Below are 140,771 nucleotides of genomic sequence, written 5' to 3'. Positions count from 1 at the left end.
TTTAACTGCTGGTGCTCATGGTTATTACATGTTTTAAAAGTCTTATCTCTTAACATAAAGTAAAATTATAAAATGATGTATCTAAAGGACAAGTGTGTTGATCTCCACAAGACTTCAACAGAAAACAGAGAGAAAACTGGCGTCCACATGTGTACTTCTGCCCTAGACAGTAGGCCTGGTTCCAGATCAAAATCGCTGAGAGTGCTTCTGAAAATAGTGGGGGTGCTCTGTATAAAGTGGAGATGTGTCGTAATTAAAAAAAAAAAAAAAATTAATGGATTAAATCATGTATAAATGCTACTAAAATAACGTAAAGAAATTATTATTATTATTATTTTTTAAATGAACAAAACATTTATTGCTTCATTTTTTCCGCATGATCTGTCGCTGAAATTGACTGCAAAATGCTGCGCCTGCAGATTAGGACATAATGATTTGCAAAATCATGCACGTTTATAAATTGACACAGCGTTTTGTGTGTTCACAAAATGCAGGGATTTTTGTGTTTGCTGGGATTCGAGGAAATCTGCTTGCCAATTTACAGTATTAGTCTTATATATTCAATTGAGCAGGGGTGTGCAATTATTTTGGTACGGGGCCACATCAGCCATTAAGTAGAACATGGAACAGAGAAGATAAAAATTTCTGCATTTTTTATCTTTTAAGCCCAGAAATAGTAGTGCACTCAATGAATGATGTACAATTTTCAATTTACAAAAAAGTGTATACAGACTGATGGGACCATTCTGCGATTCTTAAAGTTTTGCTGCTACTTTTATGTGTTAGTAAAACTGAATAAAGGCTAAATAAAATTATTGTTTATTTTTACCATACTTCAATGCAGTGGTAATTTAGTATTCAATTTAACACTCTACATCAGTTTGGTTTAATAGTAAAATAAAATATTCGGAAATTATAAATTCTAAAAGCTTATTTTAATGTTGGCCGCAAAGTGGATAAAGTTGTTTTATTCTCAAAACATTATCAACTCGTTTATATCCTCTTGGGTCATGATTTGAGTATCGTCAATGGTTTGTTTGGCATCCCATTCAGCACACCACTGAATAAAACAGGCTGCATGATACTGATAAACGATTACTGCCACAGTAACATTCACATCCAGTTGTGAGGGACTTCAGCATTTCACAAATAACACAAAGAACAAACATATTTCTCTTTCGTTTGGTTTTGCTCACGTGTCCCCTCCGAGTGCGAATGATGTAAACATCTGTTGGGATTTTACTAAAGTTCATCACTGAAAATGTTTGCTCGCAGACTTGGCAATAAATAGCATGCAGCGTCATGAATGGACACAGAGTGGCTGCATCACACTTTTCTTTGAGCATAATATTGCACTATTGAGCGCTAAGCTCGGTTGCTAGACTGCATAAATTAAGTATGAAATAATGTGAAATATTTCCAATTTGTGCAAGTATAAATCTCTGAATGGGGTGATGAATCTATATTATCTGGAAACCCTGAGCATATTAAAAGCTTGTGGATTAGCAACAGGTCCCAAAGCCAGATAAATGAAAGATCTAATAAAAAAGTTCAGGATAAATCGACCCACAGGCAGTAGTTTGCCCTGGTCTGCAATTGAGGGTGCTCTAAGTTTCGTTTGAGGGTGCCCTCAAGCACCCCTGTAAAACCGCGCCTGCTAGACAGTCCACTCGGTAAATACGTACAGTTTTTTATCAAATTAATTTGACATGTTTCCTCCTTTGCCTATGTTCGGTCTGAACAGAACAGAATGTATGTTAAAGTTTACCACGTGCAGGCGGATCGACGGGAGGGTGGAACAAAATCGCACTCAGTTTCAGCATGAGCATTGAATATGGCGAACACTGATTGGATTAGAAGATTGATGGACCAAACACTCATTCTTTTTTTTTTTTTTTCATTGGATTCATTAAGTTACTCAGAAAAAGAAAAAAACTGAAACTTCAAGAAATGAACTTCACATAAAATTAAACACTTCTTGTAAGATTAACCTACAGTAATTATGACTAAAAAATGTTTTGTAAAAAAAAAAAAAAAATGTTGTGTATATTCAAGTGTGTATTCATTAATTAATAATGCATTACCATGACTCTCACTATAAAATAATTAGTAATTCCTTCATGTTTATGTGGTAACACATGACTCATTACTTATGGGTTACCAAAATTATTTTAAAAGACCTCCAGCAATATCAAACCTGCCGAAGTTAATAGTTTGTAATGAACAGAAGAGATATCCCAAGGAATACACATGTTGGGCATATACATCTGTAAGCTGGCTATGATACTCTACCAGACACTGTAGCCATGATTTAGAGAGCTGTTATGTTCAAAAATTTGTTCCAGCAAAGAACACACATGTCACATGTTTCTCTGAAGGCGCATTTCATGATCATGTTCACAATAAAAACAATCATTCACATTTTAGACACATGTTAATGTTTTGATTAGTAATTAATTAGTAGTTATTTTAAATTAGCCATAGTTAGTTGATAGTTCTCAATGAGGAAAATCAAATTCAGTAATTACTGAACAGTGAACTACCTCATCAGTTCGCTGTTACTTACTGATTGGTTAATCATGTTTCCATATCAGTTAATCTAGTAACTAAAGTGTTAATGGAGTACTACTCATTAATCCTGCATTAATTCCTGCATAGTTACCTATTGATGATGGACCATTATTATAAAGTGTTACCGGTTTCCACATTTTTTGGCTCAGATATGGGTAAGTCAAAGGAAGTTTGCCATTTACAGGGCTGCTAAATCCATTTTTGTGTGTTTACACGTGCACGGAAGTGTTTGTCTTCAGACAAAGGTCTTTGTTTTTCCACATAGGTCTAAAAATGACCATGCTTATGTGCTCCTCTGTCTGTATGTGTGTCCTTGTACAGTAATTGGGTGTGTGTGTTTGTGCTATGTGCTGGTCTGGCTAAAGGGTTTGATTGTAATCAGAGGTGTGTGAGCAAGGGTTAGCAGACAGAGGAGAAATGGGACACACACTGTGGGGTAAGAGGCTAAGGTACCAGGCAACATGATACATGATTCACAGCCATGCATATGAGAATTCTCACAGCTGGCCAAGTTTAAATCAAATGACACAGTCATATCAGTTATAGCCAGAATTCAAAGCTGCAACCTCTCCAGAGATACAACCAGCAAATTGCTCTGCTTAAAACTGTCAAATAAGTGAAATACCATATTTTGAAGATATACAACAGTTAGTTCTGGTCCTCAATTTTGATTTGACAAGTGGCGTTACAAGAGTGCTGATATTTCATGTAACAGCACTGGAGTGTTTTACTGTTCTTATCACTCCTATCCACTTAACATCCATGCTGATTTTCAGTTCAGCAGCACTCTGGTTGCTTGAATAGACTTTTATATTCAAGAATGGGTATTAGAACTTAAGAATAGTGTTTATGTCAAGATATCATCATCTTCCAAAGAAGTGAAATAATCTAGAACTCAGATGTGTAATTCCCAACCTGGCTTAATCAAGGACTCTGAGATCAAATTTGGATATGAACCAAAAAGGAAAATGTACAGTGCATGTTATTCATCTAGCCATGAGAGGAACTGTTCTTTCCCATCTTAAATAAAGCAAGAGAGCAGACATTCAGGGCCAGGGTGAGATGAGATGCTCTTCAAACACAAAAGAGACAGAATTATGAGGCCATAATTTTGTGTGTTACAGTACTTAAGCTTTATGGACTGTGGGGTTTCTGTGTACACAATAGATGCATGAGGGTGTGTGAAAGAATGTGGGCCATGCATTCTTTGAGATTTGATTGCTAAAAGGAGGATGTGTGAGCATGTGTGTGTGTGGATGTGCTCTGAGAAGGGAGTGCTGAATGAGTGAGAGAACTCATTTGTTATTGAGATTTGTTTAATTACAGCCTGTCCTTCTCTCCCTCATCCCTCTATCCTTAGTAATCTTCTCCTCCTTTTCTTGTGTAAATCCCTCACTCCATCTCTCCTTTAAGGGGTGAAACAGTCAGCTGATTGACACACAGGCTATCTCCAGAGTGACCGTTGAGTGATTAGGAGTGTGTGTATGTATGTGTCTGTGTGTGAGGTTTCAGTGAAACAAAGAGATGCTTGAGCATGCAGCAGGCTCCTGCAGGGCTCCGGTCAGGGTTTTGTGTGTGTGGGCGGGTTTGGGTGTTTTACGAGGACTTTTTTTTAGGTTACAAACTGGTAATTACAAGGTTATTATGCTATAAATGTGGTTTATGAGGACATTTCTAGTGTCCCCATAATTCAAATTTCTTAAAAAACACATTAAACTATGTTTTCTTTTTTCTTTTGTTTTTTTTTTTTAAATGCAAAAATGCAGAAAGGTTTTTGTGAGGGTTAGGTTTAGGGGTAGGGTTAGGGGATAGAAATGATCGTTAGATCTCTATAAAATCCAAGCAATGAATGGAAGTCTATGGAGAGTCCTCACAATGATATAAAAACAAGTTTGTATGTGTGTGTGTATGTGTGTGTGTGTATGTGTGTGTGTGTTTGTGTGTGTGTGAGAGATTATGCATGTGTGTGTGTGTGTGTGTGTATGCTCATCAGGAACTTGACCATGAACAAAAACAGAAACAGAGTTGCAAAGTACACACACACATTTCTGTATCATCCACCTCTCTCTCTTTCTCTCCTACTGTGTGGTCACATAAACCCACACATCTGCCTGCCAAAGCCTTCAGGAACATTCAGCAAACATTTAAGGACAACGTTCAGCTAACATTTATCATTACAATTCAAAACCAAACAGTAACTATCTAGTCTGAACTTTTATGAGGGCATTTTTTTCTAACATATAATAAATAGCATGGTCATTTCTGGCTCCCACATTTTAAATATCTGGGGCATTTTGTCACTTTCTGTGGCATTTAAAGGTGCTATATGTAAGATTGACAACAAGTGTTTGAAATGGGTCTGCAGTCCAAATTCTAAATATTGGAGAGTTGTCTTCCACGCCCCAGACTCGAAGCTCATGCGGGTTGCCAGAATGTTGACATGCAAATTAGCCAACTCAGCATCCTTTTTAAAGGATTTCTGGGCTTTAAGCTGTCTCCATCTTCCAAAGGCATCTCCAATATTTATCCTTGTTTTACTACGCCTCTGGTCATGGTGGTCACCACCAACGCGGCGGTGTCAAAATACTATTGGTGAGTGGGCAGTGGGCGGGATCACACAGGCCAAAACATAAACAGAAATTCCGGCTAGGAATGGAAACTTCAAAGTAGAATATACTGGCTTTAGTATTGTTATCGGATTAACCAGTATTTCAATTTAGCATGTTTCCTAATTCTCTAATGACATATTATGGTCATTTTATGATTTAGTGCAGTAACATTATTACATATAGCACCTTTAAACCCTGAGCCCTGGTTAATTTCTGACACTGATTGTCACATATTCCCTGTTTTTTATCTAGACTTTTATTTTGAATTTCTTGTTTAGTTCCCCATTCCTGTTTCCTGTTAGTTTTGTAGTCCTTTGCAGTTTTATTTCACGATTGGTTCTCCCTGATTGTTTCCCCAGGTGTTCTTTGTTTTCCCTGGTGTATTTAAGCCATTGTTTCCCCTGGTTAGTTTGTCAGTCTTTGCATGTGTTTGTTATGCTCTGTACTTGGTTCCCTGTGTTTTGTTTTCTTTATATTATGAGTTACTTTGTTTATCTTTTTTTATTAAAGCTGCATTTAGATCCTCATTTCTTGCCTGCCTCGTTACAGAAACACTGACCAAAAATGGATCTAGTGGCTGTCATAATTTTGCTTCTGAAGCAAGGGGAACGTCCAGTTGAGGATCACATCCATGAGTTTTTATGAGTTTCTAGCAAATTTAGTGCACTATCCAGACCGCTCTCTGGTGGTTCTCTTCTGGACTGGTCCGAATAGTGCACTGAAGGAACTGATGCCTCTGGCTGATCCTCACTGGATGCTCTGCGAATATGTGGAGGAGGCTCTGGAACTTTGTAGATCCCTTTATACAGTGGATTATCGTGGGAACCTCGGGCCAAAACCTGCATCTTCTGCTCCCTCATCCAAGCCTTCCACGGCTCTTTGCTCCAAGCCTTCCACGGCTCCTGGCTCCAAGCCTCCCACGGCTCCTGGCTCCAAGCCTCCCACGGCTCCTAGCTCCAAGCCTCCCACGGCTCCTTGCTCCAAGCCTCCCACGGCCCCTGTCTCGAAGCCTTCCACGGCCCCTGTCTCCAAGTTGAATGATCTGCCACTGACATTGGTGCATAGGGCCATGAAGACCCTACCTCACAATTTGTCAGTGGCCACGCCTGCCACGGCCAACGAGCCAGCGCCCACGCCTGCCACGGCCAACGAGCTGGAAGCCTCATCCATCCCAGAGCCATCGTTGCCAGCCTTGTCCGTCCCAGAGCCAGCGTTGCCAGCTTCGGCCATCCGGAGGGGGAGGATGAGAAGAAAGGCTTCTGTTCCCAAGTCTCTGCCCATGTTCATGACCACAGAGGTCGTTCCCGAGTCTCCGCCCATGCCCACGACCACAGAGGTCCTTCCCGAGTCTCTGCCCATGCTCACGACCACAGAGGTCATTCCCAAGTCTCTTCCCATGTACATGACCACAGAGGTCGTTTCCAAGTCTCTGCCCATGTTCATGACCACGGAGGTTGTTCCCAAGTCTCTGCCCACGCCCACGACCACAGAGGTCGTTCCCGAGTCTCCGCCCATGCCCACGACCACAGAGGTCGTTCCCGAGTCTCCACCCATGCCCACGACCACAGAGGTCGTTCCTGAGTCTCCGCCCATGCCCACGACCACAGATGTCTTTCCCGAGTCTCTGCCCATGCTCACGACCACAGAGGTTGTTTCCCGAGTCTCTGCCCATGCTCATGACCACAGAGGTCGTTCCCGAGTCTCCGCCCATGCCCACGACCACAGAGGTCATTCCCGAGTCTCCGCCCATGCCCACGACCACAGAGGTCGTTCCTGAGTCTCCGCCCATGCCCACGACCACAGATGTCTTTCCCGAGTCTCTGCCCATGCTCACGACCACAGAGGTTGTTTCCCGAGTCTCTGCCCATGCTCACGCCCACAGAGGTCGTTCTTGAGTCTCTGCCCATGCTCTCGACCACAGAGGTCGTTCCCGAGTCTCTGGCCATGCTCACGACCACAGAGGTCATCTCCAAGTCTCAGCCAGTGTTTACAACCACAGAGGTCATTCCCGAGTCTCTGCCAGTGTTCACGACCACAGAGATCGTTCCTGAGGCTCCCACAGCTCCGCCTTCCATGGCTTTGCCCCTCGAGCCTCTCCTGGCTCCCCACAGAGTCTTCCACGGCTCTGCCCACAGAGTCTTCCACAGCTCCGCCCACTCCCCCAGAGACTATTTGTCCAGTGGCTCCACCTGCTCCCCCAGAAACTCCTCCTCCAGCGGCTCCACCTGCTTGTCCAGAGACTCCTCCTCCAGCGGTTCTGTCCGCCTTACCAGAGACTCCATTACAGCAGCTCTGCCGCCTGACCCAGTCCCTGTCCTGTGGCCGCCTCCCAGGCCTCCTGACATTGTCTTGGCCCTGCGGCCACCTACCAGGACTCCTGACCCAGTCCCCAACTTGAGGTCATCTCCATGGTCTCCTGGTCGTCCGCCTGATCTGCTCTGGGCTCCTTGGTCTCCTGGCCATCCACCTGATCTGCCCTGGTCTCCTTGGTGTCCTGGCTGTCCACCTGATCTGCTCTGGTCTCCTTGGTCTCCTGGCCATCCACCTGATCTGCTCTGGTCTCCTTGGTCTCCTGGCCGTCCGCCAGATCTGCTCTGGTCTCCTTGGTCCTCAATCCCACCGGCTCTGCCTCGGTCTTCTGGGCCCCTAGCTCCACCTCAGCCCTCTGAACCTCTGGCTCCAGCTTGGTCCTCCGAGCCTGCAGCGTCGCCCTGGCTCTCCATCCCTCCGGCTCCACCTTAGTCTCAAGCCTCCTTAACTTAGCCTTGTTCCTCTGCTCCCCTTGTGCCCCTGAACTGCCTGTTTCCCCCTTCCCCCCACACCCCATTGACAATTTTTTTTGTGGAGCATCTGGAATCCACTCCTTAAAGGGGGGCTCTGTCACATATTCCTTTTTTTTTTTTTGTCTAGACTTTTATTTTGAAATTCTTGTTTAGTTCCCCATTCCTGTTTCCTGTTAGTTTTGTAGTCCTTTGTAATTTTATTTCATGATTGGTTCTCCCTGATTGTTTCCCCAGGTGTTCCTCGTTCCCTGATTGTTTCCCCAGGTGTTCATTGTTTTCCCTTGTGTATTTAAGCCCTTGTTTCCCCTGGTTAATTTGTCAGTCTTCGCATGTGTTTGTTATGCTCTGTACTTGGTTCCCTGTGTTTTGTTTTGTTTATATTCTGAGTTACTTTGTTTATCTTTGTTTATTAAAGCTGCATTTAGATCCTCATTTCTCACCTGCCTCATTACACTGGTGTGGATTAATGAGCAAATGATCTATATTTTCAGTCAGGAATAAAATATCAAACCTGGCAAAACCTCACAATTAAGTCAGATAGAAACTGTAGTGAATTCTTTGCTTTAGTCTCTAAGGCTGAAGGAATGCAAAATCAGAACATCACATGTGATTTCTTGTGATTTGTGCAAATCTGACCGAGACATACTCTCTGCTGAATCTGTGTCAACCATTCTTTATGGAGCAATCCTACTTCTCTGTCGTACTCTCTTTCCTCCTTCTACTTTTCTTTCTCACTGTCTGTTTTCACTCGAGGGCCTGGATTGCTCAGGCCAGCATTAAAGCAGCACATTCTATGCACAGATCATATTGATGGAGAATTCAATACTCTGTGTGTGTGTGAATGTGTGCATAACATATTTGATTCATCAAAATGTATTGTATACAATGCTGAAAATGTACCATCTCTTCCTCAAATGGTAGAGCATGGTGTTAGCAACGGCAAGGTCTTTGGTTCGATTCCCAGGGAATGCACAAACTGGTATAATGTATAGATGCACTGTGAGTTGCTTTGGATGAAAGTGTCTTTCAAATGCACAAGTACTGTATAATATGTTTGATGGTTTGATTTGATTAAAGATTGAATAATGACTTTCAAAGTGACTTCAGAAGATTTGGAATATGATACACATCATGGGCGGCGTTAGGGCTGGGCCACCAGGACTTTAGCCACAAAGCTTTTCCGTAAAGCCCCAAATGTTTTTTATCATCTAGTAGTTATTTTAAAAATACCAGTGCTTCGGTATCAAATTGATACTAAAACATATATTTTCATATTTTAACCATATATTTTAATATTAGGTAATATATCAAAAACAATAATACCTGTCTTTTTACAGTATCGATAACATAAAATACAGACTCAATTCAGGACACACCTCTTGTTGGCAGATGCTTTCCAGCTCTCATGTTTGTGCACGCATGCAAGAAGAGCCCTCACAACACATAATTGCGGCTGTGTGTCTTGTTAACATTCCTGTCTTTGTGAGATATTAGAAACGGTGTTAAGTTGGTCAATCCAGAAGCAATAAGTTTCATATATTCAAATATATAACCCTTAAAACAATGAGTAATATATACAGCCGTGCTCGAAGAATTTGCAAACTTAGTCATTTGCATTTTTTTTGCCAAACTCTTTTATTAAGACACAATGCCATAAACTTCACAAACTTTGAAAAATCTAGCAACTATTTCTTTCCTCATAAGTACCTATTTTAGCCTATTTACAGGCTGTTATCATCTAAACTAACTTAAAGCACCTGACGAATCAATAATAACAGTCAATAGTACACAAAATGTATGTCGAACTACGGAAAGCCAAAAGGGACAATATAGTATTTTTTAAATCATGTTTTAAAGTAGGCAACATAGCATTAAAGGGATAGTTCACCCAAAATGAAAATTCTCTCATTATTTACTCACCCTAATGATATCCCAAGCATGTATGACTTTCTTCAACAGAACACATTTGCAGAAAATTTTTAAAATATAGCTCAGTAGGTCCTTAAAATGCAAGTGAATGGAGATTTCTCTTTTGAAGCTTCAATAATCACAGACAGTCAGCATAAACGTCATCAATACAACTCCAGCGGTTAATTTATGTGAATAAAGATAAATATTTAAGTACTTTTTAACTATAAACCATTGCTTCCTTTAGGCATCATGAGAGGGTGGAGTCCAAGCGGTCTCTCGTGTGACGTATTTGCGTTGCCATGATATCGACGTAATCTCACGTTTTCCATTTGGTTGAGACATCCAGGATAAGCACACAAACGCACCATTGTGAATAAAGAAATAGATAAATACAGATCTAAACCAAAACCAACCATGCTACTGTCCAGCGTTCCTCTTTCTCACTTGTAAACAGCGCTGCTCTTCCAGCTGTGACGCATGTTTCAAATGCCAATGCAATTACGTCACACATGCATACCCCTGCTGAATGGAAGCATGATTTAAAGTTTAAAAAAGTACTTAAATATGTATCTTTTTTGCACCAAAAGCGAGCGTGTCGCATTAGAAAACACTTAACAGCTGGTGTCATATGGATGAAGTTTATGCTGACTGTCTGTGATTTTTGGAGCTTCAAAAGATAAATCTTCATTCACTTGCATTTTAAGGACCTACTGAGCAAAGATATTTTTCTATTTTTCTTCAAATGTGTTCTGGTGAAGAAGAAAGTCATACACACCTGAGATATCATGAGGGTGAGTAAATCATGAGAGCATTTTGATTTTTGGGTGAACTATCCCTTTAAAAGCATGCCATTTCTGATTTTGAGCTAGTTAGTGGGACCTTTTGTTTTCAGTAATATTTAAATATTTACTACAGTATATAAATTACATCTTACAGATGTAATTTTTAAGCTTTTTTATAAAATGATTATATTCTGATATTTCATCAAAGCATGGCCCCAAATGTATCCACAGTGGTCTGGGATAAGCCCCGAATATCCACTGACCCTAGAACCGCCCCGATGCACACGTTGCATGGACTATAATTACACTTGGGTGCTTTTTATGTACTGCAGAACATAAAGTAGGGCATATATGTTTGGAACGACATGAGGGTGAGTAAATAATAATAATGTAATTTTTATTTTTAATTTTTAATTTATATTTTAATTATTTTAATTTGTAATTATTCCTTTAATATTACTTCTTACAGAACTGAAAAACCTTTTTTGTAATTCAGTTCTTCAGTCACTTTCATTTGTCCAATCTGTGACCTTTGATTTTGTCTCTCTGAGGTGGACTGTCTCTGCCTCTTTTAATGTAAAATTTATGAACCTCTGGATTATTTCTGGTTTTGCTATTTTTGTGGATTTCCTCTGCTTTCTGTTTGAAAATCCCAAAGCATAGCTTGCTCTGTTAGTGACACTGCTGAGTGTGTGTAAGATTCCTGCAAGGGTGTGTTCCTCTTCAGTTGAACGGTTTCCCTGATCAGGAAACCTCCACTCTCTGCAACTGACTATACAAGCTTGACCTTTGACTTTGGACAATCAGTGGGCTGAAAAAGGAAGAATGCAATGCCTGGCCATGTGACCTGCATTTAATTTGACACTTATACTACAACATATTAATATGACACTAGAACAATCAAGTATGGTGTTTTGTATGTGTGTTAACTAGGTTTTAGATCTTCAGCCTTTTTTTAGGCTTTTAAAGGCACTTCTTGGTGGATAGAGAGAAGGATATGGTATCCCCTGTTAAAGATTGTATAAAATTGAGTGTTGCATTTTAAGCCTGGCCTATAATAACATACATATATTACCATATGAATGCATTTACATACTATAGTTATTATGATGCTTGCACTGCATGGGCATCAAAATAATCATTATAGATGTAGTGATATACTTGTACATTACATTTAATTATTATGTTGTTATGTGGGAGGGGCAATAAAACATTTACCTAAACTTTAGTTTCTTAACATTAGCATATTTAAATTTTTTCACTAAATTTGTTTGAGATCAGACAATAATTAGAAGACTCTCTTTTGAAGACCCCCTAATTTTTATTCATATTCATATACAGTATGTTCTTTGTTGGTTTGTGCCACTGCTTTGTCTTTAGTGTAAAGACTAGAGAATACCTTACCTCATGTTTCCTCGATTGACCTACTCTACTGTATCATTCATTTACTCAGTCCGTTTTGGGAATGAGGCTCTTATCGTCGTGATTTGTGCTGATTATAACTGTGGAAGCAGAGCACGCTCAGTAGATTACCTCCATTTGCAACAGCAGAAAATTCGTTCAAGACCATCAGACATACCTGTAAGTGTGTTGTGATATTTGTTTGAATTTTCCCACAGAATTTTTTTCTTTTAGATTTTTTTTTTTTAACGAGTCAAGTCATTTTTATTTGTATTACAGTTTCAAAACAGCGTTACAGAAAATTATGCTGTAACAGAAAATTAGGCTGTAATGTCTGTAATGTCTTAAAGTCTTCATTGTGATGAAGTGATGAAAAATGAGATTGTAGATTATGCCTTAAAAAATATTATTTGTCTTTAGACCCCCAGTGAGCAAGGCAAAGGCAACTGTGGACAAGGCAAGGAACACAAAACTCCATAAGATGTTAGTTAATGGAGAAAAATAACCTTGGGGGAAACCAGGCTCAGCTGGGTTGGCCAGTTCCCCTCTGGCTAAACAACATGAATTTAATGGCAAAATTTGTTATCTTTGTGTAATACAAGTCATGGTTTAAAATAGTAAACTGAGTAGATGTTGGTGGCCAATGTTTGAGCAAAAGTATTTTGTATGACTCTACATGAATGACTAAACGTCTTTGAAGTCTATCTTGAATTAACTGCGCTAATGAACGTCAATGCAATGTTCTTTGTTATTTGGCTGATGAAGGCTTTAGCTGGCATTCATTCACTCAAATGAGTGAAGAACCACACACATACACAGAGTCCCTAGAATGAGGTTTGAGGTTTGTGTCAGCACCAGTCATTCATCATATAACAAAACTAATTCACCCCTTACACACATACACACACACACACACACACACACACATGTTGATGCGGTTATCGTTATGAGGACTCTCCACAGACATAATGATTTTTATACTACACGAACTATAGATTCGATCCCCTAAACCTAACCCTCACAAAAAAAAAACGTTCTCCATTTTTACATGTTTTTTAAGCGATTTGAATTATGGGGACACTAGAAATGTCCTTATAAACCACATTTATAGCATAATACCCTTGTAATTACCAGTTTGTAACCTAAAAAAATGTCCTTGTAAACCACCCAAACCCACATACACACACACACACACTCTTGCATCCTCACTTACCCTACCACTCACATTGTATTTATTTTAAGCCTCATGGTGTGTTGACATTGACTTTACTCCTTTTTTATGTCTATGATGTAGAAAATTAATAAAAGTAATTTTAAAATGAATCTCTTATGTTCCCTTCAGATTATTTAAATACATTCCTCTTACTTAATCAAAACCCAGCAGGCAGATATTATTGAAGCTTTATCCCTCTGTTTTACCACAAAGAAGCATTCATTTTTCAGAAATGTGACATCAAATCATTCAAGTGACATTGTTTCTGTTTAGGGACAATTTTACCCCAATAAACATTGTAGGGAAAAATGCAAAGTTAAATATTGTATCTCTACAGTGTGTATCATTCAGAGAATCTGTGAAAATTCCTCGCTTTTATTCTTGTTTTACATCTGTGTCTCTGAGACAAACATAAGTTATGTAACACTAATGGAGGATGGTTAAAGCACATTATCAACTTATATGAAGTATATTTTTAGCTATTAAAATGGCCTTGGGGGTCTCTGAGACTCCAATGAGAGTTAACTGTTATGCACACAACAAATTTCTCTTTATTTCCCTTTCTCACTCTCTTTCGCTTCCTCATCTCATTAGTCAGAAAGAAAAAGATGATTTATAATTACGAAAAAAAAAAAAAAACACTCATAGGAGACGCAGACCAGATAGGTTATGGAAAGCATATACACACATACACAAACATTCCCAAAGAAATATGCTATTTTCTATCTTAATATGTCACGGTCTCGGTGAGTCCACTGGTTTATTCCATTTGTGTTTACGTTCTCTTCATGTATTTCAGGTGCTGCTGGCTCGCGGAATCAGCGTAGCCATGGGAACCCTGATCGTTTCCATGGGAACGCTTTTCATTTCATCCATTTCAGTGGATGAGCGGCACCTGATTGTGATTTGTTTTCTGCCTATATTTACCCCACTCTGTTTCGTGTTCTTTGCTAGATTGTTGTTGTGTGTTAGTTACTCACCACCCTCTCTCTGCCCTAGTCGGCCCTGTTGCTTGTTTTCTATATTGGTTGCTAATCTTTGCTGTAGTGCCTGGATTGTGGTTACCATCCTGTTTGTTGCTTCGCTCACCTTGACGCTTCACCTGAGTATTCCTCATTGGTTACCTCTCTGCACCGGATCTGTTCTACACACTACCACGACGCACACAGACCTACGAACACACTATCCTCCAGAGGATTCCTCGCGGATCTGCGCTCTTCACTACCACAACGCACACAAGCCTATGAACACACTCTCCATCTCCAAGCTGCAGTCGGTGCCGGGTTCCCCTCACGCTTCACCAGCTCTGCTGTGTTTTATTATCAATAAAGTCTGTTCCTTTGCCTCTGCACTTGGAACTCTGGTCACATCCTTCTGACATAATAAGACTAATAAGATTAAGTGAAGATTAATTAAGCCTGATCAAGTAAAATCCTTTTTGACAAAGAAAATCCAAGCAGTAAATACTCTTTAAAAAAAGCATCTTTATATTACTGGAAGAATAATAGAGCAATCAGACAACCCAGGAGAAAAAACATATTACGTATTTGTGGCTCTATGGATTATGATAGCTGTGTGATTTATAGTCTCCTTATTGTGTAATGAAGCCTTTATATAGTGCACAGGTCAAATTAGCTGAACTAAGGTTAGCTGAGCTTTATGTGGAGTTTAACTTGACCTGATCCTAACTCTGCCATTAAATCAGATTTTGGTTGCACTCAAGGGAAGTCTAGGGGTAATGTCTTAAGATGAGCAATGTTCCAACATTCATGTGACTTCGTGAAGGTGCTTTAGAGCTGACAGATAGATTTGTCTTCAAAAAGGAGTAAGCTGGGGGGGCCCAGTCCTCATGTGGAGTGACTAGTGTGTGCGCGTGTGTGTGTGTCTGAAAGTTAATGCTACAATATCCACACATGAAGAATGAGCTTAATGAGTAAAAGTCAAAGTACACAAATTTGAAGATTAATACAATTTATGTTTGCCACCTTCAGTGAGTCTAGGAATGGCTGCATGTGGAAAAATTTTAGATCTAATTATTTTCAAGGTGAAAGTTTGAGGGCCACTTCTAGCAAGGTGAACACGAACAATGCTATGCCAACCTCCTGATGCTTATTGGTAGGTTTCCAGATGATTGCTTAAATGTTGCTGCAATGGGATCTTCTCCTTGTAGCTCTGTGATTGCTGGGCAATTGCCACATAAAAGAATGTTTTGATCAATGACCGACCTTGGAAATACCAGATTTTGACTCATGAATTTGTTTAAGAGAATGCCCAGTGCAGTGGGGTAACTACATGCAGTACAGTGTGTGCAGCTGCACTGGGGCCCAGGGTGAAAGAGGGCGAGAACGATTACTGTCCTGACGGCGAAAAGTCCCCAACCCCCCCACTCCGGAAGGTGATAACAGGGGGTCCCGATATGTGCTTTGTACTGTGGCCCGTAAGATCCGAGTTACGCCACTGGCCCAGAGTGTGCAGAGCTGTAATAAATTTTAGTCAAAGGGTGGTTATTTTAAAGAAACTACAATATAAGATGGTTTTGATAAAAAAAAAAAAAAAAAAAAAATTAAAAAAAAATTCCATTTGTGTCATTTCATACTTTTTATGACTTTACTAATAGTTTTTCTAATATGTCAAAAATAATAGTAATAAAGAATGAGGCAACATCCACACTAATCAATTTTTGTTTAAACACATTAAACGCAACATTTACACTGCTCATCCACACTGGAAAGATTTCCCGAAAGATTGGATTACTTTCTTTAGCCTCAGAGATCATTTGTTCTGAGTTCTGATTTTTCAAAGTGGTCAAACCATCCACTTTAATATATCACACACTGATAGCACACGCAGGTTCTGTCTTTCTCTCTTTGTCTTCACACTCTCCATCTCTCATTTTCACTCAACCTGGCTTTGTCCACAGGTAACACAATTCCCCTTGAGGAGGTTATGTGGTTTTAACCTTTGGCCTCATGACCCTTGTTAATGCGTGCTCAGTAAGTTGTGATATGATTGGCTGTTTGAGGGTTTTTGGGATGTTGGTGGGGATTGCAATCCAGCAATTGCACCAATCAGAATGTTTTGCTTGCTTTAAGCAAGCATAGTTGCTGAGTTTTTAAGGAGTGCAAGTGTGTTGTGTATATATATTTTGTATATGTGTGGATTAGTGGTTCTGGCTTGAGCGAATCTGCTGGTCTCTTGGGGGTCTGGACTATTGACTGCATTGAGAAAATGGCAGAGAAGTGTGAGTGTGTGTGCTTCAAGAGGTGTGTTTGTGATATAGGTTATGACTGTGAATATGAGTGCACAAGTGAAAAGTATGTAGTTTGGCTGTCCATATGCTTCAGAGCTTGCATATGTGAAAATAGCTACCAAATGTTAATAAGCATTAATAATAGTTAATAACGTCATAATCTGTTGATTTTGAGGAGCCTGCATTTTTTTGGATAGCAGCCACAAACTAATATTTGTGTGTTTGTGTCTAATAGAGGGTGTGTGTGTGTGTGTGTGTGTGTGTGTGTGTCCAGCTGTAAAGTCCCTGCTGTGGCTGGTTTGAGAGGGTAATTGGTGGTAATTGGTAATAAATGTCCATAAGGCACAAAGACCATTTCAGCCCTAATCTATAAACAAAACTTCCAATTCTTACTTTAACTGTGTTAGTGTGCGTTCATCATATAAATAACTTCTTTGTGTAGGTACATGACTGACTGTGTATGTGATATAGCTCTGAATGTGTGTGTACGTATGTGTGTGTTTGCCTATGGGACCTATTGCCTTAAAGACACAGAAGGATTAGGACCAGGCGCCATATGGAAATGGAAAATTAGCCTGAGGCTGTGTGTGTGTCCAGAAGGCTTTGTAGAAAGTGCACTGTTATTTCCATTGAAACGTTAAAGCATAGCGCCCAGATTCTTGACAGGAAACAGACTTATAGTGGACCTGTGAGCCTAGGATAGGGAGTGACTGTGTATAAATATATATATATATATATATATATATGTTTAGGGAAGATAGAGGGATGGTCTCCCTTTGTACCTTATTTGCAATATTTGTGGTGTGTCCATAATTTGGAGGGCAGCAGCCAAACAGATCAAGTTCAAATGTTATGTCAAGCTAGTGTTTACACTTATTGGTTGCTTTTTTTGCTGCCAAATTCCAGTCTTAATTGGATTACCCCCTTCAAAAGTCAAACCCATTCGACAATAATCAACATGGAATAAAGTAGAAAAATATATGGATTGAAAAGTATTTGGAGGATGTGGTTTGAGGTTCTGCCGTGTTAGTTTGGCAGCTGGCGTGTGGGGCAGATCTGAGGTTTGGATCATTATCAAGGGTCTCGAGGAGTTTTTAGGGAGGTTTAAGAGGTACATTGGGGGCAGGCGGGGTCCATTTAGAGGAGGTTTGGGAGTCAAACACTAACTAAACATTTAAAGCAAATCCCCATGTTTTAAAGAGAGGGAGGCCAAGAGAATAGTACAGTATTTGTATAAAATAAAAGCAGGCTTAAAGTGAGGTCTGGTCTTCATTGGGTTCACACAGAAGGCTGAGCCTTATAAAACCTTCATGATTGTTTATAAGCTCTTATAACACCCTCATTTCCTCGCACTGATTGACACACACACAAACATACAAACATTCTCTTCATAATCTCCAAATGTTTATTCAGTGTGCTCAAATTAAAATACCCTAGTCCAGCACTGAACCTGCATTTATTTGCTGTGAAATACCATACGTCAGTGCACTAAACATATATCATAATTTTTTGTGGCATATCCATAAACACACCCACTAACTTTCTCTGTCCCTTCCATGGACATCTGCAATGACTTTTAGCAGCATTGTAAATAAGTGTGATTCATTTGTTATGTTGCTGAGCTCAGTGTGCATAGAGATTGAGTCAGTAAATGAATTGAACGCACACCCTAAAAACACATGAAACACACTCTGACACACACATTAATCTTATGTTTTACAGTGCGTTTATGTGGGGTCCAGTGCCACTGCAAGACTAATATATATTTACGTTTGACTTATTCAACTGTCTTTCCCCTCTTTCATTTATTTGACTATATATAACTATGAATGTATGACCTAAATATCACAAAAAATTAAAAACATTTCTCAACTGGATTTGCTTCAGGAAATGAAAATCTTTCATTCACTAATGTCTGTTCAAACTGTGCAGCTAGGTCTGTTCTGTGGATGGTTATAGCAAAGGACAGGGATAAAAGAAACAGAATGAGGGATGAAAAGAGAAAAAAGTTCAAAGTGGCAGCTCTCGCAGGTTTTGAGGCATGAGCATATACAGACACGCATGAACAAACACTGGTGTGTAAATGGAGATCAGAAAAACAGAGTTGAAATCAATACATAAACAAGAAAAAATATAATTTTTTTTGTTTGTTTTGTTGTGTCAACATTCATCCACAGGTGAGAGGGAGTTCAGTCACACTGTAAATGTGAATAAACGTAAAGGAGACATTTTACTCATTTTTTCTACTAACTGTCATCTCTGAAAAGGTCAGTAATCTCATATTCCTGTACATCTCATACACACACACTTAAAGCCAGTTTTTGTTTAGCGAAGGCTGCATTTTTCAACCATCTTATGTGCTGTTATCTCTCCATCTCCCTTCTTCTCAAAAGAGTACATTCTTCTAGAGTGACGAGATGTAAATGAAAAGATAGAGAGTGATTAAATTAGGATTAGAATGTTGATTGGGATAAAGTAACAGATGACTAACATCAGCTAATTGACATCAGAGGTATGAGTATAAGGGATATATTCAAGTAGTTTCAGCTGTGACTATGTGTCACACTCCATGCTCTGGAGCTTGTAAAGCAATTGAATTGGCACTTCTGTAAGCACAAATCACTAATATAAAGCCGTTATCACATTAAATACACAGCTGAACACATTCTCAAACCACATGTACATTCACAGTTAGACAGACTAAACATAGGACCTTTGTATGTGCACAAACCTAAATATTTATTCAAAGCGCATTCACACACCTGCACACATACAGGCAGGCAGTTCACAAAGAAGAATTAGCTATAAACACACACACACACACTCTCTGTTGTGACAGTTATGATTTATGAGCATTGGGTTCTGGGGGTAAATAAATAAATGCAGTCAGAATCCTCGAGAGGTCAAAGGTCATGAGTCGCGGTCAATGACAACGTCACTATGATCATCTGTGTCAGGCTCACGACCCTAACATGCTTGACCAATCATTGCAAAGCATCACGCCCTTTCCAAACCACAAACTAGGGAAGGACAGAGTGTGTGCATGTTATCAGAGATCCATCAGTACTAATAACCTATAACATTAATATAAGACCTTATCAGAGTTTCATGTTATCAAATTACCTTCAGAAACCAGCAAAGCAAGTTTAGAACTTAGACTGACCCACAACATATTACATGCTCATTCCACACGTACATTCCACAAAGTGGATGAACATGGATATTAGCAGAAATGTAAGACAGGACAATTTTGGGTACAACTGCACTATGGTTTTGGGTTTGGATCTGTTTATTAATCTTCCTATGTAATTCTGTGTCAAGCTCGCTTTAAGCTGTTGATTCAAACTGGTGCGTAACTGGCCAAAAGCTATAAATACACACCATTCTGGAGATTTGCAGTGATAATCTATCTTTCAACAAGTCCCACACTGGAAACAGGATCCTGAGCTTTCTTGAGATTTCAAGAATTCAACATATAAAGTAGATACTTTATATACTGAATTGTTCATTACATATAACATGTTTTAATTTAATTACATTTTTTATACAATATGTAATGAATATAATTCAGATTAGCCAAAATCAATCAATCAATCAATCTATCCGTCCATCTGTCCGTCCGTCTATCTATCTGTGTATTTGTCTGTCTGTCCGTCTGTCTTTCTGTCCATCCACAGTCGTAGCTTTTATTACTCTGTGAGAAATAGCTTGGAAGGGAGAAAGGGTAAGCAAAGGTTCCACCAAAAATATATGGGAATATTCTCAAAGAGCAAACAAGAGACTAATGAGAAAAAAGGCAAAAGAACAGGGGGAAATCAGCGTCATGTCAGGGGTCACAGTATAATCAAGACTTTCTATAAATGACCTCTTTCCTCTTCAGTGGATCAAAGGTCAAGCCCCTAAAGGGTTTTGGGGTTACCTTGCTGTTTCACATGTCTGGCAGGTGGCTCACACACACTCTTTGATGAAACTTGGTTCTCTTCAAATCTTTTTATTATAGTCCTCTTTCTCTTTCTCCCTCTGGTCCGAACCTTTTAAACGTACACATAAACTGATGAATAATTTGAGGGCTATTTTGGTATTTGAGAGTATAAGATGGTGATTCACTTCATTAAACTTGATAAGTATCCAGTTTAATAATTAAATTGATACATTTTTGGCAAATGTCATGTCAAAATGTAATTTTACAAGAGTATCCAAAACATCAAAAAAGTGACACAACAATAGCATGATGGCAATCATACAGGAAACACAAAATATGAATGAAAGCAAAATCCATACAAGTGAAAAAGAAGAAATGACATGCATACAGCGGTATTGTTCATTCACTGTATTTAATTGGCCAACTCTATAATAAAATGTGCATTGTGTCAGAGGTCTATGGAAATAAGACTAAGTTAGAAACACACACACCATCTCAAATTTGTTTTCCCCGCCCACCAACATACTAGATGTCACTCTAAATCATTGCCCGAATCCTTTCGTATATTTAGACGTGAGCTGCTGTGTTTGGACATGGAATGACTGAGTACTTCTTGCAGACTTCAACTGCAAAAATATCCTAGACAATAAACTAAAAGTCTGTTAAAATTGGTCATAGTACTCCAGACAGTTTGCACTTGGCAAACACCCATACTGTGTCCAAAATTGCTCCCAAAATACACATTTTTCTCTCTGTCTCTTTGCCAGGTCATTTCCAATCACCCGTTGCTATGACAGTAACAGCTCTGGAATTGGAATGCTGACATCATGCAGCAATGACGTCACCTTTTTTCAGCATTGGATTTTCTTGATCAAAAGATCCCACAGAGTCTTAAATGCTCCCAGAATATCAGGACCTCCGATATTCTCAAGAGTCATAGCAATACAGCTCTTGAGATAATTAAAATCTGCAAGACTACAATAGGGCCAAGTGGTAATTGTAGATCAAGGGAAAGACGGAAAGTGGCCGTAGGTTATAGTCAAAAGTGCAAACTGAAAAACACATTTCTTTTTCTGATGCACCCCAATTTAGGGGCAGACTGAGTGAATGTAGAGGGTAGGGTACAACAGGGCTAAATGTACACCTTAAGGAAACTGATTTTTTCTGTTCACAAAGTGTATCAGGATTGAAAAAATAAATGTATTTATATTGAATATTGCTGGAGGAACAACATTTGTGTGAAAAGAAATAATAACGGAAGGTTGTGGCGAGGAGGACTTTTACTCCACAGTTGAGGTAAAAGGTCCCCAGGGGGTTTATAGTTATAATGTGTAAATATAGGGACAATAGTTATAGGGCAAAATTGGTCATATTATGCAAATATTTTTGAGACAGCAAGGTGCTTTTTTTGAGTAACAAATTAAGATAATGCTTAATCAAATTAACCACTACAGAAAAGGTGCACCTTTTTCTGTTCATTTCAATCACATTTGGGATTTTATTACATCTCAAGTATTTTACACACAGATTAATCTTCATTGTAATTGGATCACTCAAGCTGAGCCCACTTTGAACATTTTTTGTAACAATTCTATAATTGAAATTAAAGAACGGGTAATAACATACTTTTTAAAATGGCAGTTCTATTTGCTAAGGATGCATGGGTAATATAAAAAATTATCAGAACAAAATTAACTGGTTTTTAACTGGTTACCTGCATTTTAAAATAATGTTTTCACTCTGGAACAATTGAATGGGATTTCATTCCCGCTTTCGGTTATGTTCTGCAAAAGTTTTTGTTCATTTTTGGTTATCATTTTCATTCCTTGAACAGTATTCAGTCCCTGCATATAAATATTTTGTCCCTAAATAAATGGAATCATTTCAGGTATTCTCATTATAAATGTGCAACATTTAAAAAAAAAAAAAAAATTAAAATTAGATAAAATTGTCTCAAAATCAACCTTCATACGTTGCATGCAATGATCTCATGGATCAGGAATATTTTGCAGTGTATATGGTGCAGATTCCAGATCAAAATCACTGAGGGTGCTTCTGAAAATAGTGGGGGTGCTCTGTATAAAGTGGAGATGTATCATAATTACAATTTTTTTAATAGATTAAATCATGTTTAAATGCTACTTAACGCACAGAAAAGGTTGTTTTTTTTTTTTTTGTTTTGTTTTTTCATGATCTGTCACTGAAAACTACAGCAAAATTCTGTGCCTGCAGATTTGCAAAATCATATATGTTTATAAGTTTTGATGCAGCAATTGTGTGTTCACAATATGCAAGGATTTTTGTGTGTTTGCAAGAAAATCTGCTTGCCAATTTACAGTATTAGACTTACATATTCAATTGAGCAGGGGTGTGCAATTATTTTGATACTGGGGCCACATGGAACAGAGATGATAAAAAGTTCTGCATAATTTTATCTTTTAAGCCCAGACATGCACTCAATGAATGATGCACAATTTTCTGAAGTGTATACAGACTGATGGGACCATTCTGCGATTGCTTGAAGTTTTGCTGCTATACTTTCTATCATGTGTTAGTAAAGCTGAATAAAGGGCTAAATAAAATTATTAATTGTTTATTTTTTCATACTTCAGTGCAGTGGTAATTTAGTATTCAATTTAACACTCTATATCAGGAGTCTGGTTTAAAAGTAAAATAAAATATTCGGGAAAGATATTCCTCTGTCACTTGGTTTTACTCATGTGTCCCCTCCTTGCAATAATGAAAGTTTGCTGAGAGAAAGCGCGTGCACTCGCATGTATGGTTGCCAGATTGCATAAATTAAGTATGATATAATTTTGCACACATCCATTTTGTGCAAGTATAAATCTCTGATTGGGGTGTTGCATATAGGCTATTATCTGGCAACCCTGAGCATATTAAAAGCTTGTGGATGCGTGATAGGTCCTAAAGCCAGATAAATGAAAGATCTAATAAAAAACGTTCATGATAAATAGACCTGTATGCAGTAGTTTGCCCTGGTCTGCAATTGAGGGTGCTCTAAAGTTCGAATCACCCCTGTAGAACCGGGACTGATATAGTGACAAACAGGTGTTAGGAAAGTGCTGTGATAGTTTTTGTTGCTGTTTGGGAGAAAATAAAATCATAAGTGTATTTTACCCTGGAGGGCCTTTAGCCCCGTTGTATGCCAAGAAAAATGCTTTTATGGTCACTGCAAGAAAGATGAAGTTGAGAAGTAGCACAGTTTTTTTCTTTACAGGACTTTCTCAGTAACCTGAATATAAGTCATTGTAAATTGTTTGTATGCACCCACCCACCATAGCTATAGAATACAACACCCTTATAGAGATTTAATTGTTCTACACCCAATCCCACTAAAAGACTTGATCATCATATATGTTAGTTGTTTATGTAGCTTATGTGTTATTTATTAATGCATATGAACTCTATGAAATCTTTCCATTCTTTATTATAATCTCCTTGTCAGTGTTTGTATCCGCGTTCATCCCAGTGGCCTACTGTTCCACTACTGATTTAATGCTTCTGATAATATTTTATGGAAAATAGCCGTGACAAAGCACACTGGATTTGAACGTGAGGAGACACGTTTTGCTCTTCTGTGAAGTTCTCATAGGGCGGGGAGGGTGTTTCTCAAGACTGAACGACCGGACTCTGTGAGACATGAGAGTATGATAGAAAGAGAGAGAGAGAGAGAGAGAGAGAGAGAGAGAGAGAGAGAGAGAGAGAGAGAGAGAGAGAGAGAGAGAGACGTGGGCACTTGAGCTCGAGGTGTAGTGTGGGAAAACAGCGCACGCGGGCACAGGCGAGCGGCTCGTGATTAACCTGACATCTCACAGGTCCAGCTGCGAATGTCCAACACTTTTTTGTGTTTGCAGTTGATTCCAACTTTTATGAGGGGAAACCGTCCAGTCAGAAGTCCTTATTACCGTTAGAGTGAACGTAAAGGAAGGTCCATTAAAAGTGGCCCATTCAAAATGGAATTACCGGTACTGGTTTTAGCGGCGGTCCTGTCGTTTGCCACCAGCTCTAAACTGAATGTGCCGCGCCTTCGCCTGTCTTATAAAGGTAAAGTGCTCACACAATCTTTATCTGAATCTGTCTTGCTGATTTGTTTATCATTTAGGTTCGGATATATCCTCAAAGTAGAACTACAAACCCACAGATTAAATGAATAGATGTAAAATGACCTTTAAGAAGGCTACTGGCAGGAGAGTAGCTACACGATCCAGTAGGCTACTTAAAGTAGATTAATGACTGTTTTCACCGCTTGGGTGGTAAGAATGATGTTACCATCTCTCGGTTCATTGGTGTAGACTTTATGAATACTTGAACAATGAAGACTTTATAGGCATTACAGCTTCATTTTCTGTTACAGCATAATTTTCTGTAAAGCTACTTTGAAACGATGTGTGTTGTGAAAAGAACTATACAAATAAAAATGACTTGACGTGTTTTAGAGTAGAATACTACAAACAGATGCGTGTGGAAACTGTGCAATGCAATCAAAGCACAGAACGTTTCTGTTTTCTTTGTTACTTTTTCCACCCATTTCCATGCTTGTCACATTTAATGAGTCATTGTTTAAACTTTGCGCACAGTCCCCTTGTGACCGTGTCAAATCCAAATCTAAGCGCACCGTTTCTGCATGGAAGGAACTGCTCGGTTAAAACTCAGATGTTGTGGCTGCCTGTCGTTTTTTTTTTTTTTTTTTTTTAACGGTCAGGATAGCTAAGTCAGGATTCAGTAGGCCTATTCCAGGCTACTGTTTTAGCTGTTGTCTATCCAGAACCCCGGGATCCATCACCCTCGAGCTCTCCTGGCGCGCGCTAACCGCTGCGCGGTCGGACTCTCGACGGTGCGCGAGGATTTATAGAGTGCAAGGAGAATTTTAGAATGCCCTAAAGGAGTTTGAGATGATTTAACTGTGCTGCTTTGGTTTTATACGTTGATAAAATACGTTGCTTAACATTAATTTACCTGCAGGCTAAGTGGAATGAGGCGTCAGGTGGTGACATGAATGTGAAGCAGTAGTTGGTATTAATTGTTTATATCAGAGCTCCGTAAAGTTCATTTCATTAATGATTATTAGCTCAGGTGTCCGGTTTCTTTCCAGCAGTGTGAGTGCGTGACTAGAGCGCATCTGTGCAGAGTTTCTACTGTCATTCACTGCGCGCGCAGTCCCTGCGTGGAGCTCTGATTGCGTGTAATCGCCCTGTGGTCTTCTCTACGGACGCGCTATGAACCTTGATAACGATCAGCCTTGAGTACCATGCGTTTGGGTAAACGTATTTAGATTCTCATAACAAGATTCACAACTGACGGATCTCCTTATAAGCTATTCGTCACTGTTCGCGCGCCTGCCTGCTGAAAAAGCTGAAGCAAGCAGCGCACGCATGCATGCACTCATCAAGCTGTCAGAATTGTATGGACTGGTCTGGAGGGAGCATGTTATGTTTTGAATGGGAAATGAGGGACAGCCTATCCCCTAAACCTAACCCTCACAAAAAACTTTCTGCATTTTTACATTTTCAATAAAACATAGTTTAGTATGTTTTTTAAGCAATTTAATTATGGGGACACTAGAAATGTCCTCATAAACCACATTTATAGCATAATACCCTTGTAATTACCAGTTTGTAACCTAAAAAAAGTCCTTGTAAACCACTTAAACCTGCCCCCCCTGCCCCAACACACACACACACACACACACACACACACACACACACACACACACACACACACACACACACACTTTCCTCCCTCATACACTATCACACCTGTATGCATTCTTATTCTCTTTTATGGTTGAACATATTCACACAGGCACAGAGGCTGGTAGGTGTGTGTTTGTTTTAGTTTACATGAATAGATTAATGAGTTTGTTTTTGTAGCATTGCCCAGATGTTGGTGGAGGGTTTGATGAAGTCTAGCTAAAGAGTCTGTCAGCAAATGGAATTTGGGTGATTCCTCTTGCTTTCCTTTTTCTGTGTCTTTCATCTTCTCTCACTCCCTAAATATTACCTTTCTGGGACAAATAAAAAGAGGTTTATTTAGCAAAGGAGAGTTCCAGCTGGTCCACTTTAATGACAAGCCAGTGTTGAGAGAATTTACACAGAATTAAGCGTTTGAATGATGGATGTTCTGAAACCCTCACGTGAGATTGAGTCTATAGATTAGGGAATGCTCAAGAATATTTATGCATGTTTAGAAAATGTGTGATGGAATACAGTATCTGATCCTAAAATTCTTGGCTTGGCATAACAGCATTATTTATAGTGCATAGCTTTCACACAGCATTCTAGACTCTTAATCTCAATTCAAATCAAAGTGCTTATTTGCATGACAATATTGTTTTGTATTGCCATAAAATAGAATAAGAGAAACCCAAAAATGTAACAAGCAAAGCAAGAAAAACAGTAATAAACATACAGAATAAATGTATAACAATTTTTACCTAAAACACATTATCTACAATAGGGTGGGGGGTTGGGATATAATTTGTAATCAAACATTTGTTCATTGATTCTTAGCCTGGTTGTCCCTTATAAGGTTACAAATCAAGCTATGCACATATGAGTTTTTCTGCAACAATAATATCCATCCATCCATTCATCCATCCATCTTCTCATATATATATATATATATATATATATATATATATATATATATATATATATATATATATATATATATATATATATACACACACAACCACTTTATTAGATACACCTTTACACCTACTTATTCATGCGATTATCTAATCAGCCAATTGTGTGGCACACATAAAATAATGCAGATACAGGTCAGGAGCTTCAGTTAATGTTCACATCAACCATCAGAATGGGGAAAAAATTTCCCTTAGTAACTTTCTAGATGAGAACTCTTATGAGGAAGGGGACACCCAAGGAAACTTTTCACCTGTTGCATTCGCATTCATAAAGTACCACTGTAGTGACGTCATCTAGTAACGACCATTTTTATTCTGGCATTATTTGTGCGCATTTTTCAATAGCAACAATAACCAAATCAACAACACTGACAGAGATTTCAGGATCGGAGCTAAACTTTTATTTGTTTAGGGCTGTTTTATACGAACTTTGGCTGCATCGGAAAATGTCGGCAGCTACCTTATCAGTGCATGGTTTAAACAACAGTGTTTTTGGATGAATGGAACTCTCTGAACAGTTTAAAAACACCTTATTTCATCCTACCTTCATCCTTATACAGCCTCCGAAGGTAGCATATTCCTGTTTTCGGATGCAGCCTGTGTCTTCAGGTTACAGTTTAAACAGGACGCGTGAGCCGCGGAGTGGGAGATGAGACAAGGCAGTGAAAAGCGCTCTTTAACCACGCTGCATACACTGAACTCAGCGGACAACATGTTGAAAATCCACTATAAACCTATTTATCAACACAATCTTTTACAATAAAGGCTTTTATGCCTCAACATAAATTACTGTACCAAAATACTCACTCATTGACTTAAAAAAGACGTCTTGAGGCAAGTTGACCATGCAGTAACAGGCACGCAATACTTCCCTCATGTAAACTAGATTTAATGACAGTTTAGTGTATAATGAAGTTCATTTACCCACTCTCGATAAACATCTAATTATTTATATCCGTCATCCCAGGAAAAAGTTGAAGAAGTAATCCAAAATTCACTTTATTTTCTGTATAGTCACACAGTACAGATGTGATGAAAACTCAAAGTGTGTCTACCGATGAAGTCACACACATACATACACACATACGTATGTGAAATGGGCGATTCTCTTTGGATACTTTGTTGTATGTTATTTCTGTTAACGAAACTGTAAAATTAGCGCAGTCCTCTCAGTAGCAGATTAGCAGCTAGTTTGTTTACTATGGCGGCTGTGGAGCACCTCTCCTTTCTCAATGCAGGTTTTTGTCCAATCTGGCTGCAGCACCTCCCACAGTCCCTATACGCCCCAAAATTATCTACGCATGTATGTTATAATCACATGAGTATATAGATATACAGGTGTGTATATATATATATATATATATATATATATATATATATATATATATATATATATATATATATATATATATAGTATGTATATAAGTATATACAGTATCTACACCGATCAGCAACAACATTAAAACCACCTGCCTAATATTGTGTAGGTCTCCCTCGTGCTGCCAAAACAGCGCCAACCCGCATCCTGAGATGATATACTTCTCACCACAATTGTACAGAGCAGTTATCTGAGTAACCGTAGACTTTGTCAGTTCAAACCAGTCTGGCCATTCTCTGTTGACCTCTCTCATCAACAAGGCATTTCCATTTGCAGAACTTCCGCTCACTGGATGTTTTTTGTTTTTGGCACCATTCAGAGTAAATTCTAGAGACTGTTGTGCATGAAAATCCCAGGAGATCAGCAGTTACAGAAATACTCAAACCAGACCATCTGGCACCAACAATCATCCATGCAATGTTCATATCAACCATCAGAATGGGGAAAAAATGTGATCTCAGTGATTTGGACCATGGCTGGTGCCAAATGGGCTGGTTTGAGTATTTCTGTAACTGCTGATCTCCTGGGATTTTCACACAGAACAGTCTCTAGGATTTACTCAGAATGGTGCCAAAAACAAAAAAACATGCAGTGAGCGGCAGTTCTGTGGACGGAAACGCCTTGTTGATGAGAGACGTCAACAGAGAATGGCCAGACTGGTTTGAACTGACAAAGTCTACGGTAACTCAGATAACCACTCTGTACAATTGTGGTGAGAAGAATATTTTCTCAGAATGCTATTCTGAGATGTGGGTTGGCACTGTTTTGGCGGCACGAAGGGGACCTACACAATATTAGGCAGGTGGTTTTAATGTTGTGGCTGATCGGTGCATAAATATACAGTTTACATAAATGGGAAAAGAGGAGGGCAAACATATGGCAAAACCAAGACACAGAAGTTGAGGTACAGACTCCAGGCACATCTACACTGGCAGTTTTATGTCCATGTGTCATGGTTGTTGAGGAAATGAATTTAAGGCTGAAGGTTTGGCAGGACAAACATACTGTCTATATATATATATATATATATATATATATATAGTATTTATCCACGCACAGGAGACAAGAATAATGAATGCTTTTACTGTGCAAAATGGATGCAAGTGGTATTTTTATGAAAACACGCATTCCCCCCATCCTTGTGGCGTCAGTCAAAAGTTTGGTGTAATATAGCAGAACAATGCAGTATTGTAGCAGTTTCCTCTAGAGTTGAGGGGAGATGGCAGCTCGTTGCAATTAGGTCACAAGCCCTGGACTTGATCACACGCACTGATAATGACCAGAACAGCTGTTGGTCACTTAAACTATGATTTTTTAACCCCTGAGTTGATGACTATCCTGGGAGCCATCAGATGAACACATGCTCACTTAATTGCAGCCTCAATGCTTTCAAGCACCCAGTGCATAAATACAACTGCCACACAAACATTTGGAAACACGGGTGCTAAAAGGGATCAGGGTAATAAAGGAGGGAAAAAAAGAGTAGTGTCAGAGAAATCAATGAATGAATGGAGGTAAATGAAAGAGTAAATGAAAGGAGAAATGGCTCGAGTCTTGTGCTGAAGATGGAGTGGAAGTTGAATGAATTTCGCCCACTGTCACTTACAGCAGATTTTGTGCGTGGGAGAAAGAATCGTTCTCTTTCTTTCTTTCTTTCTTGGGCTTCATTTAGTTCACCTAAAATTATGATGAAATGCACTGATGGTTTTTGTGCTGCTAAGGTGTTCATTTGGTGATTTCTTGTGTTTGTGCACATCCCTGTAATTCCTGACCTAGGAGAGCTTGGCTTGTCAAAGATCATTGATGATGACCCTTTTCACACGTCCAGGTTTTGAAATGCAGAAATAAATGATTGCTGGTTAAACTTCGATAGCAGCAAATGGGAGTGAATGGGAGACCAAGGCAAATATAATTTTTTTCTTACTTATTTGCTCCAACAGCAAAAGAAAAACACCACTATTATGTTTCTACAACTTTTCAAATGGAGAGAAAAAAAAGAGCGATGGATTACGACAATTAGAAGAGAGAAGATGGCAAACTTACTGTCAATCTCTCGGCAGCTGTGTCAGAAACCTCATCGCATCTGTGGTATAATTTTATACATTTACATGAAATAATTATTTTTTATTGCAAATATAAAAAAGTTTGCTATATTTGCGCTGCAAAATAAGGCGGAAAGGTGTCATTACATTCTGTGAAAAGTGTCCATTGTGGGTGTGGTTCTGTATTTTCTGTGAGGAGAAAAATACTAAAAATAAACTTATTTCTTGTCTGTGTGTATGAACTCACTTCTGAAAACAAAACTAAATGTGTAAACGAGTCTTGGAATCCATGTGTGTAGCCATAACAAGGTGTTTAGTCAAGCTGCTGTAGTCTTATTGTGTGAGTGTGTGTATAGAGGGGAAGGCAGTGACTCTTATGGCTGCTGTCCAGAGGGGTTTATCTAAAACCTCACATTCTGATTCTTGCTTCGGGGAGAGAGGGGTCAAGAGAGGCCAGGGAGCAGGAGAAGACAGAGGGACTGAAAGAATAAGACTGACAGTGAGAAAAAGGGGATTTGAAGGGGAGAGGGAAAGAGGGACTGAAAGAGGGAGAAGTTATGTGTTTGGGCTTTTATGAGTTTAACAGTTTGTAAAAGAGTTGGTGTAGCCTAATATGGCCTGAAGTAATGTGTGTAGTGTGTGACAAATGAAGACAGACAGGCAGAGTGAGAGTGAGAGAATTAGAGGAAACAGCGCTGATATAAAACTATGGAGAATTGGTATCTTGTGTTGCACTCAAATTCTTAAGAATTACGTATATGTACATATTTACAGTTAAAAGTTTGGACTCACCTACTGATTCCATATTATTACTATTAGAGTAGTTAGAGTAATTGTTAAATACGCCCATCCATGGACATTTCACATGGAACATGGAGTCCACATGTGCCTCTATGCCCATCAACACTTACCACTTTGGTAAGGTAGTATTTCAAATTTCGGTAAGCACAGGCAGGGGCGGACTGGGCCAATTTTATATAAAGAATAATCAACCTACTGTTTCCGATTTCACTGTGAGATCAGTCTGCCTCAACCAATCTCATGAGGTGCCGCCTATGATGCTTTTTAAACAATACTGAAGGAGTTCACATGTATGCTGGGAAATTATTGGCTGTTTTTCCTTCACTCTCCAGCCTAACTCACCCATTTGATATAATTCGTTTTGTAAAGAAATGCATTTCAAGGCACAGTATATACTGGTCTACCAAACAAATTTTAGAAAAACCAAATTCTCTCAAGTGTGTCTAAACTAGTGACTGCAAGTGTATATAGTGATAAATAGAGCAAAGTGTATTAGTGGTATTCAGAGAGAATCTGAGTTGCCTTGGAGAGTTTAAATATTAACATGCTGTGAAATGTTGACATACTCTGCATTAGATTTGTTATCTGAAGAGCAAAAAGAGTTTCTGACAGTGTGTATATGTGTGTGTCAGAGCAGTGTTGTGTATTCTTAGTGCCCGGGGAAGACACCATGAGATCTTCCTGCTGATGTTCGACTCTGTGAACGGTCTCCGCTGCTGCTTCGCTATACTAGTCAGAAATCAATTAGTTCCACGTTGGAACTGCTGACGTAATCAGCTTGAAGCCCTCTAAAAGATTAACCTGATACTGATCGCACACACTGTTACACACTCTGTTACACACACACACACACACACACACACACACACACACACACACACACACACACACACACACACACACACACACACACACACACACAAATGCATGATAAAATATGTCAAAGTTGTATATGAATGTATCTGTCTACACTAGACTGGAGAACATGATTAACTAACCATGCAGACATGTGTCCTCCTGAGGGTTACATATTCATATATTATATATTCATATATCCTTTCTCACTTTCTCATTTTCTCTTAATCACATTCAGGCACACAGTCTTTTAAACAAAACTAAGAATAAATGCAATCCATAAGGCAAATGGCCCAGCCAGCTCTAATGCAAAACCTCTAAATCCTAAAAGGTAGGACAAATGCCAACGCGCATGTGTGTTATTAATGCTTGTTTCGAAAATTGGTGGCATGCCACTGTGTGGAAAGACAGCTGATGTAAGAAATGAGTTTGTGAGAGAGGGATAAAAATACAATGGTGTTTCATCAGCATTAGCATAGCTTTCTAATGCTCTCTCTCTCTCTCTCTCTCTCTCTCTCTCTGTGTCTCTCTCTTCATCCTCCTCTTTTTCCTTATTACTGATGAACACACAGATGTGATTAAAGGCATAATGATTGGAGCGTTTGTAAGAAACATGCATCAGTTAAGTAGAAACGAATTGATTAGATGTGTGTGTTTCTGTGGGTATTGTAAGTACAAAATTAATTCTGACACCAACACTACAGTTTTAGTTCTCTTTCCAAAGTGTTACTCATCTACTGGCACACAGCTTCTTACTGTCACTATGGGGAGTTGTAGTGCATGCCAACTCAAACCCCTGTGTAGTCTCAGGTTGTCATTTCATCAGGTTTAACTTCATTAAATTGGTGATTATGAACTGTTAGTTTAACAGAGGAGATTATTTATACAGCTACAGGAGACAGACCAGACTACCTGTGTAATCTATACTGAATGTGAGTGTATGCATGTGTGAGACATACATTTAGATACTAGAAACAGGTGACGGGGAAAAGTGCGTGTTTATTCTAGGGTATATGTTTTTTGGGGGCTTGAAAAGAGAGGACCGCAACGTAGAGTAATGTTTGTGTATGTTGTGTGTTTTTGTATGAGTGTGTATGGGTTTACTTAGTTTGTAGCCTGCGTCCATATTCGCGTACTGTAAGAGTATCTACTGCATTTGATGAAGAATGCACTTCTCTGCAATTTATAAAATGCATTCATTAGGTATGCAGGTGAGTAGTATGAATACATTCCCAGACATACTTCATATGGGATCGTGTACATTGTCCCGTCATCTGAATGTATGATGTAGTAACAACAAAAAATATTTTACTAAGGATTTATTCAACAAGTACAATTTAACCATGAAGAACAACTTTCTTGGTGTATATAGCATTTGAAAATAGCTGCCTGACTCTCGGTATTCCACGTTTTTAAGATCATTATGGGAATATGGGACAGTAAAGTGTCCAGTGGGTATACACGTCAGAATCTCGCAGCAAGGATATGTTTCTGTTTTATAAAAACTGAGGATTGTGACATATTGTTCATGTGACAAACTGCTTTTGGCATACTATATTGTTGGGAAGTAGGCATATTCGGACACATGCTTAGTTTGCAGACAAATTTGTCCCCAAATAACATCCCTATGGGGACATTTGGGATGTCCTCATTTGGAATTATTTTTTATTATTCTAAAAATGGTAAAAGTTTTTTTGTTTCTGTAGTTACTAGAAATTGTGTGTGTGTGCGCGCATGTGTAGATAATGAGGACACACACATTATCCAAGCTATAGTGAGCTAAATAATGAGTAATTAATAAAATATCTTGGGAATAGGAGAGAGAATGAATGGGTATGGATGAAGTTGAAGCTCTAAATTTCTTTGGATGTCTGTGTCTCTGTTTTATTTAATTGTCTTCAGATGTGTGTTTTGATTCATGGGGGACACAGCGTTGATTCATGAACTGACGAGTTACTGAGATCATCTGCCACCATTGTGCCTTTAATCAGGACATTGAACTGCATGTTACTTCAGAGAAGCCCTGCAATTAGTGTTTCTCTATGAACCTTTTAGATAAATAGCATCTGCTAAATGACAAATAAACATCTGTGAATTTGCACATGTATGTTGCACCTCTTTGTAAGAAAGAGGGTGTGTAATTGTGTGAATGCCAGTATTTCACTGTTTGGACCCTTATAAGCATTTATATCTCATTGTGTTGTGAAACATGCATGCAACATCAGTAAAAATAATAAAGAAAGAATAAAACTCCTTCTCACAAGTTCAACTTTGGGAAGGGTATTTGAGGATTATATCGTAAAACCTCACACACTGTCAAACCTCAGAAACTCAGAACTGTGTGTGTGTGTGTTTGAATTTATCTCTTTTTTAATCTCTTTGCCAATAATTGTAAAATTCCAAATGTCTTTTGGTAAACTCCTTAAATGGCTGAGAGAGAGTTTAATTGTTGTATGTGGGGAGTGCATTGTGGTTGTTGCATGTGTGTTGTTTATAATTGTGGTTTTACACTTGGCTTTGTTGTTTGGCTTCTGTTTGTGCTCTTTTCAGCGGCGCCACATTAGCGGCTTTAGGCACATGCCAGCCTCTTTTTCTTGACTCTTTTTTTTCTGTCCAGTTACACATTATATGAGGAGAATGTGGAGGGAGTGTTGGGCTGCTCTTCAGGAAACATTACATGAGAATGTTTAAGTGTTTAAATAGGATGTATGGTAACCTGGTAAAATACTTGAGTGTTTGTCAATGTGTGTGTTTGTGTGTGTGTGTGTGTGTGTGTGTGTGTGTGAATGTTCTTGTATCCCCCTTATCTCATTCTTGTTAACCCTCTGACATCACCCACATACACTTTTCAGCTAGGTCTTTAGATCACTCTCAAAAGTGTCATTTGTTTCAGATGCCCAACCTGGTCTCGTAGAATCACGTTATTATGCCTACATTTTTGCAAATTGAGTTTTACGTGGCTTGTTGTACGTATCAGTGCATATCTTGTAAAGTGATACATTTTAAGGTTCAGGTTTAAGGTTTTGGGTAAGTCGGTTTTGTTGATTTAAAAGTCCATAATGCATTTTTTCTTAAAAAAACCAATTTGTTTGGGAGAAAATGTAACTCTTTTTAAGAAAACGTCAAAAATGTCGAGGCTCATATAATCCTCTACACACGCACATATTTACCTTCCTATGGGGACGTACTGTATGATAGATTTCTATTGTTTTAATATGAAGCCAATTATAGTACATACAGACTAACCCTAATCCCTAAACCTACCAATGAAAGAGATTTTTTTTGCATTTTTACAGTAATTTTTAATTAATTTATTTCCAATTGAAGACATCCCCAAAGGGAAGTTTTTATGGCAAGCCGAACTGACTTGTATTCATTCCCAGGACATGAATTGCTGATATTAGCACTTCCATTTTCACTAGTGGATCATTTTTGATATCAGGAATGTAATTACAACTAGTGGAAATGCCAATTCTTGATATCAGTAATTACATTTGCACTAGTAAAAATGTTAATTCTTGATAGAAAAAAATGACATCATCTCTTGCAGAAATACACATTCTTGATATTAAATATGTAATTTCAATTAGTGAAAAGTGCAGTTTTTAACTGCATTTTCACTAGTCGAATTTCACAATAATCGGTCATCCACTCCTATTCAAAATACCATCATGGATATCTAAAATTAATTTTTTACTAGTTGAAATTCCAATTCCACAAACCAACAATGCACTTCCTACTAGTAAAAATGATCGTTTTTGATATCAATAATTACAATGTTTGTGCAAATATTCATTCCTGATATCAACAATTTAATTACTAACTAGTAAAAACTAGCTACTAGTAAAAATTTAAAAAAAATGTATATCAGTAATTTGGTTTTCCCTAGTGACAAAGCTAAATTCTGATATCTGCAATATGATTGTAACTATTAAGAATGTCTTTTTAGATATCTTTAATTATTTTCCAGTTTATTGATATCCAAAATCCATTTCCAGATATTTGAAGTAACTAATCTAACATGGTAAAATATATTTACAGATATAAAAAATTGGCATTTTTACCTGTTGAATTGTTGAAATCAGGAATGGATATTTGTACTAATAACAATGTAATTATTGTTATAAAACAACTTTTTACTAGTAAGAAGTGCATTGCTGATTTGTGAAATTAGAATTTCAGCTAGTAAGAAATACATTTTAGATATACGTAATTGCGTTTTGATTGACAGATCATTGTGATATTCTACTTGTGAAAATGTTACAGATATATAAAAAAAATCAGTTTTAGATAGCTGAAATGTAATTTTTTATATCAGGAATGTGTGTTTCTGTGAGTGATGATGGCATTTATTATCAATAATGTTTTTACTAGTGCAAATGAAATTACTGATATCAAAAATGAACACTGTCACTGGTAGTAAGTACATTCCTGATATCAAGAATAAGCATTTTGCAACTATAGTGAAAATTGAATAGTTGATATCAACATATCCTGCATGTGATTAAAAGTCAATTCGTCTTGCGATTTTGGATGAATTTCATCCCTAAAGAAAAGCAAAGTAAATCCACCCATCACATACATACACACAGCACTCTCTCATTTCTCTAATATCTAGGACTCACTTTAAGGGTCAAAGATCCCTTTCCATTCTTCTGTCTTTCATTTTTGCACCATATGCCATCACATTCTCAGAAAGGGAGAGTGGTAACTTAATAGCTGGGGATCTGGGATGTTAGCACAAAGATTACACGTTCAACAGAAATCACAATATTGCTCTTGAGCAAGGCAAGTCTAGAATGAGTCTTGTGCAAGTGGTTAAAATGCATCTGCTAAGTACTGACGTAAACTCACAATCTGTAATATTTGGACTTGTCTTTGAACAAACAGTCATGCCAATAAAGCACAATTGAATGGAATTGAGAATGAGAGAAACAGAGAAAGTGGGGTTTAGTCTTGAATTCCAAATCCCGATCCCAAAGAGCTCTCTACAGCAGTGTAGAACACCAGCCACATTGCACAACAGCTCCAAGTGCTTTTCCTGCTGTTCTAGATTGAAGAACAGCTCTTTGCATGTCCTCTTTCTGCACTTCATATACCCTAAACATTTTCTCTCTCTTAAAGCCAGTCTTCTTTTATATAGAGAGAAAGATTTACTGTAAACTTTCTGTTGAAATGTGGTTTTGGTTATCAGGTCATTCATAATTCATATTTGTCTCACTATATCTCTGTTTCTCTATCTCTCTTCGTTTCCCACAGATCTGCTGGCCACAAACCGTACCTCTATCTTCAGCGGTTACCATGGCGATCTGCACTTGTCGGCTGTATTTTTGGATGAATATCATGACAGGCTTTTCCTGGGAGGGAAAGATGTTTTGTACTCACTGAGACTGGATCACACGCATGATGCTAAAGAGGTAACTGGCACACACAAACACTGTGATAAGCATAGGAAAACTGTCCCAAGAAAAACACATGTGAGAGCAGAGAAAATGTGCAAGTGATGGTATTGGTACTGTATGTGAGTGTCTGTTATTGAAAGGTGTCATGTTATTCAGTCTGCTCTGCTGGAGTCTGTTATCTACAGACAAATTCAGCAGACACAAATGCTGACACACTTTAGACATAATTACAAGGAGTGAATGTGAATAAGTGAGAAAAACACAAAGGGAAAGAGAGAGTCAGGGGCGACATACAACTTTATTTTTTTAAAGAGGACCAATATCAATTGCTAACATGGTGCCTTAGTTAATATAAAACACTTTTCAGCAACTTAGGGGGCTTTCACACTGGCAGTTTAGTCCGAAACAGAGCACGTTTCACATGAAAAGTGGGTCATGTGAAAGCTGTTTTGCGGACCGGGGGAACGGACCGTGGTACCGAACCTGAGACTCTCCTCAACAACCACCAGTGTGCAGCATCCACCTGGATGATGCGACGGCAGCCATAGTGCGCAAGTAGGCTCATCACTCACCAGCATTTGGTGGAGAGGAGAGAGTTATTGAGCTGATTAATAGATGGGGATTATTAGGAAGCCATGATTGATAAGGGCCAATGGGGGGATTTTGGCCAGGACACTCCTACTCTTTTTCGAGAAGTGTCCTGGGATTTTTAATGACCACAGAGAGTCAGGATCTTGGTTTAACATCTCATCCGAAGGACGGAAATGACAGGGGAACATTGTGGGACACAGGAGAGGTGCAGTGCCTTTTATATAAGGTGTGTGAGTGAGCGTGAAACCAGCTGTTTCCTTAAAAATCATTGTTTGTGAGCATCCGATATAGTCGCCTTCTCCTAGACATGTTTAACTGCTGAATTACGGCATGCAACACACAGAGACGCAAGTTTCGTTCACTCTGGTGCGACCTGTGTTGTGTTTTCCATCATGTGCACGTTTGTGATGATGCAAGTTGATGACGGAAAAGCACCGGGGTTCGACAGAATCACATGTGTGTCTGAAACCAGACCAACGCTTCAGGGGGCACCGGGAACAAACTCACTCGGATTCGGACCGCAGCAAACATGCCCAATATGAAAACCACCTTAGTGGTTCTTCATATAAGTGTGAGGCATGCTGTTTTAGTGGTACAGTTTTTGTTTAGTGTGCAAGGTTCAAACCCTGATCCAACATATATGGGTGGATGATGACAGAATTTTCAGTTTAAAACAAGCGATCTGTGGCGCGATTAGATTGGAATGGTGTAATGGGTGATGTCTGCCATGGAAAACACTTTTTTTTAACATACAGTAATCATGCAATTTAAGATACAGCACATATAGAAGTTGCCACTTGCCACTTTTCACTTCTGGAGAGTGTGATATATGTTTTAAATGAAAGTTTGGGAGGGGTCTGCTCATCTTATGCTGTCAATCACAATGCTATGGTATACTGTATTATCATCCACTTGCCTCACTCCTGTGACAATTCTTCAGCATCCCTTCACCACCCCAACTCCACCTTTATTCATTTCTATTATGTATTAAATATTATATAAACTTAATTCATTAAATACTCCAGTGGGGATTTTACAACTTGAGTCGAGTCTTGAGCTGGAGCCCTTTGTCGAGGACAGCAAGCCAGATGTTATCTCACTCAAGGATGATATGAAAACTGAAATTTTGTTTAGTTTTTCTATAATCCTACACAAAACTATAATCTTAATGGAACACACATATTTACACACTCTTAGTTCTTGTTTGTCTATACATTACCATGTTTTGTTTTCTTTGGAAATCAGTCAGTCCATGAGTCAGAATTTTTATTAAAAAAAATCTCACATAAACAACTGTCCACAAACAACACATTAAACTCCTATAAACTGGCCACACTTGTGACAAAGATGTGTTTAGGGCACACTAAGACATTTAAAAACATAAATGGTCTTTGTTTGATTTTACATGCTGGATGTTTGGTGCCCCTTATTGTTTTATTGATGCAGTTTATAACATAAAATTGTCAGTCATGATTGGTGTTAAATAGATACTGAACTAAATGGACTGAAAAAGCAGAATTGCTTTGGTAGTACTTGTTTTAGGGTTTGGCAGTTTTTTCACGTAATTAACTTTGTGTGTGTATGTGTGTGTTTGTGTGTGTGTGAGTGCATGTGTGTGTGCGCGCATGCATATGTGCACTGCTGAGCTAAATTAAAGCCTCTGTTCATTTGAATGTGTTTTGACCTAAGTCACCGGAGCCTCAAAAAGTGTGGTTATTTTTGTTATATGTGTGTGTTTGTTTTAGAGATCACGCCCTATGTCTCCATAGACCTTGTCATTGTGTGTGGCCTTGTTAGAAGATATGAACAGGAATAGGAAGTGTATTGCCATGGTGATAGACATGTGGGAGTGGCTGCCACCTCTGGGGTTATGACCCCTTGACCTTCGGTTCAAATACAGACATTTTCTGCTTGGTCAGATCTTCATGCACTCTGTAAGGACTTCATACCACCCCTGGCCAGAGTGTGTTTTTATATATTAGTTTCTATAATGAGAATTAAATAATAAAAAAATAAAAAAATTACATTTTTATTACATTGTTATTACAATGAAGTTGCAATCATAAGGCTTACCATATGCTACACTACAGCTGATCTGGTTTATTTTTAGTAAAAAATTCATAAAATGCTTTTAGCCTTTTGACCACTGCACAAAACGAGGGTCGTTTAATGTGTAATTATTAGGATGTGTGTGAATACGTGTACAACATTTCTTTGCAGATTTTATCTGTAAAAAATTCCCGATCAAAGTGGAGGGTGCCACAAGAATCAAAGCAGTGACTCATGATGTTTTTCTTTAAGTGGAAAATCACCCAGCCCTGATCAGACTTCCTTCTTCCCTCTTGGGGATGTATTCACTGTTAATCCCCATCACTTAAGCCTTTATCTCAACTGATCTCAGTTCAGTTTGGGTTATCATGCCCACCCATTTGTTTCAGATGACTGGCAGGATGCTATGGTCTAAGATCAGCCTTACAATCTTTAAAGTCTAGCTGCTGTGTTTCTTAATGGAGAATGATTAATCTTAAACGCAGTGTATCCCTAACAAATAGAAAGGGTAAATTAGTGAGGCTGCTTTAGTGAGTCCAGAGAACCCTTGCCCTCATAATATGGTTCACATTACAGAGCTTTTTCATTAATGATGAACTTTGAAGGACAAACATGAAAAATATGATGTTACATTACACGTTACATTAGACCAGTAAGTGTTTTGGAAAAGGATGTTGACTAATTAAGGAAACAGGAAATACCTTTAAGCACAGGAAGGACACTGGGTAATGTAATTGATTGCAGGTTCCAGATTTAGAAAATGTCAAAATATGTAAGAGCTCAACAAGGTCAATAAAATCCAGTGACTCAGTCATTGTTTAATCGTATGAAGGCTGGGACAGACATTTCTGTGATGATCTAATATTTTGGGCAGAGGAATCTCTTTGTAACCACCATATGACCCAAACAGTTCTGATAATCAACAAATCCCACTAGTGTTGAACAAATATTTTCTGTCAAAAACTGACACACTCTTTTATATGTTTCCCACTAGTTTATTTATTTTTGGCTAGGTGACATTCTTAACATGTTTGTTGTTTACTCATCATTATTTAATCTGGCTAGCAGACTGATATCTCTGATATGTATTTGAATGATGAATGATGAAAAATTATTTCATTCTGCTTTCTAATGCTAATGTGGACCAACTAATATGAGGAAGTTGCAGATCTGCAGAAAGAATCCCATTAGTCTCTGCGTGGTCTGAATGTGACAGTGGTTCTGTGCCAGACTGAACTATGACACATATGAAATTAATGTGACAGGATGTACAATCTTATTATATACTTTGATCGAGGGGGTCCTCCATCTGTGGCAGAGTTATGTGAAAAATGAAGGAATTCTGATGGGTTTTGAGGTTTATTTCTCAATTAATCATAATATGAGATTAGGTTTCGCTGACTTTGACACTCTCAGATTTATTGTTTTCATAAATCTATTGTTTCATAAATCTCTGGTTTTATTGCTGAAACTCATGGGAGCAGCAAACACTCACAAGACACTCTTTTTGTCACACAGCCACCCTCATATACTGTATCTGACTGTCTCTGTTTAACAGCGGGTGTCTAATTTTGTTGTGTTCATGGACCTCTGGAACCGTGCTTAGTTTTAACAAGTAAATTTGTCTGGGTGTGACAAGGCTGTGCAAAGTGTATGTTTTAATTTATGATGAGGCAATAAAATTTCATATGTTCTTCCACTTTTTCTCCAGATCCATTGGCCTTCGTTGCCTGGTAACCATGAGGACTGTATTCTCAAAGGAAAGGATCCTGAGGTGAGTGACTAACTGGTTTTGAATTCACCAAAGCATTGTTCAGACCATCAAAAATCCATCATTTTGTGATGTATCTAACTCAGATTTTTGCTCTGAACAGAAAAAAAAATTCAAATAACAAAAATTCAATAACAAATACAAACCAAATTGTATTAACTACATGAAGTTGGATATTTGAAAATGTGTTTCATTTCACATCCACATTAATAAGCTTTTGGTTGAAAACACATTGATTTTGCTTTGTTAATGCCTCTCATCCTGTCACAGTTAGTCACCGTTATGTTCATAAGGACTCTTATTTTGATATGGTTTTTGTCTTCTGTCATTAGTTTGCCCCAAACTACATTTCCCATGTTGCACTGCCCTCATCACAGCCATCTGTTCCCCATCTTCCTCACCTGTTCCCAATTCCCTCATCAAGCACCAGCTTGTATATATACCCTCTAGTTTTGATCACCTTTGTCAGTTCTTGAGTTATCTACTATGTTATCTAGTATGTTATTTAGATCATTGTAAATGTGTTTATGATATTGTTTGGTTCATCTCTCATCTGTGACACATCCACACTGAAACAGCGTTTTACTCCCCCCAAAAAACAAGGCTTTTACTCTCTAGTACTGCATACTTTGGACAACTCTGACATCAGGAAATGGTTTTTTCAAATATTCTTTTTGTCATTCAGGCACTTTGTCATGAACAAAGTGCAGTAGTGTCACCGGCTGTCTGAATTCACAAATTTTTGCTCACATGTGGCATTTCCTTAATGGTGAATGAGCCAGTGAGAGCAGTTTTGGTGAATGAATGCATGAATAAGCATGAATGTGTAAATACAGTAATGCCTGCAATGCTTATGTTGTCTAATACAGGGGTTTTCAAACTTTTAGATGCAAAGGACCCCAAATAAGATGATCCCCTTGCTTGGGACCCCCTTTCTGAAATATAAAAGAGCTATATATGTTTTATGTATAAAGATCCATTTATACTGTGTGAAAAAAATATTATAAAGACAATATGTTGTTTACTAAATTAAATAATAGGCTTTTACATTTTCATTTTTATTTCTTAAAATATTTTCTGGGGAAGATGTAACATAAATAAAAACTATTTTTTGAAAGTATGTATGTTGCAAGGAAGGAGATATGACCTTTCAGAAATGAATATTTTTAATTTCTAAATTAAATTAATTTTTCCTAATAATTTATAAAAATATATGCAAATTTGGTTTATTTCTAGCTGTTAAAAGCGTAAAGGAAAGACTTAATGACTGACAGAGTGATTAATGTGATTTAGTCGTCTAAAATAATCAATATGTTAATCTCAGGATTTCAGAATGAAACAGTAGTAATGTTAAATTCTGCAAATGTTGTTAACTTCTGGGGGTGCCGGAACCCAGTTTGAAAACCCTTGGTCTAAAACACCTCATGAGTTCAGCACCGTGGCAAGATGTCATGACTGGCATCAGCAGATGCAAAATTTCCAGTTTTCCATTGTCTCTTTCCACACTGACTGCTACTCTCTAATGTATCTTGTCATTGTGCTGACATTTACAAAAGGTAATTACAATGGCTATCTACACAACTTATGTAGATAGACGAAATTGATTTGTAAAACTAATTAGATTTGTCTGCGGTATGAATGAAGCCTAAATGCCCCCCGCCCCAAATAAAGCTGGGTCAGTGTGTCAAAGGTTCCAAAGTTTTTCGTGAAGTTTGCATATTTGAAATGTCAGTTTCTTTTATGAATATCCTATATCCAGTAGATGACAGTAAAAACATTTAAAATCCCTGAAACAAGGTTTATTTCTCAATATTTAGTTAGTGTGATTCTTAAGAACATTGCATTTGATTTTTTACATTCTGTAGTTTCAAATAAAAACATCTGTCCATCATCTGATTGTGCTGCAGCTGGCATGGTGAGTGGAGAGAGGAAGCCAAACGCTCATAAAGGAGATCTGATCCACTCACATATTGTTGTCTTGCTTCAACCATGTGTATGTGTGACTCACAAGTTTCTTAAATCTAATGACCATAGGAAGCTGTCGCAATACATACACCAAAGTTAAGGTTTCGTTTATTTTCCCATTTGCTTTCTCATTCTATTTCTCTTTCTCATTCTGTTTCTCCTTTTTCAGCCTCTCCCTTTTTGTCTTTCACCACCATGAACATGTTAATTATGTTCTGAAGTCTTTCATTGTCCCCTGTCCCTGTTGGTGAACTGTTTCTCTCTCTCTCTCTCACACACACACACACACACTTAGAGAAATTCACTCTGCATCTGTTAGTATTTAGTGTCTTAGTATGTTTCGCTCGTAAAGTGGAGATGTGAGATGTCTCCATGGGAACATGCTCTGTGGTGGCTGTCCCGGCAGTATTGTTTGGTGTGCCAGGTGAGTGTGATTTCACAGCAGTGTTTTAATGACTCTGTTCATTGTGTGAGTATGTGTTGGGGAATTGAACAGGATATTTGTTATTTAAGCTCTAGATGGTTTTACACTGAAACAACACACAGTTATGAGCTCAGAAGAGTTTTATGTGCCCTAGAAGAGCAGTACTTCTTAACTGGTTTTTCATCAGGACCCAAATTTTACGTTAGACATCAAGTGGCGACCCAACACAGTCAGGGCTTGACATTAATACCCACCCACCCGCCAAATGCGGGTAGAAATCAGTAGTGCCAGGTAACTCTGTCACTCTTACTAGTCACTTTGGCAGGTGGCCACAGCCGAAGCAAATGTAATTGTATTCATCTCGTGTTCAGTGATGCTTCTCAAATCTGATATGCACATCTCAGTGGGACAAATGAAGCATGCTTTCACCCGAACCACCACAGTGCACATAAGCATGCTCCAGAGATAACATTGGCAGAGCTCTGGGACAGCGCAGAGCAAAACTTACATGATTCAGTTGGGCTTCACTTGATATCGCGGCTGTCTTTACATTAAATATGAAAAAGTATTACTATTACCATGAACTATGTAGACTCAACAAAATGCAAAACTGTTAACATGACATTGGCTGAATAGGAAAATTGACCATTTCTTCAAATTTCATCAAAACAGTAGCTAACATCATAGCCTGTGCAAAACAATGGACACTGGGTCAAAATGTAATTTTATTTTATTTTCACTTTCTGCAATCCTATCAGAACGGACCTGTGATATTTTGGGGTTGTGACCCACCCTAGAACACAGCTTACACACTGTTGAATCCAAAAAACGACATTGTTGTGTTGGATTGCTCTCTCTGTCTGTCCTGCTGGTTAACATCTGGTCGCAGTTTGAGCATCTGCCTGCATCTTTTATGACCCTTGACCTTTCCTTCATTCATGTTTCAATGCTTTTGACCTGACACAGTCAATGAGGCTACACACAAGAGGTGCACGTTAATCGTGTGAGTGTTTTTACGTTTTCTTCCTCTTTCTATACTCTTCTGTAATTAGCCTATGAGAGCTTCTTTCCCATGTTGATAGCTCTAATTGGCCTTCAGTGATAAGTTTTAAGTGGGGATAATTTACTTGCTATTTGCTCACTCTTTTGCTCTGCTACAAAATGTTGCTGATTCCTGTAACTCTCCATCCACACACTCAGGGAACACCAAACAGGGAACTATCAGCCATTCTCAAAAAATCCATCTTGATCAGGAACTGCATTTAAAGAGTTTGGCATTGTTGGCCAATGTATATGTGTGTTTGTATGTTTGTACGAGTAGGCTGTAATCATCAGCTGGGTCTGAAATCTAAGGCACCTGTCTTGCTGGATCACAGCCCATTCAGTCAATCAGTACATTTACATGCACTTTAAAAGTTAGATTTTAGTCGGACTAAAACAATAACTTGTCTTGTTTTTTTTTTGTTTTTTTTGCAAAGTCGAACGAACAGACTTTGATAATGTGATTGTAGCTCGGCTTCATATACACATATTAAATTACTTCACAGGCAGCATTTTTGAATGAAGGAACCTACAAAGAAAACTGGTTTCAGTCTGACTACACAAGCAGGATTTTGAAATGTTATGAGTGTGGAAGGATACATTTGTGCTGTTTTTAAAAACCAACCAGATGACAACCAAGTGACAGGATGTTACTCATGATGGATTCAGATGTGCTTTGCCTTCCATCATCACTGTGCAGTATAGGGATGTTGGAAGGCAAAGCACATCTGAATCCATCCTGTGTTATTTTTTATTTTTTTCATCTTTTGAATACTGTCACCAAGATTGTACCCTTTTTTTTGTCTAATTTCTCAGATGGAGTGTGCTAACTTTGTACGACTGCTGCAGACATTTAACCGCACTCACTTACTGGCCTGTGGAACAGGAGCATTCCAACCTGTGTGTGCATATGTGTATGTCGGACACCGCGGAGAGGTAACACATACGTGTTGGTGCGGCTCTCCATAGGACTCTCCATAGACATAATGATTTTAATTCTGTATGAACTATAGATTCTATCCCCTAACCCTACCCCTAAACCTAACAATCACAAAAAACTTTCTGCATTTTTACATTTTCAAAAAAACATCATTTAGTATGGTTTTTTTTCTCTTGTTTTTTTTCTCCCTTTTCTCCCCAATTTGGAATGCCCAATTCCCAATGCGCTCTAGGTACTCGTGGTGGCGTAGTGACTCGCCTCAATCTGGGTGGCGGAGGATGAATCTCAGTTGCATCTGCATCTGAGACAGTCAATCCACGTATCTTATCATGTGGCTTGTTGAGCGCGTTACCGTGGAGACATAGCGTGTGTGGAGGCTTCACGCTATTCTCTGCGGCATCCATTCACAACTCACCACGTGCCCCACCGAGAGTGAGAACCACATTATAGCGACCACGAGGAGGTTACCCCATATGACTCTACCCTCCCTAGCAACCGGGCCAATTTGGTTGCTTAGGATACCTGGCTGAAGTCACTCAGCACACCCTGGATTCGAACTCGCGACTCCAGGGGTGGTAGATTTAGTATGTTTTTAAGCGATTTGATTATGTGGACACTAGAAATGTCCTCATAAACCACATTTATAGCATAATACCCTTGCAATTACCAGTTTGTAACCTAAAAAATGTCCTCGTAAACCACCCAAACCCACCCACACACACACACACAATAGCTCCCTCCCACAACTTCACACCTAGTGTGTTTGTGTATGCACATCAGGAGGATCTAATTTGCTTATGTATATCAGAGACCAAATTGTTTAAGTTCAGAGGTCAACCCATCAACAGGTTGACCCTTAAGGTCAAGACTAGATCATGAGAGAAGAGACAAAGCAAATACACACAGACACTCACTAATTCAGTAGCAAAGGAGACATGTGGAAACGCACTTTAATATGAGCAGATAGAATTGTCCCCAAAAGTTAGCTAAATCTGACAAAAAATTATCTTGGGGACATTCAGGGACATCTTCAATCGGAAAATAGACTCATAAATAAAGCAATTACTGTTTTTTACAAATTCTAAAAATGCAAAATGTTTTCTTTAATGTTAGAGTTAGGATGTGTTTAGGGTCATCTAATATAGGGTATATAGAAATATAAGGTTTGTAGTAATTATAATTAGCTTTATATTAAAACAAAAGAGGTCTATGCTGCCCTACAAAGCCAAAACGTAGTAACAACACCAACACTGAAACAGAGAAAAAATGGCTTCAAACTGGCTTTTGATTGTGGATAAAAAAAAACATTCTCACTCAGTTTTCTATGAATATGAGCTGAATTGAGCCAAACCTGTCTGTTATAGGACAGATCAGAGTCTAAGAGACTTGATTTTAGCCATAACTCTGTTTTGTGTTTTGCCTTTGCAGGGCAGTAAGATATGTCCCTATTTACATGGCTAAGTAATCATGCTATGTCTAAGCTGGCATTAGAGGGTAGGTCCTGCTTCCTTTGGTGTGTGTTTAACTGGTGTGTCACCCCATAGGTAGTCAGGGTGTCAGGGAGGTCTGTCAAATACACAATACTACATTGTATGTAGTAGGAACTGGCATAGTTCACCAGGAGTTTAATCTGTCTTACACACCAGTGGACACACACCCACACACAGTGTCTGACATCAATGACAGTAAAACTTCTGCACTACTATTATTATACGATAGATTAAATTTCTGATACTGAACAAACTAAAAGCTGAAAACCACACAAACACAATATACTTTTTGTGCATATTTGAAGGATCTAATATTTTAACCCCCATCTTCTGTTTAAATTTACTGTCTTTACTTTTGGGCTTCTAGAGACCCTAATAATGTGCATATAAACATAACAATAGCAATTAAAAACAATTCTTAGTAAAAGCCCAGTTTACAGATATCATTGAAGCATTAACCCACTGTTTTATCACAAAGTAGGCATGCACTTTTCAGAAATGTCCTGTTATCCAATATAGTATCTTTGATTTTGTTAGGGTAAATTTGACCTCAGCAAAAACACAATGCCTTAAAATATAATAAAACAAATTTAAATAACTGGCAGAGATATAAACAGATACGAATATTTTACAATGTACAAATAAATTGCATTTAGCATTTTTTTTTTCAAACCTGGGATCTCTGAGATCCCAAACAGACCCTATAGCATTTATTTTAAGCATGTTATCAATTTGAAATTTTGTTTATAATCAGCTCTGTCATCAGTTCCTAATACTATTAGAAAAAGCCTTAGGGTATGAACCTGATATGTTTTTGGAAATATTAAAAGGGCCTTGGGGTCTCTGAGACCCCAAACAGAACATCAGTGTTAATAATACAGTACAGTATCATATAAATAATTTATTGTTAAACAACTGTAAAATCACTTGCACTAGTTTATTGTTGAGTTGTGAAATTCTGTCTTCTTGTTGGCAGCATGTGTTCAGTTTGGATCGTACCACAGTGCAGAACGGGAGGGGCAAATGTCCCCATGACCCCAAACTACCCTTTGCAAGCACCTTCACAGGTACAGTTGAATGTGGGGAAAAAAAATATGAAAGTGTGTGTGCGGGAGTTTGTGACTGAGTTATAAGTTGCTGTGTTAAAGTTCATGCCACTACATGTTTGTGTTGTGTGTTTATGAGTATGTCAGTGCAAGTTAGTTTTTGTGTGGGATTTTGTAAGTGTGTGAGCATTTTGGCTCTTGTGCATGCAGGGTGGAGGTTTCAGAGTTTATGGGCCGCTGTAGATTGACTGCTCTGATGGGGTAAATTTGAGGTCCTCTTCAGGCCAGGTTTTGTGTATGTGTGTGTTTGGGGGGGGGGAGCGGCTCTGTCCTTTGCGTGTATGTTAGTGGGTATGTTACAGTCTTCTGGGGCACAGACACAGCTCCCAGTGTGTCAGTGTATAGTGTGTGTTAACACTGCACAGTCTTGGCATTTTTTTTCTTGTCATTTTGCCAGATACAATGCATTATGGACAGAGTTTTAGGATTGCATATTTGTGAACTTGGACATTAGTTCACACACTGATTGGACAGTGTGGACTTGGACACACATTATACACAGATATACGCACACCTTTCCTTAATTTATGGGGGGGGGGGACTGTGCATGTGTTTAAAACTGAAGAGTGGTACATCTTCCATTACCATGACCCCATATTATAACACTATGTGTATGGGGGTGTGTCTTGGAAAGGCTGTCAACAGTATATCAAGTTTCGCCTGATTTTATAATGATCTCTGTCTAAGTGTGTGTTTTTAGGCTGAGAGTGTGTTGTAATGAAAAATATTGCAGGAAGGCATCCTGCAGAAAACTGTTTATCTTTCCTTCTTCTCACTCCTCTCTTTCTCCCTCTATACAAATCTTTCTCTGTCTGTCTCACAGGTGGAGAGCTGTACACAGGTCTGACTGCAGATTTTCTGGGCAGAGACTCTGTGATTTTGAGGAGTTTAGGGACTCGTTCACCAACAAGAACAGAGACAGATCAGAGAATCCTACACGGTACAAAAACACATGATAAACTCCTACCAGATCTACACACGAGTATGCAGAATTATATAATGAACACATGGGTGAATTCACTAAGGATAAATTGCACCTGGTAAAAGTGCTGGTTATTTGCACATGCTGTCTATTATGGATGAGTGGCTGATTCACTAAAGGAATTATGCAGACCAGTCATCTATAGTGATCTATGCAATCTATATTGAGCCTAATTTACATAGAAAGGAGGTGTGATTGTATGGAAAGGAATGACAGTGACTTCTTTAAAATACTCTAACACAGACGCAGCGCTATTTCAGCACTGATTGCCCCTGTTTAAATTAGATGACTAGTGAATTAAATGCAGCTTTATTCGCTGAAATACCAAGCACAAAAGTGGCACAACTGTTTTGTGAATTCTCCCCACCATCTTATCTTATCTTATATAGAGGATGGTTACCGTCTCGGTTATTGTCGTAACCTCCATTCCCTGATGGAGGGAATGAGACGTTGTGTCAATATAGTGACACTAGGGGTCGCCTTTGGGAGCACTAAACACCTCAGATCTATGAGAAAAGGCCAATGAGAATTGGCGAGTGGAATTTGCATGCCACTCCCCCGGACATACGGGTATAAAAGGAGCTGCCACTCATTCAGGTTTTGTGCTGAGGAGCCGAGACAGGGTCCCGGCCATTTCAGCGGGTAGTACAGCGTTGTGGCAGGGGGGGACACAACGTCTCGTTCCCTCCATCAGGGAACGGAGGTTACGACAATAACCGAGATTCCCCTTATGTCACTCACTTGACGTTGTGTCTGCACGTAGCCTCCCCCAACGCCCCAAAAAACGTTGTATATTTTCCCACATCCCTATGGGGGGGAAGAGACGTATCTAGTATGGAAGTAGACCGCGCCAGCCACCTTTTCTCTCTATGTTTTCTCTCCACAGAGTATTCAGTTATTCGGCTGGGGCCATTTTAACGCTCAATATATTAGCCGGGGAAGGTGTTCAATTCCTATCCTATTCTTTCAGGGGGAAAAGACCCTGCGGAGACCACATCCTGCCCGGACGGGAGGTAACATGTGGCAAGCTAGTCATGTGGGCTCAGAGCTGCACATGGAAGAGGCGCGGTGGTAGGTTCTGCCTGAAAGGGGAGGAGCTCTACAAACACGGCGACCAGGACAGAGAGGGCTCTGTCGAAGGGAGACGCAGGTCTGCCGACTGGGAGAACGTACTGTGAAAAATACATCACAGGGGGTTACCGAAGTAACCGACACCTATGGAGCACCTACATCAGTAAGGGCATATTAGCACACATAGTGGTTCCGGCTGTGAATTCCTCCGCTGAATTCGCAAGCCACAGGGCTAGGGAGGAAGGACATCCAGGTTCGTGAACTCGCATGGGAAAAGAAGCGCACCTCTTCGCCTCTTTTGAGGGGAAAGGTGCTATACGCAAGCGATACACCCAGCCAGCTGTCCATATTCCCGAACTTACCTGTTCATACCTGACAGAACACGGGACGAAACTGGCTCAACCCGGAGATTGTAAAATCTCGCGAAGGTATTGGGTGTCTCCCAGCCTGCTGCTCTGCAGATGTCTGCTAGAGAGGTGCCATGGGCCAGTGCCCACGAGGATGCCAGACTCCTTGTGGGAACCTTGGGCATATAACCCGGCCGGGGTCTTAGGATTACGTGAGAGTCTCCCGGACCGAACTCTAGGCAGGTATTGCTGACAGAGAACGCTTGCAAGTCTCCGACCCTCTTGATGGAGGTGAGCGCAATCAGGAGGGCCATCTTCAAGGAGAGAGCTTTCAACTCGACTGACTCTAGCAGCTCAAATGGGGGCTCCGCGAAGGCCCAGGAGAGAGATCCCATGAGGGGAACAGACGTGGCCTAGGAGGATTCAGCCTCCGGGCGCCTCTCAGGAACCTTATGATCAGGTCGTGCTTCCCTAAGGACTTACTGTCCACTGTATTGTGGTGTGTCACTATGGTGGCCACATACACCTTCAAGGTGGAGGGGGACAGCCGTTCCTCCAGCCTCTCCTGCAGGAAGGAAAGCACTGACCCGACTGCGCATCTCTGAGGGTCTTCAGCTCGGGAAGAACACCAATTTCCGAACCGATGCCACTTCAGGGTATAAAGCTGCCTCGTGGTGGGAGCTCTGGCCTGAGTGATCGTGTCTACCACTGCTGGTGGTAGGCCACTTAGGTCTTCCACATCCCGTCCAAGGGCCAGACGTGGAGGTTCCACAGGTCTGGGCGTGTGTGCTAGATGGTGCCCCGTCCCTGAGAAAGAAGGTCCTTCCTCAGGGGAATTCGCCAGGGAGGGGCTGTCGCGAGGAGCGTGAGGTCTGAGAACCAAGTCTGGGTGGGCCAATACAGGGCCATGAGGGTGACCTGCTCCTCGTCCTCCCTGACCTTGCACACTGGGGGGAACGCATACCTGCACAGCCCCCGGGGCCAGCTCATCTCTGGGGCCCCCGTCGGAGAATACCAGAGCGGGCAGTGGGAGGTTTCTTGGGAGGCAAATAAGTCACTTGTGCTTTGCCGAACCGACTCCAAATCAGGTGAAGACGTGAGAGGACAGGGACAGGCTGAAGGGGAGGACCTTGTACTGATACACACGGCCATCGAAGTCCAAGATTGGCCACAACCCACCGCCTTTCTTCGGTACCCTTTAAAATCCCTGTAAAACCCTTTCTTCATCTCAGCTGGAGGGACAGGCTCTATCGTGCCCTTGCACAGAAGGGTCGCAATCTCCACACGCAAGGTGGCTGCGTTCTCACCCTTCACCGAAGTGAAGCGGATGCCGCTGAACTGGGGCGGGTGCCTGGCGAACTGAATCGCGTAGCCAAGTCGGATGGTCCTGGCCAACCACCGTGATGGGTTGGAAAGCGCTAGCCATGCGTCCAAGCTCCGGGCGAGGGGCACTAAGGGGACGATCACGTTTAATGTACCTGTGGGTGGTGCCTCGTGGCGGGAAGGAGCAGGGGATGCCATGTCGAGGAGCCTTGCTTCATCTTGAACTCATGGCTGCACTGAGCAGTGGACCCTCGAAGCACTTGCTCCATGTATCCGGCGTTGGGGGGGTCAGCGATGGGGGAGGAGGGACTTTTTGACCATCCTCGTAGTCCGTCACAACCACCTGGCCATGGGTGTGAGTGTGGTGTGACCGGACGCGTGAAGGCGAGGGGCCCTTGTTCGCGGCGTCTAAGTCGCAGGTGCTCAGTGCCCAGTTGCTGTGATAACGGCGGTCGTAAACACTGGGTATGGGACCCAGGGAGTGAGGAAACTACACTTTTATTGAGAATGTGGGTACCGTAGCCCGTTCGGGGTACGGCGAATATAAAAGAAAAGGAAACCAAGGATTTACCTCCCGGCCCTCCACTGGGGGATGGAGTGGTCTGGATACCAGCTCCGGGTTTGCAGCAGACATCTCGCTCCCTGTGTCATCCGTCTCAGAGGTGCTTAGGAGCCTTCTGGGTCCTCATGCCGGCCCGTGAAGTGGGGGGCGTCAGCTTCCTGCGGGGGGCTCTACGCTGGGGCTGAGAACTGGGCTCGGGCTGAGGCGGAGCCGCCTGGGCTTTCGCCACCACAGGGGGATGCCCTCGGTGAACAGACGGAATATGGGATCTTGAGCCATGCCAGGGCAAGATGTGTTGAATAGCCTCCATCTGCTTCCTCACCGCCGAGAACTGCTGGGCGAAGTCCTCGATGGTGGGTTAGGCCGATAGACCTAATAGGCCAATCTGGGAGATGGGGGAGTTGAGAAAGCGAACCTTGTCTGCGTCCCTCATCTCGACCAGATTCAGCCACAGGTGGGGTTCCTGGACCACGAGGGTGGACATCACCTGCCCGAGTGCTCACGCCGTGACCTTCGTCACCCCGGGGGGCGAAGTCGGTCACCGAGCGCAGCTCCTGCATCACATCGGGATCAGGAATACCCATGTGCAGTTCCTTTAGTGCCTTGTCCTTGTGTACTTGCAGGAGGGCCATGGCATGCAGGGCAGAGGCAGCCTGACCAGCGGCGCTGTAGGCTTTGGCCGTCAGTAACGACGTCGTCCTACAGGCCTTGGAAGAGAGTGCTGGGCGATCCCGCCAGGTGGCTGTGCTTTGTGGGCACAGGTGCACCGCAACTGCCTTATCCACCTGAGGGACCTCCGTATACCCATGGGCTGCCCCGCCATCAAGGGTAGTAAGAGCGGACGAGCTGGGAGGTTGGTTTCGGGCAGAAAAAGTGGCTATGAGCGGCGCCCCAAACCCAGGAACCAATCATCTAGCCACGAGGGCTCAGGGGAGGACTCACTCCAACTTGACACACGCGGCGGCCCGGGCAAGCCTGGCGGTCATCTCGCCGTCAGTCTCAGACTGGGCGGGCCGACCAGAAGGTGGCAGCCCATTCGAGTCCTCGGTGTCTGACATCGCCAGTATGCTCTCCGATGCAGCGATTGAGCACTCATCCTGCTCCGGAGCTCCGAAAGGGACACTAAGCTGGCCCTGGGGCGAGCTGGTCTCCTCTCAGAACTCACTGGGGGAAAACGAGCGTGCTGAGGAATGGGAGGTCCGCGGGGATTTACCCGGCAGAGCCAAGCCCATTAAAGGCCCCAAATCGCCTCCAGCGCCAGCCGGGCCGGCCTCGCACCCGGAGGTAGAAGGCATGGCACGGGGGGCGGCTAGAGTGGCTTTCCCCCGGAAGAAGGAAAGCCACGACCACAACGTTGCCATGGTCATATTCTTGCAATGAGAACGTGAACCATCCACGAACACTGTGAAGCGGAGAGATAACGACCGCATCCAGGAATCACACAAAGATGGAAAGGCATCTTGAAAAAGACACATCTTTAAAAAGTCGTTCACGTCAATGTGCTTGCTCTAATAGAGAAAATAAACTCTTTGCAGGAATATAAACTCTCTTAGCGCTGTTGAAGCACCCAGGGGCGTAATCTGCACAGATCTGTACAGAAGGAGAGAAAAGACACTGGAATGCGCCGTATATCCAACAGCAAACGCTTCTTGGGAGGTGAATGTACCGGTAGTGGAAGAAAACTTGCTGACACACAACCGCTCGGCTCCGAAGAAAAAATCTGAATGAGTGGTTGCAAGCCAGCTCCTTTTATACCCGTATGTCTGGGGGAGACCAACCTTTCTCATTGGTCTTTTCTCAAAGATCTGAGGTGTTTGGGGCTCCCAAGGGCGACCCCTAGTGTCACTACATTGACACAACTTTGAGTGAGTGACAGAAGGGGAATGATATATACCTGTGAGAAACTTAATTATAATAAAACATTGTAAAATTAAAGCATTTTTTTAAGGGTCCAGTGATCAGAAAAGCATTATATGTGTATTTCTGTGTTTGCAGAGCCCAGGTTTGTTGCGGCCCACCTCATTCCTGACAGCGCAGATAGAGATGATGATAAAATTTATTTTTTCTTCACTGAAAGAGCAACTGAGACTGCAGAGAGAGATGACGAAGTAGCCATACACACACGCATTGGACGAGTGTGTGCGGTGAGACAAATCATCATCACACCTCACCTCCTGAGTGTCCAACAACATTGTCAACTTTTCTCACAATTGCCACTGTTACTGCCAAAACCCATGAACTAATCTCTTATTGAAAAATTCACATGCGCTTGAAATTGCCCTTAAAACATCCAACGGCATCCTGTTTATTGTAAGGAAACATCTACAGACAATAACCAACAAAACATTATTTTTAATTTATTTTATTTTGTTCCTTTTTCGCCCAATTTGGAATGCCCAATTCCCAGTGCGCTTTTAACTCCTCGTGGTCGCGTAGTGATTCGCCTCAGTCTGGGTGGCGGAGGATGAATCCCAGTTGCCACGGAGACATAGCACGTGTGGAGGCTTCACGCCATCCACCACGGCATCCGCGCTCAACTCACCATGCGCTCCACCGACAACAAACCACATTATAACGACCACGAGGAGGTTACCCCATGTGACACTACCCTCCCTAGCAACCGGGCCAATTTGGTTGCTTAGGAGACCTGGCTGGATTCACTCAGCACACCCTGGGATTCAAACTAGCGAACTCCAGGGGTGGTAGCCAGCATCGTTTACCACTGAGCTACCCAGGCCCCACAAAACAATATTTGCTAACAGCAATAATAATAATAATAATACTTAACAAAATAGCAAACAGGCAGCAGTCCAGAACAGGCCAGAGCACGAAATGCTACGAGAAGGAGAGTTTTGTGCCAAGGTAAACACATTCCTTTGTGTAACAACAAGTGCATCAGCTAAAACAGCATCAGTGGCGGCACATTTCAAAACTTTTTGCTCTTTTAGGTAGGTCGGTACAATCTACTGTATGAATACCATCAAGGCTCAAACAGCAAATCCCCTTTTACCACAGTGCCACCTATAGTCATTGAGGAGAGAAATGCAGAACACCAAACATGAATTCTGAAGAATTTTTTAGAGCAAAAGCATGTAACAGCCACATACAACACATGCATGCACAAGCAGGAAACCAAAGAAGGCCATCATAATGGAATGATCAGTACCTTTTTTTTTTTTTTTCAAACCCATACACACAGCTGTTGGATGGTTTGCATACCTCTGTATCACACACACACTTACCAGTGACCCAGTAACTGTGTACACACACTCACACACTATCACACACTCAGGGTCTCTAGTGTAAGAAGAGCTGTACAAATCTCTCCTTGTCATTCAGAGGTCAGTATTCAAAGAGCCAGGGTCAATCACACATTACTGTCACTTTTGACTGCTGTTCATAGTCCAACTATACCACATTCGCAATTACACTCACATTTACACTGCAGAGAGGGCGAATATCTCCACATATGGCGATTACACAGATTTAAGGTAATTTAAACCACCCCTGTGTGTGTTTGAGATGTTAAGCCCAGCTGTTATGATTCTTAGGATCTGTGAAGATCCTTCCTTTACAGTGTTGTAATTTCCATGACTGGGTGATGCTCTAAGTTATGATGGGATATTGAAGTATTCTTGTTCCCACGGGAACAGATCTGAATGTTTATGGATAAATACACATTTACTAGGTGCTCGGTGAGTCTCAAACACATACAAACACACACTCTCACTCACTCACTCACTCACTCACTCATAACATTACTTCTCTTTATCTATCCCTTTCTCTCTCTCTATACTATCTGTTCAGCTTTGTAGGTCACTGTCCATTAGTTCATTATGATTTAGAAGGTGAATGATTTTATGGGTTTATCTGTAGATTGTCAGCTCTTATTGTCTCTTAGAATATATATATATATATATATATATATATATATATATATATATATATATAATATGCATTTAAAGTATATACTATTCTAGTGACTGTTTACGTTTGCATGAAAGCGTTAGCATAAAAAAAATAAAAAAAAATCCATTATTACATTCAGACATGTAAAAACTGCTGATTCAGCTTCAAACTCACATTCCTGGTAAATTTTCTTTAACTTAAATAGTCTAAAAAGAACCAACTTTTCAATTGTGCAAGGTGTAGTTGGCAATTTCAGCTGAAAAATCCTACACGGATGCACACTTTCCACCAGAAGGTATATCCAGGCAGCTTTAGCATACAATTGTCAGTTTAATATGATTTGGGACACACTAATTCTAATTTTGCATATCATTTAGGATGGAAAGTATGAGAATTGGGATGCAGGGATAGTCTCTTTTTTCACTGAGGTTGGTCGAGATGTCTAACTGCAGACGTGCGGCACCAGCCATTTCAGGACAGAAGCGCCAGGGCGGCAGTCTCAGGGCAGAAGTGAGGGCGGAGCGATGGCATTTTATATTCAGATTAATATTTTATTTGATAGAAATCTAAAACACTTTTTACTGAGATATTGCGTTCTTTGTTTATCATCAACTCTTTAATATCTAATTTACATTTATCTACATCTATATTAATCTATATCTCGTAGATCAATTTATATAGGATTATTACAGTGTTTTATCCACCACACATTAATGTAAAAAGCAGTCTCTACACAGGCTGTACCCACAAAATAGCCTAATTTTAAGAGGTGAGACACGTGATTTGGCCAATATGAGTTTAATGAAAGACCTTTAATTGTTTTTATATATTTTTTTTTCTGCCTCACCGCACAATGCAAGTAAAGGTTGGTAAGATTAATATAGCATGCTACAATAAAACTGTTAAATAAATGAATGAGGATTCAATAATGATAGGGATGCAATAAACTTTTTTAAACACAATATATTGAGGATTAACAGCGGTTATAAACAGTTTTCCAAATTGTTTCTTCTTAATCTTATAGTTTGTTTGGTAGTAAGGACATAATGGAAAGATTACCAACAGCTCAATCCACATTCAAATAGTAGACTAAAAACAAGTAAAACAGTATATGAGTAAAATGCTGTGCTACAGATACAAATTTGAACTTACAAACAACTTGAGATGAACAAACATTCATGGGGGTATCATTTTAATATGTCCAGTCTATTTAAAAAGACTATCTGTGCTTTAAAAAAGTCATGGAGTAATGAGTGGTCGTTCTGATTCTGAATCTATTTTAAAAGAAATAAATTATATGAATATTGATAAACCACCAAACAAACAGATAAAATCTACCATGATCTTCCGCCCTGATTGCTGGCTGGAACCTGTGGTAACTACGTAAATTTGGCTCTACAATAGCTGATTTTTCCAATGATTTTCAGGTGTTAGCTTCATTAACAATCACTGGCCCGGCAGAGGGAGACAGAGCGCCCATTAGCACCTCTCAGCAGGAGGTGTTAATCACTTGACTGTCTGGACTCCCAGCTGAGTTAATGCCTTGAAACACTGAAAATACACATCCGCCTTGCTTGAAATTATCACTGGCTGTGGGTGGGGGGGGAACACGCCACCAAGGCAGTGATCAATGAGTGCAATTCATGTATAAATAGTTTTTTTGCCGGAGGACGGAAACTATTTTTTTCTGCAGAAAAAGCACGTAGTCTGGAAAGCGCTCGTGGATGGTGCATTTGGAGGAGAAGTTTATTGATCTTTGGAGTCAGCATGTATATTTGTACGACATATCTCATATGTCATATCATGACAGACCATTAAAAGAAAAAAAGTGGTCAGAGATCGCTACCGAACTCAATGTACATGGTAAGGAACTGTTTAAATATACAATAATGATTATGAGTAGCCAGGTTGTAATTAATATTTATACTACTGCTGTAGTGATAAGGCAGAGAACAGAGTCAAAGGCAGTCGTTAAGTGTGACACCTTCCCTCCGTTTTTAATTGGTAAATGTGGCTTACTGACCAGGAAGGCAGGATTAGCAAAAACAGTTATTAAGTGTGACAACTCACACCCCCCCACCCAATTCGAGTTGTTCTGAGCTGCTATTGTAGAGCCAGCGTAAGTCTTTAGCTCTGCCCCAACTTCCACCCTCAGACGACTGCCCTGGCTCTACCGTGCCCTGAAGTGGCTGGTGCTGCGCAACTGCAGTTGGATATTATGGAGTTGTTCTGAGTGTAAAAAACACTGGGATTAGACTTTTTGCAGATTCAAAAGAAAATTAAATGCATATGAGTGCCTTATCATTTATTGTGTATGTGATGTTTCAGAATGACGTGGGTGGGCAAAGGGTTCTGGTGAATAAGTGGAGTACATTTATTAAAGCCAGACTGGTGTGTTCTGTTCCTGGACCTCACGGCATCCAAACACACTTTCATCAGCTGGGTGAGAAAATAAATTCACCCTTAACGGATAGTTCACCCAGAAAAGAAAATTGTCATAATTTACTCACCCTCACGTTTTTCCAAATCCATATGACTTTCTGTCTTTGTGGAAACCAAAAGAAGAGGTTAAGCAAAATGTTAGACTCAGTCACCATCCACATTCATTATATCTTTTTTCCATACTATGAAAGTGAATGGTGACTAAGGCTATCATCATGCCTTGCAACTCCTTTTGTGTTTACAGAAGAAAGAAAGTCAAATGGGTTTGTAACAACATGAGGGTGAGACTTTCTATCCATTTAACCCTTTATATTATAAGCTTGAGGGATAATTTTTTTCTCTTGCATCCCTTAAAAATCTACTGCTTGTTTGTTTGTATGTGTGTTTATGCAGAGGATGTGTTCCTGTTAAGAACTAAAGATGAAACTAATCCAGAGATCTACGCGATATTCAGCACCATCAGGTTTGTGTGCTGTGTCATTTTTTAATCATTACATAAAGCACTGATGTGTGTTGGTATTTAACAGACATGTTCTCTCTCCAGTAATGTGTTTCAGGGATATGCAGTGTGTGTGTATAGTATGGCTGATATCCGTGAGGCCTTTAATGGGCCGTTTGCTCATAAAGAGGGTCCGGACTATCAGTGGGAACCTTATGAAGGACGAGTCCCTTATCCACGACCAGGAGTGGTGAGAAAATATGCACACACATACATCTTTGTATACAGGTCATTTACTACTGAGCAATGCAAGACCTTGTTTACACCTGTTAATAACATCCAATACAATGCTTCTTGGAAATGTTATGATCTGATCACTCAACCTTAAGAGGTGGTTAGGAATGCATCTGGCCACATCACAGTTGCATTTACAAATGTGTTCTATACAAAAACCACAGCTCCGCATAAGACTTCACCAAGTCAACTGATACCACACTAACCTAAAGTGATGGGTGTAGTCATTAGATGAAAATTCTATCATAATTTACTCACCCTCATGATGTTAGGCAAATTGTTCCTCACAGTCATCATTCACTGTCACTGTAAAAAAAATGTGAGTGAATGCTAAATGAGGCCAAACATTCTGCCCAACATCTCCTTGTATAGTCCACAGAAGAATGAAAGTGATATGGGTTTGTAACAACAATACAGTGAGTAAATTATGGCAGCATTTTCTCTTTTGGGAAAACTATCCCTTTAAAACTACGTGTTAACATCAGTCTGTCTTGGATGACAATTTGTGATTGGCTCACCCGAGACAGATGTTAATACCAGTTGTAAACATGGCCAAAGTAAATTTTTTATTTTTATTTTTATTGTATACCCCATATCTACGACACTTTTTCTCCAACTCATTTTTCACTCTGTTTTTTTTTCCTCAGTGCCCCAGTAAGATCACAGCCCAGCCTGGCCGTGCGTTTCGCAGCATGCTGGAGTTTCCAGACGCGGTGCTGCAATTCGCAAGAACACACCCACTCATGTGGCACCCCATTTACCCCTCACAGAGGCAACCCTTGCTGCTCCGCACTGGTGCCCCCTACAGACTCACACATATTACTGTTGACCGCACTCAGGCTGAGGATGGAAACTATGATGTCATGTTCATTGGCACTGGTAAGAGGGAGTGTGTTTTAAAATATCACTTAACGCATGTATTTTAATCCTTGGTGACTGGTTAATTACCTGTGACCTTTGACCACTACAGACATCGGGACAGTGTTAAAGGTCATCGTACTAGGAAACGGCAACTCTCTCACCACTGAGGAGATCACACTGGAGGAACTGCATGTGTTTAAGGTCTGTTAACACAAGTGTGTGTATTTTTGTGTTTATCTTTCAGAGTATGTTGTTGGCTGATTTATGATGGTTAGTGCTGGTTTGATGCATTTCTAGCTGGCAAAACCAGCAAAACCTAGCTAGCAAAGCTAGTCAACTAGCATGGTTTTTCTAGTGATACTGGTTGACCAAGGAAGTCTTGCTGAGTCGAAGTCTTGTGGGAACACTAGCACACCAGCATCCAAAATACAACATATTTCAGCAGGGTAGGCTAAAAAGATGTGTTATGTGTTGTGTGACTTTTTTGATGTTCATATAAAGTGTTCCTTTTAGTTCTGTTTCTCATGGTGTATTCACCTCTGCAGGTACCCACTCCCATAACCTCTATGGACATATCTGCAAAGAGGGTGAGTTCACAGTCATGCAGTCTTTCGCTTCTATTCCAGTAAATTAACATAAACAGCACAAAAAACTAATATTTTTCCATGGAATTCCCAAAGGGGCTTCAGCTGTGTGGGGATATATGGGACCCTACTTTGTGTGTACATGCTGTTGGCTCCAAAGCAATAAAACATTCATTTAAAACAACCAGTTGCATGTAGCAGGTGCTTTAAATCTGACCAACAGAACACTTACCTCATAGGCAGGCCTGGAGCCACAGGAGTTAAAGGAATAGTTCACCCAAAAATAAAAAATTTGGTCATCTTTTTTATAATTTTATTTTTCTTCTGTTGAACACAAAAAGAGATTGAGGCTTGTGCACATTCAAACATATCACCTCAAGATACATTGCACCAAGTTTGACATCAGCCCCGGCATTACTTCTCGTGTGTCTTGTGACCAATTTTGATAACACGTGTTTCAGTGTTTTGGATTGAACGCAATTGTGAATGATATCTGAGAGCTATGGCAGAGGGGAAGATTTAAAAATGTGGTCTATTTCTTACTCAAAGCTATCGTATAGCTTCAGAAGATTCGGAATATAGCATATGAGTCATAAGTACAACTTTCAAGGTACTTTTTTGTCCTTTTTGAAGCTTGAAAACCCCAGTCCCATTCACTTTCATTGAATGGAAAAGAGCAGCCAGGGCATCTGCTAAACGTTTCAGTTTGCATTCCATGGAAGAAAGAAAGTAATTTTGAATTATGCAACAACATGAGGGTGAGAAAATGCTGAAAGAATTTTCATTTTTGGACAATAGAATTATGATACGATTCAACTATATCTGCTGTGTCTCTCTCTCTTTCCAGCAAACTCTATTTGTGGGCTCACAGACAGGTGTTGTCCAGGTGCCCCTGCACCGCTGTAGTATGTATGGTAAAGTGTGTGCCGAGTGCTGCCTGGCTCGAGATCCCTACTGTGCCTGGGATGGACACACATGCACACGCTACCTGCCGAACACAAAACGCCGCTACCGGAGACAAGACATCAAACATGCAAACCCAGTGGTGCAATGCACAGACCAAAATCTCAGTGGTGAGAGAGAGATATCATCATTTACTCACCCTCACATTGTTCCAAACCTGTATGACTTTCTTTCTTTCTTGAAACACAAAAGGATTTATTTTTTCCCACAGAAGACTGAAAGTCATACAGGTTTGGAACAATGTGAGTAAATGATGACAGAATTTTCATTTTTGGATGAACTATCTCTTTAAAGGAGTGCAGCCATGCAGTGTGAATATCAATGCAACAGTCTCCTCTGAGCACTTCAATTCCATTTACGTACATGTCAAAGAGCTCATTAATGTGACAGTGATGCAAAAGTGCAATTCCTTTAGAGATCTGAAGTTAAATTGTTTAATCATTTAAGTTAGAAACTTCAATACACCTTTTGCTCATTTATTAGCCCAAGATTAATGGGGTTTGAAGGGCAATCTGTCATCTTACCCATTGGGTCTTAAAGGGATGGTTCACCCAAAAATTAAAATTCTCTCATTATACACTCACCCTTATGTCATCCCAGATGTGTATGACTTTCTTTCTTCTGCTGAACACAATCAAAGATCCTTAGAAGAATATTTCAGCTCTGTAGGTCCTCATGATAAGAGTGAATTTTGAAGCTCCAAAATGCACATAAAGGTAGCATAAAAGTCATCTTTAAGACTCCAGTAGTTAAATCCATGTCTTCAGAAGCAGTATGATAGTTGAGGGTGAGATACAGATCAATATTTAAGTCCTTTTTTACTATAAATTCTCCTCCCTGCCAGTAGGTGGCGATATGTATGAAGAATGTGAATAGCCAAAAACAAAACAAGAAGAATGTGAAAGTGGAGATTGATTGTGAAAAAGGACTTGATCTGTTTCTCACCCACACCTATCATATCACTTCAGAAGATATAGATTTAACCACTGTCTTAAGGAATACTTTTATGCTGCCTTTATGTGCATTTTGGAGCTTCAAAATGTTGGTACCCATTCACTCTCATTGTGAGGACCCACAGAGCTGAGATATTCTTTTAAAAATCTTCATTTGTGTTCTGCAGAAGAAAGAAAGTCAAACACATCTAGGATGGCATGAAGGTGAGTAAATGGATTTTCATTTTTGGTTGAACTGTCCCTTTAAATATGTCAAACCCTCAAACTGTGTTCAGTGTGAAACACAGGAACTGACAGTGAGAGGTGAATAAATTAATCACTCAAGATATTTCATTACAAAGGAGAGAGAGAATGAGAGGAAAGAACAAAAGAGGTGCGAGTGAAGTGTTTCCACACCTAAGAGTGACGATGATGGTGATGAAAAGGGATTATATGTGTATGCACATAAAAAAATTCTTCACTGACCTTTAACTGAGGACGTTTGCGTAAAAATTGTGTGTGCGAGTGTGTTAAAGTGTTTGTAATAATCTGTGTTCTCTCTGTAGTGGAGGATCTGGATTTGTCAAAAGAACAGGTAGTTTATGGCACTGAGAACAACAGTACCTTCCTTGAGTGTGTCCCCCGATCGCCACAGGCCACCGTCACCTGGCATATTCAGAGAGATGACTACTTACAGGAGGTGAGAGACAAAACATAAGGACAGGATCCAGAATTAACGCTCTTCAAGTGCCAAATGCGTGTTGATAAAATGGAGTTATGATGGCAGTTAACTTTATTAAAAATGGCAACATAAGTGACCTAATTATGCCCACCCATTTCTAAGGTTTACATATTTTCTTATAGAAATGTTAACAGCCTTCCAATAAAGTGAGTATTAATTCAAAGATTAATCTCTCATATAAACACTCATATTATGTTTTGTCATAAACTGACAAAATGAAGTTACTTTATTTAATTTAAACATGAAAAGTCTGGAGTGGGCTGTAAGGAGCATGTGTACCATTTAAGCCAACATGTGTTGTTAATAAGCCCACTATGTTTTTAAAATGTTAAATGATTTACATTTGACTAAATAAACACCTAAATTTTGATTCATTTTTAGATTTATACCTCAAACATGCAAGTTTTAATCATATTTTGACAGTCCTTATCATTTTTTCTCTGCCTATTCATTTTCTCCCTGCAAAGAAAATAGATTCAGTATTTAGAGCTGAATTTTTTTATGTGAGGTTCAATGGGTTATTTACTCTGTGGACTTATTAGGATAAATAGGGGTCAATGGAAAATAAATCTCAATAATTAGTAGATGGTAATTGCACTGTTCCTTATAAACTCACTTGAAAAGAAAGTTACATTTCTGGATTATAATACAGGCAGAGCACTAAATTTTGTTTGAGCTCAAGAGGCTTCTTAAATATGTTAATTTAATGTGGTTATCAGCAGTTTTTATATAAAAAAACATATTTTATGGCATCTATCTTTGTAAGCGTCACTCAGGCAGTGTCCTACATTTGCTCCAGATACTCATGAAATCCATCTTTTCAAATGCAATGTACTGCTGTTAAATATAAAGAAAATAAATCACATCAAGTTGTATTTGATTTATTAATCTCTTAATTTATTCATTTTTTATCATTCCTCATCTAGTTCGTTAATCTGACTCCAGTAAAATAGCTTTTTTTGAGGTCTTCGAAAACAGTGATTTTTTGGAGCAACTTCCAAAATGGCCACCAAACAGTAGTAGCACATTTTCTCAAATAACTCAAGAACGAAACATTTGATTGGCTCCAAATAAAAAGTAAAATGATACCATATGACAAACATATATGTGCATTTCCTCTGCAACATAATTTTTAATAACTCACGTGAAGTCACCAGAATTTGTGTATAATGTTTTTATTTTTTTAATGAGAGGTAGAGTTTTTCATTGCGACTAGCTAGTATATTGTGCAAGTGACATCTCTGTTGTTGCCACAAATATGCAAGGTAAACAGTATAGTAATTCCACTGTCATAGAGACAATCATAGATTTAAGCATCCTTGAGCTCTGGAAAGGTGCTATATAAATTAAACTTATTATTACTTATTATTACGTTATACCCGGACATACGGGTATAAAAGGAGCTGGCTCGCAACCACTCATTCAGATTTTTTCTTTGGATCCAAGCAGTTGTGTTTCAGCGAGCTGAATTCACCGCATTATAGAAGTTTCTCCCCCTCGTGCACCAACTGAGTGCAGAGAACGCCCCTGGGCGCTTCGACAGCCTAAAAGAGTATATATTCTTGCAAATAAAAGAGTAAAATTTCTCTAAAAGAGTGGCACTGACGGAGAGCGTCTTTTTAAAGATGTCTTTCCGTCTGTGTATATTTTCTGGTTGTGGTTGTTACATCCCCGCTTCTGAAGGTCACGATCACTGCCTCATGTGTCTGGGCTCAGACACGCTGAGAGAACGTTCGTGGATGGCTCATGCTCTCACTGCGAGAGTGTGACAAAGGGCAACATTGCGGTCGTGGCTTTCCTTCTTAAAGGGAAAAGCCACTCCAACCGCTCCCCGCCCCGGTCCTTCTACCTACGGGTATGAGGCCGTGTTGGTTAGCTTTGGGGTCGATTTAGGGTCCCCAGTGGGAGCAGTTCCGCTGGGTAACCCCCACGGACCTCCCATTCCCCAGTATGCTCGTTTGCCACGGTCGAGTTCTGGGATGAGACCAGCGGCTCGCCTCAGGGCGAGATCACAGTCTCATTTAGGGCTTGCGAAAAGGATGAGCTCTCGATCGCAGCATCAGTGAGTGGGCTGGTCCAGTCTGACGCCGAGGACTTGGCTGGGCTCCCACCTTCGGTTGCGGTTGCGGGATCCCACCTTCGGTTGCGGTTGCCCAGTCTGAGGCCGACGCAGAGCTGGCGGCCATGCTTGCCCAGGCGGCTGCGAGCGTCGGGCTGGAGTGGGACCCTCCACCCTGCCCTGAACCCTCGCGGCTTGATGATTGGTTCCTGGGCTCGGAGCGCCGCTCACGGCCGTGCCCCGCCCCGGTCCCATTCTTCCCGGAGGTGCATGAGGAGCTCACGAAATCGTGGCAGGCACCTTTCACTGCCCAAACCCAAACCCGATCTCTGAGCTCCTCTGCTCTCACTACCCTCAATGGTGGGGCTGCCAGGGGGTACTCAGCGATGCCCCAGGTGGGCAATGTGGTTGCGGTGCACCTGTGCCCGCAAAATGCCACCACCTGGTGGAATCGTCTGAGACTTCCATCCAGGGCCTGTAGGTTTATGACATCTGCAATGACACCAGCTCTGCCGCAGCCTGGGCCAGCGGCCCGGCCCCGGCGTAGAGCCCCCGCAGGAAGCAGACGGCCCCCGTCTCTTCTAAGCGTCCCTGAGACGGGTGATCTAGGGATGTGGAGACCCGCTACAGGCCTGGAGGTGGTAAGCAGACCACTCCATCCTCCGGTGGAGGGCTGGGAGGAGAATCTTTTGTCGCCTTTTCTTTTGATTTCGCTGCATACCCGAGGGGCTGCGGTACCCAAATTTTCAGAAAGAGTGGTTTCCTCATTCCCCGGGTCACACACCCGGTGTTTACAGCCGTCGTTATCATGATTGCCGGACATCGCACATTTACGGCAGGCACGGTGCTGCGGAGGCGGGCCCCCCGTCCTTGCTCGCCCAGCTGCGGCACAAACACACCCACGCCCAGGCGGTTGTGATGGATTACAAGGATGGATCCCCTCCTTCCCCGTCGCTGACCAGTCCTTTGGTGGGTATCCGGAGCCAGGTAAGTGCTTCGATGTCCCCAGACTCAGCACAGCCACGAGCTCGGGATCCGAGCCCCCTCGGCATGGCGTCTCCTGCTCCACCCCGCCGTGAGGCCCCACCCACAGGTACGTCAGACATGATCGTCCCATCGCCCAGGCATGGCTATAGCTCTCCAACCCATCGCGATGGCTGACCAAGACCGTCCGACTCGGCTATGCGATTCAGTTCGCCAGGTGCCCGCCAGGGTTCAGCGGCGTCCGTTTTGCCTCAGTGAAGGGCAAGATTGCCGCTGCCCTGCATGCGGAGATCATGACCCTTCTGTGGAAGGACACAACAGAGCCTGTCCCTCCAGCTGAGATGAAGAAGGGGTTCTACAGCCCCTTTTTCATCGTACCAAAGAAAGGCGGTGGGTTGCAGCCAATCTTGGACCTGCGAGAACTGAACCATTCAAAATGCTGACACAGGAACACATTTTGGCGAGCGTCCGGCATCAAGATTGGTTCACGGCGGTAGACCTGAAGGATGCGTACTTCTGAGTCTTGGTTTTACATCGGCACAGGCCCTTTCTGTGGTTCACCTTCGAGGGTCGGGCGTACCAGTACAAAGTCCTCCCCTTCGGTCTGTCCCTGTCACCTCGTGTCTTCATGAAAGTCACAGAGGCAGCCCTTTCCCCATGTTAAGGGAAGTGGGCATCCGCATCCTCAATTATCTTGACGACTGGCTGATTCTAACTCACTCTTGGGACTTGTTGTGTGCGCACAGGGACCTGGTGGGCACACAACAATCCTTTTATACCCGTATGTCTGGGGGAGTGGCATGCAAATTCCACTCACCAATTCCCATTGGCCTTTTCTCAAAGATCAGAGGTGTTTGGGGCTCCCAATGGCGACCCCAGTGTCACTACATCGACATAACATCTCGTTCCCTCCATCAGGGAACGGAGGTTACAAAAGTAACCAAGACATTTTTAATAATGATAATGCAAAATACATTTTCTTATGTAATAGAAATATTTATGGCTGGTAAAGTTTCTGAATTCACTGAATATTGGCAGGTGTCGCGAAAAGTAAATTTTAGAATTTGCATATCTTTTGCCTAGACATTTCTTATAAAAATGATAAAGTGTGATTGTATCATAAGATAATTTCCCTATTTCTATTTTTCTCTCTGTTTAGGTGGTATTAGATGAACGTATCATTAATACGGACAATGGTTTGTTATTCCGGCACGTGCTACGTCAGGATGAAGGTATTTATGTGTGTCGTTCTCGGGAACATGGATTTACACAAACCCTCTCTCGCTTCTGGTTGGACGTCTTACATGCTGACACCCTTTCAGACCTCCTGTCACGTGACAGCAAATATAAGGTGTGGTCACCATGCCCTGCCAACATAGGCCCCGCCAATCGTGGTCCAGCAAGGGCATGGTTTAAGGATGTCTTGCAGCTGATTGGTCCTTCAAACCTGCCGCAGATGGAGCAGTACTGCGAGCGTGTTTGGTGTAATAAGAAGCTAAGGAGGAAACATAAAAGCATGATGGACAAATATCGGCAAGTGCAGGACTCTGTGCGGAAAGCACAGATCCAAAAGAGCACGGGAGAGCGAATCCGCTCTCCAAGGGACCTCCATACAGCTGAGTAAAATGCACACCTCAAGCAGGATGGAGAAAGTAGGACTTCCAGTGGAAAGTGGACTTTTAGCCCTATGCTCTTACACACAAATGAACACACACTTTGTGATGATGTAAAATATTGTAGGCATTGTTGTGTTTCTAACGGTGCAAATGTTGTTCTTGTTAAGGCCTATTCATACCAAATGCCAAACAAAAATGCAAAATGAATCACAGACGAAAGGTCTATTCACAGGTAGACTGAGACAAATATTCAGCAGGTGGTGCTGACTGATTAACAAATTTGCTCCGGTATAACAGATTACACATGCACCTTTAGTTTTTTCTGCTGTTTTAAATGAATGTTTTATTTTTTATTAAATTAAACCAAGATGAGGCATTTGACAAAAGTAAAATCATTTGCAGATACTGTAATGGAATTCTTTGGTGTCTCTTTTCATTCCTGTTACCATGGCCGCAAGCCCCCATCACCCCACAGTACACCGTGGCTAATGTCTCACTTAAGTATTTAACAGCTGCAAAAGTTTTTTTTACTGGAACAAATGAGGGTAGACAGGATGGGACTGGTTGGCTGTTTTTAATTAGTTTGGAGAGCTGCCACTGCTATAACAGGTGTAAAAAAACATACATTCTTTTAAGATGTGTTTGGCCATGATAAAACTGGGCACAATGCTCAAACAGAGACTTTTACTCAAGTGGCTGTGCTCAGCAAAGCTTAGCTTGCCAGTGTATTAAGCTGTAAAGAAATAAAATGTGTGGACTAATTAAAATATTTTTCTTGTAACTAAATCATAGGTTGACAACTGTTGAGACTTTAACAGAATTTTTTTTATTTTATTATTATCTCTGAAACACTATATGATTGTGATCATGAGCTACAGAACTGTACAGCCTTTTTTCTCTTTTTTTTTTTTTGCAATGTAATGTTTTTTTTTTTGTTTGTTTGTTTTTTTTTTTTACACCATATACTGTATAAAGCTTTATAACTGATGCAGAGCTAGAGAGCTCCTCAAAATTGACTAGGATTAGCCATAGACTGTTAATTGATCCTAAAGCTGCATGTGCTTTGAGGCTTCAGTATAGCCTTATCACTGTTTTCTTTTTTTTTTTTTTTTTTTTTAACTAAAAACTCCTGCATCACTTGAACCATGTTTATTTATTTATAGTCAGAAATGACTGCTTTCTCTGAAAAAATGACCTTTTTCTCTGAAAACATTCTTGTGTGAGAGATCTAGCTCAGAGACTTTCCATGTCATTTTAGAACTTCAGGGAAAAACCATTATTCCATTTATTTTTTCAATGCCCTAACAGATATGACTGCATAGAATAGTTGCATTGAAAATGAGCTTTTTGAGAACTGGTACAGCAGCACTGCTCTGATTTGAATTTATTTTTGCCTTCATATGCCTTCAGCTGTTTATTGTTAAAGCTTCGAAGATCAGTTTAAATGACTGTGTTGAAGCATTAATTAAAGTGATAATTTGAAAGGAATGTTGAACATTAGTAACATGCACAGTTTAATTTCCCACTGATCTTAGCTCTCTAGTAATTTTCTCTGTAGATAAAATATACACAGCAAGAATGCAGTGTTTTAACCGGGTTGTCTGATATATTTATGTGTTATTTAAAAGCGATTCCTTGCATGCAGAAAACTCTGACCTATGTTTGGTTCAGTGATACATAAATAAAACATTTCACAGAGGATTTTATGGGTTTGTGCTTTATGAAGTCCACAGAGCGAGTGATTAGGTCAGCTTTCATTGACCCACCCTTAGAGGAACCCAGGGGTTGGGTGTGGCCACTACAGATGTTCTTTATTCAGTGTGTGTGCGTAAATAGGCTTTTGTTTATCATGTTGGACTGAAAAGTTCTTTTTTCCTTGAGAATCTCTTTGCCAATATAAAAAATATATAAAACGTTTACTTTGTTCAGTGTGAGGTCATATGCTATTGGCATTAGTCAGTATGTGGTTTGACATTAAGACCAAGCGCCTGTGCTATAACTGCTGGTGAACAGACCACAGTAAAACAGCTATAAAAATCTTTCAAGACATTTCGAAACCAGACCTAGCCAGAAAAGAAACACCACCAAACCGAGGCACAAATGTGTTTAAATGAGATATAGTTAGCAGGTTGATATGCTTGCATCATTTAATGGACAAGAGGTGCAATATACTGTATTCTCTCTCAGAACTAAAAAGCTAATTGCTAAGGCTAGAGGTCCGGTGTGGGTGGGGTGTGAAGAATTGTACCAGAATGAAATCTACAAATGCAACCTATCCTATACACTAGATGTAAACTTATTATCTATCATTTCAAAAATAAAGATAGACATGAAGCTGTTTGCAAAAATTTTTTTACTTAAGATTAAGATCCACAATTTATGCATTGATTGCTTCATAATTTACTACAGGTGTGGAAAATTAATGTGTTTATTTATTTTTTATTCATGCAACAATACGTCTTGAAAGTTTTCATATTAATAAGCATAGCTGCATGAATAAGTAATAAGAATATTGTCTAGAGCATCAAAATACATACCGTATAGGCCGACTTAAGCCTAGGTTTAATTTTTTTGTCAAATATAATTGCATTACATTACAGTTGTTTAGGCCAAGTCTTTCACATTATTTTTGTTTGATAATTTATTTTATTTTTAATACAGCAGTCCTGAAAGCAGATGCTGTGTGACCATTATAGAGGATGAGAGAGAGAGAGAGAGAGAGAGCTACTGTTTCACAGCCCTGCTTCTTTGTGTTTTCTGTAGTAAGCCTATTTATCTACTACCTATTACCTTTTGGTTTAATTTCATCAGTTTATACTGTGTAAAAGAAAAGCATTTTTATTAACGTGTTTAAATGTAATTGGAGTTTATACAATTATTTTTAATTTAGAACGTATCTTGACTAGGCAATAAAATATAAAACACCAGTATCATAACTGTAAATGTAAGTGCTTGAGTTAAACAGTGTAAATAGCCTGCTACTGATTCTTAAGTTTTTTGATAACACTTTACAATAGGGTTCCATTTGTTAACATTAGTTAACAACATTAGTTAACATGAACAAACAATGAACAATACTTATTAAGCATTTATTAATCTTAGTTAATGTTAACTCCAACATATGCTAATACAGTTTTAAAATGCAAAGTTGTATTAGTTAACATTAGTTAATGCACTATGAACTAACAATGAACAATTCTATGTTTATTAACTAACATTAACAAAGATTACTAAATTCTGTAATAAATATATTGTTCATTGTTAGTTCATGATACCTAATGTATTAACTAATATTAACAAATGGAACCTTGTTGTAAAGGGTTACCAGTTTTTTTTTTTTCTTTTTTTTTTTTCACCTCTTGCACATGACCAGCAAGCACGAACTATTTATTATACATGGCTAGGTAAACAAAGTTCAGCAAAGCACTTCTTCGCTCCTGTTTCTTGCTGGATTAGCTGATATTTCCTCCGCACTGCCTTCTTTCAATCTCTACTAGAATAAATAATGATACTTTACAAATCTATTTTAAAAAGAAAGTGGTTTTAAAGATTTTTAAAAATAAGACATTTATGGAATTATTGGATACATTTTGTGGAGCAATAGCATTGTCCTTGGAGGTCCCTTCCACATGTAGACTGAGACTCTGCACCCCGTGGGACTCTGGATCTCAAGCACTGAATCAAAGTCCCAGGGGACCTTCCTTGACTGCCTCTCTGACATTGGAGTTCCCTTCCCCACTTAGGCTGGGACTGTGAACCCTCCTACCCTTTTAAAGAAATGTATCCCAGATATCAGATACACTTCTTGGAATGCTAGATACACTTTCTGGAATATGAGATACACTTTATAGGATATTAGATAACATTTTTGGAATGCTAGATACATTTTCTGGAATGCTAGATACACTTCTTCAAATGCTAGACACACTTTCTGGAATATTGGATACAGTTTCTGAGAATAGTGGATACACTTTCTGGTATGTAGATACACTTTCTGGAATATCAGATAGACTATGTGGGAAGTTCATGCAGATACACTTGGATTCGTCCAAAGCTGCCAATGGCAGAGGGAGGACGGATACATCCGACAGAGGAGGGGGGAGTGCAGGCTGTTGTTTTGACCTGCCAGTGGAGCGAGTCCAGCCATTTCACAATCATAGTCTGAGTAAGGCCATGTGTCCACTAAAGTGTTTTTTTGCCAGCTGAAAATGCCAGGCACTCTTCTGAAAATGCCCAGCTGGGAGCACTTGGAGATGCAGCATTTTTTCAGCTGAGACTCTTTGGTTCCTATGATACAGAATATCCGCGGAAGCAATACAAGTTGCAAGTACCTAATTTAAGAGTACTTGCTCTGACCCTTGCTCTGGATGAAGAGAAGGCTGAAGCATCATTTTTCATTTTAATATTGTGGTAGCCGGGAATGTCATCTGATACAGACATAAAAACTCAGAGACCAGCAAACTTCTCCTCCATTGTTGTTCAGTCGTTGTACAAGTAGGATGTGATGGTAGGTCGGTGTGGTATTTGTCCCGCCCCTCCTCCACTGTGACTGGACAGCTGGGTAAAAAGTAACAGTGACAAGCGCTGCGTTTTACCCAAATTTGAACATTTTTCAACTCTTGCCGACCAGAAAAAAATGGCAAGCGCGCAACACTCAACGTGGAACAGACGCTCAGCGCCTCGTCATGCTGCTGGCTTTTTTAAATGCGCGGCACTCCCATTGCAAACAACTGAAAAAATACACTGGCCTCAGGAAAAAAAAAAACACTTTGGTGGACACAAGGCCTAAGAATCCAATTCTTATTACAAGTCAGATTCCCAGTATGTGAACACAGCAATCCTTTTAAAGAAAAGAAAGAGAGAGGGAGCACATCATGAAATGAATACATTCAAACGGAAGAAATTTCTGTGAAAAAAGCCTTCACTTGTTATCCAGAGCATACACACAGTGCATCCGGAAAGTATTCACAGAGCTTTACTTTTTCCACATTTTGTTATATTACAGCCTTATTCCAAAATGGATTAAATTCATTATTTTCCTCAAAATTCTACAAACAATACCCCATAATGACAATGTGAAAGAAGTTTGTTTGAAATCTTTGCAAATTTATTACAAAGAAAAAAGAAAAAAAAAAAATCACATGTACATAAGTATTCACAGCCTTTGCCATGGACACTCAAAATTGAGCTCAGGTGCATCCTGTTTCCACTGATCATCCTTGAGATGTTTCTACAACTTGATTGAAGTCCACCTGTGGTAAATTCAGTTGATTGGACATGATTTGGAAAGGCACACACCTGTCTATATAAGGTCCCACAGTTAACAGTGCATGTCAGAGCACAAACCAAGCCATGAAGTCCAAGGAATTGTCTGTAGACCTCCGAGACAGGATTGTATCGAGGCACAGATCTGGGGAAGGGTACAGAAAAATTTCTGCAGCATTGAAGGTCCCAATGAGCACAGTGGCCTCCATCATCTGTAAATGGAAGAAGTTTGGAACCACCAGGACTCTTCCTAGAGCTGGCCACCTGGCCAAACTGAGCGATCGGGGGAGAAGGGCCTTAGTCAGGGAGGTGACCAAGAACCCGATGGTCACTCTGACAGAGCTCCAGCGTTTCTCTGTGGAGAGAGGAGAACCTTCCAGAAGAACAACCATCTCTGCAGCACTCCACCAATCAGGCCTGTATGGTAGAGTGTCCAGACGGAAGCCACTCCTCAGTAAAAGGCACATGACGGCCCATCTGGAGTTTGCCAAAAGGCACCTGAAGGACTCTCAGACCATGAGAAACAAAATTCTCTGGTCTGATGAAACAAAGATTGAACTCTTTGGCCTGAATGGCAAGCGTCATGTCTGGAGGAAACCAGGCACCGCTCATCACCTGGCCAATACCATCCCTACAGTGAAGCATGGTGGTGGCAGCATCATGCTGTGGGGATGTTTTTCAGCAGCAGGAACTGGGAGACTAGTCAGGATCGAGGGAAAGATGAATGCAGCAATGTACAGAGACATCCTTGATGAAAACCTGCTCCAGAGCGCTCTGGACCTCAGACTGGGGTGAAGGTTCATCTTCCAACAGGACAATGACCATAAGCACACAGCCAAGATAACAAAGGAGTGGCTCCGGGACAACTCTGTGAATGTCTTTGAGTGGCCCAGCCAGAGCCCAGACTTGAACCCGATTGAACATCTCTGGAGAGATCTGAAAATGGCTGTGCACCGACGCTCCCCATCCAACCTGATGGAGCTTGAGAGGTCCTGCAAAGAAGAATGGGAGAAACTGCCCAAAAATAGGTGTGCCAAGCTTGTAGCATCACACTCAAAAAGACTTGAGGCTGTAATTGGTGCCAAAGGTGCTTCAACAAAGTATTGAGCAATGGCTGTGAATACTTATGTACATGTGATCTTCGTTTTTTATTTTTAATAAATTTGCAAAGATTTCAAACAAACTTCTTTTACATTGTCATTATGGGGTATTGTTTGTAGAATTTTGAGGAAAATAATGAATTTAATCCATTTTGGAATAAGGCTGTAACATAACAAAATGTGGAAAAAGAGTCTTTGTCGGAGAGTTCAATGAAATCGGTGGAAAAACAAAAACAAAAAGTGCATGCTTAGAGGAGAAGAGAGAAAAAAAATACAAATAAAATAAAATAAACATGCATTGGTGTGCCCAGCCTTATGTCTCGGTATGTTGTATACATACATTAATCCCACTGTCCTGCTTTCGGCAGAACTCGTGCTTGACGTGTGTATGGGGGAACAAACAAAGTTGAGTTTGAATGAAACAGATGAGCAGAACAACTGCTGTTTGGCCTTGTCCCTCTGTTGGATCTGGGATGGAATGGAAATGTGCACAGAGAATGTGGCCAATGAGTTTGAGAGAAGGGTGAGGTCTAATTTGGAGATCAGCTCCAGTCTTTCACACGACCTCCTCTGATTCCTCAGCTCTTTGAGAATAGCTTTCCTCTTCACTTGCTGAATTACGAATTCCTCTGCATCCTCTGGAAGGAACACAAAAAGAACCGCATTAAGGTCAAGACAATAAACCATGCAACTCTATCTCTAGCTCTCTCTATTTTGAAAAGTTGCTGTGGGTTTGCTTCAGTTGTTTGCCGAGACATACCCGACTGTGGGCTTTGCAAATCCTAAACTCTAGCTTCCCACAGTGTCTGAGAGGATTAAACATACTTTCAGCAAAATGTCAAAACTTCTGCATTGCATGAGAAAAATACATTTAAAAAGACACAGTGTCAGGTGAGCATGAAGGGAGCCAAGCACAGATGGCAGAGGCCGCCTCTATGGCATGGAAGATGAGGGTTGGGAATGAGGGTAGGGGGTAGGATGCATTATGGAAAAACCATTGGAAGGCACATGAAATGAGTCGGCCACACCACACCAGGCTGGTGCCTGGCTCAGGCAAGTACAGTAGATAGGCACACACAGTGCCACCGAGATCACACCAGGGTGCAACTGGGGAGGGTAAACACCGGCAGTCTGCGGAGCGAGAAGAGGCACAAATGGTTGGCAATTAGCACATATTCCCAAAAAATGAACTATAATTCCAGGTTGAAATTCCATATTAATTTCAAAGACCTACCACGAGTAGTTTGAACAACCTTACAGCAGATATCAAACAACATTATTCACAATACACCTTTTGGAATTACGAGATAGCTTTCATGTAATAAAAATTCGTTTCAACAAATTACCAGACAGTTTTTATGGAATACAGACAGAATGCACAAAACAACAGGATAGCTTTTGTTGAACAAGGCATGCCATCCAAAAAGTGAATCAGTAATTCCAAGATTCAATTCCTTATAAATTTTTTAAAATGGCTTTTCAAAAAATGCATTTTAGTCTCTACATCTCTACATGGAAAGCAAAAATAAACCATCTGTGATGAGTTTGCAAGAAAACCAGCATTCAAGGATCCACTGACAAAAAGCCACATCAATAGCAAAAAAAAAAAAAAAACAGGAACAAAAACAAACAAAAAACAAAACAAATTTAACCAATCACAAACATACATGAGAGACTTACAAAATGTTACATCTGACCCTAGGTTTGTTGGATTCGACGTATAGAACCAAAGCTAAATTCCCTTGAAAATATTAATTTGAGGAACACACCAGCCGCCTGCTACCTGCAATGTGCTTTTGCAGTAATGGGGACGTAAAACTAAGAAAAACAACTCTTGTTACATGAAACGCAACCCTGGTTCCCTGAGTGGGAATGAAACGCTGCGTAATCACATTGGGAAACCTCGTACAATCACGGCAATTTATTGGCTGGTGGCACTTAATCGAAACCCCTAGGGTGCTACGTCATGGTCTCCACAAAAGCACTCACTTTGGTGCTATCGAGTCAGATTTTCTGCAGGAAGGCACAAGCCTATGCAGCTGCTAGAGAGTATAGCCAGTTTACGCAGCATCTCATTTCCACTCTGGGAACCAGGATTACGTTTCACGTAACCGAGACTTTCCCTTTTGTAGGAACTCGAGCCGCATTGGGAACGATATACTTTCATGCCATGCGAACAGTAGCTGCCAACTGTTTATGCCCGTGTGGCAAGCATGTAGTGGCGCACAAGCAAGCTATTCAGATTCTCTGAATAAAACAGAGAATATTATGAGTTTACTCCTGTTCCAACAGAGAGAATCTGGGAAGTAGGAGTCAAACCCTCATCCAGATTATAAAATCTAACAAATGTATGCAGAGAGGACCACCCTGCCCCAATACAAATGACCTCCAAGGACGCACCTCTAGCCAAAGCCCATAAGGATGCCATGCTCCTCGTAGAATGGGCTCTAATACCTGAAGGCGAAGGTAAACTGTGCGATTTGTAAGCACTTGAAATTGCATCAGTATGCTAATGTGATGGTCTTTGCTTGGACACTGAAACACCCCTGTTATGGCCACCAAAGCAAAGAAACAACTGCTCTGACTTATGCCACTGGCTAGTACGATCAACATAAACTCGCAGTACCTGAACTGGTCAAAGCATATACAATATTTCATGCTCCTCTGTCTCAAATGGGGGATGATAGAAAGCCTGAAAATTAAAAGTCTGCAAGCGAAATGATGTAGAAACGACCTTGGGCAAATAGCCCAAATGAGGTCTTAACACTACTCTTGAACACCCTGGCGCAAAATCCATACATAAGGGATTGATTGACATGGCATGCAAATCACCAACCCTTTTAAATGATGCCAATGCTACTAGCAGGGTCGTTTTAAGTGTCAGAAAATGATCAGCGAACCAAGGGCTCAAACAGAGCACCCAAGAGCACCTCTAAAACAACAGACAAATCCCATAAGGGAATGCAGATGGGATGAAAAGGTCTAAGCCTGCATACCCTGCACATAAAACGAGAGACAAGAGTATGTCTACCAACAGAGACTCCAATGATAAGCGAATGCTCAGTCGCTATAGTGGCAACATAGACAACATAGGATTTTCACCTCGTGCTGTACACCAAGAATCAAAATTACATCACTTCAATGAATAAAGCTGCCTAGTTGATGGAACTCTAGCACTCAGAATGGTATCAACCACAGCGGGGGATAACTCATCATTCAAAAGAGCACCCAGTTAAGGGGCCATACCCATAACTTCCACAAGTCTGGCCGGGGGTGCCAAATGCTGTCCCGAGTCTGAGACAATATGTCTATTCTGACTGGAATCTCCAGAGACATTTCCTCCAGGAGAGAGACCAGAGTTGAAAATCATACTTAAGATGGCCAAAACTGTGCCAATAACAGAAGCACAATCCTGATCCTCCTGAACTCTCTGCAGAACTACTGTGCAGAAGACTGATTGGTGGGAATGCTTAAAGGCACGCTGTCGGCCACTGATGCACCAATGCATCTATGCCCGGCAGTGCCGGTGGAGAGAGGGAAAACCAGAGGGGACAGCGTGACACGAACAAATCCACTTCCACTCTGCCAAACCTTCCCCAGATTCATTCCATAATCTGAGGATGTAATGTCCACTCTCCAACCCCTGTCTGGACAGGAGATCTGCCCCCAAATTCAACCAGCCCAGGACATACATAGCTCATAGAGACAGCACATTATCCCGTTCCCACAGAAGAATGCAACGTGCCATGAGAATGCACTCCTCCCTGGCGATTTATGCAATGTGCCATGAGAATGCACTCCTCCCTGGCAATTTATGAAGGAAACCACCGTCCTGTCGTCCGACCAGATGAGGACATGGCTACCCTCAGTGGTTGAAGTCCCTTTGTGGATTTCATCCAACACTGAAAATGTCTTGCATGTAACATGCCCAGGGGAATGACAGCGGAAGCCTCATGAGCCCCAAAAGCCGGTGAAATGTTCTCACAGGGAGAATGCGTCCCACTCTGAACATTGTGGAATGACACCGGCAGAATGACAGAACGCAAACTGGAGACAGATGCGCCTACATCACCCACGAATCTAGCTCCACCCCTAGAAACAGTGTCTATTGTCTTGGAAACAGGACACTCTTGTCTAGGTTTACACACAGCCCTAGATTGCTCAAATGGCAGAGAATGACATTACAGTGTTGGGCAGCCAAAGTTTCCGAGTGGGCTAGCACCAACCAATCATCGAGATAATTCAAAACATGGATGCCCTGAAGCCTCAAGGGCATCAAAGCTGCATCCAGCCATTTTATGAAAGTGCATGGTGCCAGTGCAAGTCCAAACGGAAGGGCGCAAAACTGATACGCTTGTCCTTGAAAGCGAATCTGAGAAATCAGCTGTGCTTCGGTGCAGTCTGAATTTGGAAATAAGCATCTTTAAAATCTATTGTCATAAACCAGTCCCCCGGCTAATCTTGTAACATTATTTGCTTCTGCGTCAGCATTCTGAATTGACATTTCATCAGAGTGGAATTCAAACATCTCAAATATGGGACACAAGCCGCCATCTTTTTTCGGGACCAGAAAATAATGGCTGTAAAAACCGCATTCTCTCTGAGAAGGGGGAATCTTCTCTGTTGCCCCTTTTTCTAAGAGAGAACAAATTTCCAAATCAAAAACGTGACTTCCCAAACAGAAACATCTGTTGGAACAACCCCTCTGAACACCGGCAGAGTTCACCTGAATTTAATTACATAACCATGCTTTGTCATTTGAAGTACCCAGTTTGAAATGCCCTTCAGCTGCTGCCAAGCCGACAGACGGGCAGACAGATGGATTAATGCATGGCTCTTGCCTGCAGCGTGAGCTGTAACCACTAGATGCCATGCTTGGCTTACTTTTGGAGGCTGTCCCAGAATCAGTGGCACAGCGGAAGGAAGCCTTTGCTCCTCCAATACTGTGGCTGGCTGAAGGTAATTTGATAATGGTTTTGCCTTTATTGTATCTAGGCATAAAAGATGAGCATCCTGGAATGTATCTACAGCAGGGATGCTAACAGAATAAACCTTTTTCCTGGTATTTTGAATGGGGAAAAATTTACAAACATTGGGGAGGGTAATGTTTATTTGAGAAAACTGGTTCGCCACAACGGCCCCAGCATTCTTTATGGGGTTACCATGTGTGGTGCTTATGTTCATTGTGTGTGCTTGATGAACAAGAATTCTGAATTCTGATGAATTGTTTTATGCATGTCTCGAGACCTTTGGTCATGGAGACAGTGGCTGAATTCAGAATGTGTTTTTTTTTATTGTTCGCTCCCCAGCGCAAGCTATGGGGGGAAACTGAACTATATTCTGACTGTCGGGTGTTTGAGGTGTGAAAACAGCGAGCTGAACCGGATGTTGTCCGAAGGGCAAGCAGGAACGACATGGTTACATTTGTATGGTCTGATTTCGTTCACCGAATGGGGGCTTAACCCTTTGTTTCACTGCAAGTCAGTCAGGCTCACTTCTGGTGTCCTGCCAGCCACTTAAAAGGGACCGGTCCAACATCCAAATGCCTACGCAGAAGTGCCCGTGATGGCGGGACTGAACGAGGACCCCAATCCTACTGAGGGAATGCAAAACTTGTGTCCGTCGCCTTATGCGTCTCTCTGGTGGGATGTTGCGAATATACAGAACATGAACGTACCGGAGCTGCAGCTGGCTTTTCTCTCTCTCTATGAGGAAGCATCTGCTGGAACAAGGCAGTCTGCTGTTTCACTGGGCTGTATTTTCCACCACCGACTGGACTGCATCATTGAACAGTCCGGATTGTGACACAGGGGCGTTCATTAGAAAGGCCTTTTCCTTGTCACATATGTCTGAGCATAAGCCACAGATGCCGTTCCTGGTAGGCCTTGTTCAACAAGGACGATGTAACTCTGCACGGCATCGAGGGAAGAGTAGGCCTCGATTTCCATGTGGTCGCCGAAGAAGGAGAAGGACTGGCAGCCAGCATCTCTTCGATTGCCGGGGCTGAAATATATCAGTGGTCGGAAGCTCGAAACACATTAGAAAATTCTCAGGCTGATTGATTCGTGATCCTTGCCGAGTAAGGTTGATCCCAGGACTTTGAAATCTCACGATATAGGTCTGGGGGAAAAGGAAGCATCCTATGATGTGTAGCTGCGCATTGGCCAGCTAAAAAACAGTCATCCATGATCGATTTATGATCCTCCGACTGCGCTTCATCTGGCCAATCCAGGTGCAATTTTTCCACTGCACATGTAATAACCTCCAGCAACTCCATATAAGTTACCAAAGCTCTGGAAATCTGACCACTAAGAGTCAAGGCTTTGGCCTGGCTGCCTGCAAGATCCTTGGAATCTGATGCCGCCATAGACATAGCATCCTCATCCTCATCATAGAAGGAAACTGCTGTGCAGGCTTCAGGGCTAGGATGCAAATGCCCACATGTAAACTCCACGGGAGAACATCTAGCCAAATCCGGGGAGAGTGACAGAGAAAACCGAAGGTCAGCCTGCTGCTCAGCTCCCATTTCCTCGGCGTCCATGCTTGCATCCCATGAGTCACATGGCTGTGTGGTGCTGGCAGACACGTGGCCTGCACCAGTCCACGGCTTGACCGAATTTCCAAAGGAGGAAAACCTTTCACGGACATTTCCTGATATCCTGATATTCATTAAATCGCACTGTGTGCAGTCCGAACCCTCCAACGTGGCACTTCTTAAATTACATCCTGTGTTGCCACTCAAAAGGGAGAATAATAATGATCCTCGCTTCGACGTGAGTCGTAGGTACAACATGGTCCAGACGAGATTGTGCACTGAAGAACAGAAAATCTGACTCGATGGCACCAAAGCGAGAGCTTTTATGGAGCCCGTGATGTAGCTCTCTAGGGGCGACCTTTAAGCACCACCAGCCAATAAATTGGCATGACTGTACAAGGGCTTCAGACCACGTGACACTCAGGGCGTATCCCAATGTGATTACGCAGCTCAAGTTCCTACAAAAGGGAACATTGCACCCCCAGTGGCTGAGAATAATTGCTGGGAGGCAATAGTGTGGATTACAAAAAATAAATAAAATTATCTGTAATTCCAAGTTGCAATTCCATATACACACACACACACACACACACACACACACACACACACACACACACACACACAAATGTAAGTAAATCACAAAAATCTAAATGTGTCACTTCCAGGTAATGCTGTGTTCTAAATTATACATTTCCACCTGTATATCAGTAAATAAAAAAAGTGTGAATACTAGTGTGAATTCCATGAAGTTCCCATAATTCCAAAAAGTATTTCCCAATCCCTTAATTCCAAAAAGTCAATTTTTTGGAATTAACATGAGTGTAGTCCATCTTAAGTCAGGGGGGAACTGAGAAATCTTCCTAGAAGCATAACCGTTTTTACACAAAGTATGTTCCCAGGTGGGTCAGACTGACTCCCCTAACTTTGGAGCTCTCTTTACCATGTAGGCTGGCACCATTGGCGATCTAGGACTCTGACACAAGTTTTGTTCACGCATGACCAATAGTCAGTGCAGGAAAAATCATAAATTTTTTTCATTTTTTAAGCAATCCCACCTTTTACCTGGGTGCTGTTGGTCCACTAGCCTCTCGAATATACTTTTTGTAGCGTATAGTAATTTTGGAATGTACTCATTGTGACTGACATACACTACCGTTCAAAAGTTTGGGGTCACTTGCCTGAAATGTTTCTCATGATCTTAAAAACCTTTTGATCTGAAGGCGTATGCTTAAATGTTTGAAATTAGTTTTGTAGACAAAAATATAATTGTGCCAACATATTAATTTATTTAATTTCAAAACTAAAATTTTATTAAAAAAAATAAAAAAAGATTTGAAATGGATGACTTTTTTTTATTAAGAAAAGCAGCCACTAAGTGCCCAGCATATAGATGGGAACTCCTTCAGTACTGTTTAAAAAGCATCCCAGGGTGATACCTCAAGGAGTTGGTTGAGAAAATGCCAAGAGTACATTTCTGCAAAATCTAGGCAAAGTGTGGCCACTTTGAAGATGCTAAAATATAAAATAGTTTTGATTTATTTTGGATTTTTTTAGTCACAATATAATTCCCATATTTCCATTTCTATTATTCCATAGTTGTGATGACTTTACTATTATTCTAAAATGTGAAAAAATAAAATAAAATAAAATAAAAGAAAGAATGAGTAAGTGACCCTAAACTTTTGAATGGTAGATTTTGGATAAACTTCTTGGAATTATAGGGGATTATATTTGGATAGACTTGACATTTGGAATTTTGTAGAGACTTTTTGCAATCATCAGGGTAGACTTTTTGAAATTTCGGATAGACTTTGGGAGAATTTATGCTCAAGTAATCCAGGGAGAACTCTCACGGACCTTACCCAGGGAAGGGAGCTCCAAAGTCAGACAGGGAGTCAAAGAAGGTTCCCTGTGACATTAGCTGAGCCCAGAGAGTCCAGAGTCCCCCCCCCTAAACAGCAGTGCTAATAAGTGCCCCCACTGGTACAGAGGGTATTTGTACATATTTCAGAATTGCTATCCATGCACTGTTCCAAGAGATTCCATGTTTTGTATTCTGGTCCATTCAACAAAACTTGGAATGTATTTGTGAAATCAAAACCAAGTTTCAAATTCCTGTTCATTCAAATAATTGCAAGAAGTGTATATAATCCCTAAACCTAAAATATTCAACAACTGCGGCAATGTGTTTCTGTGTAGTGTAGTATGTGTAGTAAACAGTGAGACGTAGCAGCTGTTTAACTGAAGCACACTAATGAATGACCCACTTCCTGTTTAGAAACATGTACACATACCCTCAAGGTCCAGTCAAATATAACCTGTTTCCATGCAAACATACCGCTGGACCCATGAGCAAAGCTGTGTAGAAATAAATATTCACTCTCACACTGAAATTTTAAGGCTAACAGTGGACACAGGCTGCCAGTGCATGAATGGAAAAACAGAAGGGGAACATCACCTGTTCTTCTGCAGTCATATTGTCAATGGGCCTCATTACAGGCAATTTAGTACACATTTAAATCCTTACACACATTGTCAAACATTCTCTCTCTCTCTCTCTCTCTCTCTCTCTCTCTCTCTCTCTCTCACACACACACACACACACACACACACACTCTCTCTCTCTTTGGCCTGATTCCCACAGTCCGTGTAATTAGATCCTCAAATATAATATTTTCTAAAGCTTAATTAACTCTTAATTAACTCATTTTCATTGTTTGGGTGGATGTGTTTTTCTTTGCCACTTGAACAAACTCATCTTTTTCTGTTCATCTTGCCTCCTGTCCTCCAATATCATTGTTTGTTTTTTCAGCCTCCTCTCAGAAACTCTCCCACTCTGCATGGTTTGGTCTGAGAGAGACAGAGAGAGGGAGTACTCTTACATAGTAAACAGAGCTGCAGTTTAAGTAACAGTTACTACAATTGCCACCACTGTCATCATAAAATAAAATAAAATTAAAAAACAAATAACTAGACAAACTGTAACCTCCATGTGCAACTGTAGCTCTGGGTGTAACGACAGTATGTGTATGTGTTGTCACGCTGGAGATCTGGGTTTGAATCTCACCCCTTGACATACCTTTTCCCATGCCTCTACTCTTAATATTTCCTATAATAATACTTATAGTAATAAATAAAAGAGATTCCTTGCAATGGTTTGGTCAGAGTAAAGGTCGGGGAGTTGAGAGAAGGATTTGATCTGGATAAAATTAACCATGGTTTTACTGTAGTAATACTGTAGTAACCATGTGTTTTGGTGGAAACTATATAGTTCTGATGTACTAACCATGGTGTTACTACAGTAGATACTATGGTTACTGTAGTCACCCTTTTATATATAAAAAACAAATCTCTATTTTAGTTTTCTTTATTTTAGGGGCCTCTGCTAACACAAGAGCTGCTTAACTTTGTAATAAAAAAATAAATAAAATAAAATAAATGGGTAACCATAACAAGGATAATCTATGGAATACACAAGTAGGACAGCAACTTACCATAAAGACTCACTCCATGTTTAAGATTTCATTTAAGCTTGGCCAGTGTTGGTGGCATAGTGGTGAGCATGGCTGCCTACCATGCAGTTTACCCATGTTTGATTCTTGGCTAGTACATTGCTTTTGGATCAAGCTGTCATTGTAATAAAAACACAGCTGGGGGGCACACTTCTTCAGAAGCAAAGGGTAGTTTTTGAGTCATATTATAGTTGCCATGGATATATTTTTAAAGGGAAAAGGAAAAAATTAAAGAATTGTTGTGAGTGCAAGAAACCATAGGCGAAGAAACGACAGAGGTGAGAAAGAGAAGGTCTGTTGACACTGAGACCCTGTTTTCTTAAGTCAACACCTCTGATGAGAGCATTAGGTAAAAGTGCCTAATGGAGGGTTAATTAAACCTAATTAGCATCATTACAGCTGTCACAGTGTTTGTGACAGAACACAGGGGAAATGTAATCAAACTTGTTTAAAAGTTGATAGGAAATAAGTGAAAGTTAATGTGTTAAAAGAATGTGTGAATTAAAATGTTGGTATAATGTAGGCAGAACACTGAAAAAATAAATGGTTGTGTCACTTTATTAAAGCAAAAATACGCATGGCTATTACACCAGTGAGGAGTTGACCAAATGTTAGCCTAAAACTTCTTTGACATGTCAACAGTTATTACCCTTGGCAGTTAAATTTATAACTTGATCAAGTTGGATACAATTGAACTAAAAGTTCACAAAGGCAGATGTTACATTTATAACAGTAAATAAAAATAGCTCCATAATTTTAATTTATTTACGATTACAATCTAATGTTGATATAAAGGTATATCTTGTGTTAAGTGAACTGTATCTTTTCTATTGGGCAATAATGGTGGATGTTCAACAGATACATAAATTGACAAAACTGATCAATAATAAAGATATATAAGATATATTCACTGTAACCAACTAAACTGCCCACTTTAAAGCCTGCACAAAAGCATACTCGAGTGGTGAGCTTGCACTACTGCAAACAGAGCAAATCACAAATTGCTAATCTCACACACGGCCTATTAATCACAAATAAAACGGAGTGAAGAGTCATTACTGTAGCATTATTTTGAAGTAACTGAATGTTTTATTGTGTTAATCAATTACAGTCTGATGCAACAATCCACAGAGAAAAAACTCAGGGAGTTAATACAGTGTTCACGTCAACTTTGGCCTATAACCTTTGACCTGTCCACAAAATGAAGTCCTAATATTTGATGACACACTGAGTCGCTCACAAACACACACAGTCTCTCACAAAGAGACACTTACACTTACACACCAGATGAGTTGGAAATGCTATATGGAAAGTCTTTTGAATTAGTCTTCAGAGAAAAAAAAACTATTTGGCAAAAAGTGACTTTCAAATGGAGTGTCAGGTTAGGTAGGGAAAAGTAGGGAAAGAATTTCAAAATATACACACAAGCATGATCATATTCTCCTCTATCAAAATGGACATTACACATGTAGGTCAGTTGGGCACAAACCACCACAACACATTAGCTTATCGAGTCTTATAAATATACCATGAAAACACCAGATAAACTCGTAGGACAGTTTAAAAACATGTTTTTCTCAATAAAAAAGAACGCTCATCAAGACGCCATGCAAAAAATGGAATAAAAAATAAATAAATAAAAAAAAATTGTATAACCATAAGTACAACTTAAACAGATATAAATACTACCACATGATAATCGACCAGTTCCTTTCAAAGCATTCTTCTTGTTTAAAAAAGATTAAATCTGCTTAAAAAATGCATCAAAATTGATTATTTTACAGTGCCGAATTTTTCTGTTTTCAACACGGCAGAAACAACAAATACCCACAATCACCAGACGAGGGCGCCCTTCACAAAGCTCAAGAGAACCACCAAACCAGTTTACACGTGACCTCTCCCTGTGCCATGCGCCTTCAGTGGTCAATCCCAAAAAATTACCATGGTAATTAAAGTGACATATAAAACGCCATGATTACTACAGGTATTGCTACTACTGTAAAATCATGATAAATTAATATATGATCACTTTAAACAGTTTAAAATCTTTATGAATTTTTCTATAATTATTATTATTATTATTTTAGTTTTTGATGACAATGGTAGCTAACACCAAGTTACCGGAGTTTTAATGGTTTAGAAATGAATGTAGTAACTATGGAATTGGCTGTAGAGCGTGGTAACCACAGTAAATTGGTAGAATTTCATTTTTGGACTTTCGGATTCACTTCCGAAAGTTGCACCCCATTTGCAACTGGAAAATAAAATAATAAGTTGGCATCAAATTATTTTTGAAAACATGTCCTTAGTAAAAAATTCAACACTGTTTTTTTGTTTTGGTGTTTTTTTTTATCAATAAAAACAAAAAAATTAAATGGACCATTGGTTAGCCTAGACACATAAAATGAGTTATTATATGTTAAATATTAAAAATGGTCATATTGAGAGGTATGAAAGTGGAGATGTTTAATGAACAAGGGACAAGTTAGCGATGATCTAATATAAATAAGTCAATATATAAGATGGGCTGTTATAGAATAGTCATTTGTTTAAAACAGAATATATCTATAGAATTATATTAATTTATTTGAACATGATAGAGCTGAATAAAAAGCTGTGATACATACAAATACACCACTATTTTGCAGTTTTTGAGAACAGCACTGTAGAGTTTAGACCTGAAAGCTTCTAAAATTGTTTCTCTGTAGATTTCCTCCTTTGGTCTCAGACCATGTTACCCATAATGCCCCTGTACATGAATTCTTTGTCCATATCAGTCTCATATAACATATCATCAGGAATAAAAGAAACCACCTGAAACATAACTATACAATAAAATGGAATTAAAATTAAAATTCACTTTGACAGAAATGTAAAGCTCACTGACCTCTTAATGTTTTTAAGGTATATAATAACTATGGAATGAAAAACATTCAATTAAAAACACTCATATTTACAACTCTACCAGTTCACAAATGCATGTTTTGCTGTTTCTTCTTCTTGCTTTTTTTTTTCTTTCTGTTTTGCTTTTTAAGGATGAAAGTTTTCATGAGTGTGAAAAAAGATGTTTATCCGGTGCTGGTGAGTCAGAGGTCTGTGTGGTCTCTGCTTCAGGGCCAAAGTGAGAGAGGAATCTAGTCGATCACACGTTGCACAAACAGCCAGATAAAAACAAAGTATGCACAAATTTACAGAATGTGCAATTACAACAGACTGTGTTTACCAATTTAGGCAGCGCATGCATGTGTTTGTGTCTTCATTTTCCAGTTATAGTTCTTCCAGTTATAATCCAAAGGGATTTATTTCCCCCGGAATTCAGGAGTGTTATCCGCTGTCTTCTGTGTTAGTATTTAGATGAACTTGAGGGGAATCATCAGGAGTAGACTGCGGCAAACTGACAAGGTAACTGATGGGGCTATAGGCAGAGGCACGAGTGGGATTGTGGTCGTAGGGGCACAAGATTGGGTCTTTAGACTAGAAATGAGGGGAATATATCGAGAATGATAACAAGCAGTGGCTTCGGGAGCAGAATGATGTCAGAGGGGGTAATAAAAAGCAGAACAGGTGCGAAAAACCAGTCACTGAATGAGATGCTGTGTGAAAATCTGTCCACATCCAGTGATCTCTCGTTTTTGCTTTCTCTGTGTCTCTCAGTCTCTCTTTCACTCAATCTCTCATCCCTTGCTACTCTCCTGCACTCCGAGGGGCTCTTGGGGCAGGTCTTCCATCATGTGTTCTGCGATTTCGCCCCTTTCTCACTTCCTTCAGGTGCTTCCACTTTTTATGATTCGAGTGCAGTGGATCAAGATCTGGGGGCTCAGTGGTTGGATTAGGAGCGTTCTTTCCTGATTGGCTGTGCTTACGTGACCAAACTTGTTCGCAGATCTGATCAACCGTGCTCAAGTTTGGGTGATCCACCAACTGCATAAAGTCCCTGTACCACAGTTTTTGATTGGTGGGCTGCCCGTGGGTGTGTGTGGGCCTGCGAGGGTTAGGAGCGGAAGGGGCGGGGCCAGTCGAAGGCAAAATCTCCAGTGTGATCGCAAGGAGGGTTTGGGTGAATCCATGTTCCATTGCGTGACACTGATACACACCGCTGTCTCTACGCACAACACGTCTTAACAACAGGCCTCGTTCTGTCTGCAAAACACGGTCATCCAGATGAACCTATAAACACAAACACATACACAAAGACACAATGAATGCATCAAGTATCAGTAGTGATTGCACTGATAAGGGAGAGAATGAACTCATTAATATAAACAAAGACATAATCATTCCTTATCAATGCTGTCTCCATCCTCCATCTTTCTCATAATTACCACACAAACCTGCACCAGCCCACCTCTCTCTCCCTGTTCTCTATCTCTGTCTAATCTCTCTCACCTCCTCCTGAGGGTTTTCAGAATGCCTCTGATAGGTCCATGTTATCTCGGCCAATAGTGATTTGGGTACACATTCCAGGAAAGAGCTGCTTCCATCTACAGCATATAACTTCTTCTCTAGGACACGCTGTTTCTGATGGTCTGCAGAACACATGGAGAACATTGTTAAAAAATAATTTGTTACACGTGAAGAGTAATTCCTCTTCCATAATAAAACATTTAGACAATCTAATAGTTCAGATTAAAAATCAAGATTTCTTGTTCCTTTAAAGGTGTACTCAGTAACATTTTGCTCGTGTCATCTTGGACTCACAGTGACACCAAGTGGTGCGGATGCAGCATCATTCAAAATCAGTTATAGATGCCATAGTAGAAATTAACTTTTCACAGTCAGCCATGCTTAATTTAATCCAAGAGTGAAAGTGTCCAATAACAAGGCGGTTACTGAGATTAAGTGAGTAGTATTCAGCTGGTCATGTGATTCTAACATAGCAGCCCCCATGAGGGCACCCCCTCCCCCATGTAGAATAAAACAGCTTTTATAAGGTTACTGACATGACTGGAGTCCTCATCTCATATGACTGCTCATAATTTTATACATATGTTTCAAATACAACTACTTTCTTTAGGAGTAAAACTTTTTTAATGGGGAAAAAAAATACTGACTGCGCCTTTAAGGCACTGTGCAATTGTGTAATGTCTGTGCAAATAGCAAAAATAATCACTAATTTGTCATTTTAAATTGTAAATTAACAGTCCAATTTGGACTAACAGACTTAGATTATACAACTGTTGCTCGGCTTCGTCTAGCATGTATACATGTTAATCAGACCACAATTGGCCTTGGCGTTGCGCACATGCTCCGAAAGACAGAGGTGACATGCAAAGTGTATTTAACAGTTCCTTAGCTGATGTCCTTCCTTCAAATATTCCATTATGCATTGGTTTATGTATACTTTGACAGACAAATGAAGACTGTAGCTTGACGATGCAAAAACCTGCTGTAGCTTGATTATAACTGCACATGTCCTCAGACATATTTGTGTGTGTGTGTGTGTTGTTGTTGGAATTAGCCTACCAATAATTTACATGTTTACATTTACATTAACCAACATCTTATGGATTTTTGTGTTCCTTGCCACAGTCGCCTTCAGCTTGCTTACAGGGGTTCTAAATAAAATTATTATTTAATTATTATTATTATTATTATTATTTTATTTATTTTATTTTATTTTTATAACCTTTTCTCCCAATTTGGAATGCCCAATTACAACTACTTTTAGTAGGTCCTTGTGGTGGCGCGGTTACTCACCTCAGTCCGGGTGGCGGAGGACAAGTCTCGGTTGCCTCCGTTTCTAAGACCATCAATCCGTGCATCTTATCACGTGACTCGTTGTGCATGACACTGCGGGACTCCGCATGTGGAGGCTCATGCTACTCTCCGCGATCCACGCACAACTTACCACGCGCCCCGTTGAGAGCGAGAACACTAATCGCAACCACGAGGAAGTTACCCCATGTGACTCCACCCTCCCTAACAACTGGGCCAATTTGGTTGCTTAGGAGTCCTGGCTGGAGTCACTCAGCACACCCTGGATTCGAACTTGTGACTCCAGGGGTGGTAGTCAGCGTCAATATTCGCTGAGCTACCCAGGCCCCCTTATTATTTAATTATGTAATTTATATACACAATTTACAATCATATTTAATCAAACTACACAATGATCACTCTAAGACTTTATAGATATTACAGCTTCATTTTTTGTTAATGCATGATTTTCTGCAAAGCTGCTTTGAAATTATGTGTGTTGTGAAAAGTGCTATATGAATAAAAATTACTTGATTTGACATGTATCAGTATATAAAGACGGAATAGGAGAATAGGAGAATAGGATTTCCTTCTAGAGGTTGACAGCGGTGTTGCAGTATTACCTCCTGAGCAGAGTGCATTAGGATCACCATTCCTCACATCCTGACGCCGGAACCTTCTACAAACACACACAAATACACAGAGTGCAAAAACAAATGTTATGGTAAGAATAATAAAAATAATTTATGTTCAAGTTTGCCTGTGAAATACATCATGCATGAATAAAACCATGTAATGCCAAGTGTGACTGAAGCTAGTATACCTTTTTGTGTTTGGCAGGTAGCGTGTGCATGTGTGTCCATCCCAGGCACAGTAGGGATCTCGAGCCAGGCAGCACTCGGCACACGCTTTACCGTACATACTGCAGCGGTGCAGGGGCACCTGGACAACACCTGTATCTGAGCCAACATACAGCTGTTGCTGTAGAGTTAGAGAGAGGGAGAAAATCACATGATTTAGTAATTTGCTTCTTTCATATACTTCTGTAGTTTTGTTGAAAACAACTTTAAAGAAAATAGATTCATTCTCACCCGTTTAGAAGAAATCTGCATGCTAATGATAGATGATGAATCCTGCAGAGAAAAGAGAGATGTGAGTGTGTCTTACACTAATGATGGGACTTTCCATTGACTAATGATAGTTTAGATATATCTTAACCCTACCCCGATCCCTGAACCTAACCTTCATACAAATCTGCATATTTATATTTTAATAAAGACATTCTTTAGTATGTTTATTAAGCAGCTTTCCTCATGGGAACTGTTGGCTGGTCCCCACGTTGTAGGTGATTTCAGGTTTGAATATTTACTGAGGACATTAAGTCACCACAATGACCGTGATTACATGCACTTAACAATATGGTTTTATTCCAGGGTTTTTGCAGAAATCTGCATTTGAGAATGACAATTTCCTTACGCCGTTTAAGGGATTAAGAGAAAGTAGCTTTACACACCCAGATTTCTCCAAGAGAACATGGCTTATGTTGTCAAGCAAACCACATAAAAAGATTTGCAGCATTCTTGAAGGTTTTTGAGGAGTGAGTATGTGCGTAAACAGACCAGATAACAAATGTCATAGGATGGAGCCCAACAACATGTCAACACAGTGGAAAGAATTCAACATTTCTGGGAGTACAGTGGGAAAAATCACAAATCAGAATCAGAATGAGCTTTATTGCCAAGTGTTCTCATGTACACAAGGAATTTTTTTTGGGTGATAGGAGAAACAAGTGCACACAGAACATTACAGTGAGACACATAATATTAAACAAGGTAAGAGTATAAATAGACATACAAATAATGAGACATATAACATAGAATGGCGTATGTACATGTGCAAGTGGTAATATATGTGCAAGGTAGGGCCTGAGGGTAAAAACTGTTCTTATGCCTGGATGTCCTGGCCCTCAGTGCTCTGTAGCGCCAGCCAGAGGGCAATAATTCAAAGAAGGAGTGGGCAGGGTGTGTGGGGTCCAGAGTGATTCTACCTGCAAGTTTAATCACTGTGGAGACAAACAGGTCTTGGAGGGTGGGCAGGGGGGACCAATAATCCTCTCAGCAGTCCTGACTGTCCATTGTATTTTTCTTTTGTCTGATTTGGTGGCTTAACCAAACCAGGGGGATTTCTCCTGAAATCCACTATCATCTCGACTGTTTTGAGCGTGTTAAGCTCAAGGTTGTTGTGAACGCACCAGACAGCCAGCTGTTCAACCTCCCGTCTGTATGCAGACTCGTCACCATCACGGATGAGGCCGATGACCGTGTTGTTGTCTGCAAACTTCAGGAGCTTGACAGAGGGGTCCTTTGCAGTGCAGTCATTCATGTACAGGGAGAAGAGCAGTGGAGAGAGAATGCATCCCTGAGGAGCACCAGTGCTAATAGTGAGGGTCCCGGATGTGAGTTTCCCCAGTCTCACTAGCTGCTGCATATCTGTCAAAAAGCTTATGATCCACCTACAGATTGGGGTGGGCACAGAGAACTGGGTCAGTTTGGCTGAGAGAAGATCAGGCATGATGGTATTTAAGGCTGAACTGAAGTCCACAAATAGGATCCTTGCTTAAGTCCCAGGTCTTTCGAGGTGTTGCAGGATATAATTTAGTCCCATGCTGACAGTATCATCCACAGATCTGTTTGCTCAGTAAGCAAACTGAAGGGGGTCTAGTAGGGGTCCAGTGATGTCCTTCAGGTAGGCCAAAACCAGTCTCTCAAATAACTTCATGACCACAGACGTGAAAGCAACAGGTCTGTAGTCATTAAGTCCTGTGATTTTGGGTTTTTTGGGGACCGGAATGATGGTGGAGTATTTGAAGCAGCAGGGAACTTCACACTGTTCCAGTGATCTATTGAAGATCTGTGTGAAGGTGGGGGCCAGTTGGTCAGTGCAGACTTTCAGACTGAGTCTGGTGAATAACTGTCTGGGCCTGAAGCTTTCCTAGTCTTCTGTTTCTTGAAGTCCCGGCACACATCCTCCTCACAGACTATAAGTGCAGGTTGAGTAGCAGGAGGGGGAAGAGGGGGGTTGCAGGAGGTGTAAGTAGGTGTGTGAAGTGAAGATCAGAGCGGGGGAGGGGTGTAAGACTGGGATTTTCAAACCTGCAGTAAAACACATTGAGGTCATCAGTCATTTATTGATTCTCTACAGAGCAATGGGGTGGTGTCTTGTACTTGGTGATGTCCTTCAGGCCTTTCTACACAGATGAAGGATCGTTGGCTGAAAACTGTTATTTCAGCTTTTCAGAGTAGCTTCTTTTAGCCAATCTAATCTCCTTAGTCAGTGTGTTTCTGGCCTGGTTGTACAAGATTTTGTCCCCACTTCTGTAAGCATCCTTTTTGGCATGACAAAGCTGTTTGAGTTTTGCTGAAAACCATGGTTTATCATTACTGAATGATTAAAAAAAAGTCCTTGTAGAGTTGCACATATCCTCATAGAAACTGATATATGATGTCACAGTATCTGTGAGATCATCCAGGTCTGTGGCTGCAGCTTCAAAAACACTGCAATCAGTGCATTCAAAGTAGGCTTGTAGATCCAGCTCTGCTTCATTGGTCCATCTCTTTACAGCCCTTAATAAAGGCTAGCTGATTTTAGTTTCTGCTTGTAGGTCGGGAGAAGATGAACCAGACAGTGATCAGAGAGTCCTAAAGCTGCACATGGGACAGAGCGATATGCATTCTTTACAGTGGTCCAGTATATTTCTGTCTCTAGGCAAAATCTGACCACACAAACATCTTCACTTGGTCTAAAGGATGACATACCACAGATGTCTTTATATATATATATTTAAGCAATATCACACGAGCAAGAGTGCGATAAGGCCCTACATCAGCACTGCTGTGATTCGGCCGCAGGAATGAGGCTGCAGGCCGAGTGCCATAGATAATCACAGCAGTGCTGATTTAGGGCCATATAGCATGATTGCTCGTGTGATATTGCTTATATACAACAGTTGAACAAGTACATTTAAAAAAATTTGGAAAACTGAGTACGTCATAAAAAACGCATTTTATTTTCTAACTACTAACTACTTTCTTACACAACGGATCAGAATCTGCCATTGCTAGTTCAAACCAAATGATGCGTCCAAGCATCTTAAAAACATCACTTTAGAACTAGTATCAGTTTATTGGAGAAACAAGGATGGATGTGTGTGTGTGTGTGTATGTGAGTGTGTGAAAGAGAGAGAGAGAGAGAGAGAGAGATGGAGCATGTGTAATCACCTGTTGCCACTCCCAAGCAGAGATGCTGTCAGCTTTCTGAAGATCAGCTTTTTCAGTGGAAAAATAGCCGTCCAAACGGGGGTATTTCTCCCCAATTTTGCGGTAGTTGGTGCGCAAGAGTCATTCACTATAGAAATCGTAATCTTCTCCACCATTTTAAACAGTATGTCCTCTCCAATGTGGAAAATCCAGTAAGAAGTAAGCGCCTTGAGTTTTATTAATCAGTCTGTTTTGTCTCTCAGCTGTGATGAGCCGTAATACTGAAGTTGTCGTTTAAAGCCGTTTAAAGCTATTACCTAGCTTTAGTAGTGTAGTAGTAATATAAGCGTTCACGTAGTGCTGTTGTATGTAAACACTGATTGACGCTGACTTCACGTCACCTAACTGGTTCATATTACAAACAAAAATGATCTTTTGCCACCACCTGCTGGCTAACATATGTAATGTCAAAAAATTACATGTAAAGAGACACATATACAGTAGCTTTTAACACATCTGCACTGCTCTTACACTTTAGTTTAGAACGGCACGAACACAAGCAGAGTGATACACACAGTGCAGCATCCAAGTAATGATGGTGTGAGACCATCAGTACTCATGGAACATCTCCCCCTTTAGCATCAATGACAGCGTGCAGTCTTTTGTAATAGTTGTCAATGAGGCCCCAAATTCTTGCAGGTGGTATAGCTGCCCATTTGTCTTGGCAAAATGCCTCCAGGTCATGCAAAGTCTTTGGTCGTCTTGCATGAACCGCACGTTTGAGATCTCCCCAGAGTGACTAGATGATATTAAGGTCAGAAGACTGTGATGGCCACTCTAGAAACTTCACCTTTTTCTGCTGTAACCACTGGAGGGTCAACTTGGCCTTGTACTTAGGGTCATTGTCATGCTGGAAAGTCCAAGAGCGTCCCATGCGCAGCTTTCGTGCAGAAAAAATCAAATTGTCTGCCAGTATTTTCTGATAACATGCTGCATTCATCTTGCCATCAATTTTCACAAGATTCCCCGTGCCTTTATAGCTCACGCACCCCTAAAACATCAGTGAGCCACCACCATGCTTCACAGTGGTGATGGTATTCTTTTCACTATACGCCTTGTTGACCCCTCTCCAAACATAGCGCTTATGGTTGTGACCATAAAGCTCTATTTTGGTCTTGTCACTCCAAATTACAGTGTGCCAGAAGCTGTGAGGCGTGTCAAGGTGTTGTCGGGCATATTGTAACCGGGCTTTTTTGTGGCATTGGCGCAGTAAAGGCTTCTTTCTGGCAACTCGACCATGCAGCTCATTTTTGTTCAAGTATCGTTGTATTGTGCTCCTTGAAACAACCACACCGTCTTTCACAGTCATTCACCATACCACTGTTACCTGTGGGTTTTTCTTTGTATCCCGAACAATTCTTCTGGCAGTTGTGGCTGAAATCCTTCTTGGTCTACCTGACCTTGGCTTGGTATCAAGAGATCCCCGAATTTTCCACTTCTTAATAAGTGATTGAACAGTACTGACTGGCATTTTCAAGGCTTTGGATATCTTTTTATATCCTTTTCCATATTTATAAAGTTCCATTACCTTGTTACGCAGGTCTTTTGACAGTTCTTTTCTGCTCTCCATGGCTCAGTATCTAGCCTGCTCAGTGCATCCACGTGAGAGCTAATAAACTCATTGACTATTTATACACAGACACTATTTGCAATTTAAAAAGCCACAGGTGTGGGAAATTAACCTTTAATTGCCATTTAAACCTGTGTGTGTAACCTTGTGTGTCTGTAACAAGGCTAAATATTCAAGGGTATGTAAACTTTTGATCAGGGCCATTTGGGTGATTTCTGTTATCATTATGATTTAAAAAGGAGCCAAACAACTATGTGATAATAAATGGCTTCATATGATCACTATCTTTAAATAAAAGACATTATAAACTATATAGAATAACCCTATCACAAACCCTAACCCTAACTAACCTAAATAACTTTCTATTTTAATTTTTAGAATAATAATAATAATACAAATATATTTTCCATTCAAATAAGGATATCCCACATTTTTCCAAAGGTAGTGTTATCAGATGCAGCTAAACTTTGGGGTCAAATCTGTCTCCAAAATATAGCTGACCTCACCTTAAAGACCTGCAGTTCCTCCAGCAGAAGCTCTGTGTTACTCCAGCTTCCCTTGGGCACTGAGATCACCTTCAGCACAGAGCCAACATCTGCAGAGAGACACAAAGAGGGGTTATCAAAACTAATTTATCCAAACACACACACACACACACACACACACACACACACACACACAAGCAGTTCTATCTGCCTTACCCGTGCCAATGTACATGACATCATAGTGTCCATCAGCTGCACTGACGCGGTCTACAGTAATCTGAGTGAAGCTGTACTGTGTTCCGGTACGCAGAAACACAGGCCGGCCTCCAAGTGGAGTGACTGGATTAAACATTAAAGGATGATGTCTTGCAAACTGGATCACGTTATCAGGGAAACCTTTAGTGGACTCAAAACTACCAAAGGTCTTACTAGGACACTGAGAAAGAGAGAGAGATTATAGCTGTAAAATCCTGAATCCCAAACTGTTCACATGATATAAACAGTCTACACAGGTCAGCACGTCTAAACCTTTAGCCAGCAAATAGAATTATTTAAAATCTAAATCTACGTTTGTAACATTCACGAAATAGTTTTATGTTACATAATCTTTGCTTTGAAATGGCACTGATGCGTCTATTTTTGTATGTTATAGGAAATAGAGGATCTATTCCTACCATGCCAGGCCGTGGGTATGGCACTTTACCCTGGAATGGAACCCACTGGTAATTAGGTCCCTCTTTATGGGCAAAGGGCCCTAAAAATGCCCGCCGAATGTCATTCATGGTGTAGAGACACACTGCAGAACCTTGAAATACACTACTGTAAGACAGAAAAAATATACATATAAACTGTTAACACATCGAAACACTACAGCAGTGAAGAAATAGACACACATTGGGTGAATTCCAGAAAACGGGGCTCTTTTTGTTATTGTAATGAATGGCAAAAGTGGCCCAAATGACCTGAATTCAACCTAAATGTTAATAAATGTTTTAAATGGAATATTGTGATGCAGCAAATTTAAATACTTCTGTTTCATCCATCAAACAAATCTTAAACACCCTCTGATGAACTCTGACCTGGAAGTGGTAAAGACGGTGTAGATCAGCGGGTTCTTTCTGTCACGGGTCTGCAGCAGGAACACATCCCCTAAAGGTCAGGACAAAGTTCAAAAGGCAATAAAATGCAATTGCCAGTTATCTCAGCATAATCTAACCCTTGGAAGAGTGTCTATGAGTCTGTGTGTATGATGTTCTTACTAAGTTCATCAAAGTGTGTTTCAGTGCCATCATGGCCTGGTACAGAACACACAAGACGGGCCTTCAGAAATGTTGTCCACTTATTTACTAGACTGCGCTGTCCTCCCATATCATTCTGTTATAAACGAAAGTAGACAGACACAGTCATTGAAATCAAAATGATAATCAAACTCCAGTCAGTGGCCATTAGGCTTAGTAAGAGGTTACAAAGCACAGCTGATAAATTATTGGCTCCTAACCCTGCAGAGCTGACCAATCCGCGCATAGGTAACCTTTCCGAATCCCTGCGCTTCCACAGCAGTTTCTCTGAAGAAGAAGAAGACTTTATCATCATCAGGATTCTCACTCTCGGGAACACCAAATGCGGCTATGAACTTCGGCTCTGAAACACACAGCATTGTCATAGGTATAGAAAATAAACACATGCTAAATTTGTCTAAGATACTCTCTCATACACAAACACACACCATTGAGCCAGCGAGAATCGTGCTGTTCTGTTCGTATGGAGGGTCTTTGTCCCATACTGCGGAAGATTGTAAAGTCCCGCCCCATCAGATCAGTGGCCACGCCCGCATAAAGCTCATCATCTATGTGATGAAATAAAGATGGGTTACTAATTGATCACGTTGTAACAGTTTCTTTTAGAAGGGATGTATAAAGCTAAACAGTGGCAGACAGCCGAGCTAACCAATCAGAACAGATGCTGATGTGTGACGTGGGTCATATGGACTCTTTCCTTTTCCATCTTCTACCAGAGAGGGATTAATTCTAAACACATGATCCTACAGAGAGTGGAAGAGACAGAAAAAAAATTAAGCTGTGAATTATTTATTTATTTATTTATTTATTTTTTATCAGCATTTATGTTTTTCTTTCCTGAGAAAATATTTAAACATTTTTAAAACAAGATGGATTTTCTTGAAAAGCACAATCGTGTAAGATTAATTAAGTGGCATATTTGTTTTCTTGTTTTAAGCATACACCTCATAATTTTTTTTGGATTTATTCTTGAAAAAAAAAAAAATGGTTCTCAAGTAAATGTATCTTATTTTATAGATGTTTAGATATTTTTTCTAAAAATAAGACAAACATACTGATTAAGAAAATAATTGTTTGCAATGTATAAAGCATTGGGGCCATTTAACACACACTCATTTAAGTGCATCCATACAAACACACACACACACACACACACACACACACACACTTTTACCTCCAACTTCTGTCCCACTTCCACATAAGCACAGGTGGGGTGGAATGCCCCAGTCCCACAGGCATACAAGTGAGTTCGATTATAGTGGTGTAGCACTTTTACATAGTTTACACAGTCCATCTGCAATACACATACAAATAAATTTTATGATGGACATATTTCACATACTTTCACCAGTTCATCTGTCAGACACAGAGACTGTCACCATCTGGAGTGACTATCAGTAGCCCAGAGCCAAGGACAGACACGAAAACTCAAACAGATTTTTTTTGGTTCGTCTCCTAAGAGACCTCTTATGGGGTGGAACAAAAATGAAACGTCAGTGTATTACGTATCCCTGACGACAGTCTGACTCTTCTGCTGACCTTTCACTGCTCACTGTGATCCCGGAACTCTCTGTAATCTCTCACACACTCTCTTTCACACACAGAAACAAAGACACACCAACTGTTAGAGTGACAAATACACACATGGACACATATAGTCTCTCTGTCTCTCTCTTCCATTGTGAGTGTGCTCGCTGCAGCATGTCACATTTTCCAGAGTGCTAGGAATCGCTACGACAACATGAGGGAGTTGGAACGTCCGGATTCCAGGGTGAGAGAGGGAATGCAGGGATGGAAAGAGGGGAATGTGAAAATTAGAGACATGAAGAGAAGAAAGGAGGAGAGAAAAACAAGATCAGAAGAGACAAGATGAGAACAGATGAGAAGAAAAAAGACAAGATGAGATGTAATGAGGAGACAAAACATGATGAGAAGAGACAAAACTTGAGAAGAGGAATGACAAGATGAGACATGATGAAAAGAGAGAAGAAGAGAAGAGACGAGAAGAGAACGGTTGAGACGAGAAGACAAAATATGATGAGAAGAGAAAAAAAGAAGATACAAGACACACTGAGAAGTACAGAGAAGTAAGGAGACAAAATGAGAAGAGATGAGACAATATTAGAAGAGATGCAGAGACAAAACATCATTGAGAAGAGAAGAAACAAGACAAGATGAGAAGAGAAGAGACGAAATATGATGAGAAGAGAAGAGAAGAGAAAAGAAGAGACAAAATGAGAAGAAATGAGGAGACAAAACATGACATGGGGAGAAAAAAGAGATGAGATGAGACATGATCAAAGGAAGAGACAAGATAAGACAACTGACAAGAAGAGAAAAAAAGAGACAAGATGGAACAAGATGAGACAAAAGGAGATAAAGCATGATGAGAAGAGAAAAAGAGGAGAGGAAATGAGAGGAGATGAGACGAGAAGAGAAGAGAAGAGAAGAGAAGAGAAGGGAAGGGAAGGGAAAAGAAAAGAAGAGAAGAGAAGAGGAGAGAAGAGAAGAGGTGGCCTTTCAGGGTCTCTTCAGTTTCAGTAGCAGATGTTCCTGCTGCTTGAACCTCACTCTCTCTTCTCTCTCTGGGTAACGTGTGCTCTCAACAGCAGAATGAACCCTGAACTGAACATCTGTTTAAATGTGGTCAACACACACACACACACACACACACACACACACACACACACTGAACTTCAAATATTATCCAACTCTTCTCTGTTTTCCAGAAGACAATGAGATACTGACCAGCTGTCCCAAGAAGAAATGACACAAAGCATGAGTTTAAAAATAAGATTCAATTAGATCTGCACACAATGTATCTGTCTCTGATGTGTGTATTAAGCATAAATATACTGTACAAAGTTGCATACACATTTGGGGAAAATAAGTACATTTCAATTATATTGCTATTTCTTTGATCAATACTAGGTGTTTAATGAAACATAAGTATATTTATAGTCAGCATATCTCTCAGCTTGTCTGCCATCTTTGATTGTGGGATTGTCTTTTCCATGAAGGATGTTACATGCAATGGTGCTTTAGAATCTGGTCAAAATCTTAGATGGAAGCATAACAATGCTTCTACAGTACCTGCCTACTTTTTGGAACAGCCTTGTTAGGAAAATGCTGTTTAGGTAGGCAGCTCACAAGCTTTTGGAACAGAGCTATTCAGAAACAATGGAAGTCAGAGGAGTGTGTGCTTTGTGTAACCTGCTACCTCTAAAAGGAAGATCTGATTGACATTTCTTGGTGCCCAATAACCTGGCCCTCCTGCCATGCTTAAACCATGCACGCACGCACACACACACACACACACACACACACACACACACACACACACACTGGCAGGCACATACAAGGCTTGTGGAGAACAAAGACCTCTCTTTGAGCTTAATGCACCCTGCGAAGGGAGTGCATATGTGTGTGTGTGTGTGTGTGTGCGTGTGTGTGTGTGCGTGCGTGTGCGCGTGCGCGTGCGTATGAGTTGTATGTTGGGATTGGCGGAATAGAATCATCGAAGACCAATTAAGTTGCTGACAAACTGTGTTTATACAGGAAGGAGTCTCTCCCTTTCTTTTGCCCTCTCGTACACACACTGGGGCTTCTGTTTCGAGAGCTTTACAGCCCTCAATAAGGGAAGGACGTGTTAGGGGTATGTGTGTGTGTATATGTGTGAGTGTGTGTGTGTGTGTGTGTGTTGATGAGCTCTTTGAAGTGAGCCCACGAGACAAAGAAAAAGAAAGGAGTAAGAAAGACAGAGTGAGAGAGAGAGAGAGTTTAGAACAAAAGAAAAAAGAGCATTGAAATGAAAAATATGTCTCAGGAGGAATAAGCTAGATGTGTGTGAATGTCCTGCTAAGAGGCATGCGATGAACTTTAAACTTTGACCATTTATTAGCCTGATCATTGAATCTCTGTGTGATTGTCCACATGTAGTCAGAGCACATTTATCCATACATGCTGAATAAAGCTCTGTGTGTGTGGGTCAAGATTTGCCTTCATTGTGGGGACCTAATATCCCCACAAAGATAGTAAAACCTCAAATCACCTACATTGTGCAAAGAGTCCAACGAACAATCTGCACATGGAAAATGGCTTAATTAACATACTAAGTAATGTTTTAAAAATTTTGTGAAATTCATTCACAAAAATAACGTGTAGTTTTTAACAATAAACAATGTAAAATCTCATGTGGACATGCAAGCCATTGTGAACGAGCGTCTCTCATGCACTCATGAACACGCAATGGACATTTCATGGTGAAAAATTACCAAAACCTATTGTATGCCTTCAGAAGACTTGGAATAGGACACAAGAGTAGCATGGATTACTTTTGATAATTTTGGGTCCTTTTTAAAGCTTTTAAGTAAGTTACTATCAACTGCCATTGTATTGAAAAGACAGACTACAATATTCATTAAAATATCACCTTAAGAAATAAAGTCATACAGGTTTGAAAAAACATGAGGGTGAGTAAATTATGCCAGAATCTTCATTTTTGGGTGAACTGTCCCTGTAATAAACTGCAAAATGGGTTTAATGAGGACAGTTGATGAACTACACTGTCAAAAATGGGGAAAATCTGTTCACAAGTTCACATTTTGATATAATCATTGATAAAGGTAAAATTATTTGGCTTTTAGTCTGTTAGAGAGCTTGAGTTCAAAAGTCAACTTGAGCTCTAAAATCACTCTGGAATACTTTATTAATCATCAAGATTATATAATACTTAATGTATACTAGAAATGAAAAGATATAAAGATGGAGTTTGGGTGATGGAGATATGCTGGAAGAATTGACACAAGAGTGAGGTAAGCGGAAGTTTATATACCCTTTCTTCATGATTGACAGGGATTAGATGAACATGCTTCTGTCAAAATTACATTTAAAAGTCCATACAGAAAAAATAAGGCCCTTAATGAGAAAATGTATTGCAACTTCTCTTCTTTGTTTTAAAAAAAGAAGTGACAATTAGAGAGTGAAAGAAAGATCAGAAAGACATGGTGTGAGAGATTATTTAGACAGTATAATGATGATAAACAGTATGTGAGAAGCAGGGAATGAAACAGAGAAGAAAGCAATACTGAGTGAGAAATCAGGAGCTAAGAAGGAAAGACTGAACAAAAGAGAGATAGGAGAGAGAGACAGAGTGAGAGGTCAGGAGGAGAGTCTTAGGGAAAATCCTAAATCCTTTATTCATGGAGGTCTGGTTCTGTCCCCGCCATCCTGTACACACCTACATGTAATGTGGGTCAACTCACAGGTCACTGCACTGAACAAAGTCTGAGTGTAAGTGACTGTGTGTGTGGCAGATCTCATTGTCAGCTGACCTCAGTCAATTACCCACCACAGGATAGACCCCTGACACAAACACACACACACACACCACTCATTCTGAAGTTTCACAGCCTTAGACACACCCTATACAATAAGCAAGACACAGACAGACACAAATGTCAAAACTGATCCCACACATATCCGCTTAACACACCAGATAAAACATACACACTAAAAACAAATGAACAAATTACACAATCATGACCTTTTAACAAACATGCTCAGCATGTTACACAATATTAAAGCCATACTGTGAGCAGTACACAGTACACCACTTACAAACAGTACCATGGAATAACCATGTTTTTAGACATAACATGGCAATACAAATAATTTTCTGGACATATACTGTACCATGATAATACCATGTTTTTAGACATACCATAATAATACCACATTGTTTGGACATATATCATCATAATTCCATGTTTTTGGATATACTGTATATACCATAGTAAAAACTAATTTTTAGTCATATTTAATTGTCATTACATGTTTTATTTGGACATGTACAATGGTAATACCATGATTTTTGAATATTTAGTAAGCTAATACAATAAATATGGTAATCATCTAGTGCCATGGTATTACCATCACTGTACAATTGTCCCACCACTTTACTTTCTTCTAAGGGACCAGACAGACCATTCGCAGTAAGAAACACTGCTTGCAACACATTTAAAAAGTACACATGTCAATATTAAAAATAGCTCCCACATAACTCAAATGTCCCAGTGCAACAATAAACAGTGATACCTCTAATGTAACATAGTGGTTGTGATCTAAATCACTCTACACTGATTTATGTCTGTAATCCACAGACTAATTTAGGAGAGCTGAATTTATAGAATAGCAGTGCTGTCTTGGTGTGTGTTTTTGTGTAAATAGTTCATTTGGGAGATTGTGTACTGTTAATGTGTGTAAACCAGGTGTGCTGGTGACCACAAGATCTGATTATTGCAAACACTTACATTGATGTCTTTTCCTGCCCAGTTGCACTCTTCCCTCCAATCCACAGGGGCTGGCCAGTAAATCTGAGAGAAGAGTGAGGAAAAGTTTTGGGTTAAAGTTGCAGAGTTACACATGTTTAGTAGCTTGAGGGACATTCTCGTTGAACCATAACAAGGACACGACCAGGGGCAATGCACACACATGCAAACACATCCAAACATAGCCCCTTTTTAAAATTACCTGCGTGTACTTGTGTGAGACTAGCTAGCACACAGTGACCGATAACTCATTCCTTGGTTTTCCTTCCTGAACAAATAAGGATCCATCATTCTGTCGATGATATGTTGATCAGGAACACCATAAATCATCAGGCATGAGTTTAAAGGCTGATTAACTTTACACATAATAAATGCTAAAGCTTTCTTAACTTAACTGACAGTACAAGTAGTATTAACATTAATTTGGGGTGATGATCAATGGACAGCACTGAATACAGGTGTAAATGGGGTCCGAGTTGTTTTGTGTCAGATCACTCAAACCACACTCTAAATCAGATACACATGTGGCCTCATCGCATTTGTAGTGTAAATGCTAATCTTTGCTGTTGTGTCCCAGATGACAGTGAAGGATCACCTACTCACCAACAAACATTTCAAAAGTTTTAAACTTTGCCAGATATATGTGGCTTTAAAAGAAAACAACCATTTCAATAGAAAAAATTAAAAAGAACATACATGCTGTATATACAGTAGATGTTTCTTCAACTTTGGGCAATTTATTGCCCCAGGGGTGGACCTTTATTAAATATAAAAGATTTCAACTTTTTTCTTTTTGTTATATGAATTTCAAATTAAAATGGACTTGAAAACGTTTTACTATGCCTTCATCATTCAAATATCTTTTATGTATAGATTTGACTGTTTTGGTCTTTTCCCAGACCCAAAAAACACAAATTATTACATGTTTAAAACTATGACAATCTAAACAAAGAATAAATTAAACATAAACAATTTAAAAATGTATTGTGTGAAAATGATTTCTATCAGTAATAATAATACAAATAAAATTCGACTGTCTCACAGCTGTGCTGTCATTTCCCCACCCCACACACACAAAAAAAAATGTACCCATAATAAACTTTTTTTAATAGTTAAATTACTTGTTTACCAAGTCGACAAAAGTGTCAGTGAGGAACATGCTTCAGATGAAAAACAAGTGATGCTTGTGAAAAAAATAAATATATATAAATAAATATCACTAGTGATAGGAATATTTTCAAGGGGTGTCATTCTCAATCAATCTGTAATTTTGCAAAAATATGAAAAAAGTGTGAAAATAATATTTAATTGTGTGTATTTAGGATACATAAAATGTTAGCTATGAAATTTTATATAGCAAAACAAGGGAGTCATTTAATTACATTTAAAAAACATTAAAAATTTAATTTCTATCGCCGTCATTTCCACCACAGAATTCTATTAAACACAATACAGAATTTGAGATGTGGTGAAAATGAAAATGTGGTGGGAATTTTCATGATTTTCAGAAAAAGTATGACAAAAATGGCATAAATCTCATGTGATGCATGAACATACACTGTTAGACATGGTTTGTAGGCAAATTAAATAGTGAGAATCTGAAAAATACTTAATGAGACTTTACTTTCTAGAAGTTGAAGAAACACCCATATACAGTATGTGGATATATGTAGTATATTGTGAAGCATCACTCGAGACAGTTGTTAGTACCTGTTGTTAACAAGGTGTTAGCCCTTTGGACTACATAGTCAATTTAAGTAATTATAATAATATATAATATTATATACACTACATGATAGTAAAGTACAGTATAATAGAGATGGGGATGGAGAAAGAGAGGTGGAGCTGCAGTGGTGGAGATATGCCAGATGATTTGTCACTAGAATAAGGTAAGCAGCTGCTTATATATCCTTGTTTTTATGAATGATTGTATTAGATAAACAAGCTCCTCCAAAACTATGGTATTTGATGGTTCAAACATAGAAGGGATGATTGTTCCTTTCACTCTTACATTATGGATGAAGGAATTGATGAGTGAGAGAGGACAAAGAGAGAAAGAGAGAGAAAGGAGTTTGCTGTACCTTCTGTTCCTGTTTGCTGATGTTGTCGAGACTGAGAGATAACAGAAAGTTACGTCCACCAACAAAAAGCCTTCCTCTCTCCTCGTCCAATAGGAGAGTTCCGAAACAACATGAACGTTCCAAATCAAACCGCTTGACTCCATTGAACTGTTGAAGATCTATAGAACACAAACACACACACACAACCAGAATTTAAAGCCAAACACATGTACATACAGACACGGATTTTACCAAATTTTCAAGATTATTGGAAAAAGTTTCAAGAATCATCATTGAAAAACTCATATAGATTGACAATGTGTCCTCAACTATGTTGGTTATGGCACTGCATACAGTCACAAAATTGTACATCAGATGTAGGCCAGACCTATTACCTTTGTAAGAAAGCTTCATGCGTGGCAAGGAAACAGATGTTGAAGAACTTCCACTAGATGAAGCATTGACGCTGACCAGCCCGAGCAGCATCAGTGAGCTGCCCATCATCAACATCATCATCATAGTCATCATCTTCTTGCTTCTTCTGAAGAGTACCAAAACTTCTTAGCAGTTAAGGGTAGACACAGACAGCTGCCTCGCAGATGGTTGACTGGGATGCTGGTTGTCGTGGCAGCTGTTGCCGTGACAGCTCTCAGTTGTCGTGACAGTGATGCTGTGGATGTGGAGTTTCCTCTCTATGCTCGAGGCCTGAACATCAGAACAAAAACAAAAAAACAAAACAAAAAAAGAATTAAACCATTTTCATCTCTCCCTTCTGTCTTTTGCCTCTATTCAGTTCCTTCTTGAGTGCCCTTTTATTCACTCCTAAAATCCCCAGTCTGATCATAGACATGATATTTAAGATATGTTGTCCTGGCTACATACACACACACACACACACACACACACACACACACACACACTCACACACACACACATACACACACACGCTTTTCATTTAAGAAACACTGGCAGATGGTTTTAAGCTACAGTCCTACCTAAAATGTGGAGAGAGGAATCTGATCTCATATCACTCACACACACGCTCACACAGACTTGGATGTTGAAACATCTAAGCGTTCGATCTTGTTAAGCCGGCCTTTCTGATTCTGATCCAGGTTCACTGAATGCCCATCGAATGCCAAGATCCACTCTGTCAGAACAAAATCCAGATCTCATTTCAGAACAACAACACCTAATTACTGCTGTGTGTGTGTGTGTGTGTGTGTGTGTGTGTGTGTGTGTGTGTGTGTGCTTGTATAATATTACTGAACAAGTTCAAATGTTCATATTCAGCATATGGAGGGTAGAGAAAAGATACAGGAGGAGTATGGGCTATGAAAGGAGAAGAGAGGAGAGGAGATACTGTATCATTTTAAAACATATCATTCAGACTTCCATGCAGACAAACTGCTGATATGATAGCTAAAAACAGGAACCTCATCCGCTCTTAGTCAATACAGTTATGTAACTTAACATACTTTGACGCATTTACACAATTTTGGGTTTTAATGTTCTTACTTAATATAATTTTTTGGGTAAAGAGTGAGTGTTGTTTGTGTGTGTGTGTGTGTGTGTGTGCAAATGTGTGCATGAGTTCAGTATATCAGACACTTAAAAGGTAAAGAGGTATCTGCACAGTTAATATCTACTTTTCTTTTGCTATTCCCTCCCTAGTGTTATAAGACGATTATAAAAACAGAGAATAATAAACTGCATTTTTTTAAAAATCTCCACAAGCCCCTTAGTAACACACACACACACACACACACACACACACACACACACACGTACTTCAAATAGCCATTTGCTACAGTGCTGAATTTTAATGTGTTAGTGAGCAACACCAGTAAGATGAGAGGAGACCTACTGACTCCACTGAATATAGATTTTATACATACACACAAATGTACACACACACAAACACACATACAGCACTTGCTGACATTTGCAGGATTCTTAAAAAAAGAGAATAAATATCAATGTGTGTACATCAGTCTCAGACTGATTTTTTGTGTGTGTGTGTGTGTGTGTGCATAATGTTACATTTTTTTTAATGAAATTTAAAGAGTAATAAATACAAATGCATGCCAAACCAAATACAAATAAGCTTTATTCTATTCTCTCTCTTTCTGTTTTTCTCACTGTGAATAACAGAACTATTCACACAAGCAGACAGCAGAACTCTGATAATGACACACACACACACACACACACACACACACACACACACACACACACACACACACCTCTGTCTATAGTGCTTTCACACTGATTAGCTGTGCTAATTTACTATAAACACAGCTAATATAAGCAACTGAAGACCTGTGTGTGTGTATCAGACACACATTTTTAAGTGTGTTCAACAAGGTTCTCTCCCCCCATCCTGAGAGGTTTATACAGGAATAGAGCAAACAAGTGCATCCCTGTGCCCTTCACGTTTCTTTAAGCAAAGAGGCCATGCAGCAAATCGTACATCATCATTACAGCCAGTGCTGTAGGACTACACACTCTTGCTGGTATGAAAACACTCACATGTGTACACACACACACACACACACACACACACACACACACAGCGGAAGACTCTTCTGCAGGTACCAGATCTTAAAGCCAGACTAAATGCTCCTAAGCCCAAAATAAAACAAACAATAATTAACCTTAAGACCTCAATGCCACAAAGACAACACCCAACAAAACAAGTCAAAAGAGAGAGATGGAGGAAGAGAAGAGAGGAGAGGAGGCAATTACTGTGTCATAAGCCTCTCAGTTCATGAGCGAGACCCTGAAAAGAGAAAATGAGGGAGAAAGAGTGACAGAGAGGAGGAGAAAGCAGTCGATTGTTCTGTTGAAAGGTTTCTCTGGACTGCGACCAACTGTCAGAAACTTCAATAAGGGGACGAAAGAGAAAAGAAAGAATGAGAGGATAAGAAAAGAGTGAGGAAAGGCCTACGCTTACATGCAGAGGAAAAGAAAGATGAACAGTGCGAGAATCTGCAGGTAACCAAAAGTTTTTCTTCCCAGAGAGAGAGAGAGAGACAAATAGACAGACAGACAAACAGAGAAATGGTATTCAAGTTCAATCTACCTTATTGGCATGACTGTTTTGCAAACAATACTGCCAAAGTATAAAAAAATAAATAAATAAAAAAACCATACAGTCTTTCAGTCTGTATCCATCTGAAAAGAAAGAACCCACCTTGCTGACATTTCTTCTTTTTTTGGTCTTTGTAGGTCCAACAAGGCACACTGGCACACACACATGCATTACTATCCCTCCTCGCTCTTCCTCAAAGTTCTCCCACTCTCTGTCTCTCTGAGAATGCATGTCAGGGTGTGTATGTGTGTATATATATCTCTCTCTCTTTTTTTCTCTCAGGCAAATAGACATCAAACTGCTCAAAACTCTCTTTCTTTAGATCAAATACAACAATGTATGAGATAATACTGTGTATACACACAACAAACAGAGACACACTCACACACAAATCCTTTCAAATGCAGTCCAGAGAATGAATGTGGTGGCTCTTAGCCCAAAGTGAAACAGCAAGTTTCAGCATGTGTGTGTGTGAGACTGCTGTGATCTCCCAGGTCAGAAGCCCCTCAATCCATTTAGAATAATACACACAAGTATAACACTCCCTCACACCGACACACTGACAGACACAGAACCGGCAGAATTAAAGCAGACAGAAAGAATGAACTTAAAACTGGACTGAGAACTAAAAAGAGAGGAGAAAAATAAGCCACCTTTAAACTTACAACGGTGGCACATAAGCAGCACCTGAAGTGGCATTTAGGTGTATTTTCACTGAATGTTTAATGCTGCTCAACGGATGCATAAATGCATTTTCCCAGCAATTACAATTGCATAAATAATGTTAGGAGATAAATGTTAGAAATATAAAATTTTGAATATTGGAATATGAAATAAATGTAAATATAAAATTTCACTTTTTAATATGAAACCATACATTATGAAATGTATACTCTATCATGTCAAAAACAAAGTTTAAGGCGGCTCTGATGCTGCATTTAATTTACACAGAACCAAAGCAGCATCAAAACTGCCTTAGATTCTAGGGGCTCAGGTGGGACAGAGTAGGATCAATTTAGTCTGGCTTTTATGTGGCATTACATCTTTACACAGAATTTTGAGCATGCACAAAGCAGGCTTACCGTAGCTTTGTAAAGATACCTTAAAAATGCCTATAGGGAGAGATCGATAATTTATGAGAGAAAGGGAATTAGATGGTAAAATGTGTCAGACACTGTGTAAGTCTGTGTGTCTTGGAAGTGTAATAATATTACTGGTGCTTCCTATTGCTCATATTTAGGGATACGTACTGTATTTCAGCAAACCTTACCCGTAAGTATTATATTTTGGCACATAATTCATCCTGCAACATTTTATATACAGACATGAATGATACCTCAAATCATGTGGTCTGTTGAGAAGAGGTGTGCTTTTACTTTTCTAAGCGATCAGGCATACGATTTTCCTGGTGGATGGTAAAATTGGCGAAAAATTCCAAAGACTTACATTGAGGGAGGAACTCGAGTCAAATTTAGGTACCAGAATATCATAGAAAGTTATAGAGTATGCTCTTTAGACTCGGGCCAGTAAGCAACCACTTAACAACCACCCAGAATACCTTAGCAACCACATAGCAATGCACTAAAAACACTTGGAACAACTTAACAAGACAAGTACATAGCAACGCCTTGCATGGTGTTGAGGCAAGCACCATTCACATTTTCTTAAAAAAAGTTTTTTTTAAAAATATCTAGTTAGTATTTCTGTAAACAGTTTACAGAACTTTACTCACACAAATTGGGATATTTGTCATTTATAATGTGTGTGCTGATGTTTGGCAAATAGCCAGAGTTGCCAGGCACTGTGCAAACACCTCTGAAGGGATGAGGAGTTAAAGGACAAACCAGACGGGTGCTCTCTTTTTCATCACCCTCTTTCTCTGTCCCAGATAATAGTGCTCCATAACCCCAGTCTGATTACCATGGTAACGCTGAGTATTTGATGTGTGTATTGCCGTATAATCTTTAAAGTCTATTAAACACTTTAAACCTCTTGAGTTCAAGAGGTACTCTGATACTGTACTCAAACACAACAGCTGTGTGTGTTAGTGTAGGTGTGTGTGTACACATACAACACCCTGTCAATGTATTGTTACTGATACAGAATTAGATCTGCAGAGTGGCAATACAGGGTGCTTTTTGTGTGGTTTAATCAGAAAGTACCCCTGTAAAACAACGGAAGAGTAGTTCCAATAAGTTTCACAATAAATGAATGGTTTAACACTTATACATTTAGAATAGAGTGCACATACTGTACACACACCCTGGAATTCCGAGTTATAAACTGCTGTCCCACACCACAACATCCCACGACTTAAACAAATGAGTATTACAACAGCATGACCAGCTGACATCAAAAACAGCTGATTCATCAAGCACACACACACACACACACACACACACACACAAACACACAAACTCACATAAAATAAGCATCACACTTTAGCTGAGATTCACTTCTTGTTAAAGGGATTCACTTTCACCATTTATTTTAATTGTATAGAGAAAAAGAAAGATGTAATGAAAGCCTCTGCCTAACATCTCCTTTTGTGTTTCATGGAAGAAAGAAAGTCATATGAGTTTGAAACAACAAGAAGGGTGAACAAATGATGTCAACATTTTTACTATCCCTTTAAGGGACTAGTTCTTTCTACAAGTATCTTAAGTAAGGCAGAAGGCTATCTAATTTCAGCTCTGAAATACCACAGTACCATATTAACTGTGTGTTTGAATGGGTTGCAAAAAGAGCATCACTGGAATAGTTGCCCGTCTCTGGACAGCAAATGTGTGAGCTCGGGTTGGCATAGTGTGTGTCTGGCACTGGGACACCAGTTCATCTCAACCTGTGTTTGATTCTGGGTCAATGTTGCTTGAGTTGTAACACCCGTAGCTAATCACCATGACTGTGGTTGACACGACAACATGATATAAAATAAATTCCAGAACTAAGTGGGTGATTATCACCACAGCAAAGTCGCTGTGTCACCCACTTGGATCTGACCATAATACCTATATCTGATTGGGCAGAAGGAATGACCCACTGCAATTGGTTGAAACTGATGGGACGGAGGACGTCATAACTCAGCCAGCTGACAGTTACATGTACTAATTTAGGCTTAAGGCACACCAGCATTCAAGAGGTGAAAATTACACGCTCCACGTCTCAGCCCTCGTCGAAGAGTTTCGTTTCTCAAGGTTTTTATTTTCACATGCTCTCTTCTGAAATTCACGAAACTTCCCCTCTGAACCTATGATTAGGGATTGCGCACATTCCACATGGTTCTCAAATGGAATATTAGCTATATTCTCTCTCTCTCTCTCTCTCTCTCTCTCTCTCTCTCTCTCTCTCTCTCTCTCTCTCTCCCTCTCTCTCTCTCTTTTGCTCTCCCCCTTTATCTCTCCCCCAGGGTCAAACCATCATGAAGTTAAACCCTTTCACCCATAATCCTCCCTGTCTTTGAAGTGGCCAAAAAGGAATCGCAGTTCACACACACACATTTGGACACTTTAAACACACATAAAAGTGTCTGAATGTCTTTGCATTATCAAACCAAGTGGTATTTGTTTTAAAGCAATGTAATAAACACACTTTTCATGCAAACTATTTCACAATTTTTACATATTGTAAAATGATATTTAGACTGTTCAAAATTAAGACAAAGTATTTGGACACTTTCTGGCTGTCAAACATCAATGGAACGTGTCCATATTTGATGTAATAAAATACATCTATGGTTACTCTGCGAGGACACCTGTGTGAACTGAGGGGAACTGAACTCATACTGTATATGCACTAAAAATAACCTCAGGGCCAGCTTTTTACAAGTAATTGAAAAAATTTAACAGATATTTTGTGTCTAATGCAATGGCATTCAGACATTTTTAAGCATGATTTAATTGTCCAACATTTTCCAAATACATTATGGGGCCACTGTATCTGATCCATTCTAGCTCTTTGTCACCACACACAGTATTTACTCAGGATAGTGATTTAACATTAGTCCCTGGCCATTTCCGCCAGGCCTCTGTGACCTAAAACAGCAACAGTGTGGAACCAGTGGGAAATCCAACAAAAACCACACACACACACACACACTTGCAAAACATGGGGTCAATCCTTGGCCCCATCCCCAGGTAGGATTATAGTTGATTGACAGCTTTATTAGTAAAATGACACTTTTTGATCATTTTCTTTTTGTTCTCTTTCTCTCTCTTCATTTGTTTTTCTCGCTCTCAATCTTTGTCTCACCCTAGAGGAAATGGAGGTCACACTTATTGAGATTGAAGTCCTGGAAAGAGGAAATTTAACCCTAACTTTTTATCTTCAACAACAACTTTGACTTCAAATTATAGCCATGTACACAGACAAAAATGTAATTATCTATTTAAATTGGGACATACAGACTTTTTCAAAAAGCTAACTATAATTAATATAGGCTAAAAGCTCAGGTAAACTTCGTTTTTGCATGTTCCGGATCGGCTCGCTCCTGGTCGACCGCGCTGCCATTGAGAGTTTACTCTTCTGAGCGCGAGCAAATTCGAAAGTGGTTGACGCATGCCCACTACAACTTCTTTTTGATTCTCTTATCATAGAGTCAATGGCCGGTGCATGCGCTGTCGATGCGCACAGACGATGACCGCGTGCGCGAGTCGAGAAAATCTGGCCGGATGGGATTATGACGAAATTCACGTCACACATACTGTGCGCAGAGCGATCAGCAATGCGGACGCGCCAAGTATACTTTGGCCTTAACCCTACTCCTGCAAGAACACTTTTGTTAAGCCTTTTTTCAAAAGTTTTTAGCTTTGAAGCACTGATTTATGATTTTATGATTTAATAATTTATTAAATCACATTTCCCAACATCCCCATGACAAATCCACAACTTTTGTCCACACAGCAGCCAAATACGTACACACACACACACACACACACACACACACTGCCCTATGGTGATTACTCCCTGTAGAGACTGTAGATCTGTTCCCAGTAAGAGCTGTCAGATGAGATTCTGGAGAATGGATAAAGAGACATTGTGTGTGTGTGTGTGTGTGTGTCACAGCATTCCGTCGGGAAGCTGTCAGGGCCTCTGGTATAATACTAATGATGTATCCTCATACACACACGCACAACGGTAATGTTATTCGCCAGTAGTGACAGGGATGGTGAGAGATTACCAGCGGTTTGATTGATTCTACAGGGAATGTGATGGGATGAGAGTGGCACATCACTGCTGGAGTTTGAGCCTTTCGACCTACAAGCCTCTGGGTTTCAGTTCCATATAACTCAATGGAACCATCAAACCATGATACACACACTGTGGCATCACTGTACTGTATAATATCCAGGAAAGAAAATGCTTTTATCACTCTACATTTAATCCAATGTCAGATTTATTGCATTTTTGCAAAAATCTTAAGTTTGATTTTCTCCCTCTCTCTTACACACTTACACACACACACACACACAATTCCTTTGGATGAGCCGTCTCTGAAGTGGCAGAAATCCCCTCTATTAGAGTGTAATTGAAAGGCAGGGACACCAGTAAAGGATAATACATGGCTTTTACACACACTCATAACTTTTTTCTCAGGTGTCAGTTAAAACTGTGATTGGGCCATGCAGGTGGGCCATTTATGGTTTCAACCCACCTGGGAAATCACCCGCACAAAGAAAGAGAGGAAGATGCATTTAACAGGTCAAGGGAAAAATATCACAGTAACACACACACACACACACACACACACACACACACACACACACACACACTACACGCACACACAGTATATCTGCACTGTGAAAAAGAGCAGTAAAAACTCTACTGCAATTGACTTTGATTCTAACCAAAGACACATTTCTCCTCATCTGAAGCCAAAATAGGCAAACCACATTTATTATGAGTGAGACAGAAAGACTTAGACAGACACAAAGTGAGGGACGAATACCGTATAACTTTTAAATCTACTTTAAATAAAGCCTCAGTAACCTAAATTGGTTATATGCATGCCCAGACATTTATTCAAATTTTTTGTGCTGATTTTGGGTGGAAATATGATGAATTCTGTGGAATAGAGTTAAGCGTGGCAAAATGTGTTAAACGGAGGTGAGAGAATAACTTATCTTATTGATAGCTAGAAGCATAAATGTTTTTGCCTCGAATTCTGCTGATCTTTGCAGAGACTTCAGAGGAGTTCTGTGCAAACAGATTCCATGTGGGCCTGCTATTTGTATTGCAAATCAAGCAACAGTACATTTAATGAACTGCAAGCAGTACACGTTTTATAAAGAATTCTGTTCACACCAGATAAGCTCTTTATTATTAGATTCACAGATGCAGGATCCATAGTGAAACAAAAGAATCTACATTTACATCTTTTATGAGACACAAACAGTGAACAACCGAACCAGAGACGCATGGCATGCCAAATGCTGAGTAACCGAACATGGATGACCCAATCTGCACAGGCAGTGTGTTGGGAGCAGACACAAAATATCCCACCAGACCAACTCCTTCAGCACACACGGCAGCCTTGTGTGTGTACACTTTAGACTTTGTTTAGTTTAGTGAATGTTTAATTCAAACCAGTAATGAGCACAGCTGCAGGATTACTGAACAAGCACACACTGAATTCACACACAACAACCTTCCTATAGATACAGTGATTGAAAAAGAAAGCAACAAAATCTGACCCTTCCTGATGTAAGCGGCATGAGTGATTCAAACCAAAGACATACAACCTAGTAAAGAAAACATCCTCTTACGCAGGGCCAATACTAGGATGCGATCTTTGGGATGTGTGGGGTAGGGGGGTTCTCTTGATTGATAGGCCGCCCCCCTCAGCCACCCATTAGACTGAGGGTCTCAAACAATTTTTACCTCTGTGAAAAAATTTTACATCAGAGTTTTATCTAGGATACTGAATGTTTTTGTTTTTCCTTCCAGAACTCCATGTAGTGACACATGAGAAATATTCCTTGCATTAAGCCATCAAAGCAATATTATATATATATCTCTATATGCACAGTTGCAAAATTTTTATGATAAATAAAAATGACAGTTTTTATGAGAAACTGGCTTATATGATGCTGTAAGTGACTCAATGACCCACTTTCACTGTTTTTTTTTTTTTGTTTTTTTAAATAGGTTCTGCAGGAAAAAAGCAAAATAATATTTTTGTCATAATTAGAGTTGGGAAGGAAGAACTGGTTCTGAATAAGATAAAAAAAAAAAAAAAACGGACAGAACGATGTTGTTGATTAATAACCAATGCGCAAGCTCGTTAATGTGTCGCAGGTGATTGAGTCATAAGTTTCCCAATGTGATTGAGACACAGGTGCTACGTCTGAATATCCATACTTCTCTACTATATAGTAGGCCAAAAACAGTAAGCCAAAACAGTAAGTATGTCCGAATCCACAGTATTTATGAAGCAGTAAGTGAGAAGTACCCAGATGAGATTCTGAAGTGCGGATCGACTGGACACTTTACGATCCCATAATCCCTCAGGAGCTGAGGCCACGTCACATTCAAAACGCTGGATTTAAATGAATGGTGGTGAATCATGCGTCAGACGGCTCTTCTCAACTGTAAGTGCTATATATACCAAGATAATTGTTCCCTGTACTTAAATGGTGCTTGTTTAACCAAACCTGAGCGAATAGTTTTCACGGTTGTTGTTCTTATGCCATATATTCGGGTCACGAGACAATGCCCATGTCCCCGGATGAAGTATGTCCAAAATCTATTCATACTACTCACATGCATACCTAAAAAAAACATAATGTTTTGCCAGCAGATAAGTGCGTCCTTCATCAAATACACTACATACTGTGACAGTATGCGGTTTCAGACGAAGCAAGGGTTTGCTTTCAAAAGCACAGACGCCATGATATATTCTTCTTTCATGTTTCATCCAACACCTTGACGACACACAACCACAGCGCCCCATAGTGGACTCAAATTGTAACAGCAAGATTTGGAGAGAGATTCAAAGGGAATGTGCAGTGTAATTCAGCATTGCTCGCAGCAGGCAAACGCAGAAAGTAAATAATTGTGTGATTTTCAAGTAGCGGTTTTACTCGAGCGATTACTCGATTAGTCGAGTATTTGTGCAAATCCTTATTTCGAATGTGCATTCATCTGCTAATACAGGCAAAAGTACAGCACTAAAATACTCTTGACAGTGTTTCCTGTTGTACCAATCAGTAGAACTGCAACACCACTACTCAATCAGCAGCAAGAAACATACAGTGCCACCAATGTAGTCCAATTCCCGAACAAATGACTCTTATGAGACAGTTCTGAATCTACAGCACTACCTCCCAAATTAATGACTCTCATCAGTCGTATCTTTTAAGTGAACAACTTATTGAACCATAAGTCCTTCATTTCGTATGTCCAACTTGAAATGAACCAAGAAGTGTGACTGTGCTTTGTACTTAAAATAATCACCAGTGAAGACTCCAGTGGATTAATCCATGTCTTCTGAAGCAATCGGTTTTGGGTGACTCTTTTGCACTTGAAACCTTAACATCAGCAGTCTCCTTGGCCATCATGATTTCAAGTTCGATTACACAGCAGTCCAAATTCAAAATATTGGAGAGTTGTCTTCCACGCCCCAGACTCGAAGCTCATGCAGGTTGCCAGAATGTTGACATGCAAATTAGCCAACTCAGCATCCGTTTTAAAGGATTTCTGGGCTTTAAGCTGTCTCCATCTTCCAAAGGCATCTCCAATATTTATCCTTGTTTTACTACGCCTCTGGTCATGGTGGTTTTTATACGGATGGCGAGGCTTTTTAGGTCGGGTGGAATCTGTTATCTCTGATCCAGTTTATTTGCTGGCTTCCATGGCTGCAGCACGCAGTGTTGTTTGCCTGCAAATTTGTTCAAATCTGGCAACCTGGCGGTTGGGAAATGGGCAGTGGACGGGATCACATAGGCCAAAACATAAACAGAAATTCCGGCCCGGAATGGAAACTTCAAATGCTGTAGCATTGTTATCGGAGAAGCCAGTATTTCAACTTAGCATGTTTCCTAATTCTTTAATGAAATATTATGGTCATTTTATGATTTAGTACAGTGAAAATGTTACATATAGCACCTTTAATAGAAAAAATGATAATTTCCAAATATTTCTCCCTCAAAAGAATTAAAAGAATCATTAATAAAACCATTAAGGAACTGGAATCGTTCAATTCCTTAAGATTCCCATTCCTAATGACAATATAAAATAAGGTTTCATTGCTGGAATATTAGAATATAATCATTTATGGACAGTGAATTTTCTCAACTCACCCGCCATTAGCATGTGTGGCAAAAAGTTAATCATGCGCACATATAATCCTTAGACAGACATTTGGGGCACTTTGGTTGTGGATTCAGTTAACAAGATTAATCTGTTCATTTATCCAATGTGATTAAAGTTACATTGAATCTCTTTCTCTCTCTGTCTCTTTTTCTCAAGCACACACACACACTCACACATACATTTCAAAACTCCACCATTCACCTGGACCAAATAAACTAATTGAGAATACGTTCATGTTCTTTTATGTTAATTATTGTGGGCTACAACTACATTATAAAGAAAACTTAATGTGATAACAAAATACAATATACATGTACAATGTTTAAGCATACTGAGCAACGTGTGAGTGTGTGTGTATAGGTTGCAGAGGAATGTGGGCAGGAATTCACTTCATTGTCTCCACTCAGCTCTTGTCTCTCCCACACACACACGTTCATACACATTGTTCCCTGTATGTCCAGGAAAGGTCAATATTAACTGAAACCCAGCATAAAAGGTGTCAGTGCGGATGGCGAAGTGTGGGAATGCTAATGTTAATCACTAACTGATTAATTACATAAACAAGCTGACTGCTAATGAACCCCAAAGGAATAAGGAAACTAAAGAATTCACCATTTATCTCTTTCCCATCTACACACACAAAACTGCCCCACTCTTTTCTCTGAGGTGCCCTGGGGCAAATAACCATTGAGAGTGTGTACAGCAGCCAGGTGCGCATGTATGTGTGTGTGTATGAGATTGACAGGTATTGATTTACTAGTGCAGAGAGTGCTAGTGGGAGAGGACATCCAACACTACACGCATACATTTTCCTCTTTTTCTCTCACATAAAGAGCATCTGCAATATGTAAATATGCCCACTGTGGAGATAAGTGTCATTACACTAAGAAATCAAACAAGTTTGCTAAAAGAGGATTATAAATCTCCCCCGCTCTCTCTCTCTCTCTCTCACACACACACACACATACACACACACACACACACACACACACACACACACACACACATGTTGGTGCGGCTATCCTTAGACATAATGATTTTTATACTGTACGAACTATAGATTCTATCCCCTATCCCTACCCCTAAACCTAACCCTCACAAAAAACCTTCTGCATTTTAACATTTAAAAAAAAACATTGTTTAATATGTTTTTTAAGTGATTTGAATTATGGGGACACTAGAAATGTCCTCATAAACCACATTTATAGCATAATACCCTTGTAATTACCAGTTTGTAACCTAAAAAAAAAAAATGTCCTCGTAAGTCCCCCAAACCCCACACAGATAGCTTGTTAGAGGTTTGTGGGCACCGAATCAGAGGCTGCAACCAGACCCATCTCCCCTTATCCATTTTTCAAACACACACACACTTTTCTCCATGCACGTCCGATCTCTTCGATCTTCTTTTATTATTTAAAGGCTGCTGCTGAACACACACTTTAGTCAACCACTACAGCATAATGAGCTACACACACACACACACACACACACACACACACACACACACACACACACACACACACACACACAAACACACTTTTAGCAGCATACTATTGAGGGGTGTATGTAGGGATGCATTCTCCCCCCCATGCACACATTTCTACACACACACTCTTCTTACTCTCTGATGAGCATTAGCTAATCCACACTGATGGCCTGCTCCATTACCTATAATCCTTAATGCCTTTTTAATGTATCTTTCTTTTTCTTTTAAACTGTCTCTCTCTTTCTACATATATATACAGTATATATACAGTAGTTATATATTTAGCCATTGAATTTGAACTTGTGTGTGTGTGTGCTGTCACACTCAGCCCAATACTATTAAAAGGCAAATCAATCAGTCACACAGTCATTCCTACCTTTTAAAAACGTCATGCTGTTTTCCTTCCCCTATTACAACCTGCTTGTGTTTAATAAGTTCCTAGAGCATGATCTCTGAGTGAGGCCCAAAGTGAATGACATACAGTTTGGGAAAGAGAGAGAGAGAGAGAGAGAGAGAGAGAGAGAGAGAGAGAGCGAGAGAGAGAGAGGAATGTTACCTATTTAGACTGTCTCATCTCACTTTCATACACACATTATGTCCTTCTGCATCTACTTTCAGGTCAACGTGATTTATCTGTTACCGCTTTAATCATGGCCACACACAAAGACACAGACTACACAGACAATCACACTCCCTGTTAAAATCGCTAGAAGGCATGTGTTTAGGAATGCCTCCCTCTATTTAATCAACCAGCCATGTTTCTGACCATATGTATACTCACCCTCAGACACCCACACCCACACTTCTGCGGGCACTGCCTAATGAGATCATACCCCTATAGGCTCTAACAAAAAATAAATAAACACACAACAACAAGAAACATTCTGTAAATACTTCTGCCCAAAACAGAGACATGCACACAAGCCACTTTTTCACCTAAAAAAGGGGTTTGTGAAGCTCATATGAATGCTACCAATCACATCTACAAAGAAAGCAGTGTGTATGTGTGTGTGTGTGTGTGTGTGTGTGTGTGTGTGTGTGTGTGTGTGTGTGTGTGTGTGTGATTGTGTGCATGCATATGGGTCAGGTTTGCCTACATTGTGGGGACAAATGTGCCCACAAGGACAGTAAAACCAGAATTCACCTACATTGTGGGGATCAGCCATTGGTCAAACGAAATGGCTTAACATACTAAATACTATCTTGATAAAAATATGAAAATGCATAATGTGAGTTTACTTGGCTATACTTTGGGGACAAAGTGTCCCTAATAGTTAGATAAATCTGACAAACTTCCCTTTGGGGAGGTAAAAATGATTCATAATGTAAATAATATTTTTATTTGCTGTTTTAGCAAATTAGAATTAGCTTCATTTAAAAGCATTGGATTGGTCTGCAATCTGTGTGCCAGTGTGCGTATGTGTGAAGCGAAATGTGGCAACAGCAGCACAAAAGACTGTCACAATAACCTTAATGAGCACATGCACACACACTTACGTCATAAAAACAACACACACACTGCTAACACACCTGTATACAAGTCTGCATGAAAATGCATACATCATTTGCTAGTATCATTACAAAAATCAACACCCTCTTTCTCTGGCCTCTAATCCTACCTGATCTATCATTCTGTCCTTATCTCTTCATCTTTTCCTCTCCTTTATCTTTCTCTCTCTCCCTCCAGCATATTGTGCATGCTGTTCCTCCTTCGGTAAACTGACCTGTTCAATGTTTTTGCACTCGTTGACTCAGTTCTGTTCTTTTTTCTCGCTCTTTTTCTTGATGTTTTAAAAAACTTGTTATAGACACTCATAGGCATTATTCAGATATCAGACTATTTAGATATTGGGTCTTATTCATGAAACACATGAGAAAAATTCATTTGTGTAAATCATACAGAAAAACATTCTGATATAAATTGCCGCAACAATTTATATAAGAATGGTTTTACAAATGATTTACACAGAAATGTATTTGGCTCCTGTGTTTCATGAGTGAGGCCCAATATCTAAAAAGTCAAAACAGAAAGAGATAAAAACTATTATAGATAAAGCTCTGTTATTGTTTCAATTATTAACTTACCCAAGCTATCTACCAAACTGAAACTTTTTATTGATGTGTACTTGGTCAGGTTACTATATGAAAGATTAGATTTATTGCTATACTGTTTGTTATTCAACACAGGGTGATGTTATGTGAAGAGTACAGCACATATAATCACAACTGAAAACATATAGTATGATAAAAAAAAAAAAATGAACATGTGAGCTAGGATTTGAGAATCCGATTGGCCTTTACATCTTCTTTTGGTCTGAAGACTTTGAACATCTCATTTTACTTTGTTGCAAATGAGTCAAACAGCTTTCCCAATGGAGATGCTGTTGGCACCAATCCAGTCTCTTTTTTAATTGTGTGTTCCTGTAACACTAATAACACAATAATGGACTTTGGAATAATGCATTATTTAACCTAATTTTTTAAGGAATATTCAGGGTTACTAACAAGTTAAATTGCTTTGTGGCACGCTGTCAATTAACACAGAAAATATTTTTGGCTTGCACCTCAGTTTCAAAAAGCAGACAAAAAATGTGTGTACAGAAATGCACTTACAGGAAGTCTACAGGGCAACAATTTGCCCCATAGACTTTCACTGTAAGTGCATAAATGTCAACACCTGTTTACACAAACAGTGGTACAAATTATTATTTTCTGTGGTGCTGTCAATAGAGGTTTACCTGGATTATTCCAAAGACAGTGCAAACTTAAAGGAATAGTTCATCCAAAAAAATAAAAATAGAGATTTTGATAAACATTCACCCATACTAGTAATCCACACTAGATCAGTGAATAATGATTTTTGGCCTTTTCCTCACACAAAGCTATCATATAGCTTCAGGAAACTTGGAATAATGGGCACGAGTTATACAGACTACATTTATGGTGCTTTTCTATTGGTGTTTTCATATATTTATTTATTGTAATTTTTTTATTACTACAGAAAAGACATGCCTGAAAAATAGAATTTTTTTTTTTTTTTTTGTTCCACAGAAGGAAGTCAGTCATACGGTTATAACAACACAATGATAGAATTTGTATTTTTGGCTGAGCTATTCCTTTTAGTAACACTAACAAATATTCACAGTGATGTATAGAATTCATTTTTTGTTTAAAACAAAGCGATCTAATATGTCTAAAGCCTACATGTCCCATCACAGTTAAGTAGTACTACCCTCCACAACACAATCGATAACTCTACCATAGAGACCCACACCCACCTGCAATCTCCAATCAGAATGGAAACTCCAGCAGTGACGGGGCATCTGACAACTGTGGTCTAATAGATGGAAATAAAGGGCCCTAAAAGTGTGTGTGGGAGAAAGCATGTGTGTGAGAAGGGGGAGCCAAATTAATCTGGGGTCTGATACCCCCCCATGGGAGCAGCTCAATTAACGATCCACACCGGCTGAGGCACTGGGCTAAAAGCCATCTCACTCTCACTCTCTCCCTCTTTCTCTCTTACTTTCTCTCTCTCTCTCTCTGCCCACCCCCTAATCCTGAGAGCAAGAATGAAGGAGCCAGAGAGCAAAAGAGAAAGTCTCTTGGAGATTGCACATTAAAGCAGTGGTTCCCAACTGTTGGGTCGCAATCCAAAAATGGGTTCTGATAGGGTGCGGGACAGCAGGGAAAAACAATGCTAAATGCAAATAATATAAATGCAACTAATCATATAATTATGCAGAGATAAGCTAATCAACTTTTTAAACAGAGGAAAATGCTTCCCAAACTGGTATCTTTTGTTATTGATTTCAAAAGATATGCAACCAATCACACTGTACAGTATTTTGATGCAAATTCATCGTCACTCTGTAGAAACCAGACAAATTAGGTATATGCCAACATAGACAGGTTACATGCACTCATTGTTGAAAACTTTAATATTATTACATTTCAATTTTGATTTTAAAGGAATAGTTAACCCAAAAATAACAATTTTCTCATCATGTATTCACCCTTATGTCAACCCAGATGTGTGTGACTTTCTTTCTTTAGCAGAACACAAATTAAGATTTTTACAAGAATTTCTCAGCTCTTTTGGTCCATACAATGCTAGTGAATGGGTGCCAAACTTTTAAAGCTCCAAAAATCACACAAGTCAGCATAAAAGTAATCCATATGACTCCAGAGGTTAAATCAATGTCTCCAGAAGCGATTTGATAGGTGTGGATGAGAAACAGATAAATATTTAGGTCAATTTGTACTATAAATTCTCCTTTATTCTGCCTTTATGTGATTTTTGGAGTGTCAAAATTTTGGCACCCATTCACTTGTATTGTATGGACCTACAGAGCTGAAATATTCTTTTAAAAATCTTAATTTGTGTTCTGCAGAAGAAAGTCATACACATCTGGAATGGCATGAGGGTGAGTAAATGATAAAAAATTCTGGTAATGGGTCACCATTTAATGCCTAATATAAAATCTGGGTCCTTAGAAAGACCAGTGAAGAACCACTGCATTAAAGGATCATTTGGTTGTGTGTCCTTGCGTGTGATTTCATCAAGTGCACACACACACACACACACACACACACACAATGTTCTCTCAAAGTCGCCACTAAAACAACATGACATTTTTCCCCTCACCAAAAACACAGCTGACCAAAAACACAGCATGCGATGTGCCTGTGTGAGTGTATGTGTGGAGTGTGAGAGTAGGTCTGTGAAGGGTTTTTGTGTGGCCAATTACTATTTTTGGTAGTGCATGGTATGAACTGTGTTTGTACATACTAAGCTGACAAAATCTCCCTTCTGGGACATTTGGGGACATCCTCAATAGGAAAATTGATTCATACTTTTCCTTAAAAGGTAAGATGCCCTTTAAGGAATTTTTTTTATTTATTTATTTTATTCTAAAAAGGCAAAACATTTTCTTTTAGGCTTAGGGTGTGGATAAGGGCTAGTCTTTAGTAATACTAATTAGCTTCATAAAAATAATAGAAGTCTATGGTATGTCCCCATTTAGATACTGTAGCTAAGTGTGTGTGTGTGTGTGTGGGGGGGGGGGGGGGGGGGGGGGGGGGGCAGGTATAAGTGGTTTACGAGAACTTTTTTTTAGGTTACAAACTGGTAATTACAAAGGTATTATGCTATAAATGTGGTTTATGAGGACATTTCTAGTGTCCCCATAATTTATATAGCTTAAAAACATACTAAACGATGTTTTATTAAAAATGTAAAAATGCAGAACGTTTTTTGTGAGGGTTAGGTTTAGGGTTAGGGGATAGAATCTATAGTTTGTACTGTGTAAAAATCATTATGTCTATGGACATGCCTCACAATGCTAGCTGCACCAACATGTGTGTGTGTGTGTGTGTGTGTGTGTGTGTGTGTGTGTGTTCACTCACATCTTTTCATTAATCTGTGACGGTTTTGGGTTGAAGATATAAAAATCATAAAATGTTAATGATGAAGTGATGATAACAGTCTTTTGCGCTTTGGTAAACCAGAGAACATTGTCCTATGAGATATCAGAGTTGCATAAGGGTAAATATTTCAAAAGAAATACACTCATCATTCTCTCTCTCTTTCACTTGCCCTCCCTCTTTCACAGACCATTTAATCTTTTAATATCATCCTATATTAAGAAAACAGTCCAGTTAGGTCCACACTCCACACAAACAGATTACAGTGCGCACACCTATAACCACCCATGATTTGTTCACACAAACATGCACACTGCATAATCTATCAAACTAAACTACATTAGTGTTCATACCTATAAAAAAAAACAATACTGAGCCAAGATTCATCCACATACTCGCTAACATGGACAAAGAGGTTGAATGTCTTGTCGCATAGGAGGGCTCCCTACCGAATATTACACACTCACTTTTTAAACTCTCTGTATGGACTTTAATCAAAAGACATTTAACATATGAATTAAAAATATTAAATACTGTGTGATATAGATGGTCTACAGCTAAACACACATTACATAATGAGCACATTTTAATATACATTCAGAAACGCAATGCAGTCAAGCAGCATAGTTCTAAACGAAAAGAAACTCACTCACCTTTTTTCTCTTTATACTTTTTCCTTTCTTTCTTCTGAGTCCTTTAAGCCTGAAGTTCATCCGTTTCTGACAGGTGCCATGGTCCTGTAGACTCCAGAGGAACGACAGGCTCACACACACACATGTACACTCTCTCCTCTGCCTCTCAAGAACACACACACTCTGTGGCAAGGAATAACAGATCACACCAACAGCAGAAGTAGCATCAGTCCACGCATGAACGTGTTTCAAGTCCAAGAGTTATTTTCATTTATGTGTCTAGTCTATTCTCTTTCTCTTTCAGTCTCTTCTGTCCCGGGTTAAAGTGATTTTCCAGTCACTGTCTCTTAAACCTCTTTTCTCTCTTTTATTTTATATTAATCTCTCCTTTTTCTCCTTTACTCCTTAGCCACTATTTCTATTATTTCTTTCTTTATCAACCTCTTTCTCTCTCTCTCTCTCTCTCTCTCTCTCTCTCTCTCTCTCTCTCTCTCTCCCTCTTTCTCTCCGTCTTTCTCTGCTTTGGTTCTTGCGCTGACTGCTACCGCAGAGTGCTCTAGCTTTCCCTCTCTCTTTCCCCTCCCTCCGTCAGCCACTCCCTCCTCAATGGCAGGCTATTAAGGGTGGAGACTGGTCAGAGGTAAAAGTCTCTCTCTTCTATACAGGGATGTACACTATCAGATGTGTGTGAGATTTTTAATGTTGGAGATGAGTTTTTGGAATGTTTTAATTAGTTCTGGATGGGATCCTATGGACTCACCTAAGGACTGTAATGAGGTTAATCATTAATCAGAATCAGAATCAGAATGAGCTTTTGCCAAGTGTTCTCACGGACACAAGGAATTATTATTATTATTATTATTATTATTATTATTATTATTATTGGTGATAGGAGAAACAAGTGCCCACAGAACATTACACTGAGACACAGAATATACAACAAGGTAAGAGTATAAATAGACAGTGCCGTAGCTAGTGGAGTGAAAGGTGGTAACGATTCTAGGGGCCCACAGTTCCAGGGGGGCCCCACAACAAATTCTAAACTGTAACTTTTAATAGGAAAGGGGCCCAGAGCAATATACAATCAGCGGGCCCAGAATACCTTGCTACAGCCCTGTAAATAGACATACAAATAATAGGACATATAACAGAATGGTGTATGTACATGTGCAAGTGGTAATGTACAGTACTGTGCAAAAGTCATTTTTCAAAAAAAACATTTGTCTTAAGATGGTTATTTATATTTTCAGCTTTAGTGTGTCAATAGGAAATATATTATTTTAGACTCCCAAACATTCCTTCTGCAAATGGAATAGAATAGAATAGAATAGAACAGGAAGCCCTGCAACAGATATGGTCCCCACATATTTTTTTTTTTTTATGTTTACTCGACTTTGTATGACGTTAATTGATAAATGAAAACAATTTATGGCATTATTTTTTAAGACATCCTCACTATGCAACATTTTTCCCAAGTGCCTAAAACTTTTGCACAGTATTGTATGTGTAAGGTTGGGTATGTACAGTTATTTAATTAAATATGTTAAAATTAACTGTGTGTTTTAATCATTTATACTATGAAATCAGGCTTTCAAAAGGTGGAAAAGATCTGCGCTCATTACAAATACACAGTGCTGTTTGAGCTGCACTACATACTTTCATCGGGGTGGCGTCATTACAGCACCGATGGGACACTCTAGAGGGCAACAGTAAGCAAAGATAATTTCATCAAGGCCTTGCACAGTTATATTTTCCTTCCTTCCTTCCTTTTTTTTAATTCTTTTTCTCATTCTGTTTCTCAAAAACGCACCTGACCATCGATTTCTTTTTCTTGTCAAAGCCTCTTTGAGCTTCCGAAATGTCAATAATTAAAGTCACTGTAACAGGTTTCACTGTTGTGAGTGCGTGTGTGTGTGAGTGTGTGTGTGTGTGTGTGTGTGTGTGTGTGTGTGTGTGTGTGTGTGTGTGTGTGTGTGTGTGTGTGTATCTGAAAAAGAAAGAGAGAGATAAAGGGAGAGATAGAGAGCTCATCCATGTTATACGATACTTACCATAAGCTGTCATGGAGACCTGATGTCATCAGTAGCCTATAATGTAAATCTTTGTTTTCCATTGGCTTCACACGCACATCCACACACACACACACACACAAACACACACACACACACACACACACATGTTGTTGCAGCTATCCTTATGAGGACTCTCCATAGACATAATGATTTTTATACTGTACGAACTACAGATTCTATACCCTAACCCTAACCCTAACCCTACCCCTAAACCTAACCCTCACAAAAAACCTTCTGCATTTTAATATTTTCAATAAAACATAATTTAGTATGTTTTTTAAGTGATTTGAATTATGGGGACACTAGAAATGTCCACATAAACCACATTTATAGCATAATTCCCTTGTAATTACCAGTTTGTAACCTAAAAAAAAACCCAGGTTTTATACTGGACATCAAGTGGCAGCCCATCACATGAAAGTAAACAAAAAAGTCATTAAAATGAAACATTGAAATGTATGTATTACAGTAATATTACCATGAAGCATTAGACTAACAAAATAACTGTGTTTTCTAAATATCTCTTGAATTTCGATCGCATAAAAAAACTTGTGATCGGCACAAACCATAATTAACCTCGTTGCTACTGAACCCGTATTTAACCAAATTACCAACAAAAGTTATGGGAAGCATTATCTTCTACTTTTTGGAGTTGATAAGCCTATTTATGTTGCTATCCTAATTATGCATGATTTTATCTTTTGCATTTAACATTGCTTGTTTTCCTGCTATCCATGTCCCTATGAGAACAGACCTGCAATCCATTTTTGGGTCATATAGTATATTTCCATGACTTTTAAGATTTTATGAATAACTATGACATTTCCAGGACTGGACAAACCCATTTTAAAATTCCCTGATATTTCCAGGTTTTCCATGACCATGAGAACCTTAATTACCCACTGTTGTGGGTGAACTACTGTAGAATGTTTAAAATGGCACGACAATAGTGGCTATGATTTTCACTTGTAACTATCTCACTACTCTCACTGCAACAATCTTACTTTTCTTTACTTTTCGCTTCTCTTAGCTTAACGCAAATGTGTTCTCTACAGAGCAGGTAAAGCAAACCTGAATGGCCCAGTTAGAGACACAAAGCAGGAAAGAGGACTGATCATGTGAGACCCGTAAAGGCCAGGACCACCCTAAAAGAACTAAACACACACACAAAATTACACAATCATAAAAAGTGTGTTCTTTTAACCTGACTCATATCTGAGAGATGTAACCTTGCATTAAATTTCCCAAGTCAAGATTGGTTCCTTTTATCTTGCAGTACAATAATTAAAGGCTCTTGTAATTGTTTAAGTATTTCTGTACAACCATGAGTTAAGTGTCCTGCTCAAGGGCACATTGCTGACAGAACATGATGGGCATCCTGGTGGTAACTCTTCATTTTGTGGGTTGCCCCAACCTGGGATTAAACCTGTGACCCCTGCAACCACATCTGCCCTGTTACTCCAAACAACCATTAGTCCTCATCCCCGCCTTCTTTTGTCCATTAAAGAAACACATATTTAATCAATATAAAAGAAAATGTAATATAATAATGTAATAAATACATAAATATTAAGAATTTATGTATAAGAAATAAATCTGTAATGTAGTAAAATGCTGACCTTGACTAATTTCTTTTTATAATCTAATTAAACTATTTAAAAGGATACTTTTAATTGAATTATTTCATTATTTACTAACCCTCATGTTGTTTCAAACCTGTTTGACTTTCTCTCCTCTGCGGAACATAAAAGATGTTAGGCATCTAACATCTTAAGTAACATGCTAGATACAGTGTGTTAGTCTCAGTCACTATTCAATTTCCTTGCATCTCTTTTCCATACAATGAAAGTGAATGGTGACTGAGGCTATCATTCTGCCTAATGTCTCCTTTTGTGTTCCATGGAAGAAATAAAGTCATATGGGTTTGGAAGAACATGAGGGTAAGTAAATGACAGAATTTTAATTTTTGGATGAACTATCCCTTTAAATCTTTCACAAATAAAACAAGCAGGTGACTGATTTAAATAATAAAATCATAAATGTAACACTGAAAACCATTATTTTTACGAGCACTGCAATTTGTGGCCTCTAAATAATATTTTGATTTTAATTCAAGATAACTCATTCTACAGCATTGTAACAATCCATCAAGCAAATAGACTATGAAATATATTTAATTATTTTTAAAAACAATTGGAATTGTTTGTGTCTGTTAGATTTTTCCAGTGAGCATGTCATGTGTGGGATTTTCTAAAATAACTCTTTTTGCAGTTATTCATTTTTAGAATGAGTTCAGATGTGTGTGATTTGTAAGAGCAATGTGGGAAAGGTTAGAGAAATTTGGCTAACTGCTCAAAATAGAAGGGTTTAAGCACTGACTCAAAACCCACCCTTTATGTCACTGATCTGTTATAAAAAAAAACAGAAATGTAATCTAGTGAATGATATTTAAATTTAAATTGATTAAAAAAATTACTCTAGCAAAAATCACTGTAAAATGAGATTACACAGTACATTCATTGGCATTATAAATCACTTCAGGACTCTAATGGTTAAGTATTAAATAGCCTTTGGAGTTCAAATAGCTTTTACTGTTGCATCTACATCATAATAACAGGCCTACTACTTCATTCTCCTAATGTAATTTAATGGAAATGTAAACAACAAAACCAAAGCTGAAGTGAAGGGAGGAGGCCATTGCCCACCAGAAATGTGCATACTGTAACAAATCTTACAGATCCAAATGATGTTGATAATTAATAACATTTCATTCACAAGTGCTGTCCTCTGGTCGGAGAAATGAATCAAATGAAAATGTTCCCCTTTTGATCCCTCTGTCTCTTTGTGTTATTCGCTTCAGCCAGCATTCCTGATGGACTGAGCGGAATTCAGGCATTCTGGCCAAAGTCTTCCACTCACACAAAGCGGAGTGGAATTCTGATGTTGTTTCAAAATACAAAGCAGAGCTGCCTCTCTTTTAAAGCTGAAGTGTGTAATTTCTTCGCCACTGGTGTCACCAAATGAAATTGCAAAAGTAATCACTGTGTTCAAACTGATTCCAGAAAATACACTCTGGCTTCCATTAGCTGTACAAACACATAGCTCTGCCCCAAACTCGCACCATTGGTTAAATAAATGTTGCTGTGTCAGGCTGGACAGGCAAAAGTGTTCCCAAATAGGAGGAAGAAATGTCCCCACAAGGATTTTAAAACCTGAAATCACCTGCATAGTGAGGACCTGCCAATGGTCCCCACAAGAAAAAGGGCTTAATAATCATACTAAATAATGTCCTAACGAAAATCTAAAAAATGCAAAAAGGTTTGAGCGATGGTTAGGTTTAGGGGTAAGGAATAGAGGGTTGAAAATATAATTGGCTCAGTATAAAACAAAACAAAACAAAACAAAACAAAACAATTAAAGTCAATGGAAAGTCCCCATTGTGACAGAAACATGTGTTGATGGGTGAAAATATTTCAAACACTGTTTGAATTGTTACCTGCCAACAAATTACAATACTTGTGATGTGATGGTTCATGGTGAATTAGAAAGCTGATAAATGTTCCCACACAGACAGATGCATGCACACGACTCAAGGTCTTTGCAAGCATTGAGCTACATTTGCTATCAGTGTGACAGAATCCTTGAAAACTGTTTATCAATCACTACTGGCTCATTTAGGATGAGAGAAAGAGAGAGAGAGAGGTTGTGGAGGAAATAAAATGAAGGGATCAGAATATGAAAAAAATATAGTGGAAGAGGGACAGTGGTTTCTGGCAAAAGCAGGTTCCACTGTAGCTCGCTTGTGTGTTTTGGATACAGTGTATCTATGAGCGTGTGTTTGCATCACTATGTCCTATCATATAAGTCTTATTATTCTTGTTGTTAAAGTCTTGTTATTTATCATTTCATGAGGTATAGTTTGGAAGAACAGAACAATCAGACAAATAAAATAAAATAAAAATGTTAACTATTAAACTGCAATGTTGAAGCAATTTATGTCTGTAGGCATCAGACATTTACAATTCAGCACTGCCAGAATATTTTTTAAGATAAAGCTGTTTAAAAAGAGTAGTAACTTCCAAAGTGCCAACCCTATATTTCAATAGCTTTGGGTTTAATCGTGGGATCCATCTTTAAACTGTCATTTGGAAATTTTGTCCGATTCCCTGTCTCACATGTTAGCTGATAGAAATAATTGTAGCATCCCCTATCAGAAAATATTGCATCAATTCAAACATGTTCACCTGTCTCCATGGCACTACTGATAGCTGAATGCTATAACAGAAAGTAATAGTTTGAGACACGGGTTCAGGTCCAATAGTGAGCGTAATTTGGAGGTTGCATTTTTGCTCCAAAATCACTTTTGTACTCTGTTAGGTTTAGAGTTGGTGTTTGGGTTAGGAAGTAGGGTTAATAAAATATTCGGTGCCACACTGTGGACATTTTACTTCAACACCATTTCCAGCTTCACCCACTGGGGGCAGGGGTTTCAATTTTGGGTAAGTACGGACCAATTTCTGCAGCAGAACTTTCGACCTACTGCGGCCATATTGTGATTGGTCTGAACAATGACTTTTTGCCTTGGTTTATAGGACAGTAGAATGTAGACAGGAAAGTAGGGTTGAAAGAGGGGGAGCGAGACATGACCGAGGTTGGACTCAAACCTGAGCCCTTTCTCACTGTGAGCTCTGTGAGCATTTAATGTAATGGAGGAGAAACTTGAGATGATTAGTTAAAGAGGTACTTTTTTAGATTAGCTTTCACTTTTCCTTTGGTTTTAAGTGAAAATAATACTTTTAAACTAACAATTTACTAACCATTTGAAAATGAAAAAGCTAAAAATAAAAATGTACATGTCATTTTAGAAACACTTACATCAGCATGTATAAGCCAACAAATACACGCATATGTGTCATGATTCACTGTTGTTTTGCCCTGTGTTTTGCCTCTGTCATCTGTCTCTATTCTCCCTTGCACTACATTTCCCATAATTCACTGCCCTGATCACTACCAGCTGTTCCCTATTGTTCTCACCTGTGTTTCATTTATCTCGTTTATCCCTGTGTATATATTGCCCTGATGTCTGTTTTACCTTTGTCAGTTGTTGTGTTTTTCTCCAGTTCATGTTCCGGTTGTTATCTCAGTCTTGCCCTGTTCCAGTGTTTATCCTGTTTTTGTATTGTTATTTATTTATCATTAATAGTTTGCTGCACCTAGATCCCGCTCTCGTGACATCCTTCAGACGTTACAATATGAATAATTTGAATACTAAATATATTGTGTTCCTTTCTTCTGTGAAAACTAGTGGCATGTTTTTAATGAATAATGTATGTTAGCTGTTATTGTGATTTGGTCACTCAAATGCACTGGGTTAAATTGATTTATATTCTTTAGTTCCAAGTTTGAGAATGTGTGTTTGAAACCCATTTTTTTATTTACCAGCCAAATAACACATTAACACTACCCAATGGCTTATAACCTTAATTGTGTGTTGTAAACCACAGAGCTATTTCCTCTTACAGATGTGTGCCATACTTTTAAAGAGGCAAGCAGGAAAACTGGGGAAACAAAACAGAAATTACTACTGGTAAAAAGGTCAACTGTCAAAATGATGTGAAAATAGGAGGATGCAAGATCTGGAATAAAGACAGAGATGATAGTACAAATAAAATGGAAAGAGAAATTAATTTTCAGGAAATAATTCAGTTTTATATTCATACAAAATAATTATACAGTTGTCTGTCTTTGATTTCTCCTTTATTACAGTTATACAGACATACACATTTGCAGTTTTACAGAACTTTGCACCAAGATCGGGACTTCCCTCTGCATTTCAAACACTGTAATTCAGATACTTTAAAGTGTTCGGGCTTTCCCATAACACACACTGACTCACATTCACCAATGCTTTAGTCACGTGTGAGGGCCTTGGTAATTGCATCTAAACTCTATGTTAGCTTAAAATGATTTTTGAGAAGAAAAAAAAATGCATCAGCAGAACTGAAGAAAATGATTACCATTTACTTATATACGTTATGTATATATGTATATAGCTTATGCTGTGCACAGTAGTTGAAGAGATGGAAAGAAAAAGATGAGTTCATTTCAACAAAGGGGAACACAGTGGAGGAGTGGGAATCTGATATTTCACTGTCACAGCAGGGTTGTCACGATACAATAATCATATCTTACGATACTATAAAAGCTAAAGTATCACGATACCACATGACAGAGTGTTCATTCTTAATACAGTTTGTCATAGTTAGGGCTGTCACGATTATGAAATTTGGCTGACAATTAATTGTCAAACAAATAATTGTGATAATGACGATTAATTGTCTGTTTTAGGGCTGTGACGATTAATTGTCTCGTTAGGGGCTTTCACGATTAATTATAATATAAATTGTCATATTTTTAAAGGTGTGCTTTTTTTCTGCCTGTGTGCTCATACACCTTAAGAAGTAATTTTTACATATTTAACTTCAAATATATAAATGAAATAATAAAATAGGAATAAAATATGATTTCCTTTTAAGGCTTTAAAATCCTATGAATGACATGAAATATAATGTTTTAAATATTAAAATATTCCTAAATACTTATGTCTCACTTTTTTGTCAACTTTAGTTTTGGTCAATTTAACATTTACATTTGATTTTTGAACTTATATTTTTTTATATTCTTTCAAATAAAATATTTAATATAATTTTTATTTATATTTTATTATATTTTTATTATATTATGGAATAGTAAAACATTTATTTCCTAATTACTTCACTTCCACACGTTATTTTAATGCTCTGGTTAAACTCACGAGCCCTTATTTGTCATGAAGCCAAACCTTTGCGATTTTGTTTAATCGTTTTTTCACTCCACAGAAATAGAGTAAACGTACATCTCCTCTTTTTCACTGCGTGTCATTTACAGCGTGTATGAACCAGGAACATTTGCCATAACACAGTAATTTAAAGTGAAACTGAATCGCTTTGCGTTCACTATCACAGTTTATACTTGTTTGTTTTATTTTTTGTGGGAGTTTGGCACGAGCCTCTGCTGACAGCATGCACATCAGAGCGCTTCATGTGCCCTTCAGGACAGGAGCAACATTGGCACAGTGATGCTCAGACTCTGAGTTCAGCTGAATGACACACAAATGCACCGTTCATGGCATTTATACAGAATATTTGCTTAAAATTCTTTTATTTAGGCATTAAAATGTGATTGGAATTTGAATGCCTAATAATCGCGGTTGTCTCAAATAATCGGCACAGGCCTAGTCATAGTGGCTCCTAAAAACTATTCATTCCACTTGTAGCTCCAACAGTCGTGAAAATAAGGGAGAAGGCTAAAATGGACTAACTTGTTACCCAATACATTCTTAGTTTGATGTAAAAAAAAAAAAAAAAGGGAGGGAGGGAGGGAGGGAGGTTGTCAGATTTTGCTCACTTTTGGGGTCCCCAAACTACGGTTAAGTACTTACACACATACCAGATGGTAGGCAAGGTAAGTTATTTAAAGTATCTCTCTTTCATCCAGCTTTTACTGCATGTAAATTCTCCTCTGTCTTTGGATCTCTGTTAAATGCTAAACATTTATTTTCCATACCATTTGCCCACTGACACCAAATTCACTTAATTTCCCTATTCTTTCTCTCTCAGACTTTCCTCCTCTTCATTGTTAAAACAGATGTTTGTCTGCCTGTTCTGTTGTTTGTGTGTGTGTGTGTGTGTGTGTGTGTGTGTGTGTGTGTGTGTGTGTGTGTGTGTGCGTGTGTGTGTGTTGCTCAACAGGGAGGAAATTAAAATGTGGCTGAATTGTTAGATTAAATATTGCAGCATTAGTGAATGACTTTAGGGAGTTGTTCCCTCACCTTAAGTCATTACACTATTATTATAAGTTTAAAAGAATAGTTCACCCAAAAAATTATAATTATGTTATTTAAGTCTTTCCAAACCCATATGACTTTTTTCCTTCGGTTTTAAAGAATGGTGTGATCTCTGATTTCCATACAACAGCACATGGAAAAAGTGGCAACCTACAATTGTTACCTCAAGGATCTATTTCTACTTGATCTAACCTATAAAATTTACTTTTGTTGGTGCAACCTAATTTGTCAGGTGGATTTAGCCAGATTAAATGACATTTTTTAATGGAATAAAACCAATTAATTTAGATGTAACCTCATGAACCACAAGTTTTAGGTTACCTCACAAACAAAATTTCACACTGCATTTGATAATGATTCACTGTGAAGCTTAAAAATGCACCCAAAAGTTTCATATTCCAAGTCTTCTGAAGACATATGCTCACTTTGTATGATGAACAGATAGAAGTTAAAGTCATTATTCACTAACAAATCAAATCATTGATCAACTCAAGTAAACAGAGAGCCAAAATCAAATATGGCGACACGTGAAAACAGTGAACCTCATCAGTTCTCGTGTCATGACACCAGGTCACGAAACGTACATGAGGCAATTTTAATTTTAAGTTTATATTATACTATTTAATTTAATTAATTTTACAGTGTAAGTCATATTGTATGATTACAAAAGTTACACACACCCAAATCCATAAAAGTTAAAGCATTAAACTACATATCACAGGATTCAGAACACATATCCAACTACACAGACTGAAGCATCAGGATATTACATTTCCTTCAGTGCCATGTGGCTAAAGTGTTGGTAGGGCCTGAAGGGACTGCTAGTTTCTCTCCTTCTCTCTCTCTCTCTCTCTCTCTCTCTCACACACACACATACGCTCTCTCTCTCTCTCTCTCTCTCTCTCTCTCTCTCTCTCTCTCTCTCTCTCTCTCTCTCTCTCTCTCTCTCTCTCTCTCTCTGCCAAAAATCTAGTGTGCTTGTGTGTGCATGACAATGTTATTTTGTGGCTTGAACTTCAAGAGAATGGTACAGAGCTCTTGTATAGTTTCTTGGCCTCTCTCTTTATACTCCCTCTGTCTTGCTTTCTCTACCTCAAAAACTGCTCATTTCAGAGGATCAGGGAATGGAACAACACTTACACACTGACACACACTTTCTGTGGTAACCAGCAGTGGTTACAGCTAATGAGGTGTGCAAGGACCAAGTGGCCACACAGACAAAAACAAAGAGCTCCATCTGAACTGTCCTTGGCCACACATACTCATGTTGTGTCTCCAGGAGTGAACAGAAAGGGACAGACTGAGTCACTGGAGAGAAAGAGCCACTGAAAGAGACGGAGAGGAAGAAAAGCAGTGTTGAGTGACTCTGGGGGAGTTCACAATGATGGATTGTCCGCTTAACCTGCCTTTGAACTGCATGACTCTGAATCAAATTCGTTTGATTCATTATCAACTCGACACGCCTCTGATTTCCTCTAAAAGCAATAAAGCTTGAATTTTTTAATTGGACGACGTGGAGATGAGATACCACAATTAAAAAGTTGAAACCAGTCAAAGCTGAGCAGTTAGAAGAAGAGGGTACTAGAAAAATTTGCAAATGTGTGTAAATGTGAGTTTGTGAGTAACAATGATGCGAGCAGACTAAAAGAGGTTAAAATCTTTAAAAATTACATAAATAGACACTGCTTGAATGAGTCATTTTTAAAGTTCCTTCAGATTCAATAATTTGAGCTCAAGTGATGTAATCTTGAAATGTGCATAGAAACTGCCACAAGAGTGTGCATGTTATCTGACAATTATACACTTAATTAATTAGACAAAAAAATTTGATTTATCTTATATTTATATTTATATTATAATTATAATATGCTTTAATATAATATGGGTCATTCCTTTGGTGCCTTTTAAGTCCCCAGTAAAAGTTGTGGTATTTACAATGTTTAATTTCAAACGATTACAGTTTTAATAGGCTTGTTAAAAAATAAAATTGACTGTTTGTTATGTTGCACACTGCTAAAATTGTATATAACTGAAATACATTTCATGTTTTGCACTAATGTCCCAATGGCTGCATCTTACATCTCTGACAAAATAATTGCTAAATCACTGAATTGAATGTTTTCCCATACAATTTTGTGTTCAGTATCTCAGTAGCATTTATTCTTTTTTGGTAAAAAAAAACCTAACCAGACCCAACGCGATAAGATTCCAGCAACAAGCAATCTGCCTGTCCACACCAGGTGCGACGCGACACCGTGATATTAATACACTAAAATGAGGATAATTGACAATAAAATGTTGAAAACAGAGCAATTAAAGATGGAACAGTCTGTTTTCTCACATAAGCTCCGTAACGCTTTCTACGGCAAGACCCGAGGGGATAAATACACAATCACATGCATACACAGGGGCAAAGTTACATAATGAATCACATCCTTATTCAGTCTGTTACGAAAGTTTATGTTCATGCGGTACTCCTGTTGTTATATCACCAATCTCTACATGACAGGGAAATGGAGAGAAAGTCAGAATGAGCCGGTATGTCTCCCCACTGCCATTCTGAACCGGTGTGTGTGTGACAGAGCTCCGGCTGAAGAGAGCGAGACCTCAAGCACAACATTTGGTTGGTGTGTGACACCCTCGGCCAAAGTCAAGTTGTTGTGAACCGGCTAGTGAGATGCCAGCTTTAATATACTGTAATAAGTATAATTTTAGACTCATTTGTTGACTGCACTGCCTGGCGCGATGTCGCGGAAATAAAAACCTTTCCAAAAATAGTAAGCCCTGTCGCAGTCGCTCGTCCCGTGTCACGGCTGGTTAGGACAAAAACTCTGATTAACATGGAAAAGATACCTTTTATCACGTGTCACACCATCACGTCCCTTGACTTGACTGTGATCATTTACTGAAGATCTGTTATGAAATAATGTCACTCTTTGGAGGTGGAAATCAGCCATTCAGCAAAACAATGGAGTTAGTTGAAGTGTGTACTGTAACTCTTTTGTTTTATTACGTTTTCCTTTAATTTTGTGGTATTAGTCAAACATTGCCAAGCATAACATGTCAACCCTGTTATGCGAAGATGTAGGGAAAATTTATGTAATTTAAATCACCACTATAAAAGTTTACAAATATGTGAGCTGACTATCTTTCACAGACCATGTAGTGGATAAATTCACCCACTGAATATCCACCCTGTTATTCTACCTTGATCTTGCCCACCTACTCATTTAGCTTGACATGTAGGACTTATAAAATCCTTAACATGTCCCTTTAATGATGAAACAAAGATACCTAAAATATACTGTAAATGTATGTTTTATTTTTCAAAAGTGTCAAAACCAAAAAGGCAGCAAACTGTAGGAGTGATCCATTTACAATTACAATATTCATTCATTTTCACACTTAACAAAAAATGACCAAAAAGAAGCATAATATTACAAATGTGTTTCGGACATGGTACAGTAGTAATACCATGTTTATCGGACATGCACCATGGTATTCTTTAAATTACCTTGGAATATGGTGACCGTGATTTTGCCAAGTAGGCCATGTTCCTGAATCAACATCCTTGTTGGTTACACCTAGTAACAACACTCCTATCAATCAATAAGGAATGTTTGACAGGAAT

The 140,771-nt window shown here is 39.6% G+C and overlaps 2 protein-coding genes across 5 annotated transcripts; one reads left to right on the top strand and one right to left on the bottom strand.

The window, feature by feature from the left end:
- Positions 1-24,226: 24,226 nt before the first annotated feature.
- Positions 24,227-70,185, top strand: LOC127424412 (semaphorin-3G-like). Of its 2 annotated transcripts, none has more exons than XM_051669597.1 (16): positions 24,227-24,507; positions 37,445-37,602; positions 41,939-42,001; positions 46,245-46,364; positions 48,835-48,925; positions 49,788-49,904; positions 55,245-55,393; positions 59,487-59,601; positions 59,994-60,063; positions 60,145-60,289; positions 60,981-61,212; positions 61,304-61,395; positions 61,740-61,781; positions 62,626-62,851; positions 64,240-64,373; positions 68,618-70,185. In XM_051669597.1, exons 1-16 carry the CDS (start codon positions 24,417-24,419, stop codon positions 69,080-69,082), a joined length of 2,310 nt encoding a protein of 769 aa, XP_051525557.1. In that variant the 5' UTR covers positions 24,227-24,416; the 3' UTR covers positions 69,083-70,185. The 2 variants fall into 2 exon arrangements, with proteins under 2 accessions (XP_051525557.1, XP_051525558.1); XM_051669598.1 differs by lacking the exon at positions 24,227-24,507 and adding an exon at positions 44,133-44,387 and having other exon boundaries at positions 37,576-37,602.
- A 16,367-nt stretch (positions 70,186-86,552) lies between these two features.
- LOC127424396 (semaphorin-3B-like) lies at positions 86,553-127,708 on the bottom strand. Of its 3 annotated transcripts, none has more exons than XM_051669561.1 (18): positions 127,205-127,708; positions 107,634-107,943; positions 107,260-107,417; positions 105,161-105,223; positions 100,024-100,143; positions 99,499-99,592; positions 99,278-99,397; positions 99,050-99,192; positions 98,811-98,925; positions 98,631-98,700; positions 98,226-98,370; positions 97,768-97,987; positions 97,573-97,661; positions 92,272-92,313; positions 92,004-92,161; positions 91,804-91,859; positions 89,873-90,012; positions 86,553-89,653 (listed from the first exon to the last, which is right to left on the bottom strand). In XM_051669561.1, the coding sequence occupies exons 2-18, from the start codon at positions 107,764-107,766 to the stop codon at positions 89,171-89,173; spliced, it is 2,349 nt and encodes a 782-aa protein (XP_051525521.1). In that variant the 5' UTR covers positions 107,767-107,943; positions 127,205-127,708; the 3' UTR covers positions 86,553-89,170. The 3 variants fall into 3 exon arrangements, with proteins under 3 accessions (XP_051525521.1, XP_051525522.1, XP_051525523.1); XM_051669562.1 differs by lacking the exon at positions 127,205-127,708 and adding an exon at positions 108,234-108,377; XM_051669563.1 differs by lacking the exon at positions 127,205-127,708 and adding an exon at positions 108,274-108,355.
- Positions 127,709-140,771: the final 13,063 nt, after the last annotated feature.

Source organism: Myxocyprinus asiaticus, chromosome 33, assembly GCF_019703515.2.
Source record: "Myxocyprinus asiaticus isolate MX2 ecotype Aquarium Trade chromosome 33, UBuf_Myxa_2, whole genome shotgun sequence".
In the NCBI taxonomy this organism is placed as follows: domain Eukaryota; kingdom Metazoa; phylum Chordata; class Actinopteri; order Cypriniformes; family Catostomidae; genus Myxocyprinus; species Myxocyprinus asiaticus.
The sequence above is the reverse complement of the archived record's forward strand: the minus strand, read 5'-3'. Positions and strand labels throughout refer to the sequence as shown.

Bases quoted from the DNA above. Each gene is read 5' to 3' on its own strand.
- LOC127424412 (XM_051669597.1), top strand. From the start codon at position 24,417: ATGGAATTACCGGTACTGGTTTTAGCGGCGGTCCTGTCGTTTGCCACC. The intron at 48,926-49,787 runs GTACAGTTGAAT...TCTGTCTCACAG, and splicing joins CTTTGCAAGCACCTTCACAG to GTGGAGAGCTGTACACAGGT. The intron at 64,374-68,617 runs GTGAGAGACAAA...CTCTCTGTTTAG, and splicing joins GAGATGACTACTTACAGGAG to GTGGTATTAGATGAACGTAT.
- LOC127424396 (XM_051669561.1), bottom strand. From the start codon at position 107,766: ATGATGACTATGATGATGATGTTGATGATGGGCAGCTCACTGATGCTG. The intron at 105,224-107,259 runs GTACAGCAAACT...CTCTTCTCTCAG, and splicing joins TCAGCAAACAGGAACAGAAG to ATTTACTGGCCAGCCCCTGT. The intron at 98,926-99,049 runs GTTAGGAGCCAA...CGTTTATAACAG, and splicing joins GGATTGGTCAGCTCTGCAGG to AATGATATGGGAGGACAGCG.